General features: G+C 47.7%; 9 protein-coding genes and 1 long non-coding RNA gene across 10 annotated transcripts; all 10 read right to left on the bottom strand.

The window, feature by feature from the left end:
* Positions 1-35,611: 35,611 nt before the first annotated feature.
* Hoxd1 (homeobox D1) lies at positions 35,612-37,771 on the bottom strand. The gene is made up of 2 exons (XM_032901967.1): positions 36,998-37,771; positions 35,612-36,685 (listed from the first exon to the last, which is right to left on the bottom strand). Exons 1-2 carry the CDS (start codon positions 37,647-37,649, stop codon positions 36,351-36,353), a joined length of 987 nt encoding a protein of 328 aa, XP_032757858.1. The 5' UTR covers positions 37,650-37,771; the 3' UTR covers positions 35,612-36,350.
* A 9,194-nt stretch (positions 37,772-46,965) lies between these two features.
* Positions 46,966-48,364, bottom strand: LOC116900212. Its single transcript, XR_004387925.1, has 2 exons — positions 48,153-48,364; positions 46,966-47,988 (listed from the first exon to the last, which is right to left on the bottom strand). It is a non-coding gene; the product is annotated as an uncharacterized LOC116900212 (long non-coding RNA).
* A 4,920-nt stretch (positions 48,365-53,284) lies between these two features.
* On the bottom strand, positions 53,285-72,453 carry Hoxd3 (homeobox D3). Its single transcript, XM_032903510.1, has 3 exons — positions 72,428-72,453; positions 56,663-57,286; positions 53,285-54,888 (listed from the first exon to the last, which is right to left on the bottom strand). Exons 2-3 carry the CDS (start codon positions 57,201-57,203, stop codon positions 54,131-54,133), a joined length of 1,299 nt encoding a protein of 432 aa, XP_032759401.1. The 5' UTR covers positions 57,204-57,286; positions 72,428-72,453; the 3' UTR covers positions 53,285-54,130.
* Positions 71,969-89,178, bottom strand: Hoxd4 (homeobox D4). Its single transcript, XM_032903512.1, has 6 exons — positions 88,784-89,178; positions 78,482-78,559; positions 77,743-77,778; positions 75,125-75,628; positions 73,401-74,230; positions 71,969-72,851 (listed from the first exon to the last, which is right to left on the bottom strand). Exons 5-6 carry the CDS (start codon positions 73,825-73,827, stop codon positions 72,523-72,525), a joined length of 756 nt encoding a protein of 251 aa, XP_032759403.1. The 5' UTR covers positions 73,828-74,230; positions 75,125-75,628; positions 77,743-77,778; positions 78,482-78,559; positions 88,784-89,178; the 3' UTR covers positions 71,969-72,522.
* Positions 89,179-93,146: 3,968 nt separating this feature from the next.
* Positions 93,147-95,418, bottom strand: Hoxd8 (homeobox D8). Its single transcript, XM_032903513.1, has 2 exons — positions 94,923-95,418; positions 93,147-94,541 (listed from the first exon to the last, which is right to left on the bottom strand). The coding sequence occupies exons 1-2, from the start codon at positions 95,335-95,337 to the stop codon at positions 94,246-94,248; spliced, it is 711 nt and encodes a 236-aa protein (XP_032759404.1). The 5' UTR covers positions 95,338-95,418; the 3' UTR covers positions 93,147-94,245.
* A 5,354-nt stretch (positions 95,419-100,772) lies between these two features.
* Hoxd9 (homeobox D9) lies at positions 100,773-102,956 on the bottom strand. The gene is made up of 2 exons (XM_032901966.1): positions 102,098-102,956; positions 100,773-101,750 (listed from the first exon to the last, which is right to left on the bottom strand). The coding sequence occupies exons 1-2, from the start codon at positions 102,891-102,893 to the stop codon at positions 101,509-101,511; spliced, it is 1,038 nt and encodes a 345-aa protein (XP_032757857.1). The 5' UTR covers positions 102,894-102,956; the 3' UTR covers positions 100,773-101,508.
* A 2,863-nt stretch (positions 102,957-105,819) lies between these two features.
* Positions 105,820-109,028, bottom strand: Hoxd10 (homeobox D10). Its single transcript, XM_032901965.1, has 2 exons — positions 108,190-109,028; positions 105,820-106,829 (listed from the first exon to the last, which is right to left on the bottom strand). Exons 1-2 carry the CDS (start codon positions 108,932-108,934, stop codon positions 106,552-106,554), a joined length of 1,023 nt encoding a protein of 340 aa, XP_032757856.1. The 5' UTR covers positions 108,935-109,028; the 3' UTR covers positions 105,820-106,551.
* A 7,754-nt stretch (positions 109,029-116,782) lies between these two features.
* On the bottom strand, positions 116,783-118,542 carry Hoxd11 (homeobox D11). Its single transcript, XM_032901964.1, has 2 exons — positions 117,768-118,542; positions 116,783-117,018 (listed from the first exon to the last, which is right to left on the bottom strand). Exons 1-2 carry the CDS (start codon positions 118,540-118,542, stop codon positions 116,783-116,785), a joined length of 1,011 nt encoding a protein of 336 aa, XP_032757855.1.
* Positions 118,543-124,849: 6,307 nt separating this feature from the next.
* On the bottom strand, positions 124,850-125,972 carry Hoxd12 (homeobox D12). Its single transcript, XM_032901963.1, has 2 exons — positions 125,330-125,972; positions 124,850-125,171 (listed from the first exon to the last, which is right to left on the bottom strand). The coding sequence occupies exons 1-2, from the start codon at positions 125,895-125,897 to the stop codon at positions 124,933-124,935; spliced, it is 807 nt and encodes a 268-aa protein (XP_032757854.1). The 5' UTR covers positions 125,898-125,972; the 3' UTR covers positions 124,850-124,932.
* Positions 125,973-129,611: 3,639 nt separating this feature from the next.
* Positions 129,612-132,899, bottom strand: Hoxd13 (homeobox D13). Its single transcript, XM_032901961.1, has 2 exons — positions 132,131-132,899; positions 129,612-131,322 (listed from the first exon to the last, which is right to left on the bottom strand). Exons 1-2 carry the CDS (start codon positions 132,897-132,899, stop codon positions 131,072-131,074), a joined length of 1,020 nt encoding a protein of 339 aa, XP_032757852.1. The 3' UTR covers positions 129,612-131,071.
* Positions 132,900-140,155: the final 7,256 nt, after the last annotated feature.

The raw sequence follows: 140,155 nt of genomic DNA, 5'->3' as shown, positions 1-140,155 counted from the left end.
CAGAAACAAAGGCATTAGAATCAATAAGAAATAAAGAAAGGGCGATGGAGAGATGGCTCGAACGTTTATGAGCTTGGCTGCTTTTCTAGAGGACCTGGGTTGGGTTCTCAGAACCTACACGGTAGCTTATAATCCTCTAGAATGCCAGTCGCAAAGGATCGTACACCCTCTTCTGGCCTCCGCAGACACCAGACACGTATACGGGCAGGTACACAGACATGCACACAAGTAAAACAATAAAATGAAAAGAAATGCTTAAGGAGGGGAGGGAGGGAGTGGGGAGAGTCTACAGAAAAATCATCTGCTCTTAAACCAATAAGGCTTAAGAAAGCAAAAACAAGCTGAAAGCCAGATTACAGTCTCTAAAACAAGCTCAGCTGTTTAAAAACACACACTTCTGAGTCAGCGACTGACTGAATAGTGGCTTCATTCTCACCACACTAACAAGACTGGTTATTTTTAAAAAGATGTGACAATGGCATCAAAGCTACTTGTTTTTTCAGTCTGTCTAGAAATACTCAGTAAAATACTTCTAGATGAAAAAAAATATATACCTGTGTTTCCTCTGCAGTGACTCACTTGGCAGGGAATAGGCAGGAGTATAAGCAGAGCAAAACTGGACATGCATTGATGAGCATTTGAAGTTGTTGATGAATATGTGGAGATTCACTATTCTCAGTTCCCACGTTTACATATGTTTTAAGTTTTCTACTTTAAGAAAAAAACATGTTTTAGCACAGGCTTAAAGAACTAGCTGCTCTGGAGGTGGAGGAAGGAAGATCACAAGTTCAAGGCCAGTCTGAGCAACTTAATAAGACCCTCTCTCAAAATAAAACCGATAAAGAGGGGGAAGAGGGTGCATCCTAGTGGTGAACACTTGCCTGGCATAACACCCTGGGCTCAAGCTCCAGTGTTGATGAAAGAGGAAGGAAGAGAGGGAGGGAGGGAGGGAGGGAGGGAGGGAGAGAAGGTGGAAAAGAGGGAGGGAAGGAGGGAAGGAAGGGGGAGGGAAGGAAGAAAGGATGGAAAAAAGGAGGGGATGGAAAAGGAAAGAGGGAAGGACACTGAAAGAGAAGGAAACGCTAATAACTCTGGTTTTTATTATTATATACAGCATATATTGAATTATCACATTACATCCCATAAACATATACAACTATTAGACCTCAATAAGAAAACTTTTAGTAAAGAAAGCTTAGTTGTTTTTTAAAAAACTACCACAGTTGAACTCGTCCAGAATAGAGTAGGACGAGTAGCCAGACACTTGGGGGGAGGGGATGAGTGTCACAAGAACATTAGCGTCAGTAAGAGATGAGGATGCGGCTCTGGATCTACTCCACGAGAGGGTGAATAATTATTAACAACAAGGTCCAGGTGTTCTCACCACAAAAAGACTTGTATTTGAAGTGACTGATAGGAGAATGAACTTGCTTTAACCGTTTCATACTGCGTCTGTAAGCCATCGTGTTGCTCTGAACCCTAGAGATAACCACAACTAGAATCTATCAGCGCCAAACAAAATGATGTAATGTTTTGAGAGAACAAAAGCCAAGCACGATGGGTACCCGCACTGTGACCTGCAGACCGACTGGCGCGTGCTGCAGTGCTTGTTCTAACTTGTTTTCCTTTGCTGGGATGCATACCACGACCACAGACAGCTTAGGAAACGCAACGGGAGCCCGGACTCAAACACAGACCGCGGAGCTTGCTTTCAGGTGTGTGGTCAGCTACAGCGTTCATGCAGCCCAAGCCCACCTGCCTAAGGATGGTGCAGCCCACGGTGGGTCCCCCTCCATCCGTTAGCAAATGGGAGCCCCTCTTCCTGGGAAACTCTAGGTTTCATCATGTTGGCAGCTAAGGATTACAACAGTACACCTTTGGAGTGGCTTCAGTTGATAATTAGCCAAACTTAAATTATTCAAACAAAATAATGTTAGTGCCCCACATCCCAGGGAGAAAAAGAGAGCTCTCACTTTATGACTTTATGTATCTTCCTCCTCCTCCTCCTCCTCCTCCTCCTCCTCCTCCCCTCCTCCTCCTCCTCCTCCTCCTCCTCCTCCTCCTCCTCCCCTCCTCCTCCTCCCCCCTCCTCCTCCCCCCTCCTCCCCTCCTCCTCCTCCTCCTCCCCTCCTCCTCCTCCTCCTCCTCCCTGAGATGGGTTCATGTAGCCTAGGCAGACTCGAACTTTCTATATAGCTGAAGCTGGTCTTGAACTTCTGCCATTCCTAGCAGCATCCGCTGGGATTACAGGCATGCGCCACCACACCTGGCTTCATTTTTCATATTCTGGTTTGGTTTGGCTTTTGATTATTTTGAGACATAGGGTTTCTTTGTGCAGTCTCATCTGTCCAAGAATTTCATCTATAGCCCAGGCTGACCTTGAACTCAGAGGTCCTCCTGCCTCTGCCTCCTGAGTATTGGAATTAGAGGCGGGTGCCACCACCATCCAGCTGGCTATTCTCACATCCTTGAGAATATATTCCGCAACGTTTGATCACATGAGTATACACATAAGGCTTTTAAAAGAGTGTTTGAGTAAGCACAGGATGATCAGGCTTTAGTTTAATTCTGTTAGGAACCATCACTGATGAATATAAGATAGGCCTTTATCTTATAGCCACATTTATTTACCGGAAAGCACACAGCTTAATCACAGCCCCTCTGTGAGGATTTTTCATGTCACCCTAACATACTTGCAGTTTTTATTGATCCTTTGAAAATATAGCTGAATTTTCACCTTAATATAAAAAAGACACATTAAAATAAAAGCTAACTGATAGCTTCTTCATCATTGTTTATTTAAGCCTTTCAAATTGAAATTGCTTAGATAGATTTTCCTTGGGGGCTATTATAGCGCTGTCTCACATCCACAGAGAAAAACAGAATTTCAGAGCATGAAAAGAAAAAAGCAAGATTGGTGTCTTTATTTATTCTTGTATCATCTCATTGAGATATGGGTAAAAATAGTTATGCTATAGACATATGCAACAAATTTTTCAAAATATATTAAAATTGTGACAGGTTTTTAATACCACCTCTCTGTAACTTTTAACCTTCATTTTTCAAAAGTTTTAAGTTTTATGGCAACAACTAGTATGTTCAGTCTCTAAAAGTTGAACCCATTGATTTTCCACACAATTTCAACACTGTCATGGTAATTCTTATAGCATTTTCAGATTCATCTAAAGCTTGAGTCAGTTTCAATGTGTTTTGTTTTGTTCTGTCTCCCTTTGGTTTTTAGAGTGTTAGTCCATGGTCATCATGGTAGGGAGCTTGGAAGCACGCAGACAGGCATGAAGCTGAGAGTTCTATATCATGGTCTACAGAGAGCATACAGAGAAAGAGACACCTCAAAGCCTACCACCACCACCACCCCACCCCCTGTGACTCACCTGCTTCAACCAGGCCACACCTCCTAATCCTTCCCAAACAATTTCACTAACTGGGGACCAAGCATTCAAACGTATGAACTATTTCCTTAGCTCGAAGGAGCTATATTTAACATTTATTAGCATGTTTTATTTTAAGTGTGTGTGTGTGTGTGTGTGTGTGTGTGTGTGTGTGTGTGTGCCAAAAGCATGCAAGTGCCCAGAGGCCAAAAGATATTGATATACAGCGGAGTTATAGGTGACTGTGAACTGCCTGATTTGGGTGCTAGAAACCAAACTGGGTCCTCTGGAAGAGCAACAAGTACTCTAACCACTGAGCATTACTCCCTGCCAGCATGTGCTTACATGATTAGTGATGTTTTGAATTTGTGAGGAGGAAAAATAAGAAAGTTTACATTTACTTTGGTTCTGTCTTCTGGGCTGGCTTCCTGGCCATCTGACCTGTACAGGTACACAGGGCCCAACATTCACGATAGACCCACACTTGGTTTGCTGCTTTGAGGGTGTCATTTTGAAAGTGCTAAGTGAAGTTTTCAGGAAACATGTCCATCCATCAGTCCTTGTGCATATACTATTTGTGTGCAAGCTGTCTTCCTCCTTCCCTCTCTCCCTCTCTTCCACCCCCCCCCCGCTATCCCTCCCTCTTTTCCTCCCTTCTTCTGTACTGGGACCAGACTTAGGGCTTTGTGTGTGCTAGACACGTGTTCTACAATTAAGCTTCATCGTCAGGTCTCATTTTACTTTTAAGTCCAATTAGAGTCTTCTTAAATTGCCCAGGCTGGCCTTGAACTCCTCCTGTATCTGCCTCCTGAATAGCTGGGATTACAGACCTGCAGCACCAGGCCCAGATGCATGTAATATTTCTGGTGCTGCATGAACATAGCACTTCCAGCGAGAGAGTCAGGAAGGCTCAAAGCAGGTCCAAGGCAAGCATTTTATAACATCTACAGAGTGGAAGAAGGATGCACCAAGAGGGGGATTAAAAACCTGTTGTTAGAGTTTTTCCTTTTCCTCTCCAGAGTTTTGATAAGAGCAAAATAAATATGCATATTTGATTGAAAGATATAAAAAGCATAACTCCCGAGGTTATGCACCCAGGTTAAACATTTTATTTGCATCCAACATTGGGGTCTCACTATGTAAAGATGAACGCTAAAAATCATGACAACCATTTAAATTAAATTTTTTAAAGTTTACTTAGAGAAGTTTTAAGTTAAAAAAAAAACCCTCAAAATAAAGAACAAAAATAAAATAAAATAAAACAAGAAAGCATTGTAAGGCAAGTGAAAGACGGGAAGAATTTTTTATATGTTAGTAATTTTAAGTTACTTTCCCCTATGTTTAAACAGGCACTTCACAGGGACTGATGTATAGTGTATCTGTCTGTCCCGGGAATCCTACAGGAAGCCCTTGTCTCCCACCCTGAAGTCATTAGTTCATTTTGGCAGCTGAGGTCTGGATGCTTAAGGAACATCTTTATTTTGGCAAATGGGCAGAGCTGGCAACAGAAGTAGCAAAAGGAGCCGCCCTGCGAGCAGGTGTGGTAAAATGCTTAGGCCGGCGGCGGGGCTTCCTCTGCTACACTGTGGTACACAGCTGTGGATTTCTCACGCCGCAGAGCCGTTGTCAAGTACGGTAAATATTTTCCCTTCTCACGTCTTACAAAAGCTCCAGACTCCCCTGGGTTGCCTGACTCTGGACTCTGTTTCTCTTGGATCTGGAAGAGATGGCTGACTAATTAGAAGCCACTGTTAAGTTAGTTAGTTCTATTGGCATTGTGTATGATGGGCGGGCTTCAGAATTTTTGAATAAATATTTTTGGGGTGCCAGTTTTATCTATGAGAACCACTGTGCCGTGCACTAGAGGCAAGGGAGAATAGAAAGAGTCCCCACTTTCTAGGGGGTGAATTTGGATGATCATCCAGAGGGAATTTTGCATACAGCCAAAATGGGATGGCCATTGGATGAGGGGAAAGATCTTTGGAGATTCCTTTCACACGTATTAGAAAAAGCTCTGTGTTTCGTAGAACATAAATCATTCCCTAATGGCAAACTGAACCGGTTAAGTTAACTGAAAGTGCTACTAGACGGATACATTGTTGCTGCAGGAAATGGCAATAAGGGATGGAAACTGACTCATTTGGGAGAGCAAATGCTCCTGTGGTTCAAAAGAAGAGAAAGGGAAAGGAAAGGAACTGTTTTTCTTGTGAGTTGAATTTCAGTTTTCGTGATTTGTAAAACCAAGTATGAAGATGCTGTTTTGCAGAATTGGACCAAAATGCAAGTCCCCAAGTCCCAAATCTGTGATTTGGGCAATTCCATTGACAGTGATCAAAACCATTGCTCGCGGTGTGCCGGGCTGCAGCCGGGCTCCAGAGTCACTCATCCCTCACTCCGAAGTCCTTCATTTTCAACTTTCATTCACTCTTCATTCTCGGCACCAACATTAAGAGCACTTGTGATGAGCTCCCGATACTAGGCGCCTGAGAGTCGTGCATTTGGTCTGATTATAAAAGCGTTCCTAAAAATGATTGAAAGTGTATTTAAAGCCCTTCGATGTTGGAAGACAAATTCTGAGGGACTCGTTTTCTAGAGACGCTTGCAGGGGCTTTACTGCTAGTGATCTCCGATTGCTGCGTGCTTGTCTGCTCCTTCCTTCCTCCTCACAGCGGTGCTGGGGATTTTTAGCTGAGAGAAAGTCAAACATTAAGTGACATTTCTCAGCTTACAGTACAGCCTGTGTTTTATGTCTGTTTTACGTAGTACAAAAATATGCTTATCTTTATTTCTTGTTGGCTGGACTGCAGTCAGGACAGCTAGACCTTCAGTGGCTGTTTTAGACACTAGAGACTGAAAACCAGTAAGACAGCAGGAGCTCAGCTCCCTGGTGACTTCAATTACTACCTGCCTCTAGATTTCTACCTGCCAGAAAACGGAAACTCCATCTTGGCTCTTGTAGCCATATCTAATTTTAACTAATGAGAGATTACTATTAATCCCTGGTTCATTGCCTAAGTGAATTCGGACTTAATACTTACACTTTTTTCCTATACCTTAAAAATTATTGGACTGGAACAATTACTTAAATAATTGAATGAGAAGAAAACATGCTGTCCTTCCAGAGGGCATAAGTTCCCAGCACCCACATCAGTCTTCTCACAACCACCTGTAACTTCAGCTCCAGAGGATCTGAAGCCCTCCTCTGGCCTCTGGGTATGCCTGTACTTATATGCACATATTCTCATATTCACATACAGACACACACATAATTACAAATAAATAAATCTCTTCCTTTTTACACCTTTAAAAACGAATTTTTTAAAATTATGTGTATGTATGAGTGCCTATATGTGTATCTGCATGCCATGTGTGTGTCTGTTACCTACGGAAGTCAGAGGAGGGCATGAGAGTCACAGATGGTTGGGAGCCACCATGAGTGCTAAGAACCAAACCTGGGTTCCGAGCCAGAGCAGTAAGTGCTCTTACGCACTGAGTCCTCTCTCCAGCTTTACTTCTCCCAGCAAGTCCTTAAGAAAAAATGATGTCTTACACGACCCCTCCTAGCCAATCTTATTAATAAAAATGAATTAAACAAAATAGCAGCTGTAAATAGGAGCCTAACAGCAAGGAAGATCAGTTACTAGTCTCTCAATATGTATCCGCCCCCCCAACCCCCCCACCCCCCACCCTCCCCATCCCCCCCACCCCCCCCCACCCACCCCCGGAGCTGAGGACCGAACCCAGGGCCTTGCGCTTGCTAGGCAAGCGCTCTACCACTGAGCTAAATCCCCAACCCCAATATGTATCCATTTTAATTCTAACTACCGCACCCACCCTAGCCTCAAACTCTGGAACCTCCTCCCTCAGTTTCCTAAGCCTTGGGATTACAAATGTGTACCACCACACCGAGCTAAACTGCTTTCTAATCCTGTTGATCCCTGTAATACTACAATTTTACTAGGAAAAAAGAAGAGAAAAGAAACATTAAGAGCATGGCCTCTGGTTCTACTTGGAGCCTGGAACAAGTGTAATGGAAAAGTCAATTTCCTTCCTAAGTAAGCTTGGGTTAATATTTCCTGAGGTGGCCCCTGACGGCGTCACTGGGACAGGGGAAACTGGAGCTGGCAAAGGTACACGCCAATCCAAAGGAGGAAGTGAGAGCAAACTAAGAGAGGAGTTGAAAGGCTCCAGAACAGTGGAGTGGGGACACCAACCCCGGCTAGTGTTACAGTCAGCATCGGGGGAGGGGAGGGTCTACATACTAGTACCCCATAGTCAGGAACAAGGGAAAGGCACCAGCAGATTAAAAATAGTCAAACTGTGGGAAAAGTCCTCCAAATATGGATAAACCTGCTAGTTATGAAGTATATAAATAGATGCCACTGGGGCTGGAGAAATGGCTCAGCACCCCCATGGCAGCTCACAACTATCTCTATTCCAGTGCCAGGGGATCCCACACCTTCTTCTGTCCCCCATGGGCAGTGCATACAGGTAGGGCACAGATATACATGCAGACAAAGCACCCACCTGCATAAAAGTAAATAATATTTTAAAGAAATAGGTCTTACTGTATCAAAACAAATTTTTTCAAACATCTTTTGGTGTAGTTTTATTTTTAATCATTGATATAGCTGTTTAGTTTGAATGTGAGGGGCTCTGTGTGGAAGGTGCAATATTATTACCAAGTGACCAACATTAAAAACTACTGTCTCCTAGAAACTCTCCTCAGTTCTCTTGCACAGAATTGATCCCACCATGAAGAGGAAGACATGGGCATGGTCTGGTTAAAGGCAATGAAGCCTGTGTGTCAGTCAGAGTCCCAGACGAAAGCAGGCGGCATACTCCAGATAGGATAATCTGAGTTTGAATGTGTGAGCCAGTTAGCAAGGCCCAGTACTGTAGCGCCCTCAGACTGTTTGCACTTGACAGTTGACACGGGGTATAGAGAAGTTACTGGGATCGGAAGGCACAGAGGCTGTACACCAAGGTCTGTGGCCGTGACACAGTCAGCCGATGAAATCTCTGAAAGGAAAGCAGAGAAATAATAACCAGCCCTCCCTGGGCAATGCCAATGAAAAGCTAAAGGCAAGGAGCCTTTGATGCTGGCTGGCTCTGTGCGCGCGCGCGTGGGGATCCGCTCAGACAGCCAGACAGAGAATGGTGGGTGTGGATTCCAGGGGCAAAAAGGGAGCCTTCTACCACAGTTTACTCCTTCCGGTTTCCAGCCGTGTGAAGACCTCTCCTCGCTGGTGAAAAGGCCTTCCTGCTCGAGTTAATCCTTACACAAGCTAACATGGAAACTCACAAACAAATCGAATTACACAGCCTGGGACCTAAATTGTAGTTTCATTCTGCTTTGTGGTACCGGGCACAGTCAGCTTTCTATATGTAGGCGTCTTTGCTTGTCTGCTCGCCACCGTCTCCCAAGAATAATGTGAGGATATTTGATACTTGATGGTATGTTAACCTCCTTCAAGAAAAAAAAATTGTAATTACTTCCTTCAATAGCTTAATAACCAGGAACTTCTCTGGTTCTCTTATTATTCATTTCTCTCTGTGCTTCACCTGATATTGAACTCTGCCTCGTGGGCATTCGGTGAACGCCTCTGTGGTTTAATTCCATGTTTGTCACATCTATTGCTCGACTCTGTAAAAGCTAATCTTTCGATTTTTGATTGAGTTTCCCCAATGATACCTTTCATAACTTAACAGAATTTTTCCAGAGATAAAATTATTCACAGGTACTCTTCAAAACCTCCTTGCAATTCAATACAGGAAGCAACAGCAGACGTCTCTTATTAGAGCTGCAGCTGTGGTACTGAATGAGGCTAGGGGTGCTCCCTGTGGTTTAGATCTCAAATGTGTGCTCACGGTTGGTGGCCAGCCTGTGGTGCTACTGGGGTGTAGTGAGTCCTGTAAGGGGTGGGGTTTAGGCAAAGGAAATTAGGTCCTAACAATGAATTGAGTAACTTCCCAATGACTGAAAAGTACTCCTCAGCTTCAGGCTTCAGGACTTACAGACACCATAGTACTCTGAAATGTGAGGACAGAACACAGGTCAAACCCTCTGACTCACCTACACTTTCCCCAATCAAAAGTAGGCTAGCGCTCTCAAAAGTAGTAGTATGGCTTCATCAAAACATCACATGACTCTACATCGCATGACACGGCCAGAGATCTCCACTTCGGGAAGTAAGAAAACAACATAAAGGAGGGAAGGAAGAAGAAAAGTAGAGAAAAATAAAAACAGTTTGGGTGGGCGTGGGGGGGTGATCAAATTTTGCCACCCATTAATCACTGAGTTAGTGCAAGTGTTACCACAGCAACTGAGAGTTCTACCTCTTCCTCTGATGGCTGCTGGAAGAAAATTGGCTCCCACAGTGACTCACTTCCTCCTACAAAGCCACACCTCCTAATAGTGCCACTCCCTGAGCCAAACATATTCAAACCACCACAGGGGCCTCCGACTGAAGGGGGAAGCTATGAGAGGGATTTCTTCCCTCTGTTTTCTAAGGCTCCTGTAATACCCTTTCATTGCACTGGCTATCTAGTATTATAGAGCAGACTGCTCCTAAACCACAGAGGCTTAGGCAGTAAGCATGTGCTTTCTCAGTCTTCTGTGTAGAATCTGGACAGACAGCGTTATCTGATGCTCCAGTTTCAAGACCTAGGGTGTGCCCCTTTCTAGACGGACCCTGGAAAGAACTGAATGGACTCTTCCTCCATTTCTTCTCTCATCCAGCTTACTGCGTTCCCTGTCACTCTGCCTCTCCATAGGGCAGCTTAAAACAAGGCAGCTGGTTTTCACCAGAGTGAGCACGTGTGTGTGTGTGTGTGTGTGTGTGTGTGTGTGTGTGTGTGTGTGTGTGAAAGAGAGAGAGAGAGAGAGAGAGAGAGCCAAACAGTGGAAGCCAGAGTTTGTACAAACACAAACTGGCCATGCCAGTTACCAGGCCTTTGCATGGGTTCTGAAGATCCCAATCCCAGGCTTCATGCTTGCACAGCGAACGCTTTAGCACTGAGCTGAATGACAGATCTTTAAACTCTGCAGGCATCTGCGTTCACGCAGTCTTTTATCCCAGTTTGCCGTTAAAACAGGACGCGAGCCCCCAGAGCCGATGAGAACACCATTAAAGCCGTTTCTGTGGCCCTCTGAATCTGGGACTTCTCCCTCAGCAAGCATGGCTCACGCGGATATGTGATTCCAAGCCAATTATTCCCCATCCTCAAACCAAATGACATATCTCGAACCAAGAGGGTTTTTATTTTAGGTCATTTTACTCTCATGGAAAAAAGAAATTTGTTTCCGTTTTTAAAATCTTGCTGCCTCTTTTCCTCTACAGTGGGAATATGGGAAGTTTATTTTTTCCAGCCCTATCATAGATTAAAAAAAAAAAAAAGTACACATATTGAGTCAGGCATGATGGTACACACTTTTAACCCAAACACTTGGGAGAGGAGAGGCAAACTCTGTGATTTTGAAGAAAACCTGGTCTACATAGGGAGCTCCGGGACAGTCAGGAGCACGCAGAGAGACCCTGTCTCCAAACAACAAAAACAAGGGAAAAAAAAAACCCCAAAACAAAAGAAAAAGCCCACATCCTAATATCCAGGATTTGTAAATATGTTATGTTACAGAGTGAAGAGAAATTCAATTTGTAGATCTAATTATGATTGTCAATCAGCTGACCCTAAAATAAGAAAGCCCAGCCTGGTGGGGACCATAAACCCAATTATAGGGGGGATGGGAGGAAAGGAGCTTCAAAAACATAAGGCCAGCCTAGCAAATGACTGGGACTCCTGTCTTAAAATAAAAAGTAGAAGGTGGATAAAGATGTCCACCCTTAGGATGAGGTGTGCCTCAGTGGTAGAGAGCTTGCCTACCATGCCCAGGGTCCTAGGTTCAGTTCCTAGACCACACATGTCAGGGGAAGAGGAGGGACAAAGAGGCTCCTGGATCTTCTCTTTGCAGGCGTCTGTGAGAATGGAAGCGAATGATAGAAGAATCAGAATCTAAGGGATGTCGGTGTGAGTAGGAAAGACTCATGAGCTGTTCTGCTTTGAAGGTGGAAGGGACCGGGAAGAAATGCAAAACCTCAGGAAGCTGAAGGGAGAAGCTGAAGGCACAAGAGTAGCTCTCTCCAGAGCCTCCAGAGAGGATGGAAGCCCTGGCAATGAATGCCTAGGCTCCAGCCCAGTGAGACCCAACTCAGAACTCACCCCCAGAACTTACAGAGGCCTGTCTTAAAGCACGGTTTGCAGTATCTTCGTAAGACAGCCATGGGAAACAAAGGCAAGGCACAAGCCACGCAAATTGCTGGAGTGGAGCTCACTCTGACTCAGACTGAATGGAGTGGAGCTTCACTGGAGAGGCTTCAGGACTCACTGGGCCTGGTACATGGGAATGCCGTAAAAACCAAAACCAAAACCAAACAAACGAAGCACACCTATGCTGCTGAGGAGACAAGAGGCAAACGTAGGCACAGCGCTCACATCGGGTTTTCACACGGAGCTGCGATAGGAGCTTGGATCACAGCAGAAACTGATCTCAGCGAGTGCAGACATTAAAGGATGCAAGCTTGTTTTATTATTTTTAATCAAAATGAATGGGAAGATAAAAATATCTCCCTTCTTCTGAAACTCAGAGCACAGATGATCTTCACAGCATTCTGTGAGCCCCAGAACTCAGAAGCAAGACATTTCAACCAATGCCCTACCACCAACACCACCAAATGTCCTTTAATGTCCACAGAAGGGGGGGGTTGATTCTTTTTTATTTTGTTTTGTTTCGTTTCGTTTTGACAGTCTCACTGTCTGGATCAGGCTGGCCTTTAAACCTACAATTTACGATTTGTCTACATTGGCCTGGAATTCAGGATCCTCCCACCTCAACCTCCGGGTTGCTGAGACTATAGGCATACTCTACCAGTTCTAGCAAGATCTGGATGCTGTAAGCCTTTCTTTCCTAGGATAAACGAGGTAAAATCCTGGCTGTCTCCTTTAGAAAGATAAACAGCCAGTCCCACGAGCACGGGAGCTTGTGATTCCGAGCAGTTGGGTCATGTTAACAAAAGCCTGGTGTAAGGACTGGTGAAGGCCCAGGGATGGACTCTACCTTCTTCAGAAGTCTTCAAACTCTCCGTCCTCCCTCTCCTGCCCCACCCCCGCCCCCGCATGAGACCATGAAATGGAAGAGCAGCAGGTGGGCACGGACTTAAGAAGCATGTTCTTTGGGTGATGCACTCAGATGAGTTTCCATTAACACTTAGGGGAATTGCGTGCAACCATCAGAGGGGGAGTATATCTCGGCTGCTCCGGTTTTAATTTTTTTCAATTAACAGTTATGTTTAGTCAATTCCCAACAGACTGTGCTGGTGAGCTTGCTGGCTCCCTAATGCAAGCCTTTGTTCGGTTAGCCAAGCTAATGCTGATGACCTGTGTTTTAAATTCTGATGTGCTATTAGGTATATCTAATGTCCGTCTAAATGCATTTGTGAAGTAAATCTTGTCTGGAAAGGTTTGCTCGATCAACCCAGGGATTAGAGATTGTATTGGCCCATGAAGCAAGACTTGCTATATTTAGTCTGGGATCGATGCCAAAACATGCATGGCCAGACCAGAGGACGAGGGGAAGGGCTGTACCACAGTTACTCCAAAATCTTATAGAACATTAAGGTTAGCAATGGTTCTATTTAACACCGAAAGATACAAATCCAAGGTTTCATGAATTTTTGTGTGAATCACAATCACATTCCATTGTTAAAGAGATAGATTGATAGATAGATGGATGGACGGATGGATGGATAGACGGACAGACAAACAGGCAGGTGGGTGGATGAATAGATGGATAGATGGATAGAGGAAAAGAGAATTTGGCTCAGACTATCAACAAGGTCTGGATTCTCCTTACCCATCCTCGAAAGTGCTGGAATCGCAGGCATAAACCACCATGCTCATGTCTTTATGCACATCTTGCAGCGAGGAAACCAGTGCACAAGGACACTAAGACAATTGGTGTTAGTTAACAAAAGGACAATGACACAGAGGGACAAGTGAGCTGGTACGAGGACCAGGACTCCAGCCAATGCTTGCCTGCCCTCAGTCTGTGCACATAGCCTTGGGAAGTATAACCTTCACTCGCCCTGGGCGGACAGGGTTGTGCGCTTCTGGAAAAGTAACGGAGTGACCTCATTATATTAATAGAATGGCTTCAAACACTCACAGGAAAAGCCAAGGAGCTTCTGAGTCAGGCTTCCAGACCTTTTTCAGACCATCATCTCCCCTTCTCCTTCGTTGTCTTTTCTTCCTAAGAAAAGCACTGATTGAATTAAACATTAAAACTCCAGGAGGAGAGAAGTCTCCCGGAGGGCAGAGTGTCATTTATCTTTGTATCTCTACTGCCTGTTACAATACCTGGCTCGGAATAGGTGCCTGTCACCGACTGTCCAGAGGAAGAAGGGATGAATAAGCCCATAAATAATTGACTCCACGAAGGCGACTTTATTTATAATACTTACTGAAAGCGCTACTCTACTTTCCAATGGCAGATACACTTTTTACATTTTTTTCAGCCAGTTTATTTAAATATTCTACATACTGTTTCTGATGAGTTACAAAAGATATGGGCTGAGTTCGGAACTATTTTTCTCTGTCACTATAAACACACACGTATCTACTACTATAATTTAGTACATTTCCAAAACTGAGTTAAAACAGTTTATAGTCTAACGTCTGAGGATGCTGAGTGCCCAACTAACATCTTTTAAAAGGGTCTTTTTAAACTTCATTAGTTTAGTGCTCCAGGTCAAACCCAAAGTCCCGGAGTGTGCTTTGCGAGGACTCTACAAGGAGGTATAACCTCGCCATGTTCTGTTAAGTTAAAATAAAGAGATCCCTAAGAGTGGTGGTTTTCACAGCCCTCCCTTAAGAGCAGCTGCCCTTTGAACAAACTGTACAACTGTAATAAAACATGCATACAGAGAGATGGGTTACTATTAACAAGAATTTAAGATTAAAGTAAAACAGAGCTGAATATGGTGGTCCCTGTCAGTGATGACACAGAGAAGTGGAGACAGGAAACAGAAGAAGAAACACCCCCCAATCCCCCCACACCCCATACCATTTTCACACACACACACACACACACACACCACATACACCTACACACACATACAACACATACACCTACACACACCCACACTCACACACACACAACACACACACCTACACACATACACACATACACCCATACCACTCCCCCACACCTCCTCACACACCTCCCCACACACCATCCCTCCCCACCCCACCCTCACACTACCCACATTCCCCACACTACCTCCAATCCCAGCTACATGGGACCCTATTTCTAAACTTCAACAACAAATCCAGAAACATATCTTTATATATATATAAAGACATATCTTGATATATATATATATATATATATATATATATATATATATATCAAGGCTTTGAGAACTCTCAGAATGTGCTCCTATTACTTCCCGTACTGGATTGTCTTTCTAGAAAAAAATCAACTTAAGAATTTGTGTTAGAAAGAATTCCAAGAAAAACCTCGTTGCCAAGTGAAAACAGAAATCAAAAAAAAAAAAAACCTTAATGAAGCAAAAAGACCGACCATTCTAGAACATTATCTTTTCCAAGGGTGTATCATCTTGCATGAGATACAATTGCAGTTTTGTTTTTCTTGAGACAGATTTTTTTCCACAGTACCACCTTCAGCAAATGTATTGAAATAATGAAACTGTCAATATATGAGGTCACAGATGGGGCACATTTGAATTGATTATGTGTTCTAATGGCCTGAAATCTGAATGAAGAGGTTTTTTAATAAGGAGGTAACAGGACTACAGAGATCTTCATATAACATAAAATGCATGAGGGGATGTATTGTAATGTGAATATGACTAATTGACCACCTTATTAGAGAAGCATTTATCTTGAGATGAAAAATGGCCGCACTGTTGTTTGACATTTGAATTGTCGATGGCTTGACCAGGAGAAACCTTAAGTTGGAAACTCCAGAGGCAAGAGCGGTTCAAGGGATCAGTTGCCTGCCAAAGGTCACTGGTGGCATAATGGGGCTTTTATTTCTCACGGCCTTCAGAAAAGTATCTCATACCACTTTCATCTCAGTGAGGGGAAAATAAAATGCTGCCCAAAGTCATCGTTTTATTAAAAATAAAACCAGTCAATGTTCCAGCCAATGTGACAGGAAAGGCTGAAATCTCTCCATCACAAAATCCTTCAGTAAGAAGCTCAGGCTGATGGCTTGTGTTCTGCTCATCTGAGGTCCATCAAAAGTAGGGTATTGAATTATTATAGAATATAAAATAGAACTTAGATAAGAAGTCATCTGACGGGCTGGAGAGATGGCTCAGCAGTTAAGAGCACTGACTGCTCTTCCAGAGGTCCTGAGTTCAATTCCCAGCAACCACAAGGTGGCTCACAACCATCTGTAAAGAGATCCGATCCCCTCTTCTGGTGTCTGAAGACAGCGACAGTGTACTTATATAGAATACATTTTTTTAAAAAGGAGTCATCTGAGTAACTGGTTCTCTACTTTAAAATTACTTGAATGGGTAGAATTCTCTTCATTTTCAAATTTCCATTAGAAAAAGAGACCTTAGGTAGTCTAAAAGTATGTGTAATGAGAGGGAGACATAGCACTCCTGAGTGACCTCAGACATGTAGGCACCACTAAGAGGACAAAGTGGTGGGAAAATGGAAGAGAAAGAGAAACAGAAGGATGTGGGCACAATGAAGAGATGCAGAATTGGAGATCTGATGGGGGTGAAGAACAGCCTGATATGAGAAGCCAGTGGTGCTGCCTGGAACCATGGTGGAGGTCCTGGCCTGTGCTAGGAACATGGCCCTGCAGCAGCAGGGTTCTGTTACCATCAAAGCCAGGCAGACATCCCTGATCTGGGCTGCCTCCCAGAGACATGTTGTCTGAGAGCTGTGCAGACAGACCTGGCCCTGACCCTCACCTGGGCATCTTGGGAGACCTGACCCTGGGGGCACGAGAGCAGGAAACACATGAGCTGACCCCTCCCCTCGCCAGCTGCAGTTCTTGGAAGGGTGGGCCCTGCACCTCTCCTGGGCAGCACAGCAGAGCCGGCCCTGGTGGCAGGGGTGCAGATGAGTCAGGGCAAGAGAGCGAGAAAGCCAGCATACTGACCAGTTCAGATGCCTCTCAGCCCAGTCCCAGGGCTTTGAATTGGCCCACCCCAACATCTACCACACCGATGAACCGCTGGAGTGCATGAAGGGGCTGGTCCTACACATCCAATACTACAGGATCTCCATGGAGCAACAACAGAATATCCAAAAGGAGTCCCAGTGACGTGCCATATTGATAGAGTAGCAGGAGCCAGAGGCCTGGAACCAGACCAACAAGTCATTGCAATGAACATTTGCAAGCAAAGGAGTGTGGAGAAAAGGGTAGGGTATACTGACTCTGGCCTCCTCACTACCTCCCCAACACCTCCCCACTATCTCTAAATTTTTGCAGAGTGAATTTCAAGTTAAAACATGAAATCATGGGCAGTGGTGGTATATGCCTTTAATCCCAGCACTCGGGAGGCAGGGAGGTGGGGGGGTAGGGAGTATGGATGGAGGGTGGGGTCAGGCGTATCTCTGTTTCTGAGTTTGAGGCCAGTCTGGTCTACAGAGTTTAAGGACAGCCAGGACTACACTGAGAAACCCTGCCTGGAAAAACAAAACAAAACAAACAACAACAACAAAAAGAGAAAAAGAAAGAAAGAAACAAAGGAAGAAAAGAGATTAAAATGATGCAATCTGTTTGCAATTCATACTCATCTTAAAACTTCCTGCCACCGAGCCTGATGACTATTTTGAGACAGGGTCTCACTATGTATTTTTGATTGGCTTGGAACTCACTGTCAGGCTGGCTTTGAGCTCAGAGGGATCTCCCCCTCCTCTGCCTCCTGAATGCTGGGACAAATGGTCCACCATTACCAAGCCAACCTAGCAACTTGGTGTGACCCTCTCCACCTGGAGCCAAGGTGGAGTTGTGCTTCTTTCTCCTTTACCCGAACTTTAGTGCCACCACTCGCCTTGACCCTCCTCCCAGTCTACAGATAAATACCCTTCCTTGCTCACCTTGATCCCTCTAGTATAAAAAAGGATGCCCGAGAGCTAGCCCACCCTATCCCTGTGCACTGTTCTGTGTCGGGATAACCCACGCACACTGTATCCTCTGGCTATGAAGTCGGCTCCCTGTATTCTCAGTTGTACATTGCTGTGTGGCTGCACCAGGCTAGCAAGGATATGTAAATATAGGTCACTTCCTCACCTTGGAGGAGGAATCTAGCTTTTAGTATGAGAAAGAAATGTGGCATTCGAGCAATAAAGAGCTAGCAGCTTGACCTGGAGCAGGAGACCTGGAGCAGGAGACGGAGCAGATTGAAGAGGAAGGAGAAAGGTTGGAAGCAGGACTGAGCAGAACTGGGAAGTAGAGCAGTGAGAGCTGGGGGGTTGGAGGGAGAGCAGTGACAAAATGGCAGGACAGTTCCATAGTTAGAGACTAGCTGAGAGACAGCCCCGCAAACATGCCAACAGCCTTACACCATGCAGATGTCCCTGCATCTATATTATTAAAGCCTCAAAAAAGCCCCCTGCCCCCCCCAAACCCCCGTAAGAAGTCTGAGCACTATCCACTGGTGTTCGGCAAGAAATTGGGATAGCCACTATCTTAGTTACTTAACTCATTGCTGTTTTGACAAAATCATCTTCGGGAAGTGAGGACATGGGTGGAAGGTGGCACAGATAAGGGAGAGAGAGCTCACCCAGCACCAGCACCTTGATCTTGGACTTCCCATTCTCCCAACCCCTGAGAAATAACTTTCTGTTATAGACCAGTCTGAGCCTGAATGGACTAAGATATCCCATAGTTATTCCCACTATGAAATATGTGGTAAGGGTCTAAAGAGCTGGTGGAGTGGGTAAGAATGTTTGCTATGAGAGCACGAGGACCTGACTTTGAATCTCCAGCACCCACACAAAAGTGGAACAAACCCAACACAGTGGGGAGTGAGAGCAGGGAAATCATTGGAGCTGTTGACTACCAGCCTAGCCCAAGGTTCAGTCTAGCCCTATCTCAAAGGACTAAAGCAGAGAGCAAAACAGCAGGACCCCTGATGGCATCCTTTGGCCTCCAGGTATACATTTGCACACATTCAGATATGAGAGAGACAGACAGACAGAGACAGACAGACGAACAGATAGGCAGACAGATAGACAGACAGAACTATGTGAGGATACAACTGAAACATCCTGACAAGAAGGAATGAAATTTAGAATTATTTCAAACAGATGTAAAGGAGGCAATTCTGTTATAAGTTCAACTCATTGTAATTGGACAATAATTATATGTCAGTGATGAATGGCTTGTTTGTTTTAATTTCACAGGGTACTTGTAGTGGTTTGAATGGGAATGCACCCCTACCCCACTAGGCTCAGATATTTAAATACCTGGTCCTCAGTGGAGCTAACCCAGTAGGTTTCAGAGGTGTGGCCTTGCTGGAGGCAATATGTCAAGGGGCAGGCCTTGAAGTTTCAAAAGCCCTGAGCCTCCCTAGTGAGCTCTCTGTTTTTAGCTTGTGGTTCAAGATGTGAGCCCTCAGCTTTCTGCTCCTAATGCTGCACCTCTGTCGGCCACATTTACACCTACAACGATGACATATTCTTATTCCTCTGGAGCTATAAGCCCAAATAAATCCTTTCTTCTGTAAATTGCCTCGACCATGATGATTTATCCCAGCGACAGAAAAGCAACTATCACAACCCTTGTGTCAAAGGGGTTCCTCAAAAGATTAGAGCTGGAGAGACAGTTCTGTGGTTAAGAGCACTGGTTCTACTCCAGGGAACCTGGCTTCCATTCCCAGCACCCACATGGTGGCTCCCAACCATCTGTAACTCCAGTTCCAGGAGATCTAATGCTTTCCTCTCAAGCCCTCAGTCATCGATACATAAATGGTGACCATACATGTGTGCATGGAGGCAACACCCCCAACACACACATGTAAAATAAACAGATACATTTTCAAAGATGTCTGTGAAAACCTAAGACTTTCAAGTGCAAAGATAAGTCTGAATAACTTTCAAAATACTGTACGATAGCGAAAGCGTTGCTGAACTCATTACTACAAAAACTTACAGATGGCCTCCAGTGTCCACCACACGGTCATAATTCTGGAGTCGTCCTTTTAACTATAGAAAAATTCCACAAGAAGATTCTAATAATCCCCTGGGTCATCTGAACCACCGAACACATACCCTGTATTCTAAATATAATCCCCTGCGTTCTTCCTTAAAGGAATGCTAGTGACATGTGTGGACCATATGGTACGGTCTACTATCTCCCCAATCAGCAAGGAATTTCCTGAGATTCTTCATAGGAACCCCCAAGGAACCAGAAATGCATGGCAAGAGAATTCAGCTTGAATTAAGGAACCCTCTTAGATCGAATTAACTATAGTTCTATCTATAAGGGCATCAGGATCTGTTAGAGTATTCTAGATACATTGAATAATCCCGAGTGTGTATATCTCATCTATTCTTAGTGGGTTTTTTTACTTATAGGGAAATCACTCCATTAAAATATCTTGTCATTCAAGAATAGTAAATAAGTTTTTTTGTCTGTTTGTTTAAGTAAAGACAGAAAGAGAGTGTGCACACTCTCTCAGAGGTAAGTAGGAAATGTACCCAATTAACTCGTGGTTGAGGCCCTCTTCAGTATCATCCACCTGCTAAGTGAGCATGTGCCTACAGAGGAAGAACGATCTGGGACCTGCCTGGTAAGACACGTCAAAGTCAAACTAGGAGTGTGTTGGTTACGACCATCCCCCAACAGTTCTGAGACAAAGATTCGGGGTTATGGTTCCCATGGCCTTTAGAACACAAAACCCAAATAATGCATTGGCCCAGGGTCTCTTACTTGTGTACATATATATATGATGTACATGTATATGTATATATATATTCTGTAACTCCTGTAAGTGTGTTTACTGCAATTAAGTAACATTTTGCAGCCCATTACCCTGTAATGGATGTAGCCTTTGGGTATTTTGAAAACGAAAATTAAAAGAAAAATGAGCAAGTAAGTATGTTGATTAATTTATCTGGGAAGATCTTACACTATCTTCTAACCAGATGAGTGAACACTTTTAAACAAAATAATAACGTGAAAATAAATACACAGCATATTTGTAATGATAACCTGTTTTTCGAAAAAGCCACCACTGAGTTAATATTGCCTAAGCTATTCTAAAGATGCAGACAGGGAGGCTAAACAGACAACTTGCCGGTGTACACGGCGTGTTACTTGGAGCAGCACAATCTACTACATACCCGCTGCCCCGAGTGACAGTAAGAACTAGAAAACCCTTCAGAGTTTCTAAGTTGTGCCCAGTTTCCTCAAACTATGAATCATGCTATCTGTGTTCTTTAAAGCAGGTTTGCTTCTGAGCTCTGAATCTTCGTGATTCAAACTGTCTTCCAAGCCCTCTATTCAGGGAGAAGTTGATGAAACTCGCTTTCAGATGATTGTATTTCTCCACTGGGGCTGATTTCAGATCCCATTCCAAATCCTTCAATTGTAGAGAAGTACGTAACAGGTGAGCCAAGATTCCCTGCTTACATAGACACACACACACACACACACACACACACACACACACACACAGAGGTCGGGGGAGGGAGGAAGGGAGACAGAGAGAGAGAGAGAGAGAGAGAGAGAGAGAGAGAGAGAGAGAGATCATTCCTAGGCTACAACACAAAAACAAGCAAACAAAAAAAATTTAACTTTAATTTTGCAGAAGTTTGTATTAAAACCCAGAAATAACCCATATTTACTTATGCATATGGGAGGTTGGGGTATTTGTTTTGTTGTTTTGTTTTGTTCTTGTTTGTTTGTTTCTGTTTTGTTGTTTTGTTCTTGTTTGTTTCTCTTTTGTTGTGTTCTTGTTTGTTTCTGTTTTGTTTTGTTGTTGTTGTTGTTGTTGTTGTTGTTTTGAGACAAGTTTTCTCTGTGCACCGGCCATTCTGGAACTACCCTGTAGACTGGTCTACAAAGCTGGCCTCAAACTCACAGAGCTCCTCCTACCTCTGCTTCCCGTGTGCTGGGATTAAAGGCATGGACCACCACCCCGTGGTCTATGTGCTATCATTTTATTTTTTAAGAACTTAGGAATACTTTGTGACAGAGATGAAGTACAGCATATGATTTCTATTTTGGAAACCTAAGGCTAACTGAAATAGTCCAGGTACAAAAGAACAGATATTATGGCCTCGCACTTCTGGGAGGCCTAGGACAGTCAGCGTCACAGGGGTTGAGTGCAAAGCAGTAGCTTAAAGGAGTCGGGGAGGGAAGAGGGAGACTGTGCTCAGTGGGTGGAGAATGTCACTTAGGGTGGCATTGGTCTGCACAACAATGTGAGCACACTTAATGCCATAAGGTTCATGCTTAAAGTGGATAAAGCAGTACGTTTGTGTTTAATCCATTGCTTTCTCTATGTTTAAAACAGATCTTTTTTTTTTCAATCCTTTCGATTCTTAAAGTGTTTAGCTAGTCTTAGCCTCTTCCTCTTTTGCCCGTCTCTACCCCACCATTTTCCTCTAGGATGTCCGCTTTGTTTTCTGTCCTCATTGCTTCAGTCATCATCGTATCTCATCAAAGCTGTTGAAATTAATCGTAAGTGGCCAGAGTAACTCCTCTCTAATCTGTTTTCTACAACTGCTTTCTGCTTAAATTCTCTGGGTCTTACTCCCGCCCTGAGAAGGTGCCTAAAATGTACTAAGGCAGCCCGATCTCTCATGCAGAAGGAACCTTGTGTGTTTAAGTGTGAGCCTACTCTTACATACACATCAGTTCACTTCCTTTAGGTGGTTAGTACTTAGCATTGACAGAATGCACTCTCTCCAAAGGGGGGAGCCCTGCAGGAAGTAGTGAAACGGAGCCTCAGAAAAAGAAAAGCTAAAGATAACTTTCTTTTACCTCATCACTTCACCCAAGCACAGAATGAAGCATCTCCTAGCGAGACCAGAGTGAACACATGGACAATGCTTTAAGAAACAAAAACCTAATCCAGCATGGTGACAGACGCCTATAATTCCAGCCAGCAGGGGACACAGGCAGACAGATCTCTGAGGCCAGCCTGGTCTACAGAGTGAGCTCCAGGTCAGCCAGGGCTGCAAAGAGAAACCCTGTCTCAAAAATTAAAAGGAAAAAGAAATAAAGAAATTTTCAAAAAAAAAATCTCTGAAGTAGTTATATATAATCACTATAATCCTAGACAGAATGTAAAGAAAAATAGCAAAGGGTTTAGATGGAGAAGATGAATATATTATATATCACATACCATATATCATACACCATAGTCATGACTTTGACCCTAGTGCTGTTATTGCTATAAGCAGCAGCCCCTTTATAACAAAGATGTGTACAAACTGTAATATGGGCCAGGGGAAAGAAGGAATTCAAATGAACAAAACCATCCTGGGCATGGAAGGGCAAACTATAATTCCAGCACTCATGAGGCGGAAGGTAGAGAGGTTCAGGTTAGTGTGGGCTACAGAGTAAGACCTTATCTCAAAAAAAAAAAAAAGAGGAAATAAGGAAGGAAGTGGGGAAAGGAGGAGGGAAGAAGGCAGGGAGGGAGGAAGGAAAGTGAGGGAGGGAAGAGGGGAGAGGGAGAGAGGAGGAAGGAAGGAAAGAAGAAAAGAAGGAAGGAATGAAGGAAGGAAGGAAGGAAGGAAGGAGAAAGCGAGGGAGGGAGGGAGGGAGAAGGTTGGGAGGAAGAGAAGGAAAGGGGAGGGAGGAAAAGGGGAGGAAGGGACAAAGGAGGGAGAGAGAAAGGAGGGAGGGAGAGATGGAATGGGGAGGGGAGGTCAGATTATGGATAAGGCTAAATAAACCATGAAACAAAACCAGAAGAAATTGATCTTTACCAGCATCTAGTCCAACATTTCCACTTTAACATAAGAAAGAAGGGTTTTGGAAATCGAAAACAGTAGAGAGAGAAAGCTGATCCTGCCTCCACCACTATAGGCTATGAAACAACCAGCAGCCAGCCACCGGTGGGAGTTGTGGGATTCTCTTCTCCATAGATCTGGTAGACATTGAAGTCTAACGAATCCAATGGGCTGCCAAGTTTGTTAAAGCAACTGGACGCTGGCCAGACTGCCACTCCACTCTGTGCTACATAGACACAGTCCCATGCATGAGAAGCTCCCTAAAGCACTTACTATCATTTTTGAACTTTACTACCAGGTTTATAAGTTCCTTGAGGGTAGGACACTAGGTTCTGAGTAGCGCACGCTGGAATCACTAAAAGCAGGGAACTTCCAATCTGTATAGGAGAATCAGCGAACTAGGATTCAACTCCACAGTTAACCAGCACTGCTATCTAGAATATGACTCTGACACAGGCCTCAGTGCTGAAATTACTACCATGGCCCCAAGAATAAACTCTTCCTTTGCCCCACCAGCAATGTGAGCGGCTGTTAGAGGAAGAAGAGATCAATATTAGGTGATTCAAAACAATGAGGTAGACACTCCACAAAATGTACACAATTCTAGACGAACTGAAAAAGCTAATACAGCTAGGCAAAGGAAAAATAGTTTAAAAACCCCTGTCCCCAGTCTCCTCATCCAAACCTAGTGGTGTCCAGTTGCTAGGAAAATAAGCCATCTTCAGAATAAAGCCATTTCTCATCGTAACTATTTAATCCTTACTAACTTCCTTCAGGCTTAACTCACAGACTGTCATCAAGCTTTTCAAATCTGTATAGTAGGAATTCAAGAATGTTTTGAGGAGACCCTCCAGAAAATGCAAAGTCTACTTAAAAATGTACATTCATAACAAGATGGTAACAATCCCAGCACTCTGGAGGCAGAGGCAGGAAGATTGCACTGAAGGCCTGGACTGCACAGGAACTTTGGGATCCTATCCTATCTCAAAAAAACCCCACAAAGTTTGGAGACACTGCTCAGTTTTAGAATGCTTGCTTCTTGTGTATGAAGCCATGGGTTTGATTTCCAGAACTAAAAAAAGAAATATATTGACTTGCTTCCAACATTAAAATTTGTATTTCACCCAGTGGAGGTGAAATACCAACCCACCCACAAAACTTTTAGTGGAAAGTTTTGCCCTGTTTACAAGAAATGCAGGGATGGGGGATCGAGCAGAGAGTGAGGGAACCGCCAGCCAATAACCTTCCCAACTTGAGACCCATGGGCAACCACCAATCCCTGACACTATTAATGATAGTGTGTTATGCTTGCAAGCAGGAGTCTAGCATGACTGACCTCTGAGAGGCTCCACCCAGCACGTGGAATATGTTCTTCTAGCTGGGCTGCCTTGTATGGCCTCAGTGGGGAGAGAATGTGCCTTGCCTCACAGAGACTTAATATGCAAGGGTGGGAGGATACCAGAGGTCCCCACCTGCTCAGAGAAGGGGGATGGGGGAGAGAATTGTGAGAAGGGGTGACTGGAAGGGGGCAGTAAGCAGGATGTAAAATGGGTAAGTAAAATAATAATAATAATAAATATATAGCAAGCAAAATTTGTATTTTGTTAGTTTTGCTTTATAAATATAAAAAAAGATCATCATAAATATTTCCGTATCTATTTGTTTCTCAACTTCACCTAAGGTATATATTTTAAAGACTTATTCTTTGATGCTTTTAATCATATGGATGTATTTGTGTGGGTGTGTGCAGATGTCTGAGGAGGCCAGGAACATTTGGACCCTTTGGAGCTGGAGTTAGAGGCTTCTGTGAACTGCCTGGTGTGGGTGCTGAGAAGCAAACTCTGACCAGAACCTTCTCTTAACTGCTAAGCAATCTATCTAGCCCGATGGTAAACTTCCCTCTTCCCTCCTAATGAGTCTTAATTTTATCAGCACAACTTAGAACTAATTTCCAACTGGTGAGGAGAAAATTGGACATATGTAGTATCCAAATGCCGAATTCCCTGTTGAAGAAATGAAGGTTAGACCTTATCTATCATTTATTTGACTCATGCATATACCCATGTATATTACAGACATTTTTATTTAATTATTCAAGAATAGGCACATGAGATGCATTATCTAATTCCTCTGGGGCCTCCCATTGGCAAAAAAAATAGATTCGGAGAGTGTGGCCATCAACTGCATTTTTCCTATATTTGAAAGTAATGACTTCATTATCTCTACATTTAATGATTCACTATTTTTAAAACTTTAAGTAATACAGAAAAGCCCCACAAAGAAAAAAAATCCACAAAACCCCACTACCTAGAAGCAGACATCAATAACATGTATCAAATCATTAACAATGTATCAAAATGTATCAAGCCATCAGTAACAATGTATCAAACCCTGTACACTAGAAGTCACCATTCCAAACAGTCGATGCATTTCTTTCCTGACATCTCTGTGTTGAGGCTGGAAGCTGAGGAGTGATGGGGAACAAGCAGACACAATCGCTACCTGTCGTTTTTAAATAAAATATGAAGCTTACCTCTGCTTACATTTAGCAAGGGAGAGAAACTGATGGAACTATCAGATTACAATGTCTTCTTCACTAAGAGAGCAGCTAGAAGGAAAAAAGAGCCTTGTAGGAGGAAAGAGGAGCTTGATAGTTCATTTTTGGTTTGTTTGTTTGTTTGTTTGTTTGTTTGTTTGTTTGCTGTTTGTTTTAGCAACCCAAATGTGATTTTGAGTTTTATAAGAGTGCCCTCATGCTACAGAATCTTTAGTGAAGCAGTCTTAAGCTAACAATAACATTTTAGGGGTGGGGTGAGATGTTGAGACAGAGACAGAGTTTTCTCTGTAGCCCTGGCCATCCTCAAACTCATTCTGTAGACCAGGCTAGACTTGAACTCAGAGATTCATACCTGCCTCTGCCTCCTGAGTTCTGGAATTAAAGGCATGAGCCACCGTGTGCTACAAAAGGTAAATAATATTTTATAACTGTGACTGAAAGATTGAGAAATCTGAAACCTTTATTCCTCATTTGCATATAACCTGGAGAGTACCTTGTTACTGTGATGGTGGGGAATCAACGGCTTGATTTACAGGTGCTCCTTTATTTTAGGGCAGACTCATCGGTGTGCTAAAATATATGTGTTATATCGTTTGGTTTTTATATAGAACCAGTTTACAGACCTATAATATTCTCTTACAAAATTCTCAGAGTCAACAGCCAAATCAAGCATGACAAATTTTCCATAAAAATAGGCTCAAAAGCTTCTCAGATATCTTCCCCGTGTGACAAATTCCAAGGCATCTTCAGAGACATAAACACAGCTGTTTTTAAAGTTTGTAGGGGAACCTTATGCTCCTAGAAATAAAACTAGATTATTCTGCTGTAGGTGTGCTTTTATTTGCAGTCAAGACAGAAGGCCAAATTGGCTGTCTTAGCAGGTTGAATTGCTTTTTAAGTCAACTTAAGAGTTTTAGGGGCAAATAATATACTGTGTATATCAGAATGAAAAATACTATAGTTTTAATTTATTCTTTGCAGGTCATTTTATTTATTGGCATTGACTCTATCTTAGCTACAAGTTTTTCATAAGCCAGAAGTTTCTTTCCTTAATCTGTATATTGCGTACTTCACCCATCTGAAACGTGGCTCAGGGTTCAAATGTAAGAGGAGGTTCAGACAGCTGTGTGTGTGTCATCGTTCATATGATCTGTTGAATAGCAGCCCTCTTTCGACAGTTAGATCATAAGCAGTTAGAAAAAAATAAACAATCTTATTTACCAAGAAATTTACTCTATTCCAACGTGTCCTTTTTGTGCGATCTTTATTTGTTGTTTGTTTGTTTCATTTTAAGTTCAGACTTTAGTAAACTTTTGGTAGAAATAGCTTTATATACAGTTAAGAAAAGTCACAATCCTCTCCTTCCAAAGTAAATTCAAACAGAAATTTCTTCTCTCTGCATCAACTGAGTTAAGAACATAACTGGTTGGTTGTTTTTTAACTTCAACGTATACAGAATAAAATTGAATAAAAATTAGTAACTGAATAAAAATTTTAAAAAATACTTTGTTCTTTTGAGGATGGGGAGACAAGGTCCTACTGTGTAGTCCTGGCTGTTCTAGAACTCACTATAGAGATCAGTCTAGCTTTAATCTCATAGCAACCCAACTGTCTCTGTGGGTTTAAAGGCCTGCATTACCCAAAGCCTACTTTATTTAGTGTTTTTAAATGCTTCAATGACCAAGGGTAACAAAGAAGGTTAACAGGGAAAGGGAGTTGTAGAACTGTTTAGAAGTAGTCCTTTGAGGCAACAACCTTGATTGTCAGGATGTCAGCACTCCAGTCCAATAGTAGCAGTGGCTTGATCCAGCAGAAACTGCAGGGCCCCCACTGAATTGGCACAAGTCAGCAGAAGCAGCAAGAACCAGCTGGACTACCTCAAGAAGTTCTTTGTTGTGTTTCTAAGAGTGAAGACCAGTGAAGACCAGAGAAGACTCCTGAAGACCAGCAAAGTATTGCACAACTGGTAACCACCAAGAAAGCATTGCAGAGCACTGCAAGACACAAGCACCTTCAACTGTCTGTGGGGTTATATTTATATTCTTTCTAAACGTCACACACCCTCTCAAGCATCTGCTCAAGCAAAACACCACACGCTTGCTCATGTATCTGCTTCAGCAAAGCATTCTTTCATATGTCTGCTTCAGCAACACGTTCTATCACAAGACAGCTTCGAAAAAACATCAAACGAAACAACCGAGTTTCCAAAGAAACCAGAAATTTCTACTTCACAGGAGCTAGAGAGATGGCCCAGCAGTTAAGAGCACTGTCTGCTCTTCCAGAGGACCTGGGTTTGATTCCCAGGACCCTCATGGTGGCCCACATCCGTTTATAACTGTGGTTACAGGGGAGCTTATGCCCTTCTGGCTTCCACATGCACACTGTGCATCGTGTGGTACACAGGCATACATGCAGCTGAAATATTCATGTGCATAAAATAAAATAAAAATAGCCAGACAAAGTGGGACACACATTTGATTCCAGCACTTGTGAGACAGGCAGGTGGATCTCTGTGAGTTCAAGGCCAGCTTGTTCTACATGCTGAGTTCCAGACTACAAAGTGAGAGTATATCTAAAATAAATAAATAAATAAATAAATAAATAAATAAATAAATGATAAATCTTGTCTTCTGCAAAAAGAAACTTCTTTGACAATGAGGGTGGTGTGTCTACACTAATCTGTGAATATAAGGATAGGTATTTATAATACAATTGGGAATTATACCGGCTTAGGAACACTGCAGTAATATGTTCTCTAGGGTTCATGACTTCATCAGCCACATGCAGTTGGCTAGGGTTACAGTACTAATCATGAATTCCTTCCTATTTGACAGTCATTATGTCCAATCAGGTGGCTGTTGGTTAATACCAAGACGTAAGCGCCACTATTATTCCTTTAGCTCCATCCTGCCATGCTGGTTACTGTTGTGTCTCATGGGCTTTACAGGTCAGTAGGGTTGTCAATTGCTCTTCTCCCTGGTCAGCTTGCATATTGTGTTTGCATACTGTAAGAACTATTCCTCAGGAAGGACATTCTCGGGTCAGTTGTGACTTGATTCTGCTAAGCCTTGTGTTAGAAGTGTGCAGTATCTTCATTAATAGAATCTTATTTCACGTTCTAGCAGGCAAGCATGGGCAATGGCCATAGCCTACACTGATTGGGGAGTCTTTTGAACTTCCCTGGTCAACAAGTCAAATGGAGGTGTAGAGAGAATATCTTACAAACATCACTTGTCAATAAAAAAAGTTGATGGCCAATGAGCTGAGGCAGTAAATAGGAGGTGGGACATTGGCAGGAAGAGAGAGGATTCTGGGAAATAGTGGCAGTAGAAGGTTTGAAGGATGAAGAGAGAGATTCCAGAGACAAGATGAGAGATGGATGGAGGGGACAGATGTAAACCAGCAGGTAGAGTTAGTCAGGGAAATGCTGAGGGAGACACTGAGGAGATGCAGATAGAGAAGTGGGCCAGGACTGAAGGAGAGGTAACTAACCAAGTGGTAATCATAAAATAATTTAAATGAGTTAAATAAGTAACAAGCTAATCCAAGAATGAGCCAAAGCTTATGGCCTAGGCATTTAATAACAAATAATTAGTCTCAGAGTCAATGCTACTGGGAGCTAAGTGGCCGGGAGGAAAAACAGACTTAAAAATATTTTATTTTTATAGAGAAGTCGCCCATGCATGAACTAGGACTTTGGTAAGTAATTTATGCTTCTTTAGGGGATCATTATCACCCCAAATGGCATAACTTTATATGAATTGTTTGTATTGGCATGCAAACACATGATCTTCATGTGTGTATTTCTGAGAAAGCATAAAATGTGCCTTTGACATTAGTCCTTAGTATTCTTTATCCTTCGTTTTTTACAACAGATGGATTCCATTGCGGAGATCCATGACTGGTCAAAATGCAGAGAACAAGGAACTGGGAGTACCCATCTCCTACAGGTACAGCTACAATTCAACCCCTACACCTAAGATTCACAGAAGGAACGGGAGCTACACCCATGAAGTGTGAACAATACAGTCACCTAAGAATACCTAGACAATGGCAACACCAATTGACACCCCAACATGGATGGGGAAATCACACAAGGACCCTGAGATAAGGAGCTCCTGTCAATTAGCGGCTGCAAAGAGACAGACCAGTCTTCTCCAGGGCCAAGCACACGGATGGGTTATCCAGTCCCAAGGGGTCAGCGCTAAACACATGTACATATGAACAACACCAAGTGGACCCAGCTGGCTGTATTTATATGCACTGATATGAATGGGTAAATAGACAGGCAGGCAGAAAACAGACAGACAGACAGACAGACCGACTGACATGTAAGAATGTTAAAGATGAAAAGGTCATGAAGTTGAGAGGGAACAGCAGAGGGTTTAGAATGGAAGTAGAGTGTGGTGGAAATAATGTAAATACAGTATTCACATGAAATTCCTAAAATTAAAATGAGGTTTTTTTTGAAAAAGAAAGAATGATAAATTTAACTGTGGAGGCTTCCACAATGTAATAAAGCCAAGTAGATAGCTACCACATTCTAATTCATGATACCTAGTCCCCAAAATCCAATACATACGAATTCATATGTCACTATGGATGGCAGAGAGTTGAAGAGGCATATGATAGGCTTAGCTTTACCATTGTCTGGACACCATTGCCAGGATACTGAGAAGTGTTTAGTGGCCATTTTTATTACTGCCAAGCTCCTCCTGAGCCTCAGGCCCTTAATTCAATGAGAGTTCCCAGCCATTACAAGTATCCTTTTACTAAGTGTCCTGTTACTGTAATAAATTACCCAAGGTAATGAACTTTAAAACACAAAAGGTTTATTTTGGCTCACAGTCTGGGAGATTTCAGTCCATGTCACATTGGTCCCACGTCTTTCACCCTGTTGCAAGACAATATGTCATGGTGGGAAGCAGCAAAGCTCCTCACTTCAGGACCAAGACAGGAAAGAGAGAAGAACCAAAATTCCCATTCAAGGGCATATGCTCAAGATGCTCAACCAAGACCAGGATTTCAAATGAGTCACCTCAAGTGAGGCCTAGAATCCGAGAAACCAGCCAGGCACCAGGTCACGCTTCCTGAGAGATCATAAAACCCGAGCCAGCGGAGGGTGGAGAATGTCCCAAGGCATACTGAGTAAATGCAGAAGGGACCCATGGTGTCAAATAGAAAGGGGGGGTGCTGGAGAGATGGCTCAAAAGGCTGGAGAGAGCACTGACTGCCCTTCCAAAGGTGCTGAGTTCAATTCCCAGCAACCACATGGTGCCTCACGACCAACTGTAGTGGGATCCAATACTCTCTTCTGGTGTGTCTGAAGACAGCTACAGAGTACTCATATACATAAAATAAATATACAAGTTTAAAAAAAAGAAAGGGGGAGAGATTTGATTATCCACACACCCATTCACTTGGAGTCTCATACATCTTAATGGAATGGAATGGATTTGAGGTTTTTTTGATGTTCTGGAAGTTATCAATGCTTACCCCCACTCAAGGAATCTCTTGCTAGATCCCAGTTTATCTATTCAGGAAGTAGCAACTTCTAGCAGGCTGTAACTGTAGCTTTCTATTCAAATCAACAGCAGAGAGAGGCACTATGTATCCTACAGTAACAAGTGCTGAAGCCAAATAGATGACTTTTTAAAGCATCAGGCATGAACTTTAAGCCAACAGCTTGCTGATATGAATCTACAAAATTTAGTAGTATTAAGTAGTCTTTTCAGTGATAACCAGCAGAGTAAAGGATTGCAGAGAAATACTAAGGTCATGAGGATATTTAATGGCCACCCGGAGCAATCCCCTTTGTTTTATAGAAGAAGCTGATGTCAGGGAAGTTATTTTTTTTTTTCTTTTAGTTATAAAACATAACTGATGATAAACCCCAGGTCACCTTCCTTCGAGTGGTCTTATGTCAAGGTCTTTCACCTCAGGGGAACTAACAATAAAGCTCTGATCTAATCCTTCTCTCATCTAAACTTTCCTCCGTCTCAGAAGCAGAATCACGCAGCAGAGAACCTGTGAGGTGAGAGAAGTACCATCTCAGCAGTGAGATAGGCAGGCCAGGGGCCCAGAGGCCCAGAAGAACACGTGATTGGAGGGTGCAATAGAGCCAACCAACCCTCTTCTCCCATTGTTTGCTCTCTGATGCATTTGAAGGAAGTCAGCAATGGTTCTGGTTCCTCAAGGATGGAAGAAGGCAGCAGTGGGTGTCAATAAAAGCAACTCCTGGTCAATGATGTAAAGCAATCAGTTCAAGGAAGAGGTGGAGAACCATTGGCAAGAACCCAACAGAACCTAAGCTGCGTTCATCGGGACCCTTTCTGGTTCCATGAACGCCTCATCTTTCAATCACAGTTTTGTGTTCATCTTCTTAACGGGGCCCTTCTAAACTGCATAAGTGCAGGCCCCTGATGATGGGGTGTACTCAGCAGCTCAGTGTCCCCAAAAAAATGCCTTGAAACTGTCTGTGGCTTGTTTCATTAGCTATTGCAAGTTCAGATGACCTCCCTTTCCCACTGATATCAATAATAGGATTCGGGGCAAAAGAGGTGATGTTGAAACTTCTTCAAGCTAAGTGATAGATAGTATTTTTCATATGAATATTTAGGATCTCTTTCCTCTTAGTTTATTATTGAATTTAATTTAACAGTTTCTATTGAAATTATATTTCTGAGCAACAAGGATAATTTAAGAAGCAATTACAAATGAGGTGTTCAATAGAGCTGTTTTGCATATTTATTGCATTTTCATATCTTGGGAACAGGATAGAGGTAAAAAACAATGAAATCTTGATTTCTATTTAGATAGAGATTTATCATTATTTGTGAGATATGTCCACCATGGTTTTACTTTAAAACCACAAATAAAGTTTTAACAATGGGCATTTTTCTTGTTGAGAGGTCTGTGGTCAGACTAAACATCTCAAAGAACCTGATTAGATCCTGAGGTTTTCAAATTCAATATTCCGCAAATATAGAGCACATCTTTGGCCGTAAGAAATAATTAAGAACTTCGGAGCTGATGTAACTTGCCTGAGCCTGCTTCACTTTCTATGATGACATGATAATCAGACATAAACCCTCTTCTTGTATTGCGTCCCATCATACATAGGTTTGAGGCAGGATAAATCACTCACAATTAATCTTTTCACAATCTAGGTCTTTCCATCACCAAGGTCTTCATTTGCCAATAGTCAAGTTAGGGAAATTTTATGTTATTAAATGCTTTCTTTTTCCTCCCAATTATCCCGAATTCAGAAAAGTAGACACTCGGTCATTATGTGAAGACAAAGGAACATTGAATAGTTAATTATACAACAGCCAGAACCGTCCATTGTGTATTCATTCTTATAATAGATCGCTGGAGGGTGAATTAGCATATTTAGTTTGAAATCTTGTAAGATGGAAATGGGATTGCTTTAGTGGCTAAGGTTTGCATGTCAGCCTCAGAGTACAAAGATAGCTGCTGTAAAGGATCACAGAGCTCCGAATAATGTCGAGATGGATGTTCGGTGAGTGAGTCACATGATAAGATGTGTCTGATGATGTCTAAAACCCACCGTTTCTGAATTCCCACAGTATCACTGTGATCCTGCAGAGTTTAGTCGTTCTCCTACAGACAAACCCTCTCCACATGACCATCTAAAAATCAAATATGCAAAAGCCATTGAGTTATAGCATTTTCTATAGTGTTTCTTTACTGGAAGAGATCTCCAAAGGTCACCTAGTTCGTCCCATCTCCAGCCAGGACTCTTCCTAGTACTGAATATAGCCGTACAGTGATCTGCATTAAGAAAGCTTTTAAAGATCCCTGGGGTTGGTCAAAAAATAGCTAATATTGGCCTGATTCATAGAACAGCATTATATGAATGTCAAAATAGCCACCTTCATCAAGGAAGACATCCATCAGGGCTGTTAAGTGCTAGGGCCAGCTTCATGAGAAAACACTTAACTTTCTCGGAGAACGGGTGGCAGATTAAAGAAACGACCAAGTGTGGTGGTAGCTTTTGTTTAGGTAGTTCAGTGCTTGTCAAAAAGGAAACACTGCCATATCAAAGACCACAGCAGGAAACGCTAGAGGTGACTAAAGAGGACTAAAGTAACTAACGGTTAAGTGGGACGTCTGACAGGTCCCTTCAGGTAGCTGCCCTGTGCAGAGAGGAGGCAGATGACAAAACGTAAGAGTAATATCAACGGACCTACTCTCAAAGTGATCTCCCCTCCACCCCCAACAGCTGAGATTGCTAGAACTAGAGTTCTTTCAGCTCCATGAAATGGTAGATGAGGACAAGAATTCAGGTGCAACTTCACATTCCTAACACAACTGTCACGTTGCTGTGTATCGAGAAAAGTAATCTCCCACTGCTGGTTAGACTTCTGAGCTATTACAGCTGCAATGCTTAGACTGAAGTCTGAAAACATAATGGAGTAAGGTTTCTGCGGGACTCGTTTGCAGCTTTCAGTCTTTCTGCTGAACTATGTACAGATCTTAAGGAAGCAGGGACAACGTAGGGGGAAATGTCCTAACCTGATAATTTTACAAAACACCCACTTGCCTTTGTGTGTTTCTGTTGCACTTTTCTTCACAGTTATGTAACTATGAGGTAATACGGGAGCCCTCTTGATTGTGGGCACCTTCTGCAGAAGGGAGACTGAGTGGAAATAAGAATCGAGGTTTTTGTGTTTTGTCTGTTTTTAATCTACCCTCTTGTCAGATTTCAAACTGTACCTCTTCTAGGAAATTAATTTAAAAATATTTCCCTGTTAAAAACAGACAAGTAGCCCGTGTTAGTGCCTCATGCCTTTAATTTCAGCACTTGGGAGGCAGAGGCAGGAGAATTACTATGAGTTCAAGGCCAGCCTGGTGTATAGAGTGAGTTGCAACTCAGCCAGGGCTATACAACCTTGTCTAGGAAAACTAAAACAAACAAACAAACAAAACCCGAACAAGTACCCTGTGTTCTCAGCCAGAGCTTGGCCTGGCTTACAGGAAGAGGATGTTCTTACGCTGGCTTCTCCCAGCCTCCATTACATAGGAAATCGGCCACCAGGAGCTCTTTTTATGAGCAGCTGCTTTTCTCAGAGAACACAAGGATAAAGAAACAAAGTCTTCAGGTCACCTTGCCTCTTCCCTTTGTGAGAACAGGAGAAACAAGAAAAAGCAGATCTCCCCAAGTCTCTGGATTTTCAGCATTCCTGCAGTGGTACCTGGCCCCTGAGTTCATGTGCAAGTCCACCATAAAGCTAAGGGGAAAGAACTAGTTCCTTAGTGTAGCGCTCTGCTATGTACATCAGATTTGCACAGATAATTGTGGATAATTTGCTTTGTGCTTACAACCTGTAAGAACTTTTGCCAGGAGTTGTGGCCCATGCATACCCTTAATTCCAGCACTGAGGATGCAGAAACAGGCAGATCTCTCAGAGTTCAAAGCCAGCCTGCTCTACAGAGTAAGTTCCAGGACAGTCAGGGCTACACAGAAAAACTCTTCTCAGGAAAAAAAAAAAAAAAAAAAAAAAGGAAGAGGAGGAGGCGATGGTGAGGGTGACACCCTTTGGTTACCAATGTAAACAAACTCTCAGTTTGAAACTGGATCAGCTTAAGGAATCAAAATGAAAGGGATGTAAGAAAAGGCAGAGAATAGTAGATTCTGTAACTTTTATTACCAAAAAAACGGTCAAAATCTTTACATGCTATGCATGACATTAAATGTCATATATAGGGTTCACTGCAAGCAAATCTTTAAAAAATATACATACTGTATATATTTATACTTCAAGTTTGAGTAACTGATGTCAAGGTATAATTCAGATTCTAATCCTTATCTACCCAATGGATTTGTTCCGTTACCAACTAAAGAGCGACTGTGTATCTTCACTCAGGCACAAGAAGAGGTAGGAACGACTTTAAATAAAACTGGAGTACAATATGAACATCATTGAAGCAGCTTAGCTCCATTGAGGGAACCCTGGCTAGCTTTGGTCATTTCAGGAAGCTGAATATATGTAGTCTGTCCAGGAACTTAAAACTGAAATGACTTCAGAGAGGCACGTTTTGACCACATCAGACTAAGAAGGCCTGCCATTCTGTACCCAAGAATTGTACATGACTAACATAGCAGCGTTTAGGCTGGTAGCTAGACAGCTTTCCCCTGATGAGGCAAAAATAATATGCAAATAAAAGATATCAAATATATATCTCTATACATAGCCTCTGGGCCTCAGAAGCCAATATAGACAATTCCTTTGCCAAGTAAAATCCGTATTAATTTCTACCCACGCCCGTCTCCAGCCTAGACTAAGCTCTTAAGTCTATACAAAGGGGCTGGGGGCAGTCTGTGACTTGTATAATCCAAAGGTCCTCAGCCTTAAGAGTGGGCCTCAGGAAGGCTCTTGAGCCTGAGAAGGGCTTCCTAGATTCCGGCCAGATTTGATGGGACTTGTTTCTGACCCGGGAAGTTGAAGCGAGGCCACAGAGGCAGCTGTGGCCAGAAGCCCCTCTCGTTCCCTTTTCTTCTGTTTCATCCTCCGGTTCTGGAACCAGATTTTGACCTGGGTGTCATTCAGCTGTAAACAGTTGGCTATCTCGATGCGTCGGGCTCTAGTTAGGTACTTATTGAAATGAAACTCTTTCTCGAGTTCTGTCAGTTGCTTGGTGCTGAAATTCGTGCGGATGGCACTGGAGGGGCTTGTGGCTCCATATTCGGACAGTTTGCCTGTAACATAAAGAAAGACAAGGTGTGAGCGGGATAAGGAGATGCTGAAACTACCCAGTGGGGCTAGGAGTTAAGATCAAAGTCACAGCGCAGCCCTCCTGAGTGATAGACACAGCTGTACCAGAAGAAGCGCTCTGCCGAGGCCTCTGTCCTAATTTTCTCAGCTCCTGGGGCATTTTCTGACCCTGGGATCTGACCGCTTAGGGGCAGAAGCTCTCTCCAGGGCTCGGTGGCCACACGCTCCCAGCTCTTCATGGAGGAGGCGGCTCCCTGGACCCTAGGTGCCTCCCCCCCCAGCGCCCACCTCCTTACTTTTCTTGGGGGCGTTCCTCTTCACTTTCATCCACTCGAAAGTGCTGTGGGCGGCCGGGAGGCCGGAGGTGGGCGAGGCGGGCTTGGGGCAGGCTCCGGGGGCCGGGGACACAGTCTGAAAGGGCCCGGGGTGGCCGTCTGCGGGTTCCTTGAGACACGCGGGAAAGGGGCCAGGCTCGGCAAAGGCAGCGAAGTCCACCTGGCCGCTGAGCAGGAATGATCCTCCGCCGGAAAAGACCGCCGAGGTGGCATAGTGGACGTGCGGCCCGCTGTCCTCCGCTGCTCTCCCAAGCGCGCCCGGAAAGTCGAATGCCGGCCCGGACCCCAAGAAACCATACTCGGCGGCAGAGGCAGGTGCGGCGCCCCGTTCGTAGGCGCCTTCCAGGGTACAGGGCGCGTACCGGGACGCGGCGGGCTGCGGGCCCGGGGGCTGCGCGGGGGCTACGGGAGGCGAAGGCGTGGGCCGGGCAGCGGCCAGGGGCAGGCAGCTCACGAAGGCGCCGTCGCCGCTGCCCAGGGGGAAGGCGGGCTGCAGGGCCACGGGGCGCGCGTCGGCGCGGCAGAACTTGGGTGCGAAGCCCAGCACGTCGCCGCCTACCCCTCCGCTGCCACCGCCCGCGGCGCACGACACGTACTCCAGGTAGGAGCTCATGGCTCGCTCCGCGAGACCCAGGCGCCGCACCCTGCCGGTCCGCGCAGCTCCGCCTTCCTGCTACCCCCGCTGCCCTCGCCGAGCCATGGCGAGCGAGCCCGTGGTAAATAGTGGCCTCATATACGGGCGGCGGCAGCCACGTGGTGCCAGCCGGCCAATCGGCTCCTTCCCCGCACTGGCCGGTCCCGACTGGAGTGCGGTTCCACGCGCCTGCCCTGCTGCCAACTTAGCCAAAGCGTCCGGGGGGCCTCCGCCCAGCCCAGAGAGAGCGGCGCCGACGGAAGGGCGGGGCGAGAACCCTGGACATCAGCTCCCGGGACAGGTATTGCCGGAGAAAGGCAGTGGAGGGCGAGGGATGCAGCGGTCAGGGCTGGTCCCTCTTTCGACCCCTTGGGCTACTCCCTGGGGACTGACCAGAGGGCTTGGAGGAGGCTGGGTAAAGTATTGCTTTTGCCCTGCGGGAACTCTACCCAGCCCTCCCTCTAGGAAGGTCCAGTTACTCTTGCCCCTTTTTCCGGGTGCATTCGAGTTTTCTTGACCCAAACCTGGAGGAGACGTTCGTTGCCTTTTCCCTCCTTTCTCCCTCACTGACGACTCCTGGGGACCACCTAGGACAGGGGATGAAATCATTTTCACTAGCTTTTCTTTGCACCATCCCCCACAGCATTCATTCTCTTCAGCTCCCCTTCCAATTTGTGGTGACATGCTGAGGATGGATGTTTGTAGTGTCAGTGTCGATTTGGGCAGAAAATACGTTTCTGTGTTGGGGGGGAAGAAGCCGGATTGTCCCCTCTGACGAGGTTATCAGAATGCCGAATCCACCCTGTACCCTGAGAGGTCCTTGCACACTATTTAGAAGGCTGGCACGCGAGCTGTGCACGCTTTCAAGGAGACCCTTGGCGAGAGGGTGCTGGGCATCTTGGGGACTGGTCAGATCTCAGAGCTTTGGACTGGCTTGTACCTTAAAGCAATTAAAGCTTCTGTTCCATCAGATAAGTGCTGCGTCGTCTCTTGTGAGTGTAATCTGAGGGCTCGTGATGTTAATGGGCTCACGTCTTTCCCTTGATAATATGGTTTGTTTACTGAGTGTAGAGAGACGGGAAATAAAAGTGTAATTGGCACAGGAAATGGAGAGGAGAAGGGTTATACAGACAGGCTTTACACAGACAAACTTTCCAACTTCCTTAACCGTTTCTTTTCATGTTTTCCTCTTTAGGGCAGTAGGAAAATGCCAAGATAAATAAATACAGGTTATTCACATACAGCCATAAGTAAGTGAAGGTGGTTTTCTAAAAGCCTGTGTAGCGAAGATTCTGCTCCTAGTTTACTCAAGTGCCCTTCAACACTTGATCTTTCGCAGCCTCTAAGTTAGAATGAGTAAGGTGTTGTCATTGCGTCCACTTGTCCTGAAACAGCGATTGAGCCCTGGCCTAACATTCTACTCAGGCATCATAGTCCAGGGAGTGAGCCCCTTTCAGGGCTGTGGACTTGTAAGTAAACAAAGCTACAGCAAAAGTATTTTATGCTGGTGAGATGAGCTGGTGCAGCTTAAGAACCTAGACTTGGGAATGGAAGGGGGGTGACCTGTAACTGAGCACAAAGCTACAAGAGTGTGGGATTCTTGACACTGAATGGAAAGTAGAATCCTTCTACTAAAAACAGACCTTCCACCTAAAACCACTCATTATCTGCTTTCCCTGGAGCATATTTTTGGCGATTCTGTCTTTGCTTGAAGTAGAAACTATACTGAAATTACATAACTAGCTGTTGGTATTTGTATTGTTGTTAGTTTTAATGATCGTATTGAGAGTGGACATCAGACACGGAGGTTGGTGTAGGTTTCAATATGTTCAGACTCAACTGTAGTTACCTGGTGAACCCATAACGGAGAGCTACAGTCTGTTTATCATCCTCTCTTCTTTTAGTTTTTGAGTCCTTGGGGTATCCTATGCTCTGGAGCTCAGACTGATGTCTTGGATCCAGGATTGGTTCTTTTATTTTGGTTTCGATGTGCTGGGTACCCAACCCAAGCAAGCGCTCTACCACCGAGCTACAGACGCAGCCCTTGAGTTGGTTCACTTGTTGTTTGTTGGAAGCCAAACCTCTGGTCACTTCATGGCCAAATTCAGCAGATGTTTGCCATCTGCACTAGGCAAGGACATTTTACTATGACGAGAAAAAGTCATCCTCAAAGCAAAGGAACAATGTTCATCTCTGCAAGGTTCATCCTCCTTCCATTTTAGGCTCTCTCTCTCTCTCTCTCTCTCTCTCTCTCTCTCTCTCACACACACACACACACACACACACACACACACACAGATCACACACCCAAACCTCACACAGATTAGGCAAATGCTCTGACACTGTATCCCCACCACCACCTCGTACTCCAGAGTAATCTTAGTTTATAATTATCTGAGGAGAGATCAGAAGGCACTAATGGGGGGAAATGTGAATTAAAAATTTGTGAATAGAGGATATATTTTAGCAACAGTTTGTCTCCAGCATTCACAGAACATGAGGGAAATATCTTACAAATTATATTGCTCTGTAAGTCCTGAATCCCCAAGGGCCACTTGTCCCTATGTGTCTTAGTGCTGTGAGCTCTCCATGGGAGGTGACAGCCGAGAGGCCGATTGCCAGAATGCGTTTGATGTAGGAATGCTTTGAAATAGCCTGTCTGCTCACCACAGCAGCCATCCACATTCCCACCCTCCCCCACTACCTTTCTCTCCCAATCCAATAGCTTGCTAGCTTCTCTTCTGATAGAAGAGGTGGCTCCTGGTGGCCTATCTTCTGTGTGTTTAAAGCTGGTCTTAAGAAACACCAGGACACCCTCTGCTGTAAACATCGCTGCGCTAACCCCTGGAGATAGTAAAGCACAATCAGACTCTTGACTCCACAGATCCAAAGCAGAGCTGACTCTCTACCTTTGGAAGTAAATTAAGGGAGCCAAAATGTTGTATGCCAGACTAAGAGAAGAGAGATTAGGGTAGAGTTCTCTAAAGTATCTTCAGCCATCAAAGCATAGAGGTAAGGATGAAGAGGTCCTAAAGATAGGAATTTTAAACTTCTTAGCAGTCTAATAACAGGACCCTCCCTACGGAAACAGTAGAATGCTGTGCCTTTCCCTGAGTCTTACAGATAAGGCTCATGGGCCAACCAGATCTGGACACATGGTAGGCAGTTAATACATGTCTGTTGGTCAGAAATAAAGAACAGAATCAGTGGTATATGCTACCATTATTTAGGACTAGCTTAGGGAAGAGTACCCTCGATTTATCGACACCCAAAACTACTTTGCAATTATGGAGTCTTCATAGAGCAGAGGGTCTCAACCTTTTTAATGCTGTCACCCTTTAAATACAACAACTCATGCTGTGGTGACCCCCCCCAACCATATTATTATTTTCATTGCTACTTCACAACTGTAATTTTGCTACTGTTATGAATTGTAATGTAAATGTCTATGTTTTCCAATGGTCCTAAGAGACCCCTGTGGAAGGGTCAGTCATCCCTCCAAAGAGGTCATGACCCACAGGTTGAGAAGCAGTGGCACACAGGGCTGTCTAAAGGTGACATTTCACTGGCGCTCTATGAGAGGTTTTGATCCTACTGGTCTGACTCAGGAATCTTTATTTTTAACAAGCTTCTTGTTACTCAAAACCGCACTGTGAAACTTTTCGCTGTGGAAGATGGGACTCGGGGAACAGAACAGCAAGGAAATGCTTCTGTAGGAGGGACAGTGAACAGAGTGAAAGACCAGTGTCACCTGGCCAAGTGACACATGAATCGTGTCCACATGAGTAGCAGTGTAGAAAAGTAAGTATAAAGGCCAAACTTACAGAAAAGGTCTTAGAGACCTGGTCAGTTGGGGCTAGAGAGTTCAAAGGTTAAGAATGCTTGCTGCTCTTGTAGACCTGAGTTCAGTTTCCACCACTCACATTGGACAGCTGACAATGACCTGTGACTCCAGCTCCCCAGGATCTAATACATTTTTCTGCCTTCCTCGGACACCTCCATGTGTGTGCTTATATGCACACAGACACATATACACACATAATGAATGAATGAACGGACGGATGGATGGATGAATGAATGAATCTTAAGTGATCATTTACTGACCAGTTAGTGTTTCCCGATGACTGACCACATTCTGCTATTTATTCCCTTAGCTGACCTTGAATGGGTAGGAAGTGACATTTGTTTCTTCCTTTCCTTAGAGAGATCAGGAGTCCTTCCGAAGCAATGTTATAAGGAGAGGAATGAGAATGGGGTTTTCAAGTCTTATTTCCTTCCACCTCCCAACTTACCTGGAAAGGGCATCAGAGCCTAAGGGATCCAGAAGGGGTGACATGCACCTTGGCCTAACTCCCTCTGGGTCAAGGGTGATCAGCATATGGTGAAAGCTAGAAGACACCTTACACATAGAATGGGTCCAACTCTTAAGTGGCTTTACTCAGGAGCTGAATGAGAATGCTATCCTATCAGAAATGATGGAGCTTGAACTTCCCAGTGCATTGTCTTCCTACATCCTGGACAAAGGACGAGTGAAGGCAGTCCCTTTCTACCATGGGCACTACAGCACCCTCAGTCCTGAGCAGGCAGAACAGTGCTGAAGGTGCCCTCATTTCTGGGAGATCTCTTCTCCCTTGGAGAGTTTGCTTAACTTGTGCATTAGATTTCCGCAGCTCCACCCTGAGTCTCCAAGGAGAATAGGTCCCCATCACCACTTTTCCCATGGAGGTTGACTATCAACCCTGGAAGGACCATAAGAAATGGCCCTGTCTGTTTCATCGGGTAGAGCAAGTACAAAAAGCAACGGATGCGAGATAGCCTATCTTTGGTTTAATATTTCCATTAGAGGGTTTGCATCTTCTCTTTATAGTTATAAATACTTTGTGTGTTAACCCTTTGTCATATGCTATACATTTTCTTAGCAAAGGGGCTGGGGTGTCTGGTGGTAGAATGATGCTTATCTAGCGTACACGAGGCAGTAGTTTGATCCCAGCAATGAGAAAAGATTCTCAGCATACCATTCTCTTCTCTGTGTGGCGTGTACAAGGTGAACTTCTATATCGTCCCATCTTCTGGTTTCTGTCTTCGGTACAGTGTAGAGGCCTTCCATTCTCCTCTGCTCTGTTCACATTGTTAGAAGAGTACACACAGGCGTACACCAATGTGATACACAACTACTGGCCACTTACACTTTGTTGCTTAAATTGTTTTTATGTATATCGGTGTTTTCCCTCTAGGTTTATCTGTTTACCATATGGGTACAGTGCCTATCAAGGCTAGAATAGGGGTATCAGGTCCTCTGGAACTGGAGATACAGTTGTTAACTGCTATGTGGGTCATGAGAATCAAGTCCAGGTCCTTTGGGAGAGCAGCCAGTGCTCTTACCTGGTGAGCCATCTCTCAACCCCCGATTTGTTGCCTTGACGGTTGGGATGTAGTTCAGCTGTATGGTGCTTGTCTAGCATTCACAAAGCCCTGGGGTTCCATGACCAGTATTGATGATGATGCTGATGGTGATGACGATGGTGATGGTGATGTGATGATGGTAATGATGGTGATGGTGGTGGTGATGATGATGATGGTGGTGGTGATGATGGTGATGATGAGGAAGAGGAGGAGGATGGTAGTGATGATGGTGGTGGTAATGATGGTGGTGGTGATGTGATGATGGTAATGATGGTGATGATGGTGGTGATGATGATGATGATGGTGGTGGTGATGATGGTGATGATGGTGATGTGATGATGGTAATGATGGTGATGATGGTGGTGATGATGATGATGATGGTGGTGGTGATGATGATGATGGTGGTGGTGATGATGGTGATGATGAGGAGGAGGAGGAGGATGGTAGTGATGATGGTGGTGGTGATGATGGTGGTGGTGATGATGGTGGTGGTGGTGATAATGACATGTTGCTTTATTTTTAAAATAAGTAATACATTGACAACTATATGGCTCATTCAAAGAAGCATGCAGTGAAGTCCTTGTCCCCAGCCATCTAGTCCCCTCTTCACATAAGCAACTAATTTTATTCATTTCACAAATATTTTTCAGACGCTTAATTTTTATTTATTTTCTATTTCACGTGCATTCATGTTTTCCCTGTATGTACGTCTGTGTGAGGGTAACAGATCTTGGAGTTACAGTTGTGAGCTGCCACGTGGGAGCTAGGAATTGAACTCATGTCCTCTGGAAGAGCATTCAGTGATCTTTACTGCTGAGCCATCTCTCCGGCCCCTCAGAGATACTTTATGTATGAACAATCTATGTTTCTCCATATTTTTAACCCAATGGTCGTCGGCTAGTCAGGGTCTATGGCTCTGGTGTTCTTTCCTGTGGGATGATGTCACAGGTGAGGCAGGTACAAGATAGAAGGAGGCCTGTCATTGGACGAGAAGGAAGGATGGGTGGGAGAAAAGTTTGAAGGAAGAGGAGACTGGAACGGAAAGAAGGAAGAGACAGGAGGGAGAGGGAGAGAAGCCATGGCAGGACAATATGGCGGGTGACGTTAAGATTCCACGCTGTACCTTTACAGGTTGTTACAAATGTTCCTAAGGGATGGATGTGTATTGGGCTCTGTATGTTTAGGTGGGCAATTATATCTTATCAATTGGGTCAAAGGTTATTGTGTTGTGTGTTCTTTCATGTAGTGATTTAAGTGTAATGGGATGTGGGGCGGCTGGTCTGGGCCACCACGGAGTTGAGATGTGTGTTTCTGGCATGGAAACCTGCCCTGGGAACTAGATAGGTAGAGAGATTGCTGCCAGGCTCAGAGAGAGGCCTTTGACAGTGTGATATAGGATGGAGCAGAGCGGGTGAGACGCTTTGCTGACTGAGACTTAAGATATCCAGCAGATATCTTGGGGCACCGAGGTGCCAGACCTAGTGGGGGTAAAAGGCAACCTTACTTTTTTTTATTTTTTATATTTTTACAACAGCACTTTCCTCTGTTGTATCTTAAGATCTTCCCATACAGTAATACAGACATAACTACACAACTAACCTTTGAAATGTCATACTGTTCTACTATGTACGCTTTCCAAATTGATTTTACTGGTTCCTGTTGACAGGTCTTCACCCATTTCAAACTTCTGCTAATAAATACATATATGCAAGTTGTTACCCATTAAGAAACCCCTTGAAGCTGGGCAGCAGTGGCTCAGACCTTTAATTCCAGCACTCAGGAAGCAGAGACAGGAGGATCTCCATGAATTCGAGGCCAGCTTAGTCTACAGAGCAAGTTCCAAGATGGCCAGAGCTACACAGAGGAACCCTGTCTCAAAAAACTATCTTGAAGTGGAATTACTCAGTCCAAGTGTGTATGTACTGATGTCCTCAATGCATTCTGCTAAATTGTTCATTTTAAAAGCGAAGCAAGATGTCTGTGTGTGCGTGTAATTCCAGCGCTCAAGAGGAAGGAGGACCAAGAGCACAGGCCAGAGGCTAGAGAGATGGTTCAGAGGTTGAGAGCACCTGCCTCTGCTCTCTCAGAGGACCTGGGTTCGATTCCCAGTACCCACATGGCAGCCAACAACTGTCTGTAACTCCAGTTCCAGGGAATTTGATCCCTTCTTCTGAAGTCCTTAGATACCAAACATGTGGTGCACATGTCTACATGTGAACAAAACTGTCATATACAAAGAATAAAATAAATTATTCTAAAATGAAGAACACAAGGCACAGTCTGAGAAACTGAGAAAGGCCCTGTCTCAAGTAAAGCAAAGACCCATCTTGTATTTCTATGAGTAACTTACTTATCAGAGTTCCTGTTTCTTTACACCCTTACCAAATCATTGGGGTATTAAAGGTCTGTTTGTCTTCTTTTTTTAATCTGATAAACAGAAAATTTCATCTTTTATTTACCCTTACAGCATCCCATAAAATGTCATTTTCCCCTTATCTGATCTATTTCATAGACGATAACTGGCACAGAAAAAACAAGCAACTGGTAGCCACAGCCCTGTGAATGGCCAAGGTCAGATGCCCAATGCTCTTCCTATACTCTGCTGTTCCTCACAGAACTTAAGCATCCCGATATATGATGTTTAAAAAAAAAAAGCCAAAAAGCTTTTTGACATCTGCTAAGAGGCCTCCTCTTTAGTGGTTTGATACCAACACCACATTTCTATATGAATTCTCCAGAGAACATCCCCTCTGGAAGCAGAGGGCTCTGACTACTAATCTGATCTGACCTCGCCCTGAGCATTAGCTTGGGTTCAATATCTGGAAAGCAGTAGGGTGGTGTTGTTTTTAATTTCCCTGGGACTTATTTCTCTGTGGCCACCCAGGATCTCAGTATTGATCACCATGATGAGGGTGGGAGTATGTTTCCCCTAGGTTTGAGCTTTATATAGAAGATTTACTTGGGCTTTTCGAAGATAATTCTAGCTCGAGTGCTGGCAAACACACACACACACACACACACACACACACACACACACACACACACACCATGATAAACCTTTGAGGTAGATATCTTTATTGACTGTTTTGTTGACGAAAGTGAAGTTCAGAAAGATGAAGTGAATCGCTTAGGGTCTATTAGTAACAATGTAGAAAGCACGAAGTAGACCCGCACTGAGCACTCCCAGCCTCTTCCTCCTCCTCTATGTATTGAAGTCAATGGCTTGACTCCCACTCAGTCCCTCAAAACAGAAAGTCAGGAATTTTACCCATCCTGCTTATCACCAAGTGCTCTGAGTCCAATCTCTTAAATGCCTCTTCTTCTCAACCTTGTTCCTTTCTCTAAACTGGACTATCTCCTTTCTCCAGTTAGACACAGTGCCCCCAAGAGTTAGTGTCCAGTCAGATAACGAGCGTCTTGTCCCAGATCAAGACCTGATTCCAGACTCCTCTACGCAAACCTTGTAGAAACTCTCTTGCCAGCCATGGTGCCCTACTCCAATCTACTGCCATTGTTCTTTCTTCCTTTTTTTTTTTTTTTTTTTTTTGCATAAGTTGCTTTCTCTGCCTGGCATTCCTTTCTCTGCCTGGTTCTTCCTTGACCTGAAAGCTCTTAACTCTTCAGAAAACCAAAACCACTTGAGAAGCTGGTTTGATGCTACAGTACGGTTAAGAGCTCTTTCCTTTATTCTGGAACAGTGAGAGCAAACGTATGTTATAGCCCTATCAGGCTGTAGGAGAATCTCTCTCCCTCACTAGATTGAAGGGCACCTCCTGTTAATTACTTAGCCTTGTATCTATCCCACAGCACAAAGCAGTGTGCACAGGAACTACTTAGTGGGTTGGTGGAAGATCAAAGAAGGGGACAGGACAAACTTAACAAAAGAAGCAAGTTTAGAGTGTTTTTTTTTTAAATTGCTCAATGGGTTAGCATATTGTATTAAGCTTAAATGCCTCATCATCTGTCTGAAACAAAATGGTAGTACGACATTTTTTTCCCAAAATAAGTTCATTTCCACCCAAAATAATAAGGACAAAGAGGGCTGAGGGAAGGAAGACATTCTAGGACTTTGATGAAGGCTGAGTAATGCAGCTGACCCAACTGAAGAAGTGTTTCAGCCAGAGAAAAGAGCACAAAGGAGGACTGGGCCAAAGCTTTTATAATTTACAGAGTGCATTTGCTACTCTAGAGGTAGTTAAGGTAGTTAGGAGTGTGTCACCACCTACTCCACCCAAACGGACCTGGTGCAAACAATTCCAAGGTTCATGCCTGTCTGTGGAAACCTCCATCTTCCTTTATACTACTAAAATGAACTTTCCAAAAAAGCTGAAGTAAAAATACTTACTAGTCTTGCTGCTGCATTAGGCAGGAAAGATGTTGGGAGTGACGTAGATGGATATGCACATACTTTTATTGTAACTTTAAATGGAATTCAAGTTTACTCCAAGTTCAGTGGCAGCCTTGACCTACTTACTCCCACTCAGAGGCCTGCAGGCAGACTTGGGGTCAATAAGAAACCTTGATTCATTGAGATTGTTCTTGTCCTGCCTTCAGAGAGAGGAATAGAGAGACCTACGTGAGTGTCACTGGGGTAGGAGGGAGAATGCTGGGTCACAATGGGTCAAGGGACAGCGTGGGTGCAGGTTTGCTATGAAGTGTGAGGTCTGGGGTCTGGGCTGGTGGGCGGCGGTTAGAGCTCAGAAAGTAGTGGCCCTCCCTTCGGGTGCTGTGCAGAGACGTCCCCGACCTTCCCTTCCGGCGTGCCTGGAGCGCTATCCTCGTCGCTGCTGGGCAGGCGCAGGACTGTGTGTCGCCCCCTCCCTTAGCGCTCACCCGGAGCGCCAGCATCTCCTCCGCTTGCGGTTTCTGGTCGGCTCCCAGCTGGCCCAGACTTGCTCCAAAGTAGGAGGAACCGCTGTCGAGCGAAAAGTGCACACCGGGTGATTGATGAACTCTTAATAGGACTAACCTTTCCCGCCCCCCACCCCAGACACACACACAGAGGAACCCCACTCCCCATCCCGCCTCCAGGGCGGGCACAGAGGACGCGGCCGCCAGCCGGTAGGGTGATTAACTCACCGTTTGTCTTTCTCGGAGAGTTCCAGGTGGACGCGGGAACACCGGCGAGTGACGGCAGCCGGGTCACCGCGCGAGTCTTGTAGCCGCGCGGACCAAGCCGGCTTTGTGCCGAGAGCCCGACCTCCCGGGCAGGCGGCTGCTATTGTTCCCGCGGGCGACCGGGACTCTGAGACTGGAAATCACACCAGCCTCCTGCTTACAGTGACCCTAAGGTCCAGGGACCGAATCGGGGCTTCCTTTGTGTTCTCCTGCCAGCCGCGGGGATGGCCTCCGTGCTGCTCCAAGGAATGGCAGACAGGAATGAGGAACACTGGGACCAACTCCCCAGAGCTCTCCTAGTGTGACCCATTTTCCTCCGCGGCCTAGAGAAGAAGGAGGGGAGGGCTAGGGTATCTGCAGGCCAAGGAAGTGAACAAGAAAGCCATTAAAGGGTCTTCCAGTCTCCTTTCCTTAAGAAAGGGCCTTGCCCACTGGCTCTACCAGCCTGCTTCAAGTCTGTTTCCCTGGTCCATCGTCCTTGTATCTGGACCAAAAGCTCTTCGTGAATCCTGACTTATACCGGGGATTTCCTCTTCCTCTGGTCCTCTTTAATGTTAAACCCCATTTTGGTAATTTTTCCAGACCTTATTGAAAAAATGAGCCAGGCTAGTCAAAGGAACCAGTCAAGTGTTTTGCCACGGGCTGTGGGTGTAGCTTAGTGGTAGAGTGTAGACTTGCCACCCGCCATGTTTACCATCAGTTCAACTCCCAGGTTGTTTTTTAAAGTAGTTATCCTAAGATGAAGAGCATAAAGACACGTGCAATGGCCCCCACCCCCACAGACCTGATGGGATGGCATGGTGGCACTTATATCTCTCTGCTGTGGCAAAAGATTGGGCACGCATGTGGGAAGTCTGTTCAGTTTGCCTCGAACTGGACCTGACCTAAAGTGGATTGTCTTTGAACTTTGCAACTAGACAGGCAGGGTGTGAGACCTGAGGGAAATGTTTAAGGAAGGGCTTCAGGCTAGGTTTATAAATCCATTTGACACCGACCTTGGACCCCAAAGGTAAGAACGTTTGTAGTGGAGTAGAAAACAAGGTACAGGATGGTTCTCTCCATCACATTCCTTCAGCACTAGCACTGCAGCAAGGGCAGAAGATTCACCCATTCGGTCTTTTGCTATCCATCCAGGCTTTCTGAGAGAGGAATCTAGAATAGCCAGCCCTTACAAGTGTGGGTTAGTTAAGGCTTGGCTATCGACAACTCAGCCTCAGTTGGTTAAATGTCTCAATGCCCAAAAGTCTGTTGACCCAGGTTCTAATATACCCTATACCCTGTCTGGGGAATTTCAATCCCCACGAGTGATGACAAAATGGGGTGGGGGTAGAGTGGGGGTGTTTTCTGGGCTTCCTGACTCTCTTGCATACTCATGAACTTCTGTTGTTATTTTCTTTAAGTTTCTCAAAGAAGGACCAAAGTTTTGTCAAGAACTCCCAGATGAAGACCTTCCTAGACCTGTATACTGGGATTACCCAATTCTTGACTTCACAAGGAAGTTTCAACCAATTCTCCTGGTAAAGCCAAAACAGAACTGTGACAACCCCTTGAACACTGAAGGTGTATACAAGCTTGTAGCCTCAGGGGGTCGATTACTCGAAGGAAGAGTTAGCTTCTTTGTTATTCAAACACTCACCCCTCGGTGTCCCCCTATTTACCCTCTGTAATGGAAAACTTCAACCTATGGAGATCCTGGGCTCCGGAACCTGGTGTCTGAAGAGAGCACTTCACTCAAGGACCATTGGAGTGGTACCGAGTGAGGGAGAAAGGACAGAAGCTAGGGTAGGAAGTCACTATCTGTTAGTAGTGACAGAAATTTGAAAACTCTTGTTCAGCAAGGTTAGCAGCCTCTGGCGCCTCAGAAACCAATTTAGCTGACACATCTCTGATAGGGACTGGGCTCGGGCTGGACCAAGGGAAAGCCCAAGCTCCTTGTTCTCTTCCTCTCCCCCATTTGAAAGCCTGTACAGAGAACCGGTACAAATGGATGCTTGACTTAATGATTCTATCAGGGGCAGATTTTTCTCTGTCAAGTTCCCTGGACGAGGTGGGTCTGAAAGCTAGAAGGCAGAATATGTACTTGATCTCCCCTTTTCTTTTCTTTTCTTCTTCTTCTTCTTCTTCTTTTTTTTTTTTTTAACCTCCTTACCAGTGGCCAGGGCTTTCCACGGCAACTACCCACCGTCTGGCTAGCTCAATTGGGTCTAGGCATTCCACTCCAAAATGGATCCCGAGGTTTCCCCGGGATGCAAGGAAAGCGTTCCCTCTTCCTCCACCCCCACCTCCATTTTGCAGCATGGCCATACCTCTGCCTGACTGTCATCCTGCGTTAATCTGGACAGAACAGCCAGGGAGGTCCAAATGATTGCCACCCATGAGCGAGGCTCAAGGACATGATCTCTTTCCTTTAGATCTAATGTCCTTCAACTCGACCGGAGATCCACAACCTTCTCAATTACCCCTCGACTTTTAACACACACACACACACACACACACACACACACACACACACACACACACACACACACACCACGTACGCCCCAAAAACTATGGAGAAAAAGGGGGTCTGCCCAAGGCTGGAACGAAGTCATCCTCCCACTTCATCAAAAGAGGTAGACCTTCCAAGGCCAACGCCCTACGAAGGAGCCCAGATGCTCCCCATTTCTGGCATCTATTCTGTTGTGGCTAATGCTGTCTCTGCAGAGGACCAGAAAGGAAGCCGCTGGTACAAAGGACCTGACGGCTTTGGGCATCCTCAACCGGGCGGTGAAGCCTCTGGGAGCAGAGGAACGCCGTGGGAGAGGAGAATTGTGGGAGAAAGACAAGCTAGGGTGATGCTTCCCTGCCCATGCCAACTTCCCGCGTCTTGTCTTGAAGCAAGAACGGAGGCCTGAGACCCGGGCGCCATTGCTGGCCAGGCTCCCCTCCCCCACACTTCTTTCTTTGCTTCTCGAAGACCCGGGAGGGAGGAGGCGGCGGGCGCCTCGGTGGATAGAGCTGCTATTGTGACCTTCCCGGGCTGAGCGGGGAACCCAGCGGAGTGTGTACTGCCCGCGGTGGCGGGGGAGGAGGTGACTGTGTGCAAGCCTCGAGTGCGGAGGGGGTGGCACAGGGAAATAAATAAAGGCTTGCAACCTCGGGCAGTTGGGCCCTTCAGAGGGCGTTTGGTTGTGTTTAGACTTGGGTGCTTCCTAACACTAATTGCAGGCTCAAGAGGAGTGGAATTTATGGCGAAGGCCAAGGCGGCTTGTTTATAATTTATGAAGTTTTAAATGGTTGTGCCGCGGGCCCAACTCTCTCGGGCGGGCGGGCGGCCGCGTGGGAGTGCGCCCTCCCAGAACTCGCCGCCGCCCCCACCCACGCTAGGAGCGAGTGTGCCTGTCACGTGACTCGCGTTAGTGGCAGGAAAGAACCGAGCAAATCTCTGAAGTCGCTAGAACTTCAGAAGGTAGGAAAACGAGGCAGGTTTGGTCTAAGCGACCCCTCCCCCTTCTTCCAACAACCTCGCTCCACCGTGGGGCCTGTGAGGCTGCGGCTGCCTGGAGAGTGGGAACCCCCAACCTGACACTTCCTTAGAGCCTATGTGCGAGAGGAAGCTGATGTCAGCCGGGCTAGACACTGTTTAAAGTCTAATCCATGAAACCCTAAGCCACAGATGACACTTGGGGTTTTGCAGACACCCGCAGACTCAGCAGATACTCCTGCGGTAACACACCGCGCTGGGAAACGCCTGGAGCCATGATGCATTATGTATTTTTATTATTATTTATGGTATGAAGAGGAGATGAGAGGAACCGGGCTGAATCTAAACAGCCTGACAATTCATCTATTTAATATTTAGCCGGTTAAGAAAGGTGGCTGTGGTTCCCTATGAGACAGCTAGCATTTCTTTGATTTCCGTAATAGCTTAAAAAATAATTTCTTACAATTATAAATTCTGCCTATGAATGCAAGTTTCAGAGAAAACAATGTTAAGCCTTGAGAGTGGGTAAAATATGCCTTCGATTGAAGTCATTTATTCTGTTGATACAATTCTACAACATATATACTTTAAACTTGCTCAGATAGAGTGAAATTTAGCAAAAGAATATCCCCTCCCAACCCCAGCCTAACATGCCATTTTAAAAACAGCACAAAGGAACAAGGAAACTAAATATTATTTTTGAGCCATCATTACTGAGCGAAACACAAACATCCAAATAGAAAATGATTGCTGTTGCACCAGAAAAGTAGGAGTTATTTCCACACAATGGGAATTTCACCTCGTGTCACCAGGCTGGTAGTGGGAGTTGCATATTTGCCAAACTAACTAGAGATGCGTGGGCGGACTTTGTTGAAATACAAAATAATTGAACCTTGTCTGAAGGCCTTTTTCCAAGTGCCCCTTCTATAGAAGTGGGTGTAAGTGCTCGACCCTAGCTCGAGCCACACTAATATTTACAAAACGATTATAAATTCTGTAGACTTTTTGCCCATTTTGCACAAAGAAACAGGAGTAGGCAAGGTGTTTATATTATACGTGTTATGTTCCGTTAATGAAACTTTTATTATTTTACATTGTGAAGAATGTTTGTTTTCTTTAGAAATGGACTACTGACCACTACAAAGGAAAACTTTGTGAGCAATTCCTAGAGGGAAAAAAAAAAGCCTGATGCTTGTTTCTACATGATCATTTCTTTTGCACCTTAGCTTTCATAGCTTAATCCTTCCTGCTTCTCTTATGCTTTCTCTTTGATTGTCAGGGTTTTTCCCCAAAGTTTAATTTTTATTATTTAATGCAGAAAATGGACCCCCCCTCATGTGCCGATTATATGGAGAAAGAAGTGGTAGAACGAGCCATGCAGGTGCTGCTCTGGCAAGGTCCTATAGCAACCACCCCCACTTAGAATTTATCAAGGTTTGCAACCTACAATTACTGCCACCCAATTTTAAGAGCTTAAGTGCAAGTATTTCTCCACGCCAATTTTGTGCAATAGGTTCCAAATAAATAAAATAATTTTCAGAGTGTCCTTTCCCCCAACCCTGGGTCATACAGGGACAGAGACAGAGTGATCTGCTTGCAGATATGTGTGTGATTAACACAGATACACTTCCAACTGAAAAAAATGTTTTATTCTAAATGTTTGTTCAAATAGTACCAGACAATTTGAAGTCAGTAAGCTGTGTCGAGTGGTGAGGGCTTCGGCTGTTGAGAAAGACTCGCTTGAGTCGCGCTATGCCACCGGGCTGCCTGACTCTACCCATGAAGGACCATTTGTGATCTCAGTCCTTTACATCAACTAAGACACCAGCCACGGTTACAACTGTTCAAGACTATTCTCTCAACTAGTTCAGACCAAGGGGACTAAAGAGATGAAATGTGCCCCCCCCCCAAAAGGCCTGGGAGCAAGTACCTAGGCCCGGCTGCAGAATTCTACAAATATACACATAAATACATTAAGACTAGGATAAATAATCAGGGAAACGAAATTACTCGCTTCAAATAATAAATACAGATTGTTTAGTCCGATGCAATCTTTACAGGAGGGGAAGGAGCATTATAAATTAAGGTCTCTGAAACTAAGCTAGACAGAAGGGCCAGGCCCGGGGTTCCCCAGGCTCTAGTCCCTCTCTTCAGGACACGCCACGGATGGGTCTAGGACTTACCTTAGGGACACCATTACCAGATTAGAGTCCCTCGGTCCGCAGTTTATGGCACTGTCAGGTTTACAGGGGAGGATCCTTGCGGCTGATTTATAGCGAGTCACCCAAAGGAGGACACGCCTGGAGGGGAGGCCCAGTCGCGTCAGCCTCGGCCGCTGGAAGCCCGAAACTCGCGTGGCATCTGCCAGGCCAGATCAGGGAGGGGGGGTTCCCCTAAACTGCCTTTCGGGCCCCGCCCCGCCACCACCCCTGCCACCAAAACCAGAGAGGTAATTGCGCCAGGCCGGCGGCAACCGCTACAGATGTGTCAGTTTGGGGGCCTCGGGCAGGCGTCCCTGAGACGAATGGTGAGCCGAGAGATCTGTGTAGGTGGGATGAGGGTCGCACGGTCCGTGGTGATGGTTGCCAGGGATTTGCGCGGCGCAGCTGTAGTCCACGCTGGCCGAAGACGGGTGCGAGAGGTGACCCAGATTGAAGACGGGCCCGGACGCGGGCGCCATGGAGTCGACGAAGTTGCCACCTACGTACACCGGGCTGCCCTGCAGGTTGGCGCTGGCGAAGCCGCCGCCGTTGCTCGCCATGGGGTGGGGCTCGAACTCGGGCGCCGCGTAACGCTTCTGCTGCGGCAGGCAGCTACTGAGAGGCGCCGTGTAGGCGGCCAGGCCGTACATATTGGGCTGCGATTTAGCGAAAGCGGGCGGCGAGGGTGCGTCGTAGGCCAGGCCGGGCACGGGCGGCAGCTGGCCGGAGTAGGCCACGTGGCCCGCCGCTCCTCCAAGAGGTGGGCTGCGCTCCGGGGACTGGCCTGCCGGAGAATGCAGGATGCCCTTGGCCTTCTGGTCCTTCTTGTACTTCATGCGACGGTTCTGGAACCAGATCTTGATCTGGCGTTCGGTGAGGTTCAGCAGGTTAGCCATCTCCACGCGGCGCGGCCGGCACAGGTAGCGGTTGAAGTGGAACTCCTTCTCCAGCTCTACCAGCTGAGCACTCGTGTACGCCGTGCGCACCCTCTTGGATGCCGGGCCCGGTGGGCTCTTGTCCTCGCAGTTCTCTCCTGGGCAAGGAGGGAGATAGAGAGGGTGCTGAGCGAGGAGTAAGGAACCCCCAAACGGAAAGAGATGCTTCTCTGACTCCATGTTCCTCCCCAGCTCTCACCTCCATCCCTGTTTAGAGCAGGGTGGGGTCTTTTGAGAGGAAAAGTCTGAGGGAACACTCACTCCACACACCGCTAGGCCTACCTGTCTGTCGCACCTGTAACCTCTCTGCCTTACTCTGCCCTCTCTCTCTCCTCCATTCTAGCCCATCGTTTCATCCTAACCCAAAGGCCATAAAAGACATTATTGTGAGACTAAAAGCAGTTCATGAGACACTCTTCCACCAAAAGAGCTTCTATGAACACCCCCTCCCAACCTCTGCTGCTTGGGGCTGGGAGCTAAGATGGGGATCTGAGGCAGCTTCAGCCAGCCTTGTTTGTTTACAGGTCAAACACTCCAAACAGCGAAGAAGGAAATGGGGGTGGGGGAGGGTCTTGGCACCCGACTCAAGCCAGGGGCACCCAAAGGCAGGGAGGTGAAAATACCCTCCCCAAAGATACTGCCCTGGAGTTTTAGGGGATCCCAAGGCCAGGCTGGAAGCATGGTGCATATGGCAATGCTAGGAGCAGCAGCCTCAGCACTGGCGTCACCTCCCCTGCCACCCCTCAGCTGCTTGTCCACTCCTTCAGTGGGAAGACAAATGGATTTCTCCTGGGAGGGAGGGCCTGTGTCTGAGCTAAGGAGGGAGGGGCAGAGGAGCGAGCTTTCAGGCAGGGAGACACTTTCCCTTAGGAGCAACAGTCCAGGGAGCATCAGACAGAACAGAGACCTGATAACAAATCATATCCCAGGCTTCAGACTAGCCCTGAACCTGGAAAATAATCCCCATCACGAACACAAAGCTAGACATTTCCAAGGAGTAGCAGTCAGAGCAACCGGAAGCCATCAGCCCCTCACCATGCCCACTTTCTTTTAAACTCAGAATGGCCGGCTAGAAGTCTTTCTCAGCCCTAGAGTTTCTCTTTCAAGGGCAAGAAAGGGACAGCTGCTCTTGCTGCAAATTATTTTCTCCCCCTGGAACACACTCTTCCTGTTACAGCTTCACTAGAGTGAGTCTCACAGTTCTGCCTTAAAGGCCTTGAAGACATACCAGTTAGATCCAAGCCCACCACTTTGCAGTTCTGTGGATCTGGGATAAGTGAGGATGTTACCTTGTATCTGTTTTAAAGAGTTCTTTGGAAAGTTAAATAAAAGAAATGGATAACGTTTGTAACTTATTTGGTCATGAGTCTTTTTCTTCTGTTTTGCGTGTTGTTTGTTTCTACTTTGGGTTTCTGTTTTAAAACAAGGTCTGTTCAAGGTTTCTGGGAACTCACTATGCAGCCCAGACTCTCCTTAAACTCAATACACTCCTGTCTCAGCCTCAAGTGGTGGGATTATGGGTGTACAAAACTATACCCAACCTATCTTCACATTTGAAGGGTTATTGGGTAGGAGAGGAGGCTGAGTTATGACCAGCAGCCTTGGAAGGCAGATAATATGTCAGTGGAAGGAGGGACTTTCTATTAATAAGTATGGGTCTAGTTCAGCATTGGCACCAGCAATGAGAGAGTAAACTTTCTCTGCAGGGTATGTACCCAATCAAAGTCACTAAAAAGGATGGACATTTCTACAGGAATGGGAGTTTGGATACATTGTTGCTAATGCTGCTCTTAGAGCCCTTATAGTCTCTTGGTTTTTGAGTAATAGGTTCTTGGGGCCCATTTGAAGGGGATGACCTGCTTAGAGAGCTACCTGAAGTGGCACAGCTGTTCTTCTGCTTTGAGTTCTGTCGGGATTCCTTCATCCAGGGGAAGATCTGCTTGCTGATGGTAGACGAAGAGCTAGAAGCATTGGGCCCACCCTTGGTCTTCTTGGCAGGCACTCCGCTTCCGGGATTGGTGGGTGAGGATGGGGGCAGGGTGGGTGGTGGAGGGGGAGGTTGCGGTGGCTGCTGCTCTGAGTTCAGGCCAGGAGGTTGGTTGCCTCCACCCCCACCCTGGCTGTTCCCAGTGCCAGGCCGCATGCAGCTACCGTTGAGTTCCGCTCCTTTGTGGGCTGGGGCTCGAAGAGGTGCAGAACTCTGGATGGAGCAGGCAGAACTTGGGTAATCACTGTCCAGGGAGTTGGCAGCAGCAGGGGGTGGGTAGGGTTGATGAGGAGTGCTATAGCCATATGCATCAGTGGCTTTGCTGTATCCATAGCCTCCAAAGAGTCCTGGGTTCTCATAGTATGCAGCCTTCTGCATGGTGCACTCAGGAAGCTCCAGGGCCTGCTGACCCTGCTCAAATAACATTGACTACCACTGTCTCCTTCTCCACCAAGGCCAGTGTCTGCTAATCTTGAGAGAGCTGGGCCAGTTTCCAAGCTCCAGGTAACCTGCCAAGAAGAAAAGTGAAAGATCCTAGAGGGACTGTCATTGCCAAGACCAATCAGTATAGAAGGCCTAGAGCATGCTCCCCGCTTCCCACTCACCTTGAAGCGGGAAGAATGGCAAGGTTCTGGACTGGGGGTTTTATGGAGCTCAGTTTATATAAACTCTTGAAAAAGTTGGAAAATTTCTCCTAAATGTAAGGGGGAAAAAAACCCTTTCCTTCTCCTGAGCTCAACTTCAGTCTAGGGAAGCATCTCTTTCCAACCCAGGATTCTCTTGGAGAATTGTCTTTCTCCAAGATTGTTAACATAGCTTTTGAGGCTGCTCCAGAAGCCATTTAGGACTGGCTGATTCCTCCCCTAAACTATAAACTCCTAAAAGAGAGGGACTATACTTTATTTATCTACATATTACTAATACTAAGCACAGTGCCCTGCGTGTAATAAGTGCAATAAATTGTTATTGAATAGCTAGATGAATGGGTTAGTCAGTCTTTGGATAATCCTGGGGTTTGGTTTTGCATGGTGTTAGAAATCAACCCCAGCGGGTTGAGGATTTAGCTCAGTGGTAGAGCGCTTGCTTAGCAAGCGCAAGGCCCTGGGTTCGGTCCTCAGCTCCGGAAAAGAGAGACAGAGAGAGAGAGAGAGAGAGAGAGAGAGAGAGAGAGAGAGAGAGAGAGATATCAACCCCAGGGCTTTGTGTGTGCTCTGTGGGGTCCCATACCACCAAAACCCTAGTCTCAGTGTTTTGATAGATGAAAGAAAAAGCCTTATTACACTCCCAGAGTTTCCAGAGCTTCCTTCCAAAGTATCTTTTCCATGTGGTGTCAAAACCACACCAACTTTTTTGAAGACCAAGACAGTCCTCTTGGATGGCAGGGTGGGAATCCACACAGCTAGTTTTGTGGGTCAGCACTATGAAACCAAGATAGTAAAGGAGAGAACTATGTAGAGAACTGGGTAGTAAAAAACAAAGACTTAAAGGCTCTCAGACTTACTTTGAAGCTTAAAAAGAATGCTTTTTTCACCTATATTTTTCCACACCCCTTACATTGTCCTCCTCCCCCTTTTAAAAGGGTGTCCCTGAAAATGGGTGATTTAGATTTTGAAATGTTTGTACTGTGGCTGAATAGTGAATGCTGTCATAACTTTATCATTTTTAGATCTTTACATAAACAGATACTATTATTGACCTCTTCTCTGGACCTTCCATTCTGCCCCACCTCTCACCCAACCTATAACCAATGAGAGAAGTTCTTGTGACATGATGAATGGACCCAGAATAAGAAGGGGGGGCGGTAAGAAAAATTCTTCCTCTTTTGTATGCTTCGACTCTTCATGGGGGATGCTTTTCCTGCCCCTTCTGAAAGATTCCTGAGGAGTTAATGTATAACTAATATCATTCAATCACTGTTGTCTGTTTGATAAAGAAAACTCACAGCTCAGCTCTCTGGCTTCATCTTTCAGGCAAAGTTTCTTTCCCAAACCTCTCCCTGGCTTCCATCATCATGAGAGAACCCATCATGCAACTTCTGGCCAATCGGATTTAAACCCGGGAACCAAAATACTTTTGCATTAAATTCCCCCTGTATTTTCACCAGAAAGCCCACCCAACTGAAAAAAAAACTCTCCAAATTAGCCTTCCTTTGGTAGTATCATCCCCCATTTTTTTTAGAATATAAGAAAATATGTCATTTATCTAGGTGAGAGACAGGGCCTTTCTCTGGGTTGCAGGAATATACAAATGTGTGCACTTAAGATATCTACTTAACAAAGCTAGACTAATTTGTTTGATTAGTTTTCAATACCAATCTCTGACTGCTAGAGTTATCAAATAGCAAATGGACAGTTAAATGCTCATTCTGTGACTAATATTTACATGTTTGCCCCAGGCCAAAGGACCTGGCATGCCGGCTTGCAAAATTCTAGGGTTTTTCAGGGTTCGTGCTTCTAGATGTCTAAATGGTCACATCAGGCTTCTGAGACCACCAGAATTTGCTGCTGCTTTGTCATTCCTTGACAACTGTGGAAGCAAAACATCCCCCTCCTGCCTCCTTGTTGACCAAGTTTGTGTTGGATGGTGGACCAGCCACATTAAAATAGCTTCTTGAGGAACTAAGCAAGCCTATGGGATGGATGACTTTGCATAGTATTTGTGCTCTGTGGCATGTCCCTAGAAATCTCTCTCTATAAAAAGTCTCAGAGGCACAGCGACAGCACCGCAACCAGAGTCATCTCCTGCCTGTTTACATTGTCTGAAGGAATTCCAGACCTACTTCATGGCCTAATGTCCGTCAGTTTCTCTACAAGCCAAGGTAGCAATTGTTTTGTTCTCTTGGGGGAAGGAAAAACAGCCTTTGCAGCACCCACTAGACAGAGCCCTAAAGAAACCCCTCTTCCAAAGCATGGTGACCTGAGAATATTGTTACAAAACTGGGGGGAAAAAATCAGTTTATTTCTTTCCAGAAATCCCTACTCCTTGTGAACTCTGCTTGAACCTAAAAAGCAGCACTGGGTCATAATTCATTTGGACAATGGTCAACTGTTCAGTGGCTCATCTTTTCGATCCCCCCCCCCTTTAAGGCTTTCTTTTCTCACCCTTTGGTACCTTCGCTCATTTGAGCACCAAGACCCAAATGCTTGGGGGGGGGGAAGGGGGTTGGGGGAGGGGCAGTTGAGTAGGACTTCTTATTTTGGAGTAGTCCTCTGTTTTCCTCTCAGCTTCCTCTTAATTCCTCCTCCTCCTCCTCCTCCTCTTCCTCCTCCTCTTCCTCCTCCCCCCTTTCCCATCTTCCCCCACCCTCACTCTAGCCCCGAGGAATGGGACTGTGCAGTCATTCAGTCCCCTAGAGAACCCCTGGACCTCTTAGGGAAAGGTCGCCAAACGGAAAGGCTAGTCATTTTCCAAAGTCCCTGGAAGTTACCTAACTCAACTTGGAGACCTAAAGGCAGGCCCAGAAGACAGGGCCAAATGGTTTCCAACCGGAAGGAAGGAAGGAAGGAAGGAAGGAAGGCCAGGCACCCTCTCAGAGCTCGCACTATTCGCTCTCCAGCCATGCTGGCCCACTCAGCTGGCCTAGCCTCAGAAGCAGCGGAGTCCTGATACTTGCTCACTGCACTTAATTCTGCCCAGATCAATACCTAATATGATACCGAATAAATAAAAGGCGCTCACAGCGGCCAGGGGACAGGGTTATTAAGCAGCTGGAGCTCTCACGGTGCATATCAATGCACCTGTCATTGTGGTTTGTAACAAAATTTATGACTGTGACCACGGCAGCAGTAAACGCTTCAGTAAGGAATGAAAAGAAAAACACTTCCCAAGGCCCGGCACTTTTCAGAAGTGGAAAGCAGGCTCCGCGTAGGAGGCAGCACAGCAAAAGAATCCCCCTACTCCGCACTTTTCCCGTTTACACACCCTGCGTGCGAGCTGCGGGATTATATAAAGTGGCCGGCGCCAGCCTGGCCTAGTAGCAGCTGTGCTCCGCAGCCCGAGTTGGAAAGAGAGGATCGCAAGCCCGGCCGGCCGAGGAACACAGACCTGCTGCTCGCCTGGTCTCGGACTCTAGGAGGCTCGATGGATGCCAGGCGTTCGCTCGCCCGCCCGCGGCGGCCATGGGAAGGCGGCTGAAGAGGGAGGCTTGGGCTGGGAGGGAGGCCACAGCCTCTGGCTGTGTCTAGCGCTGCTGAGGTAGTGAATAGCGGACCGCCACCGACAGTCGGTGCCAGTCTTGGGTGCCAGAAGTGGGAGATGATGGACACTTCTTGTGTCAGTTTCTCTTCAAATTCTTGGAGGTTTAAGTTGTTCTAACCTCCACTCCCTATTTTGCCTAACCCGGGTCTTCCAATAACCCACGGATCTCTTCCTGGAGGCCCCGAGTTTTACTCGGCATTCTCGTTAATTCAGTGGAACGGAGCGATCACACTCTTTGCCCTGGTGGCTGCTACTTCTGGGAAAACAGTCTTCAGCGGGTTTGCTGAGAAGAGAATTGACTGCCCACTTTCTCCCGACCCCTCAGCCTGAGCCTCTTCTGCCCTTTGGGAAGCCCAGGACGCCCATTCTAAATCACTCCTGTTTAGCCCGGATAACTCAGTACTGTAACATACCCTGCATTTAAGACAGCGGACGCACTCTATTAAAGCACCATAAATTTGAAGGCCGATGATCGGTTCTCATGTAACAGGCGGCATTTCACACTGAGGTGATCCACTTCAAAGCCACCCTTTGTTTTATGTCTTGATGTATGAATCCTGGAATGGCTACCCTGAGTTGAAGGAGGGGGGTGGAATGGAAATGTAGCGCAAATTTTTTTTTGTTTATTTAAATCACCCCCACTCACCACAGTTTTGCATGTGTATTTCCTTGAATTTTATCTCTAACTCTTTTTGTAGGCTCTTCGGGTTTCTTAGGTATTCTGTGGAAGCAGATCTGGAACAAAATGGAAAGCTCAGTAACAGCCGGTTCTGACTTACAAACATACCAGGAGAGCCTTTACCCCCTTTAAGGGTGTCACAATCAATGTGACTATTGTATGTGATGCCTGCAGCTATTCCAGACGCTTGGCCCCAGCAGAATGAAGACACAGTTGGATCCAGGGGAGCTTAAGGGCAAAATCTTTGGCTGGATGGGGGGTGGGGAGGACCTGAACGCGAGGAAAGGACCAGAGGGTGAGCCAAGTGGGTCAGCCCGCTCAGAGAAGCCCTGGAAGGTGGAAAGAAGCTTACAGGTTAGAGGACCCGGAAAGGAGGGTAGATATGTAGGCGCACCTGGGTGGATGTTAACTGGAGCTGCGCCCTCAGGGCCCTAGTAAACCGGGAGTGAGGCGCTTGCTATATCCTGGATGTGTTAGCGAATACACAACAGCATTCTGGGCTGCTCAGTTCTGAATCGGGACTAGGCTATAAACCGCCTAAGAAACCAACAACCTTCCCTATCTCCAACCCCAAACTATGACCAAGCCAAACCGCTCACCACTGCGGCTGCTCAGCAAGCGCTGGCCTCCGGTCAGGTAAAAGGAGGGAGACGCAGTCTCTCTCTTGCATCCGCCCTGTGCAATTTGTCGACTCAGTAGTTTGCAAACACTAAACTGCGCCCGGGAAAACCCCACACAAAGCGTTCAGGGCGCTTCTAAAGACTAGAGAGCATAGCCATAAGCCTTTGAAGTGACCTTTGGCTCGTGTTGCAATAACTCACCCCTTAATGAACACCCAGCGGAAGCGCCTCAGAGAGATCCCAGCCCGGTAGGACTTCTAACTTCTCGCCCCGACTTCAGCTTCCCAGACGACTTGAGTTGGGGAAGGATCCTCATTTGTCTGCTTTCTACACCCCAATCCTCTTGACTGGGCCCCGAGGGTGACACAGTGTAGGTGCAGGAGTTATCAGGATGCTCAAACCGGTGGCCCGCAGTCCCCAGACTGTTTTATATAATACAATCTCATGGGCAGACATCAACCTGCTCAGATTGATCATTTTTACTTATTTTTTTAGAAGGGCTTCTTTAGAAGTAGGATCACTCCCTGAGAAGAAGATCCTCGCAGTCCCAACGCATCTAGCTAAATTTTGTTTTCCAGGCGTGGAGGAACCCGGTAAGTTCGTGCCTGGGTGAGGGGTGCTCTCTGAGCTCTGGGTTCAGGGGTCTTGGGAAGTGGAAAGCAGAAAGGACCCCAAGTTAGTTGGGTCACAAGCAAAACACCCTTTTTCTCAAAGCTCTCTCCTGCATTTCCGTCCCTGCCCTGCCCCAAGTACTGGCCTAGTTTTGGCTTGTAGGTGCCCCCAATCGTGGCCTGAACCAGGCTGGCTTCGTCCTGCCTGAGTTCCAACGCACTTTTCCCAGCCAGAAACTTCAGAAGCAGAAGGGAATCTTGACGGCTAAGCTGTCTAGCTGTCCGGGGAATCTGACTTCAGACATAACCCCCATACCCCACCCACCAGCGTTATCCAGGGAAACCTCTTCAGGATAGGGCCTGGAGAAGAGCCTTGGTGGGGATTATTGAAAATTTCGGGGAAGTTATAAGTGAGTGCTCCGTGGGGCCAAATGAAATGCTGCCTGCTGTAATTGGATTCAGCTGACTAAGCTGGCAGGCTTGCAGCTCAGAGGCAATGAGCAAAGAAAAATGTCCACCGACTTCAAATTCTGATGGAGCCCAGCGCAGCTAAGTGACAAAACAACTTTTCCTGCTCCCTTTGATGGCCAGGACCTTGGAACTCAGTCCTCCTCCCAGCAGAGACTGTCCCAACTTAAATTTAGACAGTGCTTCTCGCTTTGGGGTTCCATCCCTGGGGTAGTCCAGTATGATTTGGGCCACTTCTGCTCACAGGGCCACTCACTCTTGCCTTGGTTGAGGGAAAAGACCTGTGATATTTGTTTTCTACACTTCTAGCCTGAAGCCACGAGGAACAAGTCAACAAAAGATATGAGGGATGCAGGAACCAATTTGATTTAGCTTTCACCGTGTAGGGTTATTTGGACAGAAGGACCCAGAAACACTAAACCTGTTCATCATTGTAACAGCCAGAGCCTATGCTGAGACACTGGAGAACCCTCTCAAACTCCTCAGGGTAGTTTTTTTTTTGGGGGGGGGGTTCTTAATTTCAGAGACGTTTTAATTCCTATGGGGGAACAGAGGAAGCCAACAGCAAGAGGGAAAGGCTGAGCGTGTGGAGGTGGCCCACAGAACAATGCAGGGAGCTGGCTGGCCACACAGTTTATTTTAAATATGGATAAATCAACCCTCCTGCACCCAGCCCAGCAGCCCAAGACACAGAATTAATATGATGTTCCATCTTACTTTGGCAGTGACAGTGTAAAAAAAAAAAAGGTCTCTTTTATTCATTCCATTTTCAGTCCATTCTCATAACTACACATTTACCCTCAAAATACTAACTCCAGCCCCTAGTCCGCTTAACAAACCCATTCCTCAAACTGCTACACCCCCTCCCCAATGCTACCGGCCACCCTCTAAGCGTGGTAAGGTAGTGTCCTCTTAACCTTTTGTAGGCGGGGAATGTCCCCATAAAAGCGCACCTCGTTACGATTAATCACCGTCCTCGATGTATATGTAGAAGTGTATATAGGTCTGCGGGCTGACTCACCAATTGGCAATAATCAAGATCACAGATTACACAAAATAAATCATATTTAGTATCCCGCTCAGGGCAGCAAGCAGCCCTGTGCCCAAAGATTTCCATTTTGTCATGCAATTGCTTACCTGGATCCCAATTTATCATAAACCTGGTGTCCTCGGTCTCAGAGTGGGCGCCAGTGGGGGGCAGAGCTAGCCTTCCCCCTTTGTCTGCAGACAACAGTGTCCCAACCCTGGTCTTGCGCGCTTGCAGACTCGGCCATATACCAGAGTACACGGAATTCCCGGTAGAACGGAACCAGGCTGAGGTTCAACTACCAATAAACGCTGGAGGAACGAGTTTGTAGTCCCCAAGCTGGCTTCGCCTGCGCTGCTCGCTGGTCGGTCCACCCGCCCGCCGGTCGGCTCCCAGGCCCAAAGCGGCGGCCACTGGCTCCCCCACCCACTCCTGGGTTCCTGCCCAGCCCTCCCAGGCCCCCCAGAGCTCGGGGTTTGTTTTGCTTTCGGAACGTGGTCCTTTCTGAATTTGGAGAGAGCCCCGGAAACCCCCTCATAGTCGGGAAATACAGACGCTGCCTTCAAATGCGAGCATATTTGTTCACGTGACCCCGAGGGAAGATTGTACTGATTGAGGCTGAAACTTTCACGCCATCCAGCCCAAGAGCGCAGCCAGGCCTGGGGGCTGGGAGGAGGGGCGCAGGAAGCTTGGGACCCAGGCGCCTTCCCCCGGAGCAGACACTGGTGGGTGGACAAAAAGGAAAAGCTCCGTCCTTGCAGCTTGGGATCAGCGCAGCCACAGCCTGGCCCAGTGCGGTGGGATGTAGGCTTGAGAACCTCTCCGGGCAAAGACCTCTGACCCCGACCCGGCCTTCTGCCAGACCTACCAGTGGATTAGACATTTTAAAGGTTGCTTCTTAAAAGCCTTTCTGGAACAGGGCTACGGAACAGAAGCCTTGGACTTCTCGGCGTCCTGTACTTCACATCTGCATGCACCTAGACACGATGCCCTGTCCGTCCGCCCAGGCAGATACCCTGCTGTTCCCACTCCCTGCCAGGAACTTAAGTTGTGCCACAACACCCGCTCCTGCCTTAAGGTGGGACCCACTGGTTCTCAACTCTAGCCTGTCACCCTGCCACCACCTGCACTCCTTGGGGGCGCTGGTTGGGGTTCGTAGACTCAGCAGGCAAGCCGCCACTTCTGAGCCAGAAAAAAAAAATCGCCTAGCAGCAGGGCAGGACCCGGTGTGACCCCCTTTCTCGAAGCCCCGAGTACTCCACCCAAGCCCTTTGGGGTCTGGAGCCGCTTAGGTGAGGATCTGCCCACCTTGACTAGTGTGATTCCAGACCGGCTCAGAGCCAGCGGGATCCCACAGGCCAAGCAACAGCCAAGCCGCATCTTCCCGCTTCCTGCGGTACCTCCAAGAGGGCAGGGGAGACTACTGAACCGGGCTTACCTGGGATAAGGAGATTTCTACTTTAGAATTATAGTATCAGAACACGATCTCACCACTCTGCAAGTGGCTAGAAGAGGTTTGTGGTAGATATTCTGCGTGTGGGAAGAAGAGTTAAGCGAATCTAGGCCAGGGCTCACTGCTGGGTTGCAGCGAGCTCCTAACCTACCTCTGTCGGGCCTCCCTCACCATAGAATTTCACACTATTTTGGCTTTCTGGGTTGTTGTTGTTGGTGGTGGTGGTGGTGGTGGTGGTGTGTGTGTGTGTAAGCGGTTCTGCCACGGAGTTGATGCCCGATATAGCTTGTACGGCCTCCTACCCTCCTAAGAAAGAAAGTGCCCCAAAGCCGTAAATGACCAAGGCGGGCGGCCCAGGAAGAAAGGTTCAGAATTCCCCGGGTAGAGAAGTCGGCATATCCCGAAGAAAGAGTCACTGGTCCCAGCTCCCAAACTTGACAGGAAATTCATCCCTTTCTGTTCACCTGTCCCAGCCAAGGATCAGGCCCACTTGGGGTGCTTGTCGCGACGGACCATAGGCTGCCCCCACTCCACCCCCATTCAGAGGACCCCGCCTCCAAGCCTCCAGCCAGGGGCTGAGCTTGCGGCCCCCGGCAAGTGTTAATCCCCTGCCAAAGAGGGGGGCTGCTTTGCGGGAATTTGTCTCCAGGAAAGGATCTAAGCCTTCTTCAATCGGAGCATATGTTCATAGAGCAATAAACCGGAAAGATTTACAGTCCTCGCCCGGCCCCCAACAGCCTCGCACCCTTTCAGGAATTACTTACGATGATTTATCACACCAACCCCGGCAATTGTCACACTGATAAAATAGCCCGGGCCTGTGCCCGCCAAGCCGGGCCTTTGGAGGCTGTTGGCGGCCCAGCCTCTGGTGAAGCCGGGGAGCCTTTTTGTGGGTTCCTTTCTAAGCCTACAAGGGGATGTGTGAGTGGATTGAAGTGGGTGGGGTGAGATGGGCGACGATTCTCATTGAGAAAAATGCAAGCCGAGAAAGCACCCGGAATCTGCGTGCAGGAGTCACTTGCTAAGCACATAAACATTTGTCATCTTTGAATAATTGAATTAATGTGTTATTGTTTGGATGTATAATTCATAATGGGGAAACTTTGTTGCTGTCCTGACTAGAAATATACACACACCAAAAAATTCACACACACACACACACACACACACACACACACACACACACACACACACACACACACCTAAACAACCACCACACAGAGACAGTTCCTGCTTGCTGAAATCCTTCTCAAAGTCAATGAAGGCAAATCACAGATGTTGGGAGGCGGGTAAGGAGGTGTATGAAAGGCTGTCCACTGAGACACCCAGACCAGAGCTTGCGGCTAAAGGAAGAGAATGTTTGCTACTTGCCCCCACCCCAGGGACAGAGCTAGCTGGGGTGGGGTAGGACTGAAGCAAAACTGCGTTTGGGATGTCAAATCTTCTTGGAGTGAGAGGGGAAAGAAGCAAAAACGAGAGCAAGAGACCCTATCGCTTTTGCAGCTGGCCGCAGCCTCCTCTTCCTCGGAGGCTTCCCTTTGCCTGAGTTGCTCCGACTTGGGAGGTGGAGGACTTCTTTTTGTTTTGTTAGATATTCAAAAAATTACAAATACAAAACTAAAGAGGAAGCAAAGAGAAACTGCTCGCAGGGGCGACAAGCAGCTGAGCTTGGGGTGGGGAAGGCGGAGAGCAAGAGAAGTAGCTTGGAATCATTATCCGTTGGTTAAAACCTGCCTGGGGTAAAATTTCAACTCGATTTTATAGCCTTCTATTATGACGCAAAGAAAAATTTACGAGCCTAGCCTGAAAAGAGGGCCGGGGCTTTTTTTTCTCGCTGCTTTAAGAATAGGTGGCAGATGCGGTGACAGCGACCATTGTTCCTGGTAGACACAGGCGACCGGGCAACCTCGGCCCGCGTGCGCCAGGAGTGTCCCCAGCCGGGCGGTTTCTTTTTTTTTTTTTTTTTAAACTACTGTTGTCTGGGGAGCAGCCTGCGCGCACCCTTACCCCTTACACCCTTACCCCTTGCACACCCTCACATCCTCATCCTCTCTCTCTCTCTCTCTCTCTCTCTCTCTCTCTCTCTCTCTCTCTCTCACACACACACACACACACACACACACACACACACACACACACACACACTCGGCCGCCCGTAGTAATTTTTCATAAGTGCAAAGCTTCGCTGAACCAAAGGTCACCATCCAAGCCACTAACAACTTCTGACCGGCGCGCTGTTCCAAACCAGAGAAGCAAAGGCAACTATTTGTCAGCGGCTCTGACAGCTAAGTTCATTAAGGATTGAAATTTGATGAAATAAAAGTCGCCCAAATATTTACCTGCGGGCCGCGCTCGGCGCCCGAGTCTGCGGGCGCAGGGGGCCCCCCTCGGCGGGCCGTGTTCTCGGGATCCCTGCACTTTCCAAGTCGGAGAGAGCCCTTTGCGTGGCAGATTAATGACGACTCCGTGTTTCTTAAGGGACGTGCTGAATTAATTATTTCGCCAATCACGTGGTCGCGACTTGTAGAAATCTATTCTTATCATCTTCCTCGCACTTTGAAAATTCTCCGGGTTATGAGCGGCCCTCCCCTGACTACAGCCGAGCCCCCAGCCTCCCAGCCCGGCGTGGGGGGCAGGGAGGGCTCCCCAACATGGCGCCGTCTGCCGAGGGTCCGATTTACTGTACTGTACTCAACGGGCTTAGCTATGGACTCGCTTCCTTCTCATCCCTGCCGGTGATTCAATACACACAGCGGTATTGATGTATTGGTGGGCACAGGAGGAGCCATTAACCAGAAGACGGGCAGAGGACAATCATAAAATGTGTCTGAATATTTAAACTTCTGTCTGCGCACTTATAAATACACATGTCCACGCGTCTGGGGCGAGCCCTTCCATATATTAAGGACATATGTCCTACTTTATGCATCCTGCTTCTTTCCTGTCTCCAGCAAGACACCCCCTATCTATTTTGGAACTCCTATCCTGGCCCCCTCTTCAAAGCTGAGGCCAAGATGTGGGAAAGCCCTCTTGATAGAAATAGTGTATGCTACTTTTTATAGTAGAGAGCGTTTATTGTTGTCTGAGGGGTAAGAAAGATGCCTGGGAAGTGGCAGGGAGGAGATGGAAACACCAGAGAGGGTTTAGTAGCCCCTGAAAAGTGGGAGTCCAAGATGGGAGGCCAACCAGGTCAGGTCGGGAGCAGCAACCGTCAGCCACTCCTGGCTAGGCCCAGAAAAAAAGCAAGCTCGCTCAGCCTCTGGAGAGTGTAAAGGTTTCCCATGCCCACTCTGAAGGGGGCCTAAAAACTGGTTAAGACCAAAAGCTGATTTGGAGCCCCATGATAGCCCAAGCAGTTGCTTCTTTCTCAACAAATAATGCCCTCCATCCTGCGAAGAGCCTGGCCTAGATTCCACGCCAGGCACTTCACTGCTCACAAAACATAGTCACCAAATCAGGAGTACAAGGGGAGTGTAGAATTGCTAAGCCTTGAGTGACTTAACTTTTACACCACAGGCACCAAATAAATTGGTGTCTAATTTATTGCAGAAAATAAGATGAAATGTTTATAATGAATGGTAGTTTTTAGAGAACTTAACAGAGTTTCTAACGAGGCACCAAACAGGAGGGAGATTTTACTACACCTTTTATTATTTCAAATATAGATCAATGAATTACATCAAAACTACAGGCAACAATTAGTATAAATAATACTTTAATCAGTGGCAGCGAAAACATGGTCAGTCCTATTTTAAAAAGCGTCTTTTGTGAGCAGACTCCAAGGGGCTGACTGACAATCTCATCTCACAACAAAAGGCTGTAAATGGACAAGTGAGATGGGACTCAGAGGCGCACTGACTGTCCTCAGCAAACATTCCACTCCTCAACCCCAGGCATGACCCCAACACAGGCTCTGAAACACCCAAACAAATGCTCCTGGCTCATATTTGGGGAGAACAAACTGGAAATAAATAAGAACAAATGGGCACTGGAACCTTTCCACAGCTTGCTTTCTCTAGAGCACGTTCCCAGATGGAGACCTTCCTGCTCTAGGTGACTAGGGTGGGGGCAGGGGCCACCTCTTTCCTGGTCCACTCCTTTGGGCCCAAATGGGTTCTAGGACCAGAATAAGACTTTAGGACTAGTAACTGCTCAATGGGCCGGCAGGCGTCATTAGCATTTAAAAAGACAACCCCTCCCAGCTGGGAGGAAGAGCTGAGATTTATAAACAAAGAAGTTGTTTCTCAGCTCTAGTTAGTTTCCAAAGTAGTGGGGCTATGTTTGAGAAGAAACTGGGGTTTTCTTCAGGAAAGCACACTCTTGTCTTTTGGCTTTTCTTTGGGGGAGGAGGAAGGAGGGGTAGTATTTGGTCTGAAGCTGGATGAGTAACCAGAACTTCTGAGGAGAGGGAAAAATCTATATGATAACCTCCATACTGGCTATATAGTTGAGTATTGTGAAAATATACAAGCTATGCCACAAGGATTCAGTTCAATGTTTGCTCAGATGTGGCTTTTAAGAAAGAGTAGTAACAATTTTCCAATTGGCCTAAGGATAGCGCCTCTTTTCAAATGCTATATCCAAAGACTGCCTCCATGTTACCGGGAGGAGAAAAAGAGAAGAGGGTAGTTAGAGTCCAAAAGGTTAAGGGTTTAGAGGTCAGTCCTCCAGGCTGAAATACAGCTAATCGAACAGAAAATTTGTCCTCTGGGTGAACCTGATTCTGTAATTTAGCCGAACTTCAGTAAAATACCTTTTCAGCTTCTCAACGTGAGGGCGTCAGAAAAAAGACGTCTTAACTATGTATGAACTCTGTGCTTTTTGTCACAGAAACAATGACGCAAATAATGCAGGAATATCCATCTTTAATATCCCGACGTGGTGATATTCAAGTATTGCCATGTGCAAGTCTGAGAGGCAGGCTCACCCCAAAGCGGAACAAAGAGCCTTCCCCAGGGTCTAATACAAAAGACCAAGGCTGGAAGATACTTCAGAGAGTAGAATTTCAGCCTAGGGACTCCAGTGAATCCCTGCCCTCAGCTCTCATGAGACAGAGAACCAAGGAACAGGCCTTTGCCTTCTCCACCTAAGTCTATTTTACAAACAACCACTGAAACTTTCTAAGGTGTTCTGAAATCCTGAAAGAAATACCACCACCCTGGATCAAAGGATTAAAATGTCAGTTTACCCTATCCCCATTTCTTACTTTTGTGGGGGTAATTGCAATCAGGGGTTTCTGTTTGGAGTTTTGGGGTTCACGCTTTCAAAGACTTGTTTCATTTGACTATATAATAAACCCTGTCACCACCTTGGACTCTTATCCTCCTTGTCCTTAAGGAGGTTTTAAGAAAATGAGATTTGAGCTTTTCCCAGGCATGGAATAAAAATAAATAAATATTAAAACATCTTTCTCCTTGTTTGAGATTCTTTTTAAGTTACTATCTTCAAGGTAAATAAGTGGGCCTAAAAACTTTCAGAGCTTACAAGTTCTGCTTCTAATTAATGTCTCTTTAAAAAAAAAAAAACTTCAAGGGAAAGCAGTTTAAGATCAACTCTGTGGGCTTCTAGAGTCTATTAGTTTCTTTTTAAAAATAAGGCTTCCTTACCTGCCCACTCTCTCCCTACTACACAGCACCACTCCCTGTATAAGGCCATACACGGAGTCCTATAAAATGCTGCTATTTGGGCTAGTTGGAGCATTTGGAATCTAGGTGGAATAAAATTCAGACATTATCTGATGACCCAGAGCATATAGGTTTTGTTTTCTTTCCCCAGAGGAAAATATTAGACCATTTGTTCCCCACCCCCTTTCTTTCAACCACCCAGAACTGCTTGTAAACACCGTGCTGGGAAAGCACATGTGGAAACACATTTTCAAAAACTCGGGTTTTCCTGGATCCTTGATTTCCCTCTTGAAGGGTTAAGGGCCTCCTCCACATATCTGCAGGGTGGGGTGGTGGTAAGAGGGAGGAGCTCAAAATCCGGAATAGGGCCAGAAAGGAGCCCACAGCCCTCTAATCCTATTCACCACCCTAAGGGTTTTGGCACGCAGGTATCAGTTACTTTCTGTAGTCCATACCCCCGGAACAAATAAATATTCAAGCAAATATAATCTAAACATAAAATAACCCGTTTCCACTTCCTTCTTGGATTTATTTCTTTGGGCATGGGCCACTGGGAGCAAAACATTTCTTTTTATCACAGAAGAAATTCTATAGATTATTCAGAAAGTTCTGAGCTTCTGACTCAGCTCTCCTGCTTGCAGTGGAAGCACCTAGCACTGGGTGCTGGCCTTCTGCCTCAACTCCCCCACAGTTACTATGCCACGCAGCTCCCTGGAGGGGTGGTGTGGAGGAGAACATCCCGGTTCACACTGGGGTGAAGCCTCCGACCTTCATTTGCAAATTCAAAATCCAACAGCAGAGATTTTCAGGAGTTTAATGACTCACCAAGGGTTTATGTTCTCAGTAGCTCCTGCCATTTGATAATCTACTTAAAGAAGCCCGCCCTCCCTCCCACCCTTCCCCACTTTAGGGAGGGGGCTGCCCTCGGGCAGGATGGTAACCTGCGGGTCCCAGGTCCACCCCCACAGTACCTTAGAGCCCAGTGAGGTGACAGCAGGCCCCGCCTGCACCCGCAGCTTCGCCTCAACCTGGAGTGCAAGAAGGAATGGGCCCAGGGTCCCCACTTCTATAAGGTCGTCAGGTCCGTATGGTGGTCCTTGGCCATTGGCTGCAAATGCTGGCTGGGGGCAGCTGAAGAGGAGCAGGAAGATGAGGAAGAAGAAGATCTGCCCTTGGTGTTGGGCAGTTTGTGGTCTTTTTTCCACTTCATCCTCCGGTTCTGGAACCAGATCTTGATCTGGCGCTCAGACAGACACAGGGTGTGAGCGATTTCAATCCGACGGCGCCTGGTCAGATACCTGTTAAAATGAAATTCCTTTTCCAGTTCTAGGACTTGCTGTCTGGTGTAGGCCGTCCGGGAACGCTTGGGCTCCCCGCCGGTGTAGTTGGGGTTCACTATGAGATAAAACAGACAGGACAACCAGGTCAGAGCCCGGCCACTAGTTAGGCCCCAGGCTTGCCTCTGCCCTCACTTCCTGGCGCGTCTCGCAGCCCTCGGGTGCCCCCCCTGTGCTCCAAGCTGGCCAGCTTCCTCCCTCCCGCCCTCCTCCAAAACATACACTCACTCCATCCAACCCCTTCCAAGCACCCACTCCCCAAGCTCACAGGTCCTTAAAGGTACTCCCTTGCCCCTGGCCCACCAAGAGCTCGGGATCTCCAACATTTTGGAAATGCCCTTCTCTTGCTCTGCGTTCCCTCTGCTTTGGAAATGGAGTCCTCCCCCACCCCACCCCCATCCCCACCCCCTTTTGCGCCCACAGTCAAGCAGCCAGCCACATGGTCCCGGCCTGCTCCCTCAGCTATAAAAATTTATGGAGAGAGTAATTGCGGCGCCCAAGGAAGCTTCACAAGCCCCCACTCATTCGCAACCCTCCGGGGGGCCCAGGCCAAAAGATGCAAGTAGGGGTGGGGGAGGGCTATGAGGTCCCTGCACCCGCTCCTTACCCGAATTCACATGCACCTTCTTCATCCAAGGGTAGACCACAGCGGGCTGCTTGAGTGCTGTCCCGGGGGGCGGCTGCTTGGGGCCGGTGGGCTGGCTGCAGGCCCGAGCGCCAGGCAGGGGCGCAGGCGGGGGCGCTGGGCACGGCTCTCCCGGGGCACTGTAGTGACTTCCCGGGCCGCTCGGCTCCTGTCCGTGACCCCGCGCGGGCAGCGCTGAGCCAGGCCCGGGCCCGCCGCCTCCGAAGGGTTGCTCACCGAAGTCGGGCCGTGGGTAGAGCCCCGGGGGCTGGAAGTCGGAGCCCTGTGCACCGCTGCCGTAGTAGTCGGCTCCCTGCTCGCCTAGGTAGCCACCCTGCAAATATTCCTCGCACGGAGGAAACTTGGGGTCCACGTACTTAGAGTTCACCATATACGAACTCATGGCCATTAATTTCAGAAGGTAGAAAATACTAATTTTTCTCGTGTTGTCTTTTTTCTCCTTCCATTGGGCCCTCCTACTTGCTGTCAACTGAATAAAGTTGGGCGGCCATGTGACCAGGCCAGCCAATAGGAAGAGAGCATGTTTATCACCGGGTTGGTGAGCATCTCATAATTTTCACAAATTTAACTAAATAACATACGTGTAATCAAGTGACTTGCCATGCCACATTTGAGAGTCCCTGACAGATGTTAATATAGTTTTGATTCTATCCCCGAGACCCCAATTTGCAGCAGATAATCTCAGCTTTTGTCTTCCACTGACTTTGCTAACCTCCCATGCCCTCCTCACTCACCGTCGCCTGAAGCAGCCCCCAGAATGGGCATAGTTCAAAGAAGAGTGAATTCTCCTACTGGGGTGCAAAATAAGGAAAAATGAGTGTGGGCAGTGTGGCCTCCGAGTTGGGTAGAGTCCTAGGCAGGCAGCCTGCCGGGCCAGCTGGCAGGAGTCCCTGGACTCTGACATACAAAGACCTGTCCTGGCTTTGTCTTCATCAGGGTCACCCAAAAGTTACCCGAATCTGGCGGACCTGAATTGAGTTAGGCAATGAGTAACCACTATGCTTTTCTGCCAATGTCCAGGCTGGGATGTTTCTAGTTGAAGGTGGGTCTTGCTGGTATGGCAGGAGGCCCTCACAGTTCTGGGTCTGGTGGCTGAGGGTTGGGTCAGGTTTGGATGGCGGTGAGGGGGGAACTTAACCTTGCCTAAATGTATCCCAGTGGTCTCCGATGGCCTTCTTTCCAGTTTGTCCTCTTCCCACACAAGGTCTTAAAACCAGGTGAGCCCCATTTGGGTACCTTTGTATCTCATGCTCCTTGGGACAGGGCTTCTGCCGAGCTTGGGGGCCTTTCACCTCACTCTCCACTACCCTAAGACCCGGTCCTTTGGCCTTACACCCAGGAAACCACTTAAGCACCTACTGGAACATCTATAGGAGTTTCTCCAGGAAAAGGCTGTACAATCCCAGCAGGCAAAGCCGATCATCCTGGAGTCTAAGGTAATGAAAAGAAAGAGGTGGCTTGCCGGCTCGGCCGCCACTTCTCTCTGCGCCTGAGGCTCTGGCCATGTCGGATATATATGAAGTTTTTGCATCGACCATATATTCCCCTAGAATCGAATCTGTGACTATGTGGGTACCACACAAATTCGGTTCTACAGGGTATATATAGACAACGTTACAACCTTGGGTCCTACCCAGAGCAGACATTCAGGCAGCTGCCAGACCTGATCTCTTCAGCACAGTCACCAGGAACTCCCCAAGCCTGGTGTTCAGAGATGGTGCAGGTAGGCTCGGTGACAATTTGTAGTAATGAGTCCCCTCATCCTCCCACTGCCAGGATGGGGGCCACCAAGCAGCTGAGCAACCAGGACCTTCTTTTTAAAAAAAGGAAAAGAAAAGACGAGGAATTTCTTTCACCCCAGAGATGGCGGCTTTATTGCCCCTTCTCAGAATCCAAATCTCCCGCCCCCTTATCAAGTGGTATTTCCCAAAAAGAAGCAAAGGCCTTTAGCAGCAGAAAAGGAGTTTTGAAAAAGGCAAAAGGGATACTCTTCAACAAAACCTGAGCCAAGTTAGTGGCCAAGGCTAGTCCTCCTGGAATTCGAGCATTTACCTTCCTGGGCCCTCAGCCCCGCCAGACTTTCGGATCCGCTGCTGCTGCTGCTGCTGCTTCTGCTGCTACTGCTGCTGCAGACCCTGCGGCAGGCGCTGTTTGCGGCCACCGAGCCTCCCTGGGCTGAGACTGTCGAGCTAATGGTGAAGGGCAGGGCTAGGGGTCATTCGAAATCATTTACAAACATATCACAAAGTTTCATTATTTTTGCTTTGCCGACAGCAGCACAGAAGAGTACAAAAGTTCACGAATTTCGCCGCCCCAGCGCCTCTGCTATCCTGGGCTTGCCCCTCAATTCAGGGCATCAAGAGCCCAGATGCACTCTGGGGCTGGGCTGTTTCGAGGGCAGAGGGATGCCCTGGCCTGGGCTGATCCTTTTGGGTGTCTGATAACAGATTGAAGATGTCCACATTTCTAAGTGTTGTTTTGATCCCTTCCTCCGTAGTTCGAAAATCATAGTTGGAAGTGTTCAAGCCCCATGCCTTGATTTTGATGGGGTGGGGCAGGGAGACTCCCCTCATCATGTCTAGCAAAACTGGGCGCTCACTTTTACTCTGTACTTCGCTCTTCCTCGCCTTCTTACCATGTCTCCCTTCCACTATTTTGAAGGGATTTCCTGGGTGCTGATTCTAAAACGGGTTAAAATCCATTTGTTTAAAGACTCTCCCCAGTTTCTCCTAAGGTCAAGCCCTTTCACCCATGGGCCCATGGACGAATGGACAGGCTTTCCTGGGGACACTGGGCCTACCTAAGCTTCATCCAGACAAATTGGGGAAGTCTGATGGGCTGAGTGGGGACCACGATGAGTACACACATTTTCATATTTGTTAGACATTGTGACCTGCATTTCACCTTATTGCCTGACTTGTTCAGACAGGTCAAAGCCAACAAGTTATTGATGAACAAAAGCGTTAAATATTCACCTCCCTCTCGACTGCCCATACAAATGCTTTTGATCTCTCCCGGCTTTTTGTGCTGTATGCAGCTACCAGGCGCCAGATTCGGGTGTGCAAGCAAGCAGCTTCGGCAGAGGCAAGCCCTCACAGCCAAGGGTGCCAGGAAAGGAGTCCGGGCAAGACCAGAGAAAGTCCGGGGAGTCCTGAGTTTTCATCGTGCAGACAGATTCACTATGTGCAGGCCCGGTTCACAGAGGGAACCACAAGCTGCGAAGGTCTCAACGTTGCCTATGAGCTCAGCAAAGAAACCTGGCCCCGAGCCCACTCTCAGTTTCTCTGACCATGAAGGAAGACAGCTCACGAGAGAGGGAGAATGCCTGGTCCCTGTGGCCCTTACCAATCTACTCTTCCATTAAAATTAAAGTACCTGGGGTTTGCAGTGAGTGACAAGCCCCCTCCAATTTCCTTGGCTCTCCTTCTAGTGCCAAGCCTTCTAATGACATCCAGAAGATGTCACCAGCATTCTCAGTTTCAAACTTCAGAGCCAAAGAACTGGAGTCCCTGCCCCTGATCCCACCCAGTTCCATTGGACTCTGGAATAGGAATTCTTTAACTACAGCTAAGGAGAAGAGGTGGGGTGAAAGAGAAAGTCCTCTTCTTGTTCACCCGTTATCCTAAACCTAGGGCTCACTCCAGTGAAGCTAGGACCCAGAAAGGGACAGGAGAGGAATGTCCACGTAAGCTCAGAAGTTGTAGCCCTTCCCAGAAGCAGGCCAATCCAACCTACCCAAGGCCATCAAGGATTATATGTTTGTTTCTGTTTGTAATAAATCAAAATTTAAATTAAAACACCTATATATATATACAGCAAGAGAAGGTTGAGATAGACTGGGCAGAGATAATAATGGCTGTACCGCGGGGGGGGGGGCTGCTGCCTCGGTGCTGATTGGGTCAATTCTAGCAGTTGTGGATGCTGGCCCACCCGCAGTTCGTTGATAGGGTGGGCTGCTAATTAGCTGCAAGTCCGTTGCACCTGTGCGAGCCAAAGAAGCCAGGGAAAGGCCTGTAAGGTACAGGGAGGTCCCGGAAGATAAGGTACAGGGAGGTCCCGGAAGACGAGGGTGATCCCCTGCCGTGCGTTTACTAGTGCAGGTGACTGTGACCTAGGCCCCAGAAATACTTTCTAGACGGTAAACCTGAAGCTTCCACCCCCTCCCCAAGTGAGTCCGTTTTTGGCCTGGGGAGGCAGCACCAGTCCTTAACCCTCCCATCTCCGCTGGTGCTGACCTTCGCCCATCACCTCCAAGCGTTAGCACTGCCCTTTCGTTACTCAGAAGAATAGGAAAGGTACTTACAATGGTTCTCCCTGGTAATTCCTGGTGCTCCAAAACCTGTTGCAATGAAAATGGGGTCTCTCAAATGTCACAGGACAATAAAGCAGACATAGACGACCTGCAAAAAGTGACAAGGCCCAGACACTCCACCGATACCTAGAACTCCTTGCTTCTGGTGGTCGACCGCCTGCGGGAACTGCGCAAAGTTCTTCTCCGATAGCATCCTCGAAGGCAGAGCTAAAAGGTTAGGAAGTCGGTTCTGGTCACCTCCCTACTTCATGCACCCTTGGGCAAAACTCTTCCGGTTAGGCGGCCTGACTCAGACTGCCTGAGGCAGGGTTTCCCCAGGGGGGAAATGGGAAGTCAGAAGACAGGCCTTTGTGCATTTCCTTCTGCAGCAGGCCGGTGGGTGCGGGTCCACTAGTCAGCCTGCAGACATACTATTTGTCCCGACCCCAATTCCATGTCTGTTCCCTCTGGGAACAGTTCAGCCCTCCTTTTCGAGTTTCGGGTTGGTTTCGAATTCCATCCCAGCGTCCAAACCTGCATTCTCCTCAAGGGAGGAGCAGGCAAGGCAGGGACATACTTCCCCATATCTCCAATTCAAAACAATCATTTCCTTCCGAAGGGAAATGAGAACCCAAAGGTAACCAGAAAGGAAAATGGATGCATTTAAAGGAAAATGATCTAGCTCTTACAGAAATGGTCTAACATATGATCTAATTCTATCGGCTTGACACTATATTTTTTTTTAACATACCTGCAGGAGAACCTACAGACCGATCACAGAATGGTGGTTTCCTCAGGCGCTCATGTCCAGCTTCAAGTTTTTAGTCCCCTAGGAACAGAAAGGAAAAAAAAAAAAAAAAAAAAACTCCTTCTGAGCTCTCTCAGAGGTAACTCATCTCCATCCATCCCCTCTCACTCCCCACCCCCAACCATCATCGCTTTCTTATACTTTAAAGTAGTTGCCCCACTACTGAGAGGAGAGTATAAGTCCTGCTTTTGGGGTAGAAACACTCATCTCCCAACTTTCCAGGTGTACAAATCGGGGGGGACGCCAAGACCCTCCTTCTATTTCTTAAATTAGGTTTAGGCTAAAATTAAAATTAACTTCGATAGATAGGCTTTCCTCAAGCCGACGAGGCTGGGCTCAGAGCCCCCTGCCCCACAAATCCAGAGTTCTTGTGGGTAAAGTAATAAGTGACTTACTGTTCTTCTTTTCCAGAGGGTAGGACAGCTAAGAGAAGAGCTGTCTCCTGAGCCTGGCGGGCGGGCGGGCGGGCGGGCGGGCGGGCGGGCGCTGGCTGGAGCCTCTCACTTTCCTATCGCAGCGACAGGAACCAAGCATCTGCACTTGTATGCTCTTAACCTAATTTATGGTGGGAATTATATTTTGGCTTGTCAACTCTCAAGCCATAAAACAAAGTTTATTGGAATCACGTGTTTGTAAACAGCCACTCAGGTCCCTGCACTGCAGAACCATAAATAACCTTTGGCTTTAAACTTTTATTCACTAAATAAAGGTTCAGTGCAACTGTCCCCTTGGATTTAAATAGTTCCAAATATCCAGAATGCAAGGGAGGTCATATTCATACCAACACCCCAGGCTTTTCAACTTGCATCTTTTCAGAGAAAGCTGTTTAAATTGGGGGGTAGTGCTATTTGGAAAAGGCTGGTTGGTGGGCATGTCTGTCTTATGAGTCTTTGGCTGCATTCGCTGTGAGTACCATCAACTCCTTTATTTCAATCATTTTCTAGCATTCGATGTGGTGAGCAGGAAGGACAAAGGCCACTTCTTCCTTGCTTATCACAGAAGTTGGAAATTATTTGAGATTTTGCTTGATTCAATGGAGAAGAGTGGCTAGGGGACTGGGGGTGGGGAGGCAGCTGGGGTTAACACTTAGCGTCCTCTGTATTGTTGTGGATGGGGCTGGGTGAAAGATGAAGATGGCCACATGCCTAGAGGTTTTTATAATTTGCTTAGATCTGAAAGAGAAGCCTTTGCAAGTGACCAAACTGCTTAAAACAGCAAGACTTGGGGGTTTGGCGAAGTGAGAAAGTGGAGGATAGCCCCCACCGGACTCTGGGAGTAAGGCTCTAAAGGAGGTTATAAAGCAATAAAACAGCCCTGGTGTGAAGAAGCCGGGTGTGAGGAAGCACTGGAGGCTCTTAAAGAACCTGAGCCCAGGAAGTCAGATGTGCACAATCCCACTGTGTGCCCAAGTCATTTAGCACCGGGCTCAAGGGTCCCCGAAGGCCCACATCTGAGTGGGTTCTTCAGTAGCTCCTCCCCACTGTTGGCTCCCATCACAGGGAGAGACTAAGAAAGAAAGAAGTGCAGGGCTATCTCTGTCTATCCTGCTGAGCAATCCAGGAAAGGGGCTGGACACTCCACATGGAGAATGTGGCTGTCTCTGCTTGGGAGAGATATGAGAGACAAGAGTGGGGGATGGTAGGAAGTCCCCACCTCCCAAGAAGAGGCACAGATAAGAAGAGAATTGGCCCCCATCACCCTTCAGTAGCTCTACAGAAGTGCCACAAACCTTGTGAAAACGTGTGGCTTTTTTTGGGGGGGGGGCTACTCTGATAAAATAATGGATGTGTTGCACAGATTTGTAAAGTGCACACCACACACACACAAACACACACACACACACACACATTTGATTTATAAATCAAATGCACTTACAACAGTTCCTAACAGAAAACCCCCACTTTGTATAAAGATCTCTTTGCATGCTAATTTCCAGCCATTATATGTGCATTTGCAAATGCACTTCCTGATTTGACTCTCATTAGCCAGAAAACAGGGGATTGTCAGACCAGACACTAGGACAACCCTTTATTCCCTCTGATCAAAACAAAACAAAACAAAACAAAAACAAAAACAAAAACAAAAACCCCAACCAACCAAACAAAAAAGACCAAAACCAAAAACCATCAGCCATGTAGAAAGACTTTTGTGGGTTTGGTTTTGTTTTTATAATAATTGGTAGCGTATTCTTAAAGTAATGGGTAGAGATAAACCTTCGAAAACTGATTTTTGGTAGCACTAGATGAGCAACTTTGAAATGAATCCTGAAAGAGATAATGACCACCAGGGCATTGAGAAAAGTTTTAATTTTTAGGATATGAGGAATCAAAGGGCAGTTGACTTTCTAGGCCATTGTGATGAGTCTTTTGTAAGGAGGTGAGAGCCGGTTAGAAACAAGCCTTGAGACATGGCGGATGGACAACAGTGCCCGGTATCTAGTTGGCAATCAGTAGTTAGTTTTTATGGATGAGAAGTGATAAGAAAGCTGTCTGAGACATGCTTGCAAACTTGACTGTAATTTTCACAGGAAGACGCAGCCTGCTCTGGGTGTTTAAGGGAGTGACAGGAAATGAGGTGAGATGTGAGGAAATGGGAGGAAGGAAGGAATGTATTGGAGACGGACATCTTTGTTTTCTTATCTTAGAGCTCAAAGGCAAAATGATTAAGAAGCAAGTATGTACCTTCCTCTAACCGTCCCTGTTATTGTGTCACACCTCCAGTGGCCTAGGTTTTGTGAATGAAAGGGAGAGAACAGGGATCTGGCAGAGAGAATTTGAGCATCGGTGGGGAAAGGAGGTCTTCTGTACTGTGCTTGGGTTCCTCAGGGCTTCTCCACCCCACCCCTGTAATTGAGAGTCCTAGTAGGATCTTGGGAATGCCAGCACAAGTGCTCAAACTCTGAACCCCAATGAACATCCTGTCTCCCAAGGACTTTGAATGTTGGCAGTTGTTCCAGTTGACAAGGAAGGGAGAAGAGAGGATGGTCTTCCTGTAAAATATGTAAGGAAGCTGGGCAGTGGAGGTGCAGGCTTTAATCCCAGCACTTGGGATGCAGAGGCAGGAAAATTTCTTGTGAGTTCAAGGGCAGCCTAATGAGTTCTGGGATAGCTAGGGCTATAAGGAGAAGCTCTGTCTTGAAAAAGAAAACAAGAGAAACCAACAAAAACAAACAAAAACCACCACCTCACCAAAAAAAAAACAAAAAAACAAAAAAAAAACAAAAACAAAAACAAACCAAAAAAGTAAGAAATTAGTTCCCTAGTAAACTAGAACCTGGGTATGGCCTCTTCTCGTTTAACTAGAGCCAATCCTGAGAATTTCTTCCCAGGCCTTCCATGATATAAGGTCCCCTGTAAGACTTCCCCGACCCAGATGCTCCCAGGAAGGAGAGAGGGAAGGGATCCCAGAAGACAGCAGATATTTCAGGTTCAGTGCCGGTCAACCTTCAGTACACTCAATGAAACTCATGCTAATGTTGGCTCAGTAAGAGGCCTGTTACCTAGAAAGGATGTTGAGCTCTCAAGCTAAATGTTTGCACAAGTAGGGACTGATAGAGTGAAGCCTTGACTGAATCCCTAGCCAGAAACATGTTGTACAAGGAGTCTACCCAGGACTTGTGCTGAAGGACACAGGCTAGTGTCAGAGCCAGAGAAGAACTGAACAGGGATTCCCAAGCAAACAAGAAATGTAATTCTGTCCTCTTGGCACTACCCTACTGAAGTTCCTCTCAATAGAGCAACTTACTAGTTTAGAGTCCTCGGTAAGGAAGAAGACCCTAAAGGAAAAAGATCTCAGTAGGATATAAGAACCTTTTGTCAGAAAAGGGCCTGGAGGCAGGATGTCTGACTTGGGGTCAGAGGCTTTGTGGTTCCAAGAAGAGTGTTTAAGTGCTAGAGAGGACTGGGCTCGATGGCTTGGGAATTGGATGGCCTGTAGTGTTGCTCCCTTTGGCTATAGATGGAACTTTACCAGGCCCAAACTGGAGGGAGACGACACGCTTGTGTGGTTTCAGGGATAATCTGACCCAGACTCTTGGAGTAATCAAGAAAAGCAGCTTGAAAACTGGTGGCGGAAGGCAGAGCTCAAGAGGTGGGAACCTGGTCTCAGGCAGTGTGCACATATGTGTGGGTTATAGCCTGAAGTGATGTGATAAAAGAGAAGAATTGCAACCAGGCACAGAGGCACACACCTACAACCAATCCTCACATTTGGGAGGCTGAGGGCAGAATGATTGACAGTTTGAGGCGAGTTTGAGCTTTGCAACAGGGTCCTATCTCCAAAGTTTTGTTTGTTTCTCTCCAAGAAATGGGAGGGCCTTTGCAAATTTGAAGGATAAGTCCTTCTAAAAACATGCTTTGTCGGGGTTGGGGATTTGGCTCAGTGGTAGAGCGCCTGCCTAGGAAGCGCAAGGTCCTGGGTTCGGTCCCCAGCCCCAGAAAAAAAAACAAAAAAAAACATGCTTTGTCATTACTCTTACCCAAGTTGGGTATTGGGTTCAGCCATAGCCAGGATGCCTAAATCATAGGGTGCAGGTAGATTAAGCGAGGGAGAGGGGCCTGGCCTTTTGCTTTCTTACCTAGAACTGTAGGAAAATAGAAGAATGACCCTCTGAGTGGGCGTGGCCGACAGGACAACAGGGTGATGCTGGAAGGGACTGGAGGATCTGATGGTGAGCTCAGGAAAGACGGCAAGCCCTCCCAAAGAGGTCAAAACACACCTATAGGAGTCTGAGGCTACCTGTTAAGGAGCCAAGAGCTCTTTCCTCCTGGGTGGAACCCTGATGTGTGTAGGTGCTAGACACCGAGATCTGACAGGCCATCGCTGATGAGACCTGACCAAGATTTATTTTATTTTATTGCTTTGTTTCATTGAGGTAGGGACTTGCTATGAACTCCCTATGAAGCCCAGGCTGGCCTCAAATTCAAATGTTGATCCTTCCGCTGCAGCCTCCTTAGTGCTGGGACTATAGACATGAACCACCATGTCCAGTCCGGGTCTCTTCTATCCTCTCTAGAACTTAAGGATTTGGTGAGTAAACCAGCTAGCCTCTTTTTGCCTGTAAAAGCCAAGATCTTATGAGAAAGCAGAGCCAATGCTATTAAGGGCCAGGTGTTAATTTTTTACATGCCAAAGCACTGTTTTAAAGTGTTTATACTCATCACAGTTAGCATTGTGCTCATTACAAAAGTAACGTGAAAGCGGAAATCAAGACACATGCAGTGGACTTAAGCTCCCATGGTACCCTGGGGACTGGAGGGGAAGGACTGCTGTACGTCCAAGGCCAGTCTGGTACCATCAAGATATCCTGCCTTTTAAAAAGTAAGATCCTTAAACATAAAACAATGTTTGGTTAACCAATAGAATAAAACTTTATATTAAAAAAAAAAAGTAAGATCCTCATAAGAACTCTCCCTCATACTCTTATTATTCCTACTTTCAAAGGAGGGAACAGGCTCAAAGATATGGTTCTGATCACCCAAGTTCAAGCAGCAAGGAAGTGTAGGGTACGGGTTTGAACCCAATTAAGCCTGAACCTAGCTTAGAACCTGTTCTTTGAGCTTTCCAAACCCAACGTGATAAATGCATAGACCCTGGAATTTCATCCATAAAATGGAAGAAATTACTCACCTATAGCGCAGTAACTTAAAGACAAAATAAAACATGATCTTCACTCCAGGGTCTCTGGGTATGCCCAGTGTAGACAGAGAAACAACTCAGGATCAGGAGAATAAAGAGCTAAGCAGGAGATACCCATAACCTCTTCAACCTAAGCACACATCCTCACTGCCTTGGGAGAGTGTTTCAGGGTGCCTGGACACTGCTTCTTGACAATGGAATTCAGGGTGTTTGAGGTGTAACCTAGAAACCTCATTTATCCAGACATTTGGGTTCACACAGACCTTTCCTGAGAATCATTGCCCTCAAGTAGGGAATGGGGGAGGGGCATTGCAGGGGACAACAGAGGATCAATGAGGCTGGGTGAGTTGAGGCCATGTCACCTTTGAACCAACAGCCAGCAAAGCACACAGTAGGCCTGCAATGAGCACGTGGTGGGGCAGTAGTGTTGGGGACAGAAATCCACACATCAGCCTGATTCTCAAGCTGTGGATGTGCAGGGTGGGATTTCCCCAGACTCTCAGAGAGTCAGAAATGTGTCACAGGGCCCAGGCCCTGTTCTAAATAAGCAGGAGGAGGGCAGTTGCCTTGCTACAAAGGGATTCCATCCATGCTGCGCCTTCCCAAGCTGCCTGTTCTGGGTGCTAGGAACTTGGGACAAGTGAAAGGCAGGAACTGAGGCTGTTCATGGAGTGCTGCTTCTCACTGTGTTTTAGGTACAGCTTGCTCTACCACAAAATCTGGTTGCCTGCTCCTAGAGAACAGAGTGAGGAAATAACGCCCTCTCTGGGTAGGCGAGGGAAACAATGTGGCCTTTCACCCCAGAATCCGTTTTCAGGCTCCGAGGACCTCAGAGATGCCTCTGTTGAGGGCAGCTATCGGATAAGTGACCACACCATCCACCCTCGTCTGATGCCTCACAGGATGAGCTAGCTGAGGTGGAAGGCGGGGCAGAGGAAGGGGTGGCTCTTGTGTCCTCCCATTCCCCTCCCACTCAGGGCATCTGCGGCATCGGTGAAGCCAGCGAGACGCTTGTCCTACAGCGCCTCCTCCTGGACAAAGCTCTAGACAGCCGAAAAGGGACACTTCCAGTCCTAGAAACCAAGACCAGGCACTTCCTTCCTGGGACATCAGAAATTGGTCCTGCCACGTCCACTGGAGAGGCAAAAAGGGGTCCAAAAGTCTTTGAGGCTACATCTCACCGCCCCACCCCCAGCTCAGACAACAAGCTTGTGTGAATCAGAAGCGAGCATCTCTCATTGATTGGGCGAGGCAGGAGGAAAATCCCTCCAGTTTGTTCATTTATTTATTTACTTATTTATTTGACTGCTCTCTGAGGAGCTCTGAGCCTTAGAACGTGCTGTGCTGATGTACGTAACAAGATCCGAGAACGGTTGTCCCGAAGACTGTCAGTTTGAATGGGCGCCAGGAAGGAAGGCTTTTTCCTAGAGCAGGCAGTGCCAGCCTGGGCGCGCGGGGGTGGGGGGGAGGGACACGATGTATTTCTGAGGTGTGTGTGTGTGTGTGTGTGTGTGTGTGTGTCCGCGCGCGCGCACGCGCCTGGAAAAGAAAAAATTCTACTCAACTACTCTCTCAATATTTGTAACCTATTTCTAATGTACAGACACATTAGGGTGGGGTGGTAAGTCTGAGATTGAAAGTAATTGTAGTCAAGGGTAAAGTAGTGGCTGTCTTTAGATGAAAGGCTGGAGGGAACGTTGAGCAGCAAATCCTAAGGAAGAGGTAATGGATCTGGTTATCTCCTCCGATCGCTCCCTCCCCCAATCTGTGCAGTGCTGGGTCAATCCCTGGGCTGGGCTATTTCACTGCACATGCGCTGGGCGTACGCAGCCCCGCACTGCAGAGGCTCAGAGCAATGCCCGGCCTCAAGCACAGTGCCGTGGGCTCCATCAAGCACTACTCCAGCGCCTGGTTGTGGAGGGACTTGAAAATCCTACCCAAAAGAGGCAGGAAACGTAGTTTCTTTTGCAGAAAAATCTGAATTAATGTCTCAATCAGTTTTTCTAGTTTATTAGTCTGGTTCCTTTAAATCGACAAGATCTCCATGTTGCTCACGGACACTCTCAGCGTTGTATTCGGTTCAGAATTTTCACATATGGGGTGCAGCTTCCCCCTGTTATCTCTTAATGTAGAGGGGGAACGCCACCCTGGGCTTAGAGGGCATAATTTCTCCTTTAGTTTTGCAAAGCTATCAAGTCTAGGAGATACTTTCCTTTGAGACAATGGTATCTATTTTTATCGTTTCCGAGAAAAAGTGCACCTAAATTGGATTTAAATCGGAATTCCGAATTCTTGGTTGCTTCTCCACAGTTTCCGGTGCCCCTGAGTACCCTCGCTAGCCTCCGCACTGCGACAAGGCCGTAAACACCTCTAACAGCTGCCTGCCAGCCCAGGGTGAAATACTGTCTTTGTTCCGGTTTCCCCTGCCTCTTGGGCTCAGAGAACAGAATTCTGGCAAAATACACGTTTTAGTAGAAAGATATGATAGGAAAAAGACGGTTGGTTTGAAGCCAGTTTTCTTGGCTACGTTTGCAATAGCGAACTTTGCTTTTTTCCCCCCTAGTCTTTCTAGAGACTGCAATCCCAGCTCTTGTGTCCACACAAGGAGACACCAAGGCCAGAACATTGGCTCCCCAGTCTATAAATAGAGGTTTGGACCCAGGACGCTGGGAGTTTGCCCACAAACCTCTGAGCTCTTAGGCTCCAAATAACCTTTAAATTTCGTTTCTTTTTTCTCTGTTTTCTTTCTTTTTAATTTATTTTCTGTTGTTAGGTTCGCAGAGACAATGGAGGCAGTTATGGCGGTGCCAACCTCTTATCCTTTCCTTGTAGAGAAAATGTGCGACTTCCCAAACATTTATTTCTCACGATGCAACCAACCATTTCTTTCCAATAAGCGTTTAATATGACCAGGAGGCTTACAAAGATACCCTTGACCCTCCATGTCTGTGCACAGCATCACCTTCCTCCACATAGTCAGAAAGAACCACGTTAGTCACCGAAGCAGACTGGGCTACCAAACCCAGGAAAAAACAGCTGAAACCCCAAACCTACAAGTTGGCCAACAGAACCTCAAGCCCATCCCAGCCCCACCCAGCCTCAGAACTGCAAGTCCACCCCCAGCCCCACCCAGCCTCAGACCATCAAGTGTTTGAGCCCCACCCAACGTCAATGGACCTAACTAGCTGCAGGGCCTGTCAAGGGTTTGCTTTTCAAAAGGGAATGCCTCCTCTCACTATCAGAGGATGCTCTTGGTGTCAACGCTGTGTAGTGGGGAACTGCTTACAAGATACAGAATAAGATGAAAATAAAAACCAAAAACCCACTCCAGAGACAGTGAGCCCTCAGAGTTACTGACCCAGCACAATTCTGCAGACATCAACTGTTCCTCCATTTTGAAATGAGAGTGATTCTATCTTTAATTACTAAAAACACCTTTCTACAAATGTACCACCTATTGTTCCAAATATTTGTACAGCCAACACTGTTATACTGGGGTGTTTGAGCAAACAATAAGAATTTGTGGATTAGGCATTTTGGGGAATGTAGCCCACCGCCGTGTGCAGTCTCATACGCAATGCGGCAGATTGTCTAAGGTTTCAATGCTTCCCTGTGTGTTCACAAAGGAACAGAAAATAGGGACTTCAAAATGCATCATCAAATATCATCCAAAATTCTGGGGAGGAAAACAACATTATGTCCTGCAATGGTTTTCTTTTTCTTTTTTTTCCTGTGCGTTTTGGTTCAGTAGTTTCAAAGTAGGGAAAGATTGCTGTGTGGTGTTTATTGGAAAATGAAAAAAAAAATACCACAAGACATTTGGAAAGCAAAAAGATCTACTCTTTCACTACTCTGACAAATGAGAAACACACGCGATGTTTGAACTTCGAAATGCCTCGCATTTCTCAAATATCTATTGGTTTTATCCTAAAACCTGTACCAGATTTTCTGATATTACTTCCCATGACAAACATCCAATTCGTGACAGAAAATAGTCCAAATTCACCTGACACACTATCGGATGTAGGAGGAACCTAGCTTGGGCTATTATCATTTTCTCCTTAAAAATTAGAGAAACGTTTGAAAATAACTACAGCGTCTTTATACACAAGGCCCAATAAACTTAGATCCTAAAAATTGGCCTCACCCGTGAAACACACCCTGAATACACCGAAGCCGCCCCACCCCCACCCACGCCCCAATCCTCGAAAAACACCTGTTAACCTAGGGTAGCTCTGACCACCATCAAACCACAGAAACACAATATCCTATACGATCCGAAACCCTTACTAACCCCCACCCCCAGCCATGCCAAGGAGTCCAGAGACCATTTGCACATTCTTCTCAGGGCGGATTGGGGGAGGGGGTTCCAAGTCTGCGGGTTTCCAAGTCAAGAGATCTCTGGGGTGGGGGGTGGGAACGAAGCAGTCCCCTGTGCACTTTTGAGCCTAGCGAGACCCTACTTCGAGCCCCAAGGGACATACATTAAGGACGGGGATGCAGAGAGCGATCCCCAGGTTCTTGGATAATGCAGGGAGCAGGGGAAGTGGCACCCATTGGCCAAGGCTGTGGTGGAGACAGCTCGGGCGCCAGTAGGGCGGCTCTTACCCGGAGGGTGCGGAGCTGCGGTCGGTCGGCCCGGGCCACCGCTGGAATCCATCCGGCGCTGCCGGGCTGCGCTTACCGTCGGCCGCAGGTTTGGGCTCATGTTGCTGAAGGGATCGGGTGGGAAGTGCGCGGCCCGGGTCGCCTTGTGGAAGCAGGCGGTCGGCTCCCCGCAGGAGTGTGAGCGGCGGCGGGTGGCTCGGCGCCCGGGGCTCCTTCCGGGCTCCCCGCCGACTCCGGAGGCGGCCCTGATCGCGACCCGGGGCGAGCTGCCGTGGAGTCGCGGCGGGAGCCCAGGCCGCTGCGGACCACGCGATCCCGCAGCCGGCGACTAGAGCCCACCTCTGCAGAGACAAAGGTTAGAAAAAGAGGGGGTGAGGCTCTGGGAAAGCAGAATGCGGGGGCAAATTCGCCTGGGAAATCAGGAAAAAGGCCGTGAAGGCGAGCGGCGCCTGCACATGACCAGCCGCAGCCAATGACGACCGCAAATAGGTCATAAAAAGGTCTATTACCAAGTTGTAAATTTTCTTCAAACAAAAAGGAATTTACTGCAATTCCTTGCGGATTTTGCACATACAGCTCGCAAGCGCCATGTTTTCCTGTTCTCTTTCTCTCATCATTCTCCTCTCTCTCCTTACTACCACTCCTCTTTTTATCTTGCTTCTTTCCCTTTCCTTTCTCTTCGGAATCCCTTTCTTCTCTCTCTCTCTCCTCTCTCTCTCTCTCTCTCTCTCTCTCTCTCTCTCTCTCTCTCTCTCTCTCTCTCTGTCAATTCTCTCGCTGTGTCTTTCACACACACACACACACACACACACACACACACACACACACCTCACACACCCAGAAAACACACACCTCTTCTAGGAATTACTAGGCATTTTTGTTTTGTTTTGTTTTGGCTCGAAACGACTGTGCAATTGTCCGCCATGTGGGAGAAAAATGAGCAAGCAGTGCTCAAGCTCCGAGGATGTCATCCCACAGCGCCTCCCCCCGTCCCACTCCCCCTCACCCCACGTTGGTCACTTGGCTTCTCTCTTCCGTTCCCTCACAAAAACACTCGTCCAGAAGGAAAGTCGGGCACTCTCAGTTTTTACCCACTCATTTCAGGAAAGTCACATCCCAATAATTTGCCCAGAAAACAGGGCCGCACAGGCCAAGAGAGAGAGAGAGAGAGAGAGAGAGAGAGAGAGAGAGAGAGAGAGAGAGAGAGAGAGAGAGAGAGAGAACATTCATTACCCTCTTGGCTCCAACCTAATTCGGGTCCCTCCCGCCTCCTGCAGGTTTCTGTGGTGGGGGAGCAACCACCGATCCCAAGGGCTGTTAATAGTTTGGGATACTTGTCTACCTCTCTGAAATACCATTTTGAGCACCCACTGTTGGGTTTTTAATCTATTAACCCCTCCCCCTAAATCCCTCACTTTAGGTCCTAAGATCAATCTCGCTTATTGGGGAAGTTAATACTAATCCTCTGTGCTCTTCCTTCAGTCACTGCAGCCCCTTGCCCCCATGTTTGACTATTGAAAAATGTCTAATGAAGTTCTGCAAAGAAAAGGGGTTTTCTCTGTTCTTGAAAAGAAGAACATCTAGGAAAAAAATATCTTCCTCAAAGGTTGAAGTCATCTCACCTTTGTATTATTGTCAGTGGGAAGCTCCCTGATGAGCCCCACCTGAAAGTCAATGCTGTCGTGGGTTCCTCTCATGGGCACTGCTGACCAAGCCTGCCTGAAAGGGGCCACCACCCTGCTCAGTCTTTTCAGAACAATCTAGCAAGATGTTTCTAAGTATCTGCATGAGATGCTGAAGCTCTCTGTCAGAAACATCTTTACGCCCTGTAAGTAGCTAGTGGAAGTGAACTTATTCAAGTAGGAAACACGGACATCCTTTTGTGCAGGCCATTTGTGTCCAAGAAAACGTACTGATGACTTTGGATGATTTTAACGAAAGGCTTTCTGCCACCATCTGTCAGCAAAATTCTTAGTCCTTGAAAAGGCCAGTGGGCCCTAATGTTTCTAGTCCACTAAAATGTTTTTCTCTTTCCCTTTCCAGGCATCCAAGGTTTCAGCAAACACCAAAGATATGGAGGACAGACACTGGATGTGAATTCTTAAGCCGTGAATTAAACAATGTTATTGCACATGTAAATGGACAAGCTGATGTTTATTCCCTGGTCTATACATATGAACGTGGGTAAAGAGATTGTTCAATTTTAAAACATTTGAAAAACTAATCTCAGTTTGCCTCAGTATCTTCTGCCTTCTGTCCAAAGAAAAGCAGAGCTTATCGCTTGCCTTTTCAGCCCGGGGAAATGAGGGATGGGAAGAGACTGCACAGAGAGGCAGCCATTTTGCACTGTTTGTCTGCTGTGCAGAGGCACACTCAATGCAGAAAATGGTATCCTTGAATTTTCTCTAAAAAGGAGTAACCACCACACCCTCTTTTTGTATTTCTTAGTCACTCAGAAGGCTCTTCTGTTTTAGCCCGTGTTCACATTGAGGGGCTTTTAATTTTCCTGTAATAGGTTTACAGACCTCTCTAGGTCTTCTCTCAGGATAGAAAAGCCCACCTGGTTTTGCCAGGTCTCTGAAGGTTTATGTAAATTTATGCAGCAAAAACAAAAGTTTGTTTCTCACTGCAGTGCTTCACTGTTTACAGATCTGAACCAATCAGAAAAGCATCTTGCTTGCTCCCCTAGCTTCTCTCTCCTCTGAGACACCATCAAGGGGGGGTCCAGTCTTCTGGAGAGGAAGAGAGGAGTGGGGTAGGGTAATTCCTCAAGGTCTTTATTGGGAAAACCTATGCTCTTTGGTAGCTGCAGAAACATCCATTTCTGCATTTATTATCAACATTTTCTATATGTGGGGATCTATGTGTGTGTGTCCAAATTTATACTTCAAAGCAGCATTTGTACTTGAGCTGGAATGTGACTATGGTTTAGGGGTTAGTGTAGCCCCAAACTAAGATGCATCTGCAGAGCAGTTGTCTGTCAGAATTTCAAAGATGTGACGTTTTTACCTTACTTTTCTCTCCTTGATTTCTATTCCCACTCATCCACTTAGTAGGTCCTTTTGCTAATGGAATCTTGCCCAATTTTATCGTTTGAAGAGTGATATTTGAGGGGGGGCATTCTTGAGTTGGAGATAACAATTTTTAAATTTATTGATTTTATCCTACGTATAGAAATGTTTTGGCAGCATAAATGTGAGTGCACCACACTCCATTCCCTGGAATTATACATGGTTGTGAGTCACCATATGGATGCTAAGAACTGGAACCTTGGTCTTCTGCAAGAGCAACAAGTGCTCTTAACTGCTGAGCCATCTCTCTAGCCCCAAAGATAGTAAAGTTTAAAGTTCCTTAAATCAAAAGCAGTTGGAGTTCCGGCCAACCCAGCGCTGGTCTTCAGGTAGTTTATACCTAAGGCTGCTTCCCAGCTAGACTCTCAGCCTGAGGCTGCCTTGCTCTCAGCTTACACAGAGAGCGATTGGTTCAGGCAGTATACAAGAGCAAAAATCCCCAAATCCAACACTGGCCTCTGCAGCTGTCTGCTCTGTACAAATGTTTAAGCCTTGGCCACTCCTGACTTAAATCGTCTTTCCGGGCTTAGGCTGACAAATGTCACAGCCGTGGCCTCTTTTCTGGGTGGAGAGCCAGGTGGTGACTTGCCTTTAACCCAGCCAGTATCAATCCTACTGCTATCCATAAGATAGCAGACAAACCACCCACTAACACCTACCTGGCAGTGAACCTGGTTCAAAACTGAAGACTCTTTTCTTACTGATGTAATAGAAACCTGTCTGGATATTAACAATAAGACAAAAACCACACCTGTCAAAGTAAACGTGGCTAGAAAAAGCAGCCAGCTCTCAATGCTACTTTAAGGTGTTTCCATTTTTTTCCCCATGAGAAATATATTTACTTAAGTTTCTCCTTTCCTTCCCTTCTTTTCTCTCCTCCCAACCCCATATAAAAAGGCAGCTGCATGAACAGCCCTAAATGGGAGATGGATATCATGTTAATAATAGATGCCAAGCCCCAGCTTCAACTAGGACCCTTTGGAATCAAGCTATGGTGTAACCTGGACTCTGGGTCATCAGGCCTACGGCTTGACTTGATTCCTTTTGAAGTTCAAAGCTGTCACAGTATCATGCCAGAATTATTTAATGAAAGAAGTGTGGATAGTCAGCCCACTCTAGGAGGCCCCCATACCACCACAACCACCACCATTACCATCAAACAACTTGGAACTATATAGCCACACCCATTTATTACATAGAAGGCTTGACTAAGTCACTGCCTTCATGAGAGCCCTGGTCATTGTTTGTGACTGGCCAGGATGGCGTTCTCGGCGCTAAAGACACTAGCCCTGCTCTTTATGGAGGTACATCTCTTTATTAAGGAGCTATGCTCTGGAGCGGTTGTTTACACTCGGAGTTTCTGCATTTACACTCAGGGCTCATTTCAAATGGGCGAGGCCATGGCTTTCCTGAAGAACAGCAGAGGATGGACGTACCAACCGACATCTGAGATGAACACAGCAAGCATAGGAGCAGTGCAAGGAGAATACAATAAATATGGCACCTACTTGAAAAAGCAGCATAGAGCAAAGACCTAGAAATCCCAGGTGATCACAAGCGGGCTTCAAAATGAAAGCAAGGCCACTTGCCAGGACGAACAGTTAGTGAAAATGTTGCAATAAGATTTCAAGTATTAATTCCCTAGATTATTTGACGGCCTTAATTTGTAGACTACAGACACAGGACTAAATTTGACATCATCCTTAAACTCACTGGCACAACACTCCCAGGTTTAAGGAAGCCGGCAGCCTGGACAGTACATTGCACTCTTCAGCTAATGTGCTTTTCCAATATTTGGCCCAGACTCTTCCCTGACAAACATTTACAAAATGCTCAAAGGAACCTTCTGGAAGTAAACCAGAAGACACGCAAACCATTGTTACAAAAGCAGAAAGAAAAATATAAATAATACATTTAATCAAATAATAAAGTAAATATTTTGCAGGCATAATTTTTAAAACATTATTAATAAACTTCTTTTAATTTACTCACCATAAAGATTTAAAATGTTCAAGTGCACTTGTTTGATTAATAAAGCATTTTATATTCAATCATCTAGTGCTGATCATTAGGAAGTTTATGTTGTTGAGGCAAATCACCAGCTCAGACGTTAAAAACTACCATTATAAAAATATAGCTACAAGGTCAGTATCAAATTACCCTCTCCGGACCAGCTCAAGGACTGCCTCTATGCGACACTACAAAACTACTTTCTTTGAAAACACCCAAGTCCCCTTCAAAGCGCAGAAACCTCAAGAGCAGCGACATTAAGGTAGCTTGAAACACAGGTAAAGTCCTTTCCAAAAAGGAAGAGGGGAGAAACGGTGGCGTCCACCAGTATATACTTATACTGATCACTAGTCTTAACAGTCTGTGATGAAATGTAAAGGTTTAGTTTGTGGGGCCTTCGGCTCCGTCTTCCTCCAGCCCCGAGACTTCCTTTTTGGGGTCTCCATCCTTTGCCTCCGGCCGGGACGCTGGAAACTTGTCTCTGTTGTTCTCTTTTTTCCACTTCATTCTCCTGTTCTGGAACCAGATTTTTACCTGTCTCTCCGTGAGGGCCAGAGTATGGGAGACCTCGATTCTTCTCTTCCTGGTCAGATAAGGGTTAAAAAGGAATTCCTTTTCCAACTCTAGGGTTTGGAAGCGACTGTAGGTTTGTCTTCCTCTCCGTCTACCAGGAGCTGCTGATTAAAAAACAACAACAAAAAAGGGGGGAGGAAAATCAACGTTTTTTTTAAAAAAATGGTTGATTCTCTGAACGCTGCTGGAGTTTCTGGAACAGGCTTAAGAGGTGAAACACACACTGGTCTTTAATTCTGATACAGATACAGGGTGTGCAGGCAAGAGAGGCAGAGACAAAAGTCTTCACAATTATTCTGTCCCCATCTTTACATACTTTTTAAAAGTCTGTATTAGTTTATGTACAAGAGCCACAGTGGCTACACCAGAAGGAAAAGGAGGGGGAGAGGGAAAGGACAGGGGAGTTTTAAAGCTAGGACGTGAGATGAAAGCAGATTTCTCCCTTTCTCCCCTCCTTTAAAAAAAAAAAAAAAGTGCATCCCAACCTTGTGGTCTCATCCAGGGAAACATTTGAGAAGGAGACGAGCTCTGATTTAAGTGGTCTGGGTCCTCGCCAATATTACCACTGGACGATTTACAGTCAGGATATTGTACCAGCTCGGCCTCTTGCTGGGTCGTAAAAATCGGCTGTCTCTGTAAGTTATCGTATCCGTAAAACTTCGCGGGCTCCCCGTGACAGGCAATCCCGCCGCAGGGGGGAGGCGGCGGTGGAGGCGGAGGGTGCGGAGGAGGAGGTGGGGCGGCCTGGTAGGCAGCGACTGGGCTGCCCGCGCCGGCGTGGAAGTAGTTCTGGCCGGGGCCCGGGCCGCCCCCTCCGCCGCACCCGGGCGGCGGCGACGGGTGCGGGTGCGCGTGCGCCTGCGGGGGCGCGTGCGGGAAGCCGGCGGCGCTGTTGCCCATAGAGCTGCAGGGCGGCGGCGTGGCGGCCGCTGACCTCGGGCGCGAAAATGACAGTCGTAATAAGTGGGATTGATGGCCTCGCCGCCGCGCCGCCGCCGCCGCCGCCGCAGCCGCCGCGGCCGCCGCCTTATGTACTTGGGTACAGCGGGTTCACGAAGTACACGAGCTCATCGGGGCGGCGGCCGCGGGCGGACAGGCGGCGCGGAGCCGGTGAGGGCGCGCCTCAGCTCGGCCCGCGCTGCCGCGGGGGCCTCTGGGGCGGCTCGCTCAGGCCGCGGGGCCGCCAGGCCTCGTCGCCCGGCGCGCGCACCCCCCTCAGGCCCGACCGTCCGGCCGCCGGCCGCTCATGCCCGGCTCTCGCGCCTCCGTGTCGGCCTCGCGCCGCCTCCCTCGCGGGCCGCGCGGCCTCGCCCGCCCCCGCGCGCCGCCGCCCTGCGAGCCTCTCCCGGCGCGCGCCTGCTGGGCCGCAATAGAACCGCCGACGCCCGGGTGACCTGCCCCGCGGCCTCCAGTTTCCTCCCAGGCACCAGGCGGCCCTAGCGCACCGGGACGAGGAAAAGAGTGCGCGTGGCCCACGGGGGAGACGCTTAGGCTTGGGTTCCCGAGCCCCCGCTCTGCAGGGAGACGAAAAGAAAACACACCCTCTGCCCGGTGCCACCTCTCACCTCAGCCCTCCCCCCGCCACCCCCTCCCAGCGCTGTCGCCGCCGCCGCCGAGGCTGCCGCCCCGGTGCGCGCCGGCGAGGCATTTTCGCACCCCGCCACTGCGAGGAGCGGGAGCGAGATGGGGGCGAGATAACCGCGCGGAGGGATCCCGGCGGCGGCGAAGCGGCCTCTGTGCCGGACGGGACGGCGCACGTCGGCTCCGGGATGCCTCCGCCAGCCTTAAAGGGGGCCCATAAAGCCGCACTGCCAAGGGCTCGCGGGGGCCCCCGGGTCCGCAGAGAGGGGGGCGAGGCCGAACCTTAGCCTTGGGGCAGACGGGGAGGTCACTCCCAGGAGGCTGCGGAGCAGACGATCTCTCCGCCGTTCCTGGAACTGCCCAGTAGAGACTGGCCGTTTTTTTTTTTTTTTTTTTTTTGCATTTTGCATTTTTGACCATAGACCAGCAGGGTTGGCGGATTGGTCCTTGCGTTCGTTTGGGCCTAGCTAAGTGGTTTTTTGATTAAAAGCCACAATCCAGCCTCGAATCCTGACCTTATCAAAGCGAATCAAAGTCCTGCTTTTTCCAGCCGAGCAGGCCTTGTGGAAATGAGATGTACATTTACCCTTGACGCATTGCATGCCTGGTTGAGGCTCCCAGGTTAATTGATATTTAATGGAAATCATGCCCATGAATATAGTTTCCATCATTTCACCCTTGATAGACGTCAGTATTGGCCACGGGAGGGGGGAGGCGAGAGAATGTGTAGTGTTGCTGAGGGAGTGAAGAGTGGCAGAAACATTCCCAGTGGACAGAAGGACTCAAGCCGGGGTGGGTGGCATTTCCTAGGGCAGGGCATAGGGCTCCAGGGTCCCAATCCAGGCGCCCAGACTTGGGCGGGCTGTGGCCCCCGGGTGGAGCGGGACCGGGGGGGGGGATAGCGCACGAGAAATCGAGTTCCCCAGTCGGCATTCGGACGGTGCCGGTTCCAGGCAGCTGTAGGCAGATCTTCCCTGTTCCGTGCTTAACGATTTGAGCTCACACACCAATCTGAAATAACCGCCAGAGACTGGATGCAGGCCTTAGCTTAAACTTGATTTTCCCGAGAGTAAGAAAGAGAAGGCTCAGAAATAAAGAGAACGCCTGGCTTGTGGGCGTTAAGGAAGAGACGCTGTATCATCTGCGGAAGCCCAGGATTTGCATTTTCGGGAATAGGCAGCGCCCTTATTGTGGCACCTGTACAAGCTGTGTGGTTTTACACCCACAACCGCTTCCTCACAACTTTCATCTCCCCCCTCTCGTTTGAATGTCCAATAAATATATTTATATTCTTATTCTCCCGTCTCACTCACTCCTCTCTTCTCCTTTCCCTCTCCCTCCCTCCCCCTTTAGGTGTTCAACCCTTTATCTTTCGGGATAATCCGGTGTCTAGAGGACACCAGACTCTCTGGTCTTGAGAACAGACCTTGAAGATACACCCCAGCTCACCAAAGACTCTCCAGCTTACACTAAATCACACCGTGCCGACTCTCCACGGCCAAATACAAATGTCTAAAAACCCAGATGGACTCAAAGGTGTTGCAGGCCAGAATTTTAACGACCTTCCCTTCCTTACGGGTTTGTTCAGCCCATGTGGACAGAATGGCGAGGTCAGTCCGGGTGGACTGAATCTTCTTTTTATGAATAAAGTCGTCATAATAAGGCATTTTCGTTAGTAATGTCCGACTCAAGAATTTCGACAAGAAATGGCTGAAAGTGGTGAAGGTAAACAGATTATTGAGGAAGCTGTAGATGATAAAGGCATGTGTTATTAAAATTTACATTACAGAGTACGGGAGACTTGTTTGTTATTGGGGGTGGTCAAGGGCAAGGGTGTTTTATTAGGTTTTGTTTTTCTTCCAAGCAACCTTCAAATGTGAAGTTTAACAACTGATTCTGACTATTTAGGATTTGAACTTCAGTCCTGTAAATCTGTAATTAAATGATTTTCTTTTCAATAAAGCCTCGGGGTTAAACTTGGTAATTGTGCCCTTTTTGTTCCACTGTTTGTCCTGGATGTTCGTGGGTGTATTTACCTTGACTGAATGAACAGGTTTGGGACTGGAATGGGGGCAATATTGAGAACCCAGATCTCAGAAACAGGCGTCACCTTTTAAAACTCCAGATATTTGGGCGGATGTCCATGAACATGGCAGTCATGTCTACATAGTCAGGCCTAATTTTTAAATCACAACAACACATTTCTTCTGATGACAAAGTATGTAGGTTTTTTTCAATGTTATTTAAGCATTCCGTCTGTTGTCCGAAAAGAAAAACTGGTTAACTTCGTCAATATCTGTGCTTTACACATTTCTGTTTTGATACAATGCATTAACTTAACAGTTTATAGTTTCTGCACAACAGTCCAGATTTTCTGAAATGCTGACTGAGCCAAAATTTTATGCCTGACTAGCACGGCTTGAGAATTTAATAGTTCTTGTTGTTTATTTTTGTTAAATTTATCCTAATTTAAGATTAAAAGGAAGATTGTAAATATTTTTAATCAAAACCTTCCTGCACCACAACGCTCACGAGGTCAGAAAGTGGAGCAACAGCGCTATCTAGTGGCCAAATGCGGTCGCAAGCCAACCGAGTTTGATTTTCCTTTCATTTGCTTCAAACCAATTCTAATCTTAATTCTTCAGTTTGAGTTGGGCTTGGACCGCTGACACTAATAATGCTTCATCTCCTTGACTGTCAACAAGTCAAGTTCAGCGAATCGGGACTCCTGGATGCAGAGGAAATTCTCATTTGTGCTCACAAGAGCTTGCTAGTAGCTTGTTTGCCAAAAGCTTCCAGCCGGTCTTTTGCCAGACACCGCAAGTCCCCCATTCTGTAATCTCCCAGCTGTGCTTTCTAGGCACAATTATAGGACAGGCAAGGTTTAAAAAATAAAAACTTTAAAAATATTAATTGGTGAGACACTTTTTCAAAGAAACCAGGCACTTTGACAGCTAAAAAATTTCTGGAAGTCAAATACTGTTTTTCTCTTAAAGGCTGCTACATTAAATCATCAGTATTTGCTAATTCAACTTCTAATTGTAATGTTTTGTATTTAACTGAATAATTTAGGATGGATTAAAGTCAAATTAGAAGCTTTTGCTGCATGTCAAGTGCCTGTTTGGAAAGTCCCTGTTGGGCTTATGTTTATTCAAATTTCTCCAGACGATAAATGCGAATTTTTTAAAGTTGTATAAGTGACAGACTGAACAGAATTGGATAAGTGGTCTACTTGTCTTTTTTTTTTTTAAATCAGTGTGTTTCTTGCTAAATTAATTTGTTTCTCAATTTTCAGAAATGTTTTTTTCCCAATTTAGCTTAAATGACTGTATCTGTAATAAGCGAACAAACTTCTATATTTTGCCTGAAATGTGGAGTAGAGAACCCGTGAAGAGGGGTGTAACTACCTCTTTCCCCCACAAGACATAATTCTAAGAGATGCTTGCTTGAATAAATGGCCCAAGATCACTACCCTGCCGCCCCCCACCCCCATCTCAAGTAACAGCATAGTGTCATTATTGTCTTATTTTTCTTATTAAAAGAACCAGACACATCATGGCCACAGTCAAAATATTAAAGAGCCACCGGCCATAGAATACCTCTAACGTTCGCTCAATTTTAAAAATCAGAAATATATCACCTCTCGTTTTTTATTTCCTGGATGCTCACACCTCACTGGGGGGCTTCCAAGCCCTTTCCTTCTTGGTCCAGGTCTTGTTTATATTTTATTGTCCAGATTTTAAGACCCAGTTTTGTCTGCATTTTTCTTTTCCTCCCACAAACATCAAAATGAGATGGTTTCAAAGCGAAGCGCCTGGGCTGTCGTAAACTCATTACCTCCAGACGTCTCGCCGGCTCGATGGCTTTATGACACCTTGGCTCTTCCTGTTTTCAAAGAGCTGTAGGTATCCGCCTGGCCTAATGGGCGGAGGATGCAGCACCTTCGGCCGGATCTGGGCCTTGGCTTTCCCTCCCAGCCCCCATCTGCTTTTTCTTGGAGTCCCCCTCTTTCATCAGGATCCCCAAGATCTCGACCATCACCCCTGCCTTCCGCCCAACCCAGGCTGCCCGGCGCCGCGGCCTCCTCTAGGGCCTACAACGCCAGTGATTCGCCTGAACCCTCACAATGACCTTCATTTTAGCCTCTCAAAGCGGCCTCAGAGGGCCAAGCTGGGGGCTAAACATACACAGAAGCTGGGTGGAGGGAATGGGCGGCAGGATAAGGGTATGGGGAGGAGAGCCTTGACCATTTTGATCTGCTAAGGTCACATTGGGGCTTTGGTGGGGAGGGGTGAAAGCTCACTACCCAACCGGCCAGGACCTCCTGGAGCCAGCCAGCCTCGCCGGCCTGGGGGAGTTACTCCAGAGTGCCCTTTCCCTTGTTTGGAGATGGGGGTTGGCGGCTGGGTCTCCAGGATAGAAGTAAGCCAGAAGTGCGGTGTGTCAAAGCCTTAGCAAAAGGATGCCTGGTTCCTGGCGCCAGAGGCTCTGCAGAGAGGCTTACCCAGGGCCTAAGGGAGTTCATTGTGGCCCTGGCTGCAGGATAATGGAAGTGCCAAGACACCTTCGACAGTTGTGCTCTTCAGCCAGGTGTGCTTACAAAATGGGAAGCTCCGGGGCGCCTCAGAGACCCTCCAGGTGCTAGGGCCTCTAACCTTTAGCAATGTGTCCCCTTTCAGGGATGGGACAGTCTGATGGTTATGTTATTTTGCAAAGACACAGAGAGCAGTCACACAACGTTCAGGGGCAGCGGCTGGGCTCCATTTGTTCAGATCAGCATTTATTTGTAGGAAGCGGTAACATTTACAACTGGTCCTCAGGCAGGAATATGGAGGGCCACCTCCGGAGGCCGCCCCAGGGAGCCCAGCCCTCCTGGGGAGAAAGTAGCTTCCCCGTGCTCCAAGGACTAAGCCTCTCCTCAACCCCACCCCAACCTCGTGTCCCAGGGCCCATGGCTTCTCGGTAGGCCTCTCTGAAAGTCAGTCCGCGGGCTCCCTGAGGACAGGGGTTTTCCTGCAGCTGAGCTGGGTTTTGGTGGGGGGTGGGGGGTGTCCACAGTCTTTCTCTTCTTTCAGATTCTCGGAATTAGATAGTTGGCCCTGTTTGGGAGGCTGGATAGGGTGAGACTACACTACAGCACTTTCCAGAAACATGAGGGACATTTACACAGGATAGGGCTCCATCAAGCCTGCGTGCACTCACAAAATAAAGCATTTCCTAAGGAACCAAGGGAGTGGGAAAGGGAGGGAGTGAGATAGGACAAGACTCCAAAGCCACTTGGATTCTCCAATACATATGCGAGCAAATACAGCGTCCCCCAAATAACTCACATAGACCAACCACACAGTCACTTCTACCTAAAAAAAAAAAGAAGAATGTCCGAATCGCTGCAGAGTTTCTGAATCAAGCACCCACAAAGAAAACAATCATCAACAACAAAAAACCAAAACCCGCTGCCTTTTGAGCGCTGCAGGCCGGACCCGCACTGGGTCAGTCTCCTTTAGGACATTTCTCCTTGCTCATCTTTTTCATTTTCATCCTACGGTTCTGGAACCAGATTTTGACTTGTCTCTCTGTAAGGTTCAGAATCCTGGCCACCTCGTAGCGCCGGTCCCGGGTGAGGTACATGTTGAAAAGGAATTCCTTCTCCAGCTCTAGCGTCTGGTATTTGGTGTAGGGACAGCGCTTTTTCCGGGTGGAGCGAGCGTGGATCCAGTTCGCTGCAGGGTTGTCTAGGAAGAGGGGGGTTTGCAGACAAGGGAGCGAGGGGCGGAGGGGAGGCAGGGAGAGACGACAGGGTGGGGAAGAGAGGTCGTTAAATTAATTTCACCAAGGATGGACGCTTTTCACAACTTGGGGGAATTATCATAAAAAACCTTAATGCCCGCGCTCTGTTTACCGTACAAACCGCGCGCCCAAGGTAGGTGGTTATGGGAAGCTTTTTTATGGATACGTGTTGCTCGCCTAGGCTTGGGTAGGCGTCTAGACGTTTTTATAGGTTAGTAAAACTATCAGTTTTGCACATTCGAGCCTTACAGGTTTCAGCAATAAATCAGGGGGCAATTTCTTTTGCACTTACTTGGGTCAAGTTGCTGCTGCGGCGGCTGCGGCGGCTGCTTCTCCTCCTCCTTCAGCGGGCAGCCCGGGCTCGGGTGATCGCTGCAAGCTGAAGGCTCGGACGAGCCTCCCGTCCCAGGCCCGGTCCCGATTCCCACCCCGGGCCCGTTCCCTGCCGCCGCCGCCGCCGCTGCCGCCTTGTCCCGCAGGAACGAGTTGCACGGGAATTCTGGGCCGCCGCTCCCCTGGGACTCGCGGGCCGCGGAGCACTCAGTCCTTTTGGAGGAGGAGGACGAGGAGGTGGAGGAGGAAGTGGAGGCTGCAGAGGGGGCCGGGGCCGCTCCGGTTTCAGGCTTAATCCCGTAGTGGCGCCCGTTGGCTGGGCCGCCCGGGCTGGGAACGGGACCCGGGCCTCCGCCACCTCCGCCACCGCCGCCACCGCCGCCACCACTGCCACCGCCACCGCCCGCGCCGCCGGGGAAGCCGGGCAGCGGCTCCATCCAGGAGCGTACGTAGCGGCCCGGCTCGGCGGCGGCCAGGGGCGGCGGGGACACGTACGGGTGGTACAGGCCGCTCATCGTCGCCGCCGCCGGGGGCTGGGCGGCCACCGCGGACCACGAGGCGGAGAACACGGACGATTTGGGGGCAAAACTACACGAGGCGAACTCGGCGGCGGCGGCCGGGCCATCGGCCACACCTGCGGGCCGACCCTGTGTCCCCGGCCCCGGTGGCCCAAAGCGCGCGGCGAACACCTCGTCGCCCTCATGGCCTATGAGCGAGTCCACGTAGTAGTTGCTGAGGGTGCCACTGGACGACATGTTGAGGCACCGCGCGCTCCCACCCAAGGTTACACTGCCCACCGCCGAGCGGCTCCTCGCCGGCGCCCGAGCCGCCGACTAGTTCGCAGGCTGCAGCCACCACCATTGGTCGCGCGGCCCACGTGATCATATTTACCAATACCCGGAGTAAATCAGTCCGCTAAACTGGGGGCTGCTGTGATTTAAAAAAAAAAAATCATCATCAACAGGAGCGTTGCAATTAGAGCTGCCGGGCCCAGGTCCACGCACCAGCCCGGCCTGGCCCGACTCAGCCCGCCCTGGTGGCGGCGGCGACCACAGGCCTAACTGCGGCCGCAGGAGGCGCTGGGGACTATTTGTTCATCTCTTCTTGCCTCTCTGGGTCCTGCGATCTCCACCCGGACTCTGGCTCTTCGACTCCTGGGCTCTGAGCCGTGGGCCGGGCTTCTAAGTCACACCTAGGCGATTATCCAAAGCCCGGAGCAGTTGGAGGCTCCCCGGCCGGTGCTGCCCCAGGCAGGCGGGCCTTACGGGGCGGGCCCCCTGTCGCCCAAAGGGAGTCGTTCTCCCCTAGCCTCTTTTCTTACCTAAACCCACCCCTCCCCACACATACCCACACACGCTCTCTCACAGCTTGTCGTGTTGTTTAAAACAGGTGGAAGACCTCTGTAATGATATTATGCCTTTCAATAAAAATTTTATGAGGTGTATTTGATTATAGATTAATGTGTCCCTAATAAAACGGACGGATGGAGCAGCTCGGAGGGCCCCCTCCCTCTACCACACTCACACACTCCCCGGGCAGCTACACGCACACCCTCGACGTGAGGCTAGGCACACGACCCGAGGCTCAAGGGGTGAGCTGGGTCAACTGGACTCCAGGGCCTGATCCAGCTCAGCATGGCTTCCAAGGGGCAGCCTCCAAGGGGTGTCTCTCTGCCCTCGGTTAGGTAGCGAGCACTGAAGTCCCAAGCAGCTGACAGTGGTGGCCATGATGCCTCATCTTTTCCTAGCGTTCTGGAATGGCCCTGGAAGAAAACATGCCACAGAGGGGAAAACCCAAAGGCCAATGAGGCCGGTTCTCACTAGCCAAATTAGCCCAGTCTCAGTGAGGCCTGCAGGAACCGCATCTCCGAGGGTAGGGTCGCTGCGTGACATTCACACTGAGAGGCCTGCAAACGGATTCTGAGGATGTCTTCAAAATCCAGACGGAATAAGAGGTCTTTGATCCACCCCCTTTCCAGTTTTCCCCACTTGCCTTGAGAGGTAAGGCCGGGCAGCCTTGAATCTGAGAGAAATGACCATTGTCACTCCCAAATCCATGGTACAAAGCCTAGCCCGGAGACAAAAGCCGCACGCCAGCCTGCGGCGGCTGAGAGAGCATATCCCTCGCTCTACAAGTTGCCCAGAGCACCCTTGGAGGGCTCCCAGCCCACCTCTAGCCCCGGAAAGAAAGCGGGTAAATGGCTCCTTAGGGCCTGATTGATTGCCTTTGCGAATGTCTTTCTGATTTTGTTTCAGGGGGCCTGCCCTTTTCCTGTAGCACAGGTTTCCCCCTATCAGCGACTAATGGCGCTCCCCACATCGCTGGGAAAGACAGACGCAGAGGTTAAAATTACTCTACTTCTTATGCCCATCCAAGGTAAGTCAGGGGCAGATTTATCCCACACCTCTCAAGCTAGTACTGGGTCAGACATCTCTCTCTGCTAGTCTCAGAAAATATGCCCCTAAAGGGACCTGGCTTGGGATTTGGGAGGATTTGGGATTTAGGAGAGGAAATTTAAAAGAATAAATACTGAGCATCCCAAAGAATGTCTGGATGGGGGCTCTGAAGCGCAGAGATACTAAATGGACCGTTCTTTGAGAGGAAAAGGGCCTGTATTTAAAAGAAAACAAAAATCCTGTTTTGTGAAATTCTTTGAAGATGGGCTAAAACCACAGGCCGGACCTGGGGCAATGAGTTTAGTCACCTCTCTCCACAAGAACCTCTTTCCCCTTTCCTGGCAGCACTGGATGGATGTGGGCTCAACGGTGGGGATTCTACAGAAGCTGGTTTGAATTTTCCAATCTATGTGTGTAAAAGGCCCATTGGACAGACTTGTTGGGAAGTCATGGTCACTTGCAAATTCTTTCAGTCACCTGACAGCTCAGACAGAGAGGGCTTCGATGAGTGTTTTGTAACTAAAGAGTGAGAGATTTGACTGGGGGGAATATTTCCATTTTTCCTTTCAAAAGTTAATGTGGGCCACGCAAAGGCAATGACTGAATATTAATCCATTTCGGAAGGAAAAAGAACCAAGGTAAAGTAAAATGAGAAAACTCACCCAACCTTGGCTTCGCTGGGTCTGGTTGTCTTGAGCTTGGGGCAGGTGGGAAAGAGAAAGGGGGTGGGGGGGGCACCATTGGATCCAGTGCCATGCCAAGCTGTTGCTTGTTCCTGCAATGGCGGCCAGGCAGGTTCCAGGTGGGCAATACTAGTTTCAACCTAGCCCCTGAAGATGGATTCCCCAGCCAGAAGTCACCAAGAGCTCACTGAAAGCATTAAAAAATAACATAACCAAAACCAAAGAGAAGAAAACATACAGGTGGGGAACTGAAGGCAAAAACTGGCATAGGGCATAGGCTTACTTACCAGGCTCCAGGCTCGAGGTAGAGGAAGGCTCATCCCATTGAGGATGCAATTATATTAGTAAGATTAGGGTGTGGGAGAAGAGAGAACAGTCTTCCCAGTTAAGAAGACTGAACTCCCAGGCTGAATCACAAACTCTTCTCACTCCATCATGGTCATACTCTAGCACCCTAGGTCTCCTCCAGCCTTTCTCCTCCCATCTCCTTTCTCCTGCCCCCCCCCAACGCCCCTACTCAACTGCCCCCGAAGAGCAGTTTAGTCAGAAGAGACCCTCCCCAAAGGGACGTATTTCCATTTCAGAAAGCAGAGGGAACAAACTCATTTCCAGAGTTTATTGCATTACACATGCGACCAGAACATGCACAAAAAAGCACAGGTTGCTCTTGTATTTCTACCAAACCACAGATGCACCACAAGGAAAGGCTACAAGGCATAAGTCAATACTCCATTTCACCAAGGACAATTGCTAAGTTCGTTTGTGAAAAGATACATTGTAATGTGCTTTTAAAGTCCCCCTCCCCCCCAAAGCTTGTGGATTTTCTTAATCTTTTGAAATATATATAGATATAGGATTTTTTTGTTGTTTTTTTTTTTTTAAGTACTGGATGTTTTCAAAATGTCATGAGTTCATGGGCTAACCACACACAGAGAGAACTTTTATGTTAGGAAAAACATGGAAAAGTCACATTGCTGGCTGGCTGGCTGGGTGGATTAGGTTAGATGGATCCTCTACAGTTCCAATAAGTTAAGACCCAAATGAAAATGCGCAGTAATAGTTACCCTGCATTACGATGAAAAAATAAATTACACGTGCTAAGTTTTTTTTTAATATATATATATGTATACTCGTAGGGATTACAGATCACTTGCAGCACGAACAGAATGACCCCAAAGTCACATTCTAGCAGGAAAACAGAACAGAACAGAACAAAACAAAACAAAACAACCAAAGAGCAATGAAGGTTTTGTTTCCGCCTCCCTAGTCCTTCAGTACTCGGGCCTGGAACTCGGTGCCCCCTCTCGGATCCTGGCCTCACATGGGCCTCAGACCTAAGAAAAGGTGAGGTTGGCGGTCAGTTCTCGGATTCGATTCTCTCGGCTCATCTTCTTGAGTTTCATTCGGCGGTTTTGAAACCAAATCTTGACCTGCCTGTCGGTGAGGTTAACGCTCTTACTGATCTCTAGGCGGCGCTCGCGGGTGAGGTACATATTGAACAAGAACTCTTTTTCTAATTCCAGCGTTTGGTGTTTAGTGTAAGGGCACCTCTTCTTTCTGCCACTCTTTGCAGTGAGCCAATTGCTGGTTGGAGTATCAGACTTGATTTCCTCTAACAAAATTAAAGGGAAAAGAAAAAAATCAAGAATTTTTTTTCTCTCAGTCCATTCAAATATACCCTTGGCCATGACCCTGCTGCCAGACAGGCTGCTTTTGACAATGCTGGTATTAAACATTACTTACTTACAAAGGTGGGCATGAAGGGGATTGCAAATTGGTACCAATTTAGAACTCAATGCTTAACTCGATGAATGAAAGGATATTCTCTCTCTCTCTCTCTCTCTCTCTCTCTCTCTCTCTCTCTCTTTCTCTCTCTCTCTCCCCTACACAACTTTCTGGCTTGCACAAAATGAGACTATAATAGCAAACTTTACAGGATTTCCTCAAAATAACATTCTAAGCGGTCACCAGAAGGAGCAGGAGCTTGCTTCATCTACCAATCTCACTGCTGCTCCAGGGCCCCAGGTCGGCCGCTTCTTACCCACCCCTCCTAGGCAGACAAGGAGCTCTACAACCAGCTTTATAGGGACCAAGTCTGTTTCAAGAGATAGCCGAGGAAGCAAGGATACCTTCTCCACCCTGACTGGGCATTGTTGCAATTAATTCCCCCTCCCCCCTCCCCGAATTTCCTCAATTTTTCTTTGCTCTCACACAAAAGCCTTCCTCCAGAAATATAACTCTGTGGCTCACCGGTAGACACTGAGGGACAGACTGCAGAAATAGGGGTGGGGGCTCAAGATTCCTTCTTAGAAACCCCTATCTCTGGTTCTTTGCTTTATCCCAACCCTAGGAGGGCTATGCAGATCCCTTCTCACCCCCTCCTCTGCTTTTGCCCTCTTTGTAGAAGATCGCAAAGCCTGCGGCACTTTCCCCAGACAAAGCCAAGGTTACCTAGCTCAGTAAAGGCAAGAAGTCCTTTGCTTCCCCACCCAAGCACCAACAGGCCAAACCATTTCCTTCCCCTCTCAGATCGCAGGATGCGGGGTGCAAACCCTTGAACACAAACACCGTGTCTTGGGCTACCTTAAAATGATCCCTGTGTTAAAGGCAAAACGAGGGCTGCAAATCTGAGCCAAAGAAAAGCGGGCACTGGAGCCCTATTTACAAGCGGCTGGTCTCCTTTTAGCTCTTTTGTTGTATTTCAGATCTGGCCCAAGACAGATAAACCCGGCAAGCCTCTCCTCTGCCCAGGCGCCATCAGCTTGGGGCCAGGTCTGGCCGGAGCAGCGGGAGAGAAGCCGCGACCCCTTCAAGGCTGGGGTCTCCCTTCTAAAAGCCGGGTGGAGCAGCACCTGCGGAGTTGGGCTCTGGGCTCCGCTGCCCGGGCTCCGCTCTGGGCACCCGAGCGCTCCCATTTCGAGGTTTTACCGGACTGCACGCCCCGCTGGGGTGGCAACTCTGTTCATACCGACCTTTGCTTTCCTTCTCCTGCACTTCGGGACTGGACACGGAGACCTCAGCCAGGCAGCTCCTCTCTTCTGGAAGGCCGCCTTTGGCCTCGGGGCTCTCCACTTGGGAGACTTTAGTGGGCTCCTGGCCGCTCGCGGTTTCGTTCATCTTCTTTTCCATCTGCAGCTGGGCAGCCGAGAGCTGCGGCTTGGCCGCGCCACGAGGGTTGAGCTGGAGCATGACAGTGGAGCTGCCTTCGGGGTTGTTATTGTACTCTTGGGTTTTCCCGGTGGCGTAGGTCTGACTCAGTCTAAAATATCCAGGGACAGGAACCTCGGGGTTCTCAACAGGACAAGACTCGGGGACCAGCCTCTGGTACGAAGGGACCTCGGCAGAAATGAGTTTGTTGCGCTTATCAGAATACATGCAGCAATTGGATTCTTCTTTAATGTTGGCGGTGAATGAGCAAGTGGGGACTTGCTGTGTAACAGGTTGCTCTATTCGACAAGATCTGTTCGGGTCTGTCCAACTGTCTACTTGAGGTATATAAGGATGTACATTCATACCCATATTTTGGTGGTTCACTTCTCTTTTGGCCAGAGACGGGAGCAGTCCACAGGTTTGCATTCCATAGGTCCCCATGTCTGCGCTAGGTGGTGGCATGTACATGCTGGCGCTGCTCGAATAAAAACTGTCACTCCTGCAGGCACTGATCAAGGAATCTACTAAAAAAGTATTAGCAGCAGGAGAGCTGTTGGGAAAGGACATTTTGGGGAGGAATTTGAAGAAGAGAGATTGTGTCCTTTGTAGGCTGACATCGCTAGGAAAACATTCCCGGTGTAATTGTGGATGCCTCTGCCGACCACATGACAACCAAGCCAATGAGATTTGAAAATGGCCTTGAGCCGCAGCCTCCTTGCAGGTCACGTGTTCCACAGCCCGGCCGGCCGGCCGCGGAAGCACGGACAACAGCGACATCTACTAAGCGCCTGTGATAGTGCGCGCTGGAGACAACCGGCCCAGAGCTCTGCTGCCGGCCAGCCTGTCTCCCGGGGCTTGTTTGGCCGGCCTGCCTGCCCCACTCGAGTCCCCCACCCGGCCACCGGGCCCGGCCAGCGGAAGGAAAGGCTTCATTCGAGGGGCCTCCGGGAGGACACGCGCACTGAGGGAAGTGAGAGCGCTGTGGCGCCTGCTCACAGAAGTGCTTTCCCTGCGCATACCCAGGCAGAACGCGCCCAAGAGGGCCGGTTCCAAGCAAGGGATAGGGGCTCGGGCTGGTTAATTTAGTACTGGGCAGCCAGGAAGGTGAGTCCAATTCCTCTAGTTCTGAAACATCCCTCCCTAGGGTTCCAAAGTGGGGTGAAAATCTCCAGGGCAAAGATTGGACCAAGGAGTCGGGGAAGCACTGGCGAATAGGGCCGTGAAGGTCGAGAGGCCACACAGCTGGGCAAACCCGAAGCAAACCCGAAGCAAACCCGATGATGGTTCCAGTCCATAGTTACCCTCTCCTTAGATCCTTCTGCCAGAACTGCGGGGCGGAGGGGGTGGGGAGTTAGGCACCCAGGAGCTCCTGGAGCCTTGACTCTGAGAGTAACCACACCCTGACCTTTGAGGGCCGACCGATGGGAGCTTCCTAGCTTGGAGATAATCCTTCGCCAGCCAAGCCCTATCCGCGAAAGTATCTCTCCGGCTCCCAGAGACAGCTAAACCGAGATTTCCTTTCCCTGATAACACAGGGCAGAGAGGAAGGAAGGGAAAAAGAAAATATTTTTTCGAAAGAAAAGGGAAAACTCTGACCCTCGGACCTCTCAAGTTTTAGAAAACCGGGCCGGGGGGGAGGGGGGAAGAAGAAGAGAGCAAAGCAAACGTGTCATTTGGATCTTCTGCAAAGAAAAATATGTTTTCCTTTTATGGATTTTGTAAAAGCATTGGTTTCTGACAAGTGCAAGGTACAAAGGGTTGTGGAATTTATTAATACATATTAAGAAGAATCAGGGCGATCAATAAAATTCTCATCTACATTCTTGGGCTACTTGGTAATTTTCTTGCTTCTGAAGGTTTTTAAAGAGTTATACCCGCTGTTGCCACAAACGGGAAGATATTTTATTAACAAATCAATCGAGACTTTGTAAAGGATAAGATTAATAGTTAAGATTTAGCATAATGGCGTTCGCTTTATGAATTATTGAAAATTATACTATTGATTTTTCCCCTTCACTACTAACCAAGAAGGTCAATTTTTGTTTTAACACAAATCGTCAAATACTAAAAGCTATACTTTTGTCAGAAGTTAAATTTTATAGTTTTGGACAATCCCTAAAATTCTTTGACAAGGTTTTGTTTGGACAAGAAGGGGAATAAGATGGGAGAGACTTAGTCTTCCGTTTCCTCTGGTGAGGGAAAGTTTTATAAAGAGGATATGGTCTGGGGTTGTGGTCCAGCTCATTAAAGAACAACCACTGCCACAACCACCGTGGAAACTCAGAGTTTTATGAGAAACTTGAACAACTTCCTCCCTTCTTCTCTGGTTGCAGGCGGGCCAGCCGCCTTGCGGAAGCCCGAGGCCTTAGGACAGCAGCAGGGCGCTTTAACCTTGATTTCCAAAGACTTGCCCTGGACCAGAGGCCCTGCCAGTGTGGGGGAGCCGTCTTTCGGCCTTCCGGGTCCCTTCCCGGCGGTCAAGAAAGTAAAACGGACCCGGAAACTGTGACCGTGAACCAGCTCCCAGTCGGAGAAGACATCTGTGTTCTCTTCTCCCACATTCACCCAGGAATGGGCTGGCCTTGGATTTCAGGCCCAGAGACTGAACTTGTGGATAAATCTGTTTTCCGCCTCAACAGAACATTTCTGTGGGGTTCTATGCTCTTTAAGGAGCCTTCAGCGTTCTTGGGGACCTAGTCGCTACTTCACAAAAACATTTCACACACACCCCAGCAAAGTCCTTTGTCCCCCTCCCTCCCCTAAAGGAATTTCTGCTGGCCTGCTGAAAACAGGCTTGGAGGTTATTTTCGGCCTTGGGACGGATTGGCTAGCCTCCTCTCAGTGCCCTCGCCCAAACAATAACCCCTTTTAAAAAACTCCACGGTGGCAATGAGACAGACCTTTTAAACCTTTACGCAGCTGTTCAAATACAACATCATTGTCAGGTTAAAGCCTAGTGCCTCTAACTGCTCTGGCTGCTGCACCCCGGTGGTGGAGCCCGAGATTTAAACATTACCTTTCCACAGGGGTGGCTATTTTTAAGCTGGGGAGGGGGTGTAGGGTGTTAAGTAAGGCATAGGGGAAAAAATAACTTTTGTTTCTAAGTTGCTAAGATCTTGATCAAACCTAACAGCCACTGATTAGCACCTCAAATTTTCCCTTTTTACATTGTGGCGACCGAATACTGAGTTACAGCTAAATATGCCCAGAGCTGGACAAAGTGCCCGCTTCACTGCTCTCGGCAGTCGCCCTGACGCCAGCTTGGCGCTTTAGCATTGTGTTGCCTTGTAGCTCGGCCAGGAGAGCTGTCCAGATTTCCACTGCCAAATTTTCCTAATCCCAAGCAATGCAGAACTGTTCGATCTAATCAGGAATTTTATGCCCATCAAATTCCCTTTCATAATCTTTATTTATACACGAAGAAAACATCCAGTCTAAAAACAGGCAATTCCTTACTGAGCTGGTAAGTCTTCAGTGAAGTAGGAGAGGCAAGCTCAGCCTTCTCTCTGTGTGGCTTTTTCTGTTTTAGTGTCCCAAGGCTTCAAGCTCAAAGTCATCTCGTATGAGATTTGCCTTTAAATAGACCTTCACTCAAAGGAAGGGAGAAATTTTGTATGCCAATTTAAAAATGGAATCTATTCTCTCAAAATTCTAATGTTCTTTCTCTTTCGAATTTGTGCCTTCAGACTGATTCCTCGGGGCCAAAATTGTCAGTCAATATGTTAGATTTCCAGAATTTAAAATTTGAGCAAAATGAAAATACTGTAAGGGACGACGGAAAGTGTGCTTTAAGATCTTAGAGCTGACACAAAGCAAATGGAAAGGGAAGGCAGTAGCTTTAAAGTCCAACTTTTATTTTGCTTCGAGTGTTTAATGTAGTGGCTAGTGTTTTTTGAAGTCATCTTTAGATCTTTTAAAGCAGTTAATATTAATAATAAGTCAATAAAACATCATAAAAGAGATGGATATTCATATTTGTACGAAGACGCCTGTCTCCCTGGCAGTTTTTTTCCCAGAGGAAAAAATTAAAAGGTCGCCTTAGCAAGAAATTACCATTTGTAATAATAATAATAATAATAATAATAATAATAATAATAGTAATAATAATAGTAATCTGGCTTACATCTTCACTCTCTTGTCTTCTTCGGGAGGGTGGGGTGGAGGCTCTGGGCCTAAGAAGACCTATGGGGCTCCTAGAGTCTCCCTGAATTAAAGCCGTGAGCTGCCTCTGGATTCTGTCACTCTTTGGACATAGAGTGGATAGGGACAAATTAAAAGCTGCCTCCCCGGGGCGCCCGTCTGGGTTGCACAGTGCACTAAAGCAGCAATTGGAAAAGGAAGGGGCAAATGGGAGACTACTATGGACTCGGTAAGGGATCTACAGAGACAAGCGAAAGAGGTGGAGAAGAGCGGAGCCTCTCTCTACACAGACACAAAAGACTCTTTCCTATTTGACACATTTTCTTTCTACTTCAAAATCTGAGAATTTGGCGCCTCAGAATCCGTGGCCGCAGTCAAGGAGCCCCATGCACTCCAGCCGGCCCCAAGGGGGGAGGGGATTTTCAGCCCCTGAAGCCCCAGATCCCATCCCCTGGCCCGTATCAGGACCACATTGGGCGAGCGCTACCGGGAGGAATGATACTGTGGACCGCGCAGCAGCGGTGGTCTGCCGGCGGCTGCCAGCCAAGGCCAAGGGGCCCCGCACAGCCAGATGCGCGGTGGATGGAGCCGCCTACAAAGGAACACAACGACATTTGGGGAGGGAGGTCTCACCCCATTATACTGAAACCGAGATTAGGCCCTGAGAAAGGTCGCTTTCCAGGAGCAAAGCCGACCGGCAGCAAGACAGGCAGAGCCGGGCATCCGCGCGGGGAACACCCACGCCTCTCTCTGGCGCCTAGCCGGGGAGTCATGGCGCCCCAGCCTCCCGCAAGCCAAAGCCAGCTCCAGGAAACCGGGAGAGCTAGCGACAAGAGAGCCCTAGAGCCTGAGGTCCAGAGAATGGAGGGAGGGAGACAGAGGTCAGTGCAAATTTCAGGGGGCTGCAGGCTCTCAACGAGGAATTTAGGGGTGAAAGGGAGAGGGAGCCGCTATCCTTCCTTGGAGCCGCCCACGTCCGGGAGCCCTTTCTTCACACTTGTGGACCGCGGGAAAGGGTGCAAGCGAAGGAGACATAGATATTCCCCAATGTCCGGGGCTTTGCAGGAGCAGTGAATCACAGGAGCAATTTTAACTGTTTGTAGGAGCCAGCGACCAAAGCAAACTGCGCACCTCAAGGTCAGCGGGCAACTAGGAAAGGTGGCCCGGACTCTGTCAAGTACAGTGGCCTGCTACTCCAAATGCGTTTCCATCCACAACACTTTGAAATACAAACGTCCTCACAAAGACTCTACCATCTCCAGTAGCCGCATCGGTTCAGTCTGGCACCCGCACCCCAACTTCTAGTCCTCTCTGCCCCCGGGGTACCCAGGGGTAGCATCAAGCCATGCATGGACTGGAATCCTCAGCCCCAAACGACGCCCACGGTTCTCGTGGAGTTTCATTTTTTTTTCTAAGTACACGCTCAGCTAAGTTGCCAACGCCCTAATCTGTTTTAAACAAAAGCCGTTTAATCATCCCAGCCATCTGAAAGCTCACAAGACGCGTGCGGTTTTGGGGAGGTGGGAAGGGATCTCAAGGTTTGTCATCACTCTCCACACTCAAACCAACATGAAAATAGATTTCCCTAATTTAATTAACTCTCTGTGGCTATGACATATTTCAAACCACAGCTCTTTGTCTTTCAAAAATATCTTCTTGACACCATCAGGTTATATACCAAGGTATTTTTCACAGCGGCTTTAAGGAGACAACGACTAGGGGTATCTCCTGTTTCAGAAGACCCGTTTCCTCTTTTCCTCTGTTCCTCTACAACTTCTCAAACTCATGAAGGGCCAGAATAAGCAAATAGCAAACACCTTAACTACTTCCTGTTTCTAACGGGGGGGCCAAGATTCCTTATTAAAATCTAGGATTGGAAAAAAAAAAAAAAAAAAAAAAAAAGGTACCGCAGCCTCTTGGCAAATAAGGTTTCTGGAACGTGAGCGCGCCCTCGTGTGGCTATAGAAGTTCTTGCAAACGGAAAATAGTATTTTCTTTCGTTTGCCTGGAGTATGATGACTGTCACACAGCTTGTACATTTAGACGCAGTTAAAAGAAGAAGAAGAAAAAAGAAAGATGAAGAGAAAGAAACAAACCAGCTTTATGGTTTGTTTCAAACAAATAGTATGAACCCAGAAAGGTCATACTATTAGAGCATTTACAGGCAAATCAGTGCCCAGAATTCTAAAGAAAATAATCGCTTTCTGAGTGAAATACTTTGATTGTCTGCTTTGTTTCTATTTTATCCTTTACCAAAGATTTAGAAATGAGTTTATGAAACAATATAAATATATTTTATTTTGTTCTATATTTTATAAAGTGCCAGAGTTTATTTAGCAAGGTGGCAAATTGCTTTCAAATAATAGGGATGATACAAACCTAACCAGAATGTACTCCCTCAAATGTCTTTTTAAAAACTAGTTCCTCATTACAGCAAAGAGAAACTCTTTCTAAGATCTTCCCAGATTCTCAGCACACCCTAGCTTTAGTGAAATTTAATGGGCATTTTGATCTAACAAGTGTTTTTATTTTTTCCTAAGAAGTCAGTTGCTATTAAATTACTCAAATGTTTGGAGGGAAATTATGGTTATTGATCCTGAAATTAGGAATTTTCTTAGATTTATGATGAACCCCCAGTATGATCCTGTATGGTCATAAATATGTGTGTGGGTCTGGATGTAGGAGCCTGTGTTATGAGACTGGGTGGTGGTTGGAAATCACAGAAGAACTTTAAGGCGCCTAATTATTCAGAGAGGTTAAAGGTGATGACCTTGACATTTTGGAAGTTCAAAGGCATACACTTATGCACTTATGTTTTTCTTTACCCCCAAAAAGCTTTGTTAATTTAAAGAAAAATCATATTTTAAAAAAAGCAAACTTCCTCAGAAGAGGCGTGAGGCGCTGTGCATCTTATGGAGTTATTTTTGGACTTTGGGCTTCTGAGAGGTTAAGAGTCATAAGATCCACCTCACTCTTGTCAGATCAAGAGGAGGTTTTCTCACGTCCCCAGTTTATTGCACAGTGCGGAAATCTCTTTTGGGCCCACCAGAAGGTGTATAATATAACCCAATTAAGCTGTTTAGAACTTTGGGTTTTATGGTGTTGTCTAGACAGTTCAAGGTTTTGTAAACAGCCTGGCTTGGTCCTGTGACATAAAGTGCACTGCAACCCTCACCACATTCTTTAACTTAAAGCGATAAATGTGGTGAGAAGCAGTTTTGCAGCCCCTGGCCTTAGTCCAGTGAGGAGGGGGTCACATTCCCTGCTCCATGTTCACTGTGACACCAGAAAGACCCCAGTCCCCTGTACCTATTAACTTGAAGTTTCTCACATGGGGATTTTTTTTCTTCTTCTTCTTTTTCTTAAGGAACTCTGGCTTCTTGTCACCATGTTGAGAGATCATCTGGATCTTCTAACTAATTTTAAAATTTGTTTTGTCTTTCCCAAAATTCCAAGTTCATTAGACTAGAGGTGGGGGGGGTAGGGTGAGAATTTGCTTAGACTCCTACTGCTTCAATCTCATTGCCTGGAAAAAAAGACAGCCAGCATCGCTGGATCACATCATCAATTCAAAAGTGTAACGCTAACGTGGTTTTTTTTTTTTTCTTTTTTCTTTTAAAGAGCCAGTGTAGCCTACAGGGGGTGTGAAGGACCAACTCCTATTATGGTGAGATTAAAAAGTGTCCCAGCAGGCTTTCAGTTGCATGGGGAATGGGGTTCTGGTCACTAAAACAGCCTGATTAGCCACTAAACTTCTTCAAACAGTAAAATCCATGCAGTGTATTGAAGCTGTAACCTCCATTTTGCTAGAAACCATTTATTCACACACAAAAAAACAGTGACTCATGCCCAAAGATACATTTCCCAGAGTTTAAATAATCTGTGTTCACTGAAGGGGAAGAAAGGGATTTCTTAAACTTAAAACAAAACACCGACTCCTTCTAGCCCCATGGCCTAACTCCCTACAGATCTCGCCGCGTCCACGAGGACTAGGAGAGGGAGAAGAGGAACAACAGCACATTGGCGGTAAAACTGTAAAGGGATGTTTGCATTTACCATGTTCCCCTCATTAGGATCCGCTCAGCCAAGTTCCGGGCCTCTTCCTCAGGCTGTAGTGGTCGCAGGGAGGTCCCGAGTTGAATGCGAGAAGGAATGGTGAAGTTCCACAGAGAAGAGGCGTCATTGAACCCAAGGACATTGGGCCTGCGGAGGGCAGGCTGATGGGGAGGAGGGTGGGTGAGTGGGGTTCTGGGGAGGGGGTACATCCTGGAGCTCTCAAAATAAGGGGTTTCCAGTGAAATACTGCAGACGGTCCCTGTTCAGTTTCTTTTCTTTCATTCTGCGATTCTGGAACCAGATTTTGACTTGCCGGTCAGTGAGGTTGAGCATCCGGGAGAGTTGGAGTCTTTTCTCTTTGTTTATGTATACATTAAAGAAAAACTCGCGTTCCAGTTCGCGGATCTGGTACTTGGTGTAGGGACAGCGCTTTTTCCGGGACCTCTGGGGGGCCACTGCAAGAAAAAGAAACCAAGGGGTGAGAGAAGCTACTACTTGCCCCCACCCGCTGTGGCCACTGAGCTAGGGCCAGGCCTTGGCTCAGTTAGGGACGTCCCTTGCCGCTGTTGAAAGGCCCTGCCTGCGTCGTGGGGGATGATATATGGGCGGGCACAGGAGAGTGCGGGCGTGGACATGTGTTCACGCCCGGACACACACACACACACACACACACACACACACACACACACACACACACACACACACACCAGGCTGGCACTGAAATAGGAAAAAAGATGGCAAGGCAGGCTCTGAACTGGAACGTGAGGGGAGAGAGACAGGAGCACGCCCACAGGGGCATCTGCTCAACTCCGAGCTGAGCGCCAGCCAGAGGCTTGGGTTAAGTCCAGTGTGGAAGATCACCTACCCCCTCCCTGAAAGGCAAGAGGCTCTCGTGCTCCCACTCACCAACTGGCTCCAAATGTTCTACCCTCCTCTAAGGTCCTCAACTCACCCACCCCTACCCAAATAGAGGGAAAGCTCTCTACGGCGATTAATGTCCTCTTCGAAGTCTACCTTAAGCCCACCTAAATTGGTTTCCTATCATAAACACGCTTTACAACGACCCGGGAAATCTTATAGGATGTATAAACCCCCTCGAATGCTTATAAAGTAGCACATAAAACGGCGCAAGCAGAGGGAGGTCCCCGCCGCCCCCCCTCCACCGCCCGGGGCCAGCCCCTCGGCCCCCGCGCCCCGCGCCTACCTGTGCCGCCGCTCTTTTCGGCCCCCGCCTCCCCCGGGGGGCCCTCGCCTTCGCCACCGCCGCCTTCCGCCGCCCCCTTGGGCTCCGGGCCCGGAGTCGCCTTGGAGCAGGGACTGCCCCCGCCGCCACCAGCCCCAGCCTTGGGGTCGCCCTTGTCAGCGGCGCCCTCGGGCTGTGGCGGCGCGGGAGCGGGCTGGGGCTGCGGACCGGCGAATGGGGGACCCGGAGCCGCCTCGTAGAACTGATCAAAGCCCTGGGGTAGGATGCCGTTGCGACCCACGGCGCTGTAGAAGTTAGAGGCGGCGGCCGCGGGACCGTGCGGCGGCCCGGGAGCGCCGCACACCGGCTCAGGAGCCTTGAAGAGCACGTCTGGCCGGCGTCCCGCGGGCGGGAGCAGATCTCGCTGCATGGCCGCCTCCTCGGCCGCCGCTGCCGCCGCCGCTGCCGCCGCCGCCGCGGCGTAGTAGGGAGCGTAGCCCCTGGAGCCGCCACCGCCCCCGCCGGGGCCGCCGCCGCCGCCGCCCCCCGCGCCGCCGCCGCCGCCGCCGCGGTACGGCCACTTGGCGCGCTCCAGGCCGTAGTCGCGAAACGCCACCTCCCGCACGGGCTGGACGTGCGGCGCCAGGTTGGACGAGTAGGGGAAAGTCATCTGGCACGAGGACGGCTGCGAGAGGAACGACGGCTTGCTGGCGAAGTCCGACGGGGCCACGTAGTAAGCGCAGCCCGGCAGGTACATGCTGGCTGCGCTGGGGCCGCACTCGTCAAAGTCGTTCATGGCTGCGCGGCGTGCACGCCGGCAAGCCTCGGGCCGCTCCCCGCGCCTCCAACCTGAGCCATCGATTGCACAAGAGGCTTGGGCCAGGATCAACTAAGCAAAAATCCCCACCGGGCGCTGACGTGCAATTCATCTTGATTGATTCTGGTGGTAATTATGTCACGTGACGCCATGGAGAGAAATGTCCTTATATCTATATCAGCGCTCGCCAACACGCCCCGGGACAGCTCCTGGCGCCGAGACGCGCGCACGCTGGGGGCGGATCGGTCTCCAGCTCCCGCCAGCTCTCCCAGGGCACTCCCTGACCAGGCTGCGCTGCAGGCCGGTCACCTGCGCGCCGCCGGCGGCTGCCACCGCTGGGCGCATCTGCCGCCACTGGACTGGGCCGCCCGCCCGCCTTAGCCCGCCCGCGCTGCTTTAAGTACCCGGACCTAGGCCGGAGGGGAGGAGGAGGGAGGGAGAAGGAGGGGGAGGAAGGGGGAAGGGAGAGCAGCCGAGAGCAGTGGGGGGAGCCCGGCCCTGGCACAGAGGACTAGGTGTGAGAGTGTGAGGTTCCCACCCCCACCTTTCCTGCAGCCTCTCCCTCCCCCGCGACACAGCCACCCTCTATAGCTCACCGGCTGGGAGCTTGTTGCTTCTTGTTCAAGGGGCGTAATTGCGACACTCTCTAGGGCGCAGGGAGCCCTGATTTACATATTTCTCTGCGGAGTGCGTCCGGCTGGTAGGGATTTGGCTCTCTTGGGTTCTGACACCAGAGTGCAGACCCTGGAAAAACGACTCCCAGGAGCTAGGCTTGGCGTGGGCCTCGGTGCCCATTTCGGCCCTTCCTCTTCCAGGTTCTTCCGCTCTGTTCCCGTCCCTCTTTTCTTTGCTTAGTCCTCACTCCTCTCCTTTCTCTCTCGTGTCTTCCTCTCTTCCTTTCCTCGCCTCCGTCCTGCTTTCTCTCCTTTCTCCAATCTTTTTCAGTACCTTAATCCTTTCCCTTTATATTCTCTCTCTCTCTCTCTCTCTCTCTCTCTCTCTCTCCTCAGCCAGCGTGGAAACCCGGAGGTCCTGGTTTTCTGGCTTTCCTCAAAGCTGAGGGTCTGAAGAACAAAAGGAAGATAAGTCCTATTCTCACAGAATAAGGCCCTACTCACCGCCCACAGACAAACCCCTTATGCTTTGGCCTTCCTCACCGTCTTCAGGGCTCAGGTCCCTTAGAGCTTTCACTGTGTTGGAGCCCCACTAAGGCCTGAGCAATCTCATGGCACAGCCCCAAGACTCCTCTGGAGCCCTTGGATTTGATGGTTCTAACAATTCCCCGTGAGATCGGTTGACTCTCCAGGGGCCCTCAATAGCGCCTGCCTGCCCCTTGGAGTCTATGTGCACCACCTGACTCCGAGGTATACTTTCCAGGTCCCCAGTCACTTGCTCCAAAGCCTCACTCTCTCCTGGCTGCAGCAATCCTCTCAGGCCTGGAGTTCAGAAGAGGCCTGGGCTCCCACCTTCAGTTTACCAGGCCTAAGTCTCTCCCCAAATCCAAATCCCAGAACCAAAGGCGGCGACAGTCCGCCTCCTTCTCAGTATTCCTCTGCCCAGGAAAATCAACCCAGAGGCCTGGATTTCAGCGCTATGCCCTGGTTAGGCAGCTCTGTTTATGTGCTGGTTCCTCCCTCTCCTCAGGCCGCTGCAGTTCGGGTCCTATGCTGTCTCCGCACCAAGACGACTTACGCGAAGAGGCGGGTGGTCGGAGTTAATATCTATTTTCTAGCCGTCGCCCTTTCCCCTTCTCCTCCCTCCTTTCTCCATTCCTCTTTTTCCTCCGCCCTCACCCTGTCTGCTTCCCTTCCCCCCCAAACTGCGCAAACAGGTCTGTGGCAGTGATGACTGGAGCTCACCAAGCTCTCTTCCCCACTATGTGACCATCCTATGTGACCCCTCCCTGCAACTTCCACCCCCACCCAGATTCCTGTTGGCACCATTCTCCTAGCCCAGAGTCCGACCCACACCGTATTTTTATCTGCCTCCCCATCTCCATCCAAGTCCCAAGCCTCTCTCTTTCTGAACCCTGGTCGACGCCCCTGGATCTGTCTCCTAAAATGGCTCCCCAGACACAGCACAGTGTTCCTGGGGTCCTTCAGGACGGAAGGCAGCGGCGCCCCCCCCCAATCTTTGCAGGTCTAGAGATGCAAAACAATTTCCCCACCTTCTCTCTGCTCACCCCACCGAGTGGGTTGTAAGACATATCGTCGCCCCTAAAGTGAAGTCTGCTGGCTGCCGAAAAGGGAAATGGAAAGGAGGAACCATTCAAGTTCAACGACATGGCGACGGCAGCTCCGGCGGGAGCCGCGCTTTGGCAGGGGAGGGTGCGCCATCTGCAGCGGCGCGCTAGCACATAGGGGAAGGGGCGATGGGCCCCCCTCCACGCTTTAGCGTGCCAGTCGCCCCCGCATAGCACCCACAGCATTCATCTATGGCCCAACCCGCTTTGCTCTTTAGCCCCAGCTCTCTGCTTTGGTCATCACCCCGAAAAACCGTGAAAATCCACAGCCCCTGGACCCGCGCGTTCCGCTAGAGAACCTACCGTGAAGACCCGGGCGTTGTGTCCTTGTCCTTGCTTATGCGGTCCTACTCGAAACACAGGGAGCACTCAGGGCCTTCGGGGCTCGGCCAGCAGCTCCGAGAACGATAGCTTTCTGCGCAGCGCGTAGACGCGATGCGGTAATTTTGAGCCACCCAAGATAAGACACTAACTTGACCTTAACTTTGTCAGGGCGCCCCTGGTATCTGGAGAACGTGAACAGACACTGTCTGGCAGCTCTCGTAAAAGCTGACTGGGGAAGGGATTCTGAGTCATTTCATTTATTACCACTACAGTTCTGCAAGAAAGCTTTTCCTCCCTGCCAAACTTTAATTATTTATGCTCTTTTAGGAAACGAAAGAAGAGAAGAGCAGGGGAGGTGGGGGAAACACCCAGAGCCAGTCTCTTCCCTGCAGAGCCTCCCAAAAAGACTTCTTAAGTGGACTGGAAAACAGCAGAAACAACAGCAGCAGCAGCAGCAGCAGCAGCAGCAGCAGCAGCAGCAGCAGCAGCAGCAGCAGCAACAACAACAACAACCAATGTGGGAAGATCACCTTTGTCCGAGGACTGTTGGACAGGCGCTGTGCCCCCCACTACCACTGAGGGGAGTGGATGCAGCTGGGAGAGGCCAGTGATGGAGCACACCTCCCTCCCCCACCACCAGACATGAATATTTACAACGATTCTGGATTTCTCCTCCACTAGCTCGCAGCCAGGAAGCCTCCCTAGCCTGCCTCCCAAGGGGAGAACCCTCGGCCCTTAAAAGCTTCCCCCTTTCGGCCTCCAGAGCTATCAACGGAGTGAACAGCAGGGTAAACCGTTCTTTTTCTTCATTTTAAGACCTCTTTCTTAGTCAAGAGGCCTCGTGGACTGTAGCGTTTCAGAGCGTTTCTCTTTCTACGAGGGAATGTGGAGCAATCAGATCTCAATATCATTCCTCTTTGGCATTTGTTTCCTACCCTGCTTCCAAATTTCTGCCTGAACTTCGGTAAGGGAAGGAGACACCGTAGTCTTTGAATTTGTGTGGGTCTGCATTTGGAAAACACCGCTGAACCTACAGATAAGATTTTCTACTTAGGCTAATTTTCTTCTGGGACTAGCCCCTAGGAATAACCCTCCAAGCCATCCCAGACTACAGAGAACGGAGTGACTTAGTATCATATCTATCTAGGAAATTGGCCTGCATGTTTTGTTTTAGGGTCTGGGTCTGAGGACGTCTGGCTTCTTCTTCCTTTCTCAGTCCTCTGGACCCAAGGTCTCTCAGTATGGCTTCTGCCTTTGTTCAGTTGTTTTCGAGGAGAAAATCTCTCAATTCAGACTCAGACTCTAGAAACCAGGCAGTACCATTCCTTTCCTGCACAGTCAGATGGGGAAACATTCCAACCATTGGACCTTCACAACCCCTTCTTACCTTCCAGTTGTTGTGGGCAAATTTTTTAATTGTAAAAAAATACTGTATGCATCAATCGAATTTCTTTTCCAGGAAGGGAATTGGAACTTGATCGTTCAGTATTAGAGATGCATTGGTCTTCTTCATTTTTTCTCTAGTGAAAAGCTACTTTCTACCTCTCTGAGTTAAGAGTCAGGATTTTCAAAGGGATTAGTTTTAAGCAGGCCCTGGTTTTATCTGACTGGACTCTGGGCTCCAAAGGCATAAGTCGGAATTCCCAAGGGAGCCTGCCGAGCTCCTGATGCAGTTGCTTAGGGGGTTTCCTAGGACTTAGCTTGGTCCAGAGAACTCTGACCAAAACTTGGCAGAAAAATGTTTTGTTTTGAAATCTGAGGAGCCTCAAATCTTGACTCTCCCTTTCCCCACCAATAATAGTGAGCTTTAAAGTTTGAAAATTTAGGCAAAATTGTGAATCCTTAGTCTACAAACTCCCAGTTTGCTTTATGTTTGAGACACAAGCACATCTACCTAAGGACTCCCCATTTGAATATTTCACACACATTCTGATATATATATATATATATATATATATATATATATATATATATATACTGACTGCCTGGGAAGCCATTTTCTCATGTAATGAACAGCAAAGACTAGAGTTGAAACCCTAAGTGGAGAAAAACAAAAACGAATTTGAGAGCCTGAAAAAGATTATAAAAGAATTTAGAGCATCCTTCTAAAAATGAACATCAGCCCCCTAACACCTTGGTTGGGACCCAGATATTTATTTTCACTATGCAGCTAATATATACAGGGAAATGTTATTTTACAAAATCCAAACAAAACATGTATGGTAACTGTTAGCACACAAAATAATATTTAAAACACCAACCGAGGTCAGTTGGGGAGAGGCTCTCATAGGTCCTTGTGAGATGTCCTTCGAGGTCCAGTTCCTGGAGACCTTCGCTAAAGGAAAGCCATTGGACTTTGGGAAGGAATCACAAGCCTTTGGGAAGTCGTGTATCTTGCTAAGGGCTGGGGGTGGGGCTTAAAGCTCAAAAGAAGAGGCAAAGGTTGTAGGGGAATACAGGGTTGATTTAACTGAGAATAAGACTGGACAGATTCTGTTAACAGGCATAGAACAACTTCATTCACAACTCAGAAAACCTAGGCTTCTCAAGGTAAACCTGGCAAGGCTCAGGACCTTAAAATCTTTACAAGAGCTGGCCACAAGTCTCTGAGAAAGGGCACACTGGCTAAGTTTTGATGGAATTGGTGGGTGGTGGAGAGGGTGGGGGAGAAGTTCTGTTTTTTGGGTTTTTTTTTTGGGGGGTTTTTGTTTGTTTGTTTGTTTTTTTCTGTCCTTTAAGAGCAGCAACCACAGGCTGAGAATCTGAGGGGTCTCTTCTCCCATCCTTCACACTCCTCAAGGGGGCTTTTTTTTTTTTTTGTCTCTTCTTGTTGTGATCCATTAAGGAAACTCAAGAAAGACAGACATGTGGACACCTTCATCCATTCAAAAGGGGAGTCGTGGTTACAGCATGAGTGCAGATCCTCCTCCCTCGCTTACTCTTCTTTCTTTCCTGTGCAACCAAGCCTAGAAACAGGCCAGCAGCTCCGCTCACCACAGCTCAGTTCTAGGGATCTAGTTACAGAGTGCATGGCCTTGGCTCAGGGATAGGTGCGGCTGGAGCAGGGGCCTTCTGCTAGTTTAGAGACCGTACTTTCTCTCCCTATCTCTGAGGAGATCTTCCGGCATATTTTACCCAGCAGGGAGCCTTTGTAGAGCTGAGATTCCAAGGTATCCCTTCCTTCCCCCCGTAAGTCTGAAGGTCTAGGGTAGCTTTTGTCCTCCCAAATCACTCAGGGCAGATGGGGGTTGTAGTAGAACCAGGCTCTTTCCTTCCTCCGGAGGGAGAGCCTAGCTTTGTCACAAAAGGCTTCTGCTGCGAAGGGGCTGGAGTTAGCATCAGCCCTCTGCACTGCAAAGGGCGTCTAGGGCCTTTTTACATGCACTTCTACTCGGAGCTCTAGCTAGGCTCCTGTTTAATGCACAAAGAGCTGGATAGAGAAAGAAAAGAAAAAGAACAAGTCGAAAACTGAAAAGCCCATATACAGTGTTTCCATAGTGAACCCTGGATGTAAACATCACAGACAAGGACAGGTGATCCCAGACACCATGATGAATGCTTAAAGCCAGCGTTAGATTGCAATTCCCAAACACCTCTTAGGAGGGTCTCAAAGAGAGCTGAAAGCCAAGGGGCTCCACTGGCCTCATCTCCAAATCCCCTCCTGCTTCCTGGGCTTCAGACTGAGCTAGAGGGCTCCCAGGACCAGAGGAGTGGGAGGGAAATCTCCAGCCCCAACACCTCCTCCACAGCCAGGCCTCGGTCCAAAAGGGCAGGCTTGGCAAGGCCTCGGGCCCCGTGGGCAGCTAGTAGAGCGCCAGTGCTTGCTCGCGCTGCACCACACGCTTCTTCTTCATACGCCGGTTCTGGAACCAGATTTTGACCTGCTGGTCGCTGAGGTTCAGCCTGTTGGACAATTCCTTCCGCTTCTGCCGGTTGATGAATTCATTGACCAGGAATTCATTCTCCAGCTCCGCAATCTGTTGCTTTGTGTACGGTTTCCTCTTCTTGCGGGCCCTCCCCGGGGCCGCCCCCCATGGCAGGCCTGAAACAGAGCCCCGACCCATGTCAGCTCGCTCAGAGCAACTGCCCGCCCCACAGAGGTTCACCACTGCTGACGGTTCTCCTCCCTGTACAACTGTCCCTGATATCCCACCTCCCGTCCCTGCCTAAACCGGCTTGGGGAGTTTGGGCACCGTTTACCGTCGGGCAGCGAAGATCGCAGGCACGAGGCCACCCCGGCCACTTGCACTGCCATGTTCAAGTTGAGCGGGCCTTTGGTGTCTTCCTTGAAGTTGGAGGCGCAGGGGGCCCCCTGGAGCAGGGTCACAGAGCCTGGAGCGGCTCGGCCCACACCCGCGAAGTCGTACTTGGTGCTTTTGAGAGCCGAGTGAACCAGGCTAGACTCGGGGGCGAAGGGCGGCCTAGTCCGGCTGCGTTCCTCAGATGCAGTGGCCGCATCAGGCGTATAGAACTTGACCTGGTCTTCGGGTCCGTCCTTGGCGCCTGGAGACTGCAGGCCAATGGGCCCAGAGCCGGTCAAGTAAGGCTGAGAGAAGCCCCCAAAGGCAGAGGCGGTGGTAGGCTGCGCAGGGGTGCACGAGGCGGGCGTAGCGGCCCAGGGCAGAGCGCTACGAGGGTATGAGATGGGGGGAAGTGCGGCCAACTGGCTGCCATTGGGCCGCAGGTTAGAAAAGTAGAAAGAGTCCGGTGACTGTAAATTCAGAAGCGAGCCCACATAGCCAGCTCTGTAGAGACTGCGCTCACACATCTCCAACAAAGGGCCTCGGCTGTGCTCAGCAACAGTATTTAGTTACAACCCGGAATAAGAGGACCGGCTCAGAGGATTGGACGAAACTTCGCCTGCAGGTTCTTCAAAGCCGGTCATTTCAGCACCGCCTACATCCCCCCGACCCGTCCCCACCCCCACCCCCTTTCAGGGTATTATGATAACACCCGCAATGTTCGACGGCGAAGGACGAGGCTGCCAGCAGAGCCAAACCGCGTTGAGGGAAGGCAAAGTCCTTGAGAGTTTCCAGATCTGTTTCAGGAGCCGGTGTCATTGGGATGAGGGTGTTTCTGCCCAAGTGTCTCTTGGGAGTTTTCCTGGTCTGGGTTGGTCTTCCCAGCCCTTATTTCGCCGGCCCCAAGCCAGGCTTGCTTCTACTAACTTTAAGTTGCAATTCAGACATTTTCTAATAAGGGTACCTCTGGGCTTGACTGGAGAAGGTCTGGCAGTGCCACGGACTGCTCCTGGATCTGATCACTGCTGCTCCCAGACCAATCCTTTTATAGAAAAGTTCTCTAAAGTGGCCTTTGCCCAAGGCACTTGGCAGCGAAGACCCATTCACTTGATTTTGTAGTCCCAGGTCACAGACAATACAAGAGGTTGATCAGACAATGGTGAAAGGTGTCACAAACTGCTCAAGTGTGGCACCTAAGGATTCTTCACACGTTTCCCCCGACGTTTGTCACCAGGAACTAAGCCCAGAGTGTTGTGATCCAGGCCCCTCAGGTAATTCCGCAATCCGAGGAGTCAATTTTGTGGAAAACTACATTTCTTTTATCTCCTGGAGCCATCTTGGTGACTATTCCCTATCAGCCAGAGCTCCTAGATGTTCCACTGAGCGTTGGAGGGGCAGAAAAATCCGAGCCACCTGGCTGAGGAAGAGCATTCACACAGGATCAGCTAGCTGTGTCCCTTGGGTTGGTGCCTCCAGGCACGCGGGTTGCTGCGGATTCACTGTCTAGGCAAACAGGGAAGCAGGAAAAATAGCTGCTCCTTGTGTGCGTAGTATGCTTAGCCCCTGCGGCGGGGCCTTCTGGATAGTCCAGAGGGAATAAGGCTTTTTTTTTTCCTCCAGAGACTGTGTGATGGGAGCCCGCGCTAGCCTATAGTAGGACCCAGGGTCCCTGAGCCAAGCTGGAACTGGTTAGGCCCCCAGCTCTGGCAAGGAGACCACACAGGCGCCGCCGGAGGGCAAGGCTGACCACCTCGCTGGGACTTTATTGTGTGAGTTATGGCGACCAATTGGGCGGCTCAGGACGCAATCGGCCTCTTCCTCCCGTTCTGGGGAGGAGGGTGGGGGTGGGGGAAGTCTACAGCTCCTGGGGCATTACTAAGTTTCCTCCTTCTCAGGCACTGGGACAAGACTTCATACTCCATTCTTTTGGGGAGTGGGAGAAGGCAGAAGTTTCAACTCTGTTTTTAGAATATCTAGGGCAAGCCTTAGGTATTCGATAGCTTTCATTTTGAAGAATTCTCCGTTTTCTACTGGAGCATCCTCTGGCATGAATTTTCAGTTTTAATAGTCCCAACACTCTCAGTGCCCCTGCCTCCTACACAGCGATTTCTAGGTAGTTACAGGCCTAAGGGTGCATCCTTAGACGGTGTCTACCTTACAATTACGTTTGCCTCTCAGGACTAAAAACATAAGTGTGAACCAGGAAAGAAAAGAACAGCTAGATTTTTTTTTCCAGCTAGATTTTTTTCCAGCCCCCCCCATCAATCCCTTCATTTCCTCCTAGTCTATAACTTTCAAGGTCTGGTAGGCAAAGTTCTTTTCGGGGAAGCTGGTGGCTGAAGCTGAAGGCTGGAGACCGTGATGGAAGGTGTGCGGTAGGAAAGGTTTGTCTGGGGATATGTGTGTGTGTGTTTGGGGTGGGGGTGGGGGTGGGGGTGGGGGTAGGGGTGGGGAGTGGGGATGGGGAATGAAGCTGAGGAGCGGAATGGCAAGCTCTGCCAATGTCACCAAACGCCCAGGAGATGGCGAGCGTGCTCCACGCCTGGCGAGGCGCCGCAACACGGTCAAGATCAACAGTGAAGGGCGGTGGGGCGGGCTTGGGGTCGCCAGTGCTTGCGGTCATGGCCCGCTGCCAAGGCGCTACGGACAGTCTCAGAAAGCCGGAGATTGTAGCAACTGACCCAGACGGCGGAGCCAAGCGGCCTGACGCAAGGAAGCCTGTAGCCGCGGTTTTTTGTTTGACCTTTCGCCTCTGTCCTAACGCCTTTTTCACCTCTTGAATCACGAGTCGATCTGAGGATCTTGGTCCCTACCCCAATCGCTAATAAGGTGCTAAATTTCTGATCGGCTCTCAGCTTCTAACTGAAGGAAAAAAAAACATTCTCCAAACTCCCTCGGCCTTCCGGGCTCCCCGCGGGCCTCGCTTCCAGGGCCTCAACCACTTACCCCTGGCTCTCCTCCTCCCGCAATCCTGAATATAAAAGGCACACATATAAATAACAAAGTCTTCATCTGTTCCTCATTTAGCCATCAATCCAAATACCACCAGAGAGCATTTGAGCGCAGTTTTAATCTTTAGCAAACCCCATTTCTCTTAGGCTCAGCGAAACTGACGTGCGACCTGCAGATGAAAGGAAAACCTCGAGGCCATTCCCTCTGTCCAATATAGGAAACCTGAGAAACGGACCTGCGAGATGAAGTGTGGTCTTGGAGATTAGAACCCGCAGAAAGAGGAAAGGGAAGAAAAATGAAGAAGAGGAGGAGGAGGAGGAGGAGGAGGAGGAGGAGGAGGAGGAGGAGGAGGAAAGAATAAGGAAGAAAGAAAAGAAAGAAAAAGGAAGAAAGAAAGAAAGAAAGAAAGAAAGAAAGAAAGAAAGAAAGAAAGAAAGAAAGAAAGAAAGAAAGAGAGGAAGGAAGGAAGGAAGGGACCGGAGAAGGGTGTTTTTTTGGTTTGTGTTTGTTTTGTTGGTTGATTGGTTGGTTATCCCTCCCCCCCCACCGCCCACCACACATCTTGTGAATAAAATAGTGAAGGTATTAAGATTTCCTTCCCTAGGTGACTGACGTCCAGACTGACGTCCAGGATGATGTGGCTCTCTCCTTTTCAGGGGTTTATCCTCCATAGATTGAGCCGCCTTTTGCATCTGTATTTCTCCATCTCTGCCTGTGCCCTCCCCCTGTATAATCGAAGGTGGCCTCTGTAGTTGGCAGTAAGATGTGAAACAAGTCAAGTTGGACCAGAGAAAACGAAAGTAATTCTCAACTTGAAGGCCCTGTGTTTCCCCTAAGGGAGTCCTCCTAGCACGAGCATTTCCTTGTTGTGTGAGCTTTTAGAAAGCTGTTCAACTAAGTTGCACATCAGAAAGTTAGCTCGTGCTAGATTGTAGCAGTAGCTACAAGGAGCACCTCTTTCTCTGCGGCGGTTTCCCTGTGTGGCAAAGAGGACTGAATGAGGAAAAAAAAGTTCCTGATTCCTAAAACTTCTGTCTAGCTGCTAGGAGATATATACGGTAGTTTTTTTCAGTTGTCAATTACTGCATGCGACATGGGTCGTTCGAAATGTTTTCTTATTGATTGTCGACTATGGATATAGCTTTCTCTAATTTCACGACCTTCTTAGCGAAGATATTTATAATGGACCCTCTATAGGCCCTAAATGTTCCAGTGAGTTTTCCTCTACCCAGGCACCCACGTTCACATTCATGAATAAATAAATAAAATTGTTAAATAAATTGAAAATATTGAAAGAAAGAAAATTTATTGATTTTAATGAGCTGGCCTGGTTAAAAAAAAAACGATCATTTTAGACACCACAGATGATATCCTCATTTTAAACATCACTATTTGTGTTAGAAGGAGGTGGACAGAAATGGAGAACAGAACATGGAAGTTTCAGAGACCAGAACTGGTATTGTTTCCTTCCTTTACAGATGTCGAGGAGAACAAAATTTTATAATAAATAAAAACAGTTTCTAGAGGCAGCCCAAGCTTGAAAAACACAAATGTATGAAAACTCAGTGGAGACAAGAGAGTTCTTTTTATTTATATCTCCCTAGGAGTAAACTGTGATTTTTAAATGCTCGAAGCACTGCTCACACACATTGCATCTACAAAAATAATCTTTCAGTCGCATAAATATGCAACCTTTTTGAAAGTAGTTCATCATCACTTTCAGAAGCATATTTCCCCCCCTTAGTCCTTAGAACTCCGTTTTTAAAAATGTGTTAGATATTTCAAAGCTCTGAGAGGCCCGTGTGTTCAGATAATTAACTTCTTCAGTAGGTTCTGGACAGAAGTTCCCACCCATGGCCACATTGGCTTAGTCTCTCTCCAAGAATTGAGGAAATGGTCTCAGTTCCATTCCCACAGACCCAAGGAAAGAGATGAATTTATACCATCCAGAGTCACTCTGCCAAGTGTTAAGTATTTTACTAGCTGCATCTAGAGTTGGAGAAACGAAGGTATTCATGAAGAATACTGTTTTCAGATTAAAAGATTACAGCTACAAGGCATGTTAAAACCACACGAAACAGCAGGGAGACTGCCAGAGATATGGAAGATTGTCTTCATTTCAATATTAATAAGGTAGCTGCTTTTAAAGCCATCACGTGCCTTCAACCTCTAAGTTTCAGACTCTCCCAGAGATCCTAAATCATTGACTGCCTAAGAGCTGTTTCCACTTGCCTTGGGGAAACTTCTGAGAGCTAATGATTCAATTACACAATCACAGGGTATGAATGGCTGAAAATGATTCTGGCCTAATGGATTATAACCATAATCAGTGCTGGAAACACATATAAAATCCTGTTAAAAAAATAAACCCCTAAATCCAAGGACACTTCTGAAATTCATTTTGGGGGATTATTGAAAAATACTTCAAGTTTTTTTTTTTTATACTGGCCTGGAGGGAGAAACAATGTTTCAAAATTATAAAAACAAGCCTAGACAAGAACAAAACCAATAATAAGCAAGTAAGAAATAGAATTACAAAGTCAGATTGGGCACCAAAAAGTTTTAGAGCCAGAGAAAGGTCAAAAGAAAAAGAGAGAGAGAGAAGGGGGAAAAAAAGAAAAAAAATTCACAATGCTTGCCATTCTAGGCAGGGAAGGGGATGAAATTAAATACATTTTCAAGTCTTTTTAAAGGTATTTTTGGAGACAACTGAAAGCATTTAAACTGTCTGTGGCCAACCTGGCCCACATCAGGAGACAGTATCTTTGAGCTTGGAGACGATTTTCTTGTCCTTCACTCTTCGATTCTGAAACCAAATGGTGACTTGTCTCTCGGATAGGTTGGTGGCAGCTGAGATCCGCCGCCGCTTGTCCTTGTTAATAAACTTGTTAATGGCATACTCGTTCTCCAGTTCTTTGAGCTGCAGTTTGGTATAAGGTACCCTTTTCTTCCTTCCCCGACGGTAGACGCACATGTCCGGCTGGTTTAAAGCCACATCCCCTGCCACAAATAACAGCATGGGAAACATTAGACTGGAGGTTGGAACACCTAAGCTCTGAGTTGTTATGTGAATGTGTTTGTGTATTTTTTAGTACTGGGGAGGGGAGGGAATAAAAAAAAGAGATTGTTTATACTTTATTATTATTTACCCAGACATATTATTTACAGAGTATTAAAGAAAGACTATTTGCACTTCGAGACAAAGGTTAATTTGATGGATCAGCATGGTTTTTCAAACCGGCATTTTAACAAGCCTGTGATTTTATGGTCTGGTTATTGGGGGAAGCTCATAAGGACAGTTTCTGCAATTGCCAGTTGCATACATTCAAACACACACACACACACACACACACACACTCTTCAGATTTTTTTAATTTAAGCTTTAATTTCTTTTACCGTGTTTGAGAATTTATGGGCTCTAAGAAACTTCAATCGTCATTGGAACCCCACTTGAAAAATGGAGACCCAACTCTGACACCTTTCAGAAACTTCTTTAGTCCGGAGAGTGAGGAAGGGAGGGGCAGGGGGGAAGGAAGAGGGGAAAGAGGGAGGAAGGAAGGGTGGGGGGGAAGCAAAGGTAACTAAAGCTCTTGAACTTTAGTGGATAAAAAACACCTGTGCTTCACGGGAAGGAAAACTTAGCAGAGGCGGTTTTAATTGGGAAAGTTAGAAATTACAGAAACGAAACAAAATTTTCTAGTGGATTATACCTGGCTAGGCCTAGAATATAAGTAACCACTTCCAAATAGGGGCTTTTCTCCTCCCACCCCCGTCCCGCGTGTTCTTCCCCTTTCTACGTTGCTCTTACCTGGAAAGGATGATTTCCAAAAATGGGACCCCTGTGGCTGGTCCTTGGCACAATACACCTGGCTGTTCCACCCGTTGGCTAGCGTCCAGGACTGGTAGCCCTCCATGGAGATGTACGCCTCGTGCCGAGGTTCCCCGGATCCAAAAGTGGACACCATGTCGATATACCCAGGCACGTGCTGATAGGGACTCGTGTAGCCCTGGTAGAAGGACACTTCCTTGGCTCGCGCGGGCACCTCGTTGGTCGGTACGCTGCTGCTCGCCAGGCCCGACACGTCCATGTACTTCTCCACTGGGAAACCTCCGAGAGAGGCGTGCGGGGACGACTTGAGAGCGTTCTGCTGTAAGCCCACGCCGTGCGACATGCGGCAGCTGTAGTAGCCGTTGCCGAAATGGTAGCCATAGCCCAACGCGGGAGCGCCCGGCGGTGCTGCTGCGGTCGCCGCGGCCGCTGGCGCGGGACACTCTTTGGCCACTGGAGCCTCGGGGCGAGTGGCGATCACAGCCGAGGATGACGACGACGACGACGAGCCTGTGCGCTCAGAGGTCCCTGGGTACGCGAAGCTGGAGGCTGCCGCCGCCGCCGCCGCCGCTGCTGCCGCTGCCGCCGCCGCGCGTCCGGAATGTGTCCCCGCGAACACCGGCGCCGACAGGAAGCCGCGACACTGGCCAGGCGCCGCCACAGAGGAGGAGGAGGAGGCCGGTGCCGCCCCAGCGGCCCCGCCGTCCGCCCGCAGCCCATCCATGTCCCAAGTCCCCGAGCGGCTCATGGCCCGGCCTGGCCCGGCCCGGGCCCCGGCCTCGGCCCCGCGCAGGACACCATGGCGCGCCGCGCCTCCTCCCTCCTCGCTGTGCTCCGCGCCGCGCTCGCTCCCGCCCTCTCCCTCCCGTCCTCTCTCCCTCTACGAGCCTCCCGCCTCCTGCCCGCCCGCCCGCCCGCCCTCCAACAGGTTAGCTCATCGCGGGACGTTTATAAAAACGAAGTTCAGGTTGGGAGGGGGCCTGGGACGGTCAGGGGGCCGCCTCCCGCCCCGAGGGCGCCGGTCGGGGACCGTGCCATTGGCTGCGCTGGGACACGTGGGGGTGGGGGCGCGGGAGAGCCTGGCTCCCAGCCCAGGTCGGGCTGGACCCACCCACCCGGTCCCCACCCCTCCTCAGCCCTTTGAGAGGCCCACCTCCCATTCCCGCCCTCCCCCAGACCCAGGAGTTTGCTTTGCAGCCACCCCCTCGAGTTGATTGCGCGACGGCCCATCTCGGGCCTGTCTGCGAGGCGGGCGCCGAGGCCTGCGCTTCATCTCCGCAACCGCTGCTTTTTGCCACTGCTCTTTGGCTTCTCGAACTGCACACCAAAGTGTGGATGAAGGACAGAGAGGATCAGAATGATGTGAAAACAGAGCAATTCTATTTTAATAAACCTGTTGCTTAATCTTTTCTTAGTCTACCTCGTCACCCCCAATTTGAGACAGCTCATTTTTCCTACGTTGAGTATACCTAACGGGTAAAAGTATTCCACATTATCAGTCGGAGTAGAACTTTCCTATACAGCATCATCGGCCCACAAAAATACTCACGAAACAGTCTTGGGGCAGCATCAGAGACTTAGAATTTATCTCGGAACCACAAGCCTGACAATCGGCCGCAGCTAGGAAGTCCACAGATGCTAGGTTTGCGTCTCTACCCCTGGTCAACCGGTAGTCGCTTCGCCTGGCTGGCCTTCTTAGCTTCAGCGTGGCCTCCTCCCGGCCAGCCCAAAAGACTCCGTACCAGCGCAGGAGGAGAAAGCCACTCAATAGAGTGCCACGAATCTTCTGCGCCTCGCCCACAGCCTGCCGGCCTCTAGCATTTTGCAGCCACCACCCACCCCCGCCCGTTACTCACACCAATTAATTGAAAACTTCACTTTCCCAGGGACCTTTGTTTCGCTTCCTTTTCCAGGCTGCCAACTGCAGAGAATTGAGTGTGCCAAGTTAAAAGGATGTTGGTTTCTCCCCCCAACACACACACACTAAGTAAAGTCGGGGCTGGTCACAGGCGCAGTCTGAGCACCTAGGCTGGACTTCATAGGGACAGGGTAGGCACTAATGGGAGTACTGGAGGAGCTAATCCCAGATAGAGAGGTAGATAGGGCAGCTCTAATCTCCCTGTATTTCCACATCCTCACACAGAGTCTTAACAATCTATGGGTCGTCCTTGTGAGCCCTGAGTTGAGTCGGTCTCCTGGGAGCTATATCAGACTTGGTGAATCAAGAGTGCTGGGTGGGTGAGGGCCTCAAAGCGAGCCAGTCTGGTGCTGTAGTATCAACCTTTGGACCAGTTTATCTCTTAAGAAATTCACTCCCCTAAACGTGTGATACTGAGGCCAGCTTGACACTCAGCCCCACTGCCCTCTGAAAATAGGCTCAGCGAAAGAAGAAGAAAAGAAGAAACAGAGTGAACAAGGTCCTTCTGGGCCTGGTCTGGTCTGGCATCCCAGGGTGGGCTGATGGCTTGGGGGTGTTGACACAAAAAACACAGTAACCATTAAAGGCTCAAATAAAGGCGGGGTGCGGGGAGGTTATGAGAAGTACTGGAACGGGAATGTAAGAGAATTTGTGTGACTTTTAAAAAAAATCCTAGACATGTTCATGGTCAAATTCAAACCCGGAGGGTCTCTCCAGGGTTTTGCAGTTGTGATGGATAGTAGTTTGTTGATCGCAATAATTTTGATTACTCAAGAGAGGACAAACGTTAGCATGGAAGCCGGATTGCATTTAAAGGACCAGGTAGCAGAGTTTCTGAGCTTTTGAAAAAGATTAACAATTAGATGTTTTATTTTCCCCTTGTTTCCTTTTCTGTTAGAGAGAGAGAGAGAGAGAGAGAGAGAGAGAGAGAGAGAGAGAGAGAGAGAACAACATGGGAATTATTGATACTGTCCCCACTCCCGCCCCATGGCTTCAAACATTTATTGAAACTTTTTTTTAAACAAAAATAAACATAAATAACCAGAATCAACACACCTTGTCTCCTAAAACTTAATAATTTAGTAGTTTTGTGTTCTTTGGGCTTCAGTACCATTTAAAAAAAACTGACTAATACATTTAATAAGCATTTTATATTTTAATCGAAGAGAATATAAAGTTAAAACAAGAAAAGAATCTGCCACATTCTGAGACTCCAGTTCACATATCAACCTTGGCTTAATTTATCATGCAAGAAAGTAAGTTGTATTTGACTGGGAGGAACGCTGGAGTTCATGCTTAGGCTGAAACCTCTCGATATGGCTTTCTTCCCTATAACGCTCGGTGGTGCCCTTATAGAACTTAGGGTTTCTCTGCCAATTTCAAAGGTTATTCAGAAACAAAGGGAGCTTTTAAATAATCAAATTCACTGGCTTTTCTGTGACTTCAACAAAGTTGTAGGTAGGCAGAAATAGGCTACACTAGAAAAGGCTCTCTGAGAGGGTCCACAGGTAGAATTCCAAAGGATCCCAGGGAAGTTATCGCTATTGCTCCATGGCACTGAGGCTGACTAGGAGGCAACATTAGGAATGCTCTGTGTATGAGCTAATGAGGTTCACGGTTTACAAGATGGGTAGGCGGGTACGGAGAGGATTCTGATGTTAAATAAGAAGAAAGGTTTTCGTTTAGCTTTCTATCCTGTGTCCAAATTGTATTCAAGCTAAAATCTAAACTGTAGTCCTTGTTTTTTTCCTTCATTTTTTTGAGACATAGACCCACTCTGTAGCCAAGGCCCGCCTCAAACTTTCAAACGGGGTAGGATTACAGGCATGAGCCACCATGCCAGGCTTCTAACTATTTTCTTCAGATGTCCAAGAACATAGGGTGGGCCCCATGTTTGTGTGGGGACACACACACATATCATAGTGAAATCTTAACAAAGGGATAAGCAAAAGAGTTTAGCCATGACAACCATCTCCAAATACTTACCTATTGTTCTGTGGGGGGGAAATTGCTACATTTCCTGATGAAGAGGCCATGGTGTCCTTTGCTGCCCCAAGTCCTCCTCCATTTCTCTCCAGTTGCTCCTCTTTCTTTCTTTTCTCAAGGGCTCCTTTGAGTCTTGAACCTGTGCTGGAGACATAGCCTCTGTTCCTTTGTGTAGATCTTACAAATTGTACATCTGTTTGGGGATGGAAAACGAATGGATACAAACTAGGATTTAGACTTACTGAAGTGTCCTGTTTACCAAGACAGCAATGGGCTCAATTAACTACACAATTGCTGGCTATTACAACCAGGAGGGCAGAATCCCGTCAGAAAGGAGTTGTGGGAGATTCCTCTGAAAGTATTTACCTTGATGATCACACCCAGGAAATACAGGATGCCATTTTCTTTAACTTTTGAGAGACCAAAGTTTCAGTAGAAAGTCTCAATTCAGAAGCAGAGTCTTAAGTTGAGAAGAACTGGCTGGTTACTGTTCTTTACCACGTCTGTCTGCAAGCTCTGGAGCTAATTTTCCCTCTCCAGCTAATAATCAACTTCACTCAGGCTGGGAAAGAAACAAAAGAGTGGATGAAGTATGAAGCAAAACCTAACAGAATCACAACATTTTGTGTAGAAGGTAGGTTCTAGCAACAGCCAGAAGATGTCCTGTGTTCAGGGCATTTTCTAAATCTGAAAGGTGGAATCCTTTTAGGTTTGGCAACAAAATGAGCTTCTATTTAATGAAAATCTCGGGCAACAACAAGACCCCCCCCCCAAATACCACGTGATTAAAAATTTTTCGAGTTTGCCTCCCACTGGACAACAGGCCTCTATCTGAGATGAAGAGACCGCTTCTAGCTATGGGCTGTAGGAAAGAGGGAGAATCTTCTCTTCCAGGAAATGCCAGAAGGTAGGGCCAGAGCTTGAGGACTGAATAACTTCCTCCTTTCTTCCTAAATAGAAGCAAAGATTGTAATTTGCTGTTTGTCTGACGTTTTTGAAACTGAGTTTCTAGCGACAACTTTTCTAACTTACTAAATGCTTACTGTGAGTCAAAGCTTATTACCCTTTCAATAATTCACATTCTCCATGGGCAATCCACACTATGAATATCAGCAAAGCAAAGCGGGTGTGGGAGGAGTTGAGAGACTGGCAAAGGATACCATGCCAGTGGTGGGGCTCGGATCTCCGGAAGGCGCCCCGCAATACCCCGTGTCTGGCGCTAGATGTCCCTGCAAGTTCTTGGGTCTGATCTGAGGGCACATAAACTCCTGGCAGTTGGCAAATCTGAGTAGCCCCGGGGTCCAGGAAGAAAGTAGCCACTAATTCCCTCACTTACGACCATTCTAGCCTGGAGTTGAAGGTGGAGGGAAGAAGGAAAACTAAAATAAGTGGGCCGACCCAGGTGAGGCAGAAAGCTAGAGGCTTGCCTGAGGAGAAATGGGACCATAGCAAAGGCAGGCTTGGTTACTCCAAACCTCACCCTCTCCTAAAAATCGAAACCTGGTCCTGAAGACCGCACTTACCCTAAAGAAAACACGCCCTGCCCCGCATCTCAGACTCTGCAGGGGTTTACTGCCCTCTCACACCATCTGCATCCCCAGTTTTCCAGCGATCTTGAAACTCACTTCGGGTTGAGAAAGGGTGGGGTCTTTCTGACTGGCATCTTGCACCGGAAAGCCTGGAGCTGGCTGAGACCATGGCACCGCGTGGCCCTGTTGCAGCTCCGGCTTTACTTTTAACCCATTCCCCTGTAAATCTAGGACACGGGTCAAATGTTCACCACTTTACCTAGAGAACCCACTGCTTACAAGATACAAAATACTTAGTTTGGCGGTCTAATTCCATCCCAGAGGAAAGGAAGAAAGAAAAAGAAAGAAAAGAAGAAAAAGAAAAGGAGAAGAAAAGAAAAAAGGCCTTGCTTTGTTTATGCCATTTTTGGGAGGGGGCCAGGAAAACTGTGCTTTTTGGATAATACGAGAACGTTTTTCCTGAATGTCACCTCACCCCCAATCTTAAAAATTTGGCATGCCCTTTGGCATAGGTGGAAAATGCCCTCTGAAGGCATGGGTGCATGGGTTAGATTTTTGTCTAACTGAGTGGCCCTGCTCTTTGGTGGTGGTACTTTGTAGACATCAGAGGCTGAAAACTGAAAGTTTTTAGTCTCAGCCTCTCCATTCTGGAAAGGGTACAAAGTTACTGTATTTTTTTTTTTAACAAATATAACTGTATTGCTTTCTCTCTCCCTGCCCTCTCCACTGGTGTAATTTTTTCGAGGTTGGCCTTACTTTAAATAAGACAGGCAACATGAAGGGAGAAAAAATGTTATGCAAAACTTTCAACCCCCCCCATGACTTATGTATAATTGGAGATGAGTATCAATCATGAACAATTGCCAAAGCTCTCCGTGTAAGAGTTTCCTCCCTCCTAAAAAGGGGGGAACAAATTACCCAGGGGTTCTCTGGTCTTCAGAAACCATAATCCATGTAAAAAGCCACTGATAATTGCATAGTAAGTGAGTTATATAAATCAGTCAATATTATTACTAGTAATAGGTATGGAATCTAAAGGAACATTAACTATTAAAATGGAATGTCACTGTGAGACCCTACCATCTGCTAAGTGCAGCGAAAAGTTATGGATGTTTTACACTGTGATGGTTTGCCTGACATGATCACAAGTGTATGTGCTGCAATAAACATTCTAGAATTGTAATATTAATATTACTTAAAAGGTGTCAGCTAGTTTCAAAACCACTAGTGTTGCGAGAAAAAAAATTTTTTTTTCATTTTCAATAGAGTGAAGTCGTACTTGGCCAGCTTTTGAAACCAGAGGCGGTAGGTCCTAGAAGAAGGTAAGAAAGCTTCCTAGGCCTCTGAGGCTTCTGCGACAGAAAAGCAGCTCACAGCCGCTGAAACCGCGAGGAAAACAGATGGGGGCGCCAAATGACAGCAATAAAGGCATCGGCGGATTTCCGTCCAGGCTGAGAGACCACTTGCTTCCATGGGTCTTGGCCCCCCATGGAGCCTAGCCTAGACCAAAGAGTCTCTTAGAGTCCCTTGGGTAGGAAAGAATTAGATAGCAGGATCCTCCCAGAGATACTGGGGCATCGACTGCCTGGACCGGTAGAGCTAGTCGTCCTGGCTGAGAAGCAGTTGGGGGCGCCCGCAGAGCTGGGCTCTTATTCGTGTGAATAGTGAAGAGAGGTAGCCAAAAAACCTGCTTGAGGAGAATGCAAGTGCCAGGAGCCGAATGACCACTAGGGTAGAATAGCCAATGGGACAGGGGCAAAGGTGGACGCTGGGTCAAGTTCTCAAATGGAGGTCATCGCCCACCAGACAATTCTCTTGAGCCTGCGAGCCTACCCAGCTTTCCAATTACGACTTTAAAGAGGTGGGATTGATTTTTTTTCCAGCAAAGCTTGCCTGTAGAAATAAGTTGGCGCCAAGGGGAAGAGGAGAAAAACTTTTTGGCATTGACTATATATGTGTACACATGTATATAAATATACTTCACACCTCACCTCCCCTTACATTCCTGACGCGCCCCCAACGGGTCCAAGGTTAAAACGAAAGCGCCAATAGACAGATGGGCAATTAGATCAGGGGTTTGCCCCCTAACACACCCCAATATGCTGGGTGTGTCTCAAAGCGGGAAGGAGGGGGAGGCGGGTTAGGGTCTGAGTTAGTGTTGTGACCGGGATGCAAAACCCGAGACCAGCGTCCAGATTTCCAGGCTCTCCAGGCTGCTTTGGAAAGAGCACTGTGCCCTGCCCCTGTCCTTCGTGGACCTCGCCAGTGCGGGCGAAGCTCTACCTCTGGGGCAGCAGGCGGGCGAACTGGCACGACGCATCTGAGTCGGGCAGGGTGGGGCGCAAGCGCGGGAGGAGATGAGCGCATTTGAGTGAAGATTGATCTTCCTTAAAATGGTTGCCACCGGCGTCATTATGACTATCAAAGTTATCGCCAAGAGGCTCAGCCTCCAACCTCAGGCGGGAAGGAGAAGAGGCAAGGCTGGTCGGAGACTCTCTGTGCCCCCAGTCAGCACCAGGAACACCGGGGGCCACAGGTAAGGGGCTAGGCTGGAGGAGGAGGGGACGGAAA

Source organism: Rattus rattus, chromosome 5 (assembly GCF_011064425.1).
Source record: "Rattus rattus isolate New Zealand chromosome 5, Rrattus_CSIRO_v1, whole genome shotgun sequence".
In the NCBI taxonomy this organism is placed as follows: Eukaryota; Metazoa; Chordata; class Mammalia; order Rodentia; family Muridae; genus Rattus; species Rattus rattus.
This window is presented reverse-complemented; position numbering and strand designations above follow the sequence as displayed.

Bases quoted from the DNA above. Each gene is read 5' to 3' on its own strand.
- Hoxd8 (XM_032903513.1), bottom strand. From the start codon at position 95,337: ATGGGCAACAGCGCCGCCGGCTTCCCGCACGCGCCCCCGCAGGCGCAC. The intron at 94,542-94,922 runs GTTGGGATGCAC...TTTTTTAATCAG, and splicing joins TCCCTGGATGAGACCACAAG to CAGCTCCTGGTAGACGGAGA.
- Hoxd10 (XM_032901965.1), bottom strand. From the start codon at position 108,934: ATGTCCTTTCCCAACAGCTCTCCTGCTGCTAATACTTTTTTAGTAGAT. The intron at 106,830-108,189 runs GTCGGTATGAAC...TAATTTTGTTAG, and splicing joins GCAGGAGAAGGAAAGCAAAG to AGGAAATCAAGTCTGATACT.
- Hoxd9 (XM_032901966.1), bottom strand. From the start codon at position 102,893: ATGTCGTCCAGTGGCACCCTCAGCAACTACTACGTGGACTCGCTCATA. The intron at 101,751-102,097 runs GTAAGTGCAAAA...CCCTCTTCCTAG, and splicing joins GCAGCAGCAACTTGACCCAA to ACAACCCTGCAGCGAACTGG.
- Hoxd3 (XM_032903510.1), bottom strand. From the start codon at position 57,203: ATGTTATTTGAGCAGGGTCAGCAGGCCCTGGAGCTTCCTGAGTGCACC. The intron at 54,889-56,662 runs GTAGCTCTCTAA...CTCCTTGCCCAG, and splicing joins GAACAGCTGTGCCACTTCAG to GAGAGAACTGCGAGGACAAG.
- Hoxd13 (XM_032901961.1), bottom strand. From the start codon at position 132,899: ATGAGCCGCTCGGGGACTTGGGACATGGATGGGCTGCGGGCGGACGGC. The intron at 131,323-132,130 runs GTAAGAGCAACG...TATTTGTGGCAG, and splicing joins TTGGAAATCATCCTTTCCAG to GGGATGTGGCTTTAAACCAG.
- Hoxd12 (XM_032901963.1), bottom strand. From the start codon at position 125,897: ATGTGTGAGCGCAGTCTCTACAGAGCTGGCTATGTGGGCTCGCTTCTG. The intron at 125,172-125,329 runs GTAAACGGTGCC...GCTCTGTTTCAG, and splicing joins GCGATCTTCGCTGCCCGACG to GCCTGCCATGGGGGGCGGCC.
- Hoxd4 (XM_032903512.1), bottom strand. From the start codon at position 73,827: ATGGCCATGAGTTCGTATATGGTGAACTCTAAGTACGTGGACCCCAAG. The intron at 72,852-73,400 runs GTAAGGAGCGGG...TTTATCTCATAG, and splicing joins GAAGGTGCATGTGAATTCGG to TGAACCCCAACTACACCGGC.
- Hoxd1 (XM_032901967.1), bottom strand. From the start codon at position 37,649: ATGAGCTCCTACCTGGAGTACGTGTCGTGCGCCGCGGGCGGTGGCAGC. The intron at 36,686-36,997 runs GTAAGGAGGTGG...TTTATGTTACAG, and splicing joins GAGGAACGCCCCCAAGAAAA to GCAAACTGTCCGAATATGGA.
- Hoxd11 (XM_032901964.1), bottom strand. From the start codon at position 118,542: ATGAACGACTTTGACGAGTGCGGCCCCAGCGCAGCCAGCATGTACCTG. The intron at 117,019-117,767 runs GTAGGCGCGGGG...TTTTTCTTGCAG, and splicing joins CGAAAAGAGCGGCGGCACAG to TGGCCCCCCAGAGGTCCCGG.